The 120,415-nt window shown below is 43.8% G+C and overlaps 1 protein-coding gene, 1 long non-coding RNA gene and 2 other non-coding genes across 4 annotated transcripts; 1 reads left to right on the top strand and 3 right to left on the bottom strand.

Moving 5' to 3' along the window:
* The first annotated feature begins 37,392 nt into the window (after positions 1-37,392).
* Positions 37,393-83,705, top strand: LOC122208754 (nuclear receptor coactivator 5-like). The gene is made up of 10 exons (XM_042920190.1): positions 37,393-37,455; positions 45,730-45,796; positions 65,687-65,767; positions 68,559-68,641; positions 68,792-68,918; positions 72,748-72,947; positions 75,890-76,165; positions 77,326-77,520; positions 79,925-80,071; positions 83,373-83,705. Exons 2-10 carry the CDS (start codon positions 45,738-45,740, stop codon positions 83,426-83,428), a joined length of 1,224 nt encoding a protein of 407 aa, XP_042776124.1. The 5' UTR covers positions 37,393-37,455; positions 45,730-45,737; the 3' UTR covers positions 83,429-83,705.
* LOC122209258 lies at positions 42,332-42,438 on the bottom strand. Its single transcript, XR_006197530.1, has one exon. It is a non-coding gene; the product is annotated as a U6 spliceosomal RNA (small nuclear RNA).
* Positions 52,139-52,347, bottom strand: LOC122209251. Its single transcript, XR_006197525.1, has one exon. It is a non-coding gene; the product is annotated as a small nucleolar RNA U3 (small nucleolar RNA).
* An 18,795-nt stretch (positions 83,706-102,500) lies between the features above and the next one.
* Positions 102,501-103,191, bottom strand: LOC122208930. The gene is made up of 2 exons (XR_006197377.1): positions 103,010-103,191; positions 102,501-102,754 (listed from the first exon to the last, which is right to left on the bottom strand). It is a non-coding gene; the product is annotated as an uncharacterized LOC122208930 (long non-coding RNA).
* Between the last annotated feature and the right edge of the window lie 17,224 nt (positions 103,192-120,415).

The raw sequence follows: 120,415 nt of genomic DNA, 5'->3' as shown, positions 1-120,415 counted from the left end.
GATGACAAGATTTATTCTTTTTTAAAAATATTTATTTATTTATGAGAGAGAGAGAGAGAGAGCGCGCGCACAGGGAAGGGGCAGAGAGAGAATCCCAAGCAGGGTCCAAGCTGTCAGCACAGAGCCTGATGTGTGGCTTAAACTCACCAACCATGAGATCATGACCTGAGCTGGAATCAAGAGTCAGAAGCTTAACCGACTGAGCCACCTAGGCACTCCACGATTTCACTCTTTTTGATGGGTAATATTCCAGTGTGCATGTCTATGTGTGTCTGTGTGTGTGTGTGTGTCTGTGTGTGTTCACCATGTCTTCATCCATTCTTCAGTCATGCTTGAAATTATTAAAATTTTTTTTTGAGAGAGAGAGGGAGAGCATGCTCAGAGAAGGGGCAGAAAGAGAGGGAACAGAGGACCCCAAGTGGGCTCTGCATTGACAACAGAGAACCTGATGTGGGGCTCGAACTCATGAGCTGTGAGATCATAACCTGAGCTGAAATGGACACTTAACCGACTGAGCCACCCAGGCCCCCTGAAAGTTTTTTTAATTGAATATCTTCTTATACTTCTTTGTGATAAAATTATGTTTCTAAATTAAAATTTTTTTTAATTTAAATTTCTTGTGACTAAGGGACTCTATTTTTAAAAAGTACTCTGGGGGCACCTGGTTGGCTCAGTGGGTAAAGTATGCAACTCTTGATCTCCAGGTCATAAGTTTAAGTCCCCCACTGGGGATAAAGCCTACTTAAAAAAATTATTCTGGGGGCGCCTCGGTGTCTCAGTCGGTTAAGCGTCCGACCTCAGCTCAGGTCATGATCTCACGGTTCACGAGTTCAAGCCCCGCGTCGGGCTCTGTGCTGACAGCTTAGAGCCTGGAGCCTGGTTCAGATTCTGTGTTTCCCTCTCTCTCAGCCCTTCCCCTGCTCATTCTCTGTTGCTGTCTGTCTCAAAAATAAATAAATGTTGAAAAAAATTATTCTGGATTGAGTTACATTATAAATTATCATTTGTAAACAATCAACAAAGGAATATAAATATATTACAGATACCAATAAATGATAACAAATAGAATAAAATTTGGTTGGAAACGGGGGCACCTGGGTGGCTCAGTTGGTTAAGTGTCTGACTCTTGGTTTTGGCTCAGGTTGTGATCTCACGGTTCATGGGATTAAGCCCTGAGTTGGGCCCTGTGCTCATAGCACAGATTCTCTCTCCCTTTCTCTCTCTGCCCCTTCCCAGCTCTGTCTTCGAATTTTATTCTTTTCTTTAAATAATTTTTTAAGTTTTTAAATTTATTTTGAGAGATACACAGCGTAAGTGCGGGGAAGCAGAGAGAGAAGGAGAGGGTGAGGGCAGAGACCAATTTGGGGCTCAAACCCACAGAGGTGCATCATCTTGGCCTGCACCAAAACCTAGAGTCAGATGCTTAAAACCGAGTCACCCAGGCGTCCCAATCAAATTTTATTCTTTTTTTTTTAAGTTTATTTCTTTATTTTGAGAGAGAGAGAGAGAGAGAGAGAGAGGATGGGGGATATACCTGTACTGTACATTGTGGGATATTGTGAAATGATTTTTCCAATCAAGCTAATTAAGAAATTTAAAATCTGACATAGTTACCTGTGTGTGTGATAACACTTAAGATCTATTCTTTCAGAAATTTCTAGTATACAATATAGTATTATTATTATTATTGTTATTATATTTTTAAGTAAACTCTACCCCCAATGTGGGGCTCAAACTCACGGCCCTGAGATCAAGAGTCACATGCTCTACCAACCAAGTCAGCCAGGTGCCTCCAATACAGTGTTACTGATTATAATTGCCGTGCTATACATCAGATCCCCAGGGCTCGTTCATCTTGTAACTGGAAGTTTGTACCCGATCATCAACCCTACTCCATTTCCCCTACTCTCCAGCCCCTGCTACTATTTAAAAAATAACTGTTGGGGCACCTGGGTGGCTCAGTCGGTTGGGCGTGCGACTTCGGCTCAGGTCATGATCTCATGGTCCGTGAGTTTGAACCCCGCGTCGGGCTCTGTGCTGACAGCTCAGAGCCTGGAGCCTGTTTCAGATTCTGTGTCTCCCTCTTTCTCTGACCCTCCCCTGTTCATGCTCTCTCTCTCTCTCTGTCTCAAAAATAAATAAATGTTAAAAAAAAATTAAAAAAAATAACTGTTGCCTAGGATGTAGAGAAATTGGAACCCTTGGTGGTGGGAAAATGAAATGATGCAGCTGCTATGGAAAACAGAATGGCAATTCCTCAAAAAAAGGATTCACAATAACCGAGAGGTAGAAATAATCCAGGTGTCCATTGCCAAATACAAGGATAAGCAAAGTGTTGTGTGTGTATATATACATGGAATATTATTTGGCCTTGAAAAGGAAGTTCTGACACTATAACATGGATGGACCTTGATGACATTACACTAAGTGAAATAAGGCAGTCACGAAAAGACAAATACTGTGTGATTCCACTTACATCAGGTACTAGGGTAGTCCGGTTTATAGAGACAGAAAGTAGAATGGTGGTTGTTGGGGGAGGGGGCAGGTGGTGCTGAGAGTTGGTTGGTGTTCAATGTGCACAGTTTCCAGTTTCACGAGATGAAGAGTTCTGGAGATGGATAGAATTGGTAATTGCACAACAATGTGCGTGTACTTAATGCCATGGAGCTGTGTGCTTACAAATGGGTCAGACGCTATGTGTATTTTACCAAGATTTAAACATTTTTAAAAACACACAATAACCTATCATCCAAAAATATTTTATAGCTCTCTCACTCGGTTAGGCCCTGGTTAGAGCTCTAGCAGCTTCCCTTCTGCAAAAGGATTTCTTACTTTGTCCAAAGACTCTTCCTTACCTCCTCAGTTTCTGGAAAACATATCACAAAGGCTTTACCAAGAGTTATCAAATAAGAACTAATTTCTTGTGGTCCTCCTTCGCTCAGAGACAACTTGTTTAACCCAACACGCTCATAAACAATTGGGAAAGATTGCAATGTTAGCCAATTTACATACATCTTCACCAATTTCTTTAATATTTAAAAAAATTTTTTAAAATGTTTTTATTTATTTTTGAGACAGAGAGAGACAGAGCATGAGCAGGGGAGGGGCAGAGAGAGAGGGAGACACAGAATCCGAAGCAGGCTCCAGGCTCTGAGCTGTCAGCCCAGAGCCCGACGCGGGGCTCGAACTCATGGACTGTGAGATCATGACCTGAGCCGAAGTCGGACGCTTAACCGACTGAGCCACCCAGGCGCCCCTTTAATATTTTTTGAAAAATAAAAAAGCTTTGGGGTGCCTGGGTGACTCAGTCGGTGAGCGTCTGACTTAGGCTCAGGTCATGATCTCATAGTTGTGAGTTCGAGCCCCGAGTGGGGCTGCTCTCTGCTGTCTGCACAGAGCCTGCCTCGGATCTTCTGTCCCCTCCTCTCTGCCCCTCCCCTGCTCGTGCACGTGCGCTCTCTCTCTCTCTCTCTCTCTCAAAAATAAACATTTTAAAAAGAGAATTTAAAAAAAAAGAAAAGAAAAAAGCTTTTATCTTATAACTCACCTTAAGTATATTTTCATGGGAAGCTGGAAGGAGCTGATTGAGTTTATTTAATTTATAGACATTCTTCACCATTTACTCTAATTGCCAAAAACCACTCTTCATTGTCAAGCTAATCAGTGAAATCACACTTTGTTTCTGTCAGAAACATAGCTTCCTCTTTCGGTGCAATTCCCAGAGAAAATCAACAGGAGCCAAAATTGCTTGTATCCAAAACAATCCTCCACGCTTAACAGAAACATGTACAAGACAAGAGAGCCAGGACTGTAGGACAGATTTAATATGCCTTCATTTAAGGAGGCTTCCAAGGTGCCCCATTTCAAATGTGAGGCCCTGGGGGGTGCCTGGCTGGCTCAGTCAGTAGAGCAAGAGACTCTTGATCTCAGGGTTGTAGAGTTTACTTAAAAATAAAACCTTTTAATTAAAAAAAACAAGCTGCCCTCATTGTTCCCCAAGTCTTTTCTGCACTAGGGCCAATCCCCATTGTAATTCAGAGTGGCTGGAGATGGGCCTTTCTTTTGTAAAGTGAGCTTGCAGGGGGATTACCGGAGAGGGCGGTGAGGAGGACCACAGTCCCAGGGCGAGGGAATGGGGCGTTCAGTTTCTTTGGAGCCTCCCTTCTGCTCTGTCTCAATGTGGGAGTTAGGGGATAAGCACTAACTTTGATTCTCCCCCAAACCTGGTGTTTATCCATTTTCGCCATTTTTATAAATGGCCCCGCATCTGCTGGGCGTTCAGCCAAGAACCTGTGGCTCGTCCTTGATTCCATCAAGTCCCTCTTTTTTCCAAACTGTATCCCAAATTTCCTCCCTTCTTACCTCCACCTCTACAGCCCAGGTCTGTAGCCCACCATCGCCCTCGTTTGGAAGACTGCAAGATCCTGTCAACTGTCTTCCTTTCTCCTGCCCCCCTTCCTGCTAGTGTTCCTCCGGAGAGTAGGGACTGTAGCTGGAGGGGTCCTGTCCCTCCCTTACTTAAAACATCCCATTGCTTGCCTTTACACTTAGCATAATATTTGAATAAGATCACCTTACTAGGGTGACCAACTTGTCTTGGGCCAAACCAAGAATAATTTATCACTTCCAGAGCTCAGTGGGCTCTGTCCCTGATAGCCTCCATGACCGCTTCTCACAAGACTCCCTTGCCATCTCAGTCTGCTCCCCCATTCCCTCATTCCCCTTCTCTCTTTGGTTTCTTTGGCTCCAATCACATGGGCTCTTTGCTGTTCCTTGAAAGTCATGGGTGTCTCAGGACCTTTGCACCTGCCATTCTCTCTCTTTGGAACTCTTGCCCTTGGCTTGCTCTTGGACATTGGCTTCAGTTCAATATTCCCTGCTTAAAGAAGCCTGGGATCCCTGATTGTCTGGCCCCACCACTTCCTACTTATTCACTATGGAATGTGAGGCTCTCTTTGTGCTTCACTTCCCCCCCCCCGCCCCCCTACAAATGGGGACAGGTACTATCTCCCAAAAGACTTCAGTAGGGATGCAATGAGATACTCCTTGCTCAGCCCTCAAATCACTGTTGAAACAGTAAATTCTTCATTGCAAATGTGATTACTGCCCCATCCTGTTTGCTTCCTAGCACCTGTCAATGTTTGATATAGTCCCATTTATTTATTTATTTCATGTTTATTGTCTGTCTCTAACTAGAATGTGAGCTCCTCCCAGGTGAAGATCTGGTTTATGTCCTTCATTGACTAGAACAGTTGCCTGGCACCTATCAAAAGCTCAAGACCTGTTAAGCATGACTGAAGTTTGATGTTTGCTCATAGTGTGAGTGTGCCTGATGCCACTCAGTTGTACGCTTAAAAGTGGCTCCAATGGTATATTTTACCGCAATAAGAAAATGTACACTAATGTCACGTAAAACCTATTTGATAACTTTCTTTGTTACAAAAAAATAAAATCGATGAGGCACCTGGGTGGCTCAGTTGGATAAGCGTCCGACTTCGGCTCAAGTCATGATCTCACCGTCCATGAGTTCGAGCTCTGCGTCTGACTCTGCTGACAGCTTAGAGCCTGGAGCCTGCTTCGGATTCTGTGTCTCCCTCTCTCTCTCTCTCTGCCCCTCCCCTGCTTGTACTCTGTCTCTCTGTCTCTCAAAAATAAACAAAACGTTAAAAAAAAATTGAATGAAGCGAAGTCAGAGCATCTTAGGAATGTTTAGCCACTCCGAGAGGGGGCAGTTTGGGACTGCAGTTTTCAGGGACTTTTTTTTTTTTTTTTTTTTTAACATAACACTTCTCCTTTTCAATATGCTCTTTGGCATTCAAGCCCTCCTGGGGAGGTGAGCGGAGGGAGGTGGGGACCGGAAATCCTGGGAGTCCTCTGAGGTTGAAGGCTCTGAGAAGGATTTTGCTTCCTTCAGGCAGTACTTCTGGGGAGTCCTCAGCAGGCTGAGCTTTATACACGGATTTTGTCACTCTTCCGTGGACAGAGTTTTTGCAGCTGATCAGTACTGTGCCGCTTACCAGCTGTGTGATCTCAGGTAAGTTACCTGAACTTCTTGTGCTGCTGCTTTTCCCTTATAAATGGCAACAATAAGGAAAGCCGTCTTATAGGATTGGGGTGAGGACTGAGCACGATAAAGCATGCAACATGCTTAGAGAACTCTTACGCTGTTCATAGTAAGTGTTATATAAATGTTAGCTATTAGTATTAATATTTTTTATTATCCATCCAGTTACTGAAGCCAAGAATCTAGGGGTTGTTCATGCCCTTTCTTTTCCCCTTTTCCATTCTTCGGAATGCATCTTAAAGCCATTCACTTTTTCTTCTAAATATTCTCAAGTTTTGCCTTTCATACTAGTCTTTAGCCTGGTCAGGGACATAAGCAACGCCTCTTCTTTTCCATGTGGTCTACCAGTTGTTCCGGTGCCATTTACTCATCGCCCATCCTCTTCTCTGTTGATGTGCCTGGACCAGCGCTGTCCTATACCAAGTTTCTTTATCTGCAAGGGTATGTTTTTGAAGTCTGTTCCATTGGCCAGTCATTACTGATTTTCCTTCCTCCTCATTCCTTACGTGCACCTCATCAGCAAGTCCATCCTACCTCCAAAACACCTTTCAAATGTGCCTTCTCCACACGCTGCCATCACCGCCCTCATTCCCCAGCTAGACAATTGAAATGGTTCTGATCTACTGGCGCCCCCTGCCCACTGCCTCTGGAACTCCCCTTTGGCCATTCTTACTACAATCCAAGAGACCATTTTTCTCTTTTAAAATGACAACATGTAGGGGGGCCTGGGTGGCTCAGTCGGTTAAGCTCCGACTTCGGCTCAGGTCATGATCTTGCGGTGCGTGAGTTCGAGCCCTGCATCGGGCTCTGTGCTGACAGCTCAGAGCCTGGAGCCTGTTTCAGGTTCTGTGTCTCCCTCTCTCTCTCTGCCCTTCCCCCCGTTCATGTTCTGTCTCTGTCTCAAAAATAAATAAACGTTAAAAAAAATTAAATAAAATAAAATGACAACATGTTTGATATGCACAAAAATGTAAAAGAGCTACATGCGGAAGTTATAAAGCATGACCACAGAATAATCTCTGTGAGCCCACCTCACTGCCTACGAAATGGAACAGTAGCATATCCTTTGATGTCCTTTGTGTTCTTAACACTACTGGGATTTTTTTTTTTAAGTTTATTTATTTTTTTTTTAAATTTTTTTAACGTTTATTTACTTTTGAGACAGAGAGAGACAGAGGATGAACGGGGGAGGGTCAGAGAGAGAGAGGGAGACACAGAATCCGAAACAGGCTCCAGGCTCTGAGCTGCCAGCACAGAGCCCGACGCGGGGCTCGAACTCACGCACCACAAGATCATGACCTGAGCCGAAGTCGGACGCTTAACCGAGTGAGCCACCCAGGCGCCCCAAAGTTTATTTATTTTTTAGAGAAAAAGAGAGTGTGAGTGGGGAAGGGACGGAGAGAGAGGATTCCTAGCAGGCTCTGCTCAGAGCCTGAAGTGGGGCTCAAACTCACAAACTGTGAAATCATAACCTGAGCCGAAACCAAGAGTCAGACCCTTAACTGACTGAGCCACCAGGCGCCCCAATTTTGTTCTTCTTTTTTAAAATAGTTCCTTTAAAATTATCCCCTTTCTTGTATGTATGTATGTATATATGTAATCCTTACACCCAACGTGGTGCTTGAACTCACAACCTCGAGGTCAAGAGTCGCATGCTCTTCCAACTGAATCAGCTAGGCTCCCCACCCTTGTTTTCTTTTATAATTTTACTACATCTATATGTATTCCTAAGCAATTTATTTTTTGCTTTTGCTTGTAAATTTTACAAAGATAGTATCATGTTGTGAATGCTCCTCTAAGAATTGGTTTGCTTCTTTACCAGTACTAATTCTAAGATTCATTTGTGTTGATGTATGTAGTCGTTTCCGTTGCTTCTTAGTAATCCAATGTAAATCCATTATTTATTTCTGCTTACTGCTATGAATAGACATGTTGATTGCTGCTTTCTCTTTTTTCTCTATTGCAAACAATTCTTGGTGCACGTCTTGGTACACGTCTCCTGGTACACTCATACGGGGTTTTCTTCTGAATAGTGGCTTTCATTTTTACTCTACTCTCTGCGTTTAATGTCATGACCCAGTACACACAGACGCATATATATCTTTCCTGACTTTTGGTAATGCACCTTGGCATTTTCTATACTATTCTGTTTCATTTTTCTTATTTATTTAAAAATGTTTGTTTTTTATTTTTGAGAGAGAGAGAGAGAGAAAGAATGAGCAGGGGAGGGGCAGAGAGGGGGAGACAGAAGATCTGAAGCGGTGTCTCTGCTGTCAGCAGAGAGGGGCTCCAACTTACCAGCTTTGAGTTCAAGCCCTGAGCCTAAGGGCCTAAGGTGGACCCTTAACCGACTGAGCCATCTAGGTGCCCCTCTGTTGCATTTTTTTTTTAAACGTTTATTTATTTTTGAGACAGAGAGAGACAGAGCGTGAATGGGGGAGGGTCAGAGAGAGGGAGACACAGAATCCGAAACAGGCTCCAGGCTCTGAGTTGTCAGCACAGAGCCGGACGCGGGGCTCGAACTCACGGACCGCGAGATCATGACCTGAGCCGAAGTCGGCCGCCCAACCGACTGAGCCACCCAGGCGCCCCATCTGTTGCATTTTTAAAAAAGATGTTGATCCAGGGCACCTGGCTGACTCAGTCAGTAGAGCATGTGACTCTTGATCCCCAGGTTGAGTTTGAGCTTCATGTTGGACATAGAGCTTACTTTAAATAAATAAATAAATAAATAAATAAATAAATAAATAAATAAGCAGGAAGATGGAGAGCATTTCCTTTTGAATGCTTATAAAAATATTTAAAAAATTGTTGATCCAAAAAGGATTTAATGACCAACCAATTTTCCATAGTGTGGAAAATCAGGTAGTTGAGGGGTATCTGGCTGGCTCAGTTGGTAGAACATGCAACTCTTGATCTCAGGGTAGTGAGTTCAAGTCCCACATTGGGAATAGAGCATACTTTAAAAAAAAAGAAAAAAAGAAAGAAAATCCTGTAGTCTCGTTTGGGTATATACCTAGGAGTGGGATTGCTGGGTCATGGGGTGTGAGCACAGTGAACTTTATCAGATACACCAAATTGCTCTCCAAAGTAGTTATAATAATTCACCGCTCACCGGCTCCATTTTAGAATTGATGTTTGTTCCACATCTTTACTGTGTCATACAAGACTTCCTAGTTTTTTGCCAATCCAGTGGGTATAAAATGATACCTCATTATAACTCATCTTAGTAATAAGCCTGTCCATGTTTTTTTCCATTCTTTTTTTTTTTTTTTAATTTTTTTTTTCAACGTTTTTTATTTATTTTTGGGACAGAGAGAGACAGAGCATGAACGGGGGAGGGGCAGAGAGAGAGGGAGACGCAGAATCGGAAACAGGCTCCAGGCTCCGAGCCATCAGCCCAGAGCCTGACGCGGGGCTCGAACTCACGGACCGCGAGATCGTGACCTGGCTGAAGTCGGATGCTTAACCAACTGCGCCACCCAGGCGCCCCCATGTTTTTTTTCCATTCTACTTTTGGATTTTTGTCATTCTTTTTTTTTTTTCGTAACTCTATGCATAATTTACTTTTTTTTGTTTGTTTTGTTTTTATTTTTTAATTTTATTATTTTTTAATTTACATCCAAATTAGTTAGCATATAGTGCAACAATGATTTCAGGAGTAGATTCCTTAATGCCCCTTACCCATTTAGCCCATCCCCCCTCCCACAACCCCTCCAGTTTGTTCTCTATATTTATGAGTCTCTTATGTTTTGTTCCCCTCCCTGTTTTTATATTATTTTTGTTTCCTTCCCTTATTTTCGTCTGTTTTGTCTCTTAAAGTTCTCATATGGGTGAAGCCATATGATTTTTGTCTTCCTCTGACTAATTTCACTTAGCATAATACCCTCCAGTTCCATCCACACAGTTGCAAATGGCAAGATTTCATTCTTTTTGATTGCCGAGTAATACTCCATTGTATATATACACTACTTGGATAAATACCAGCAATTGCTGGGTCATAGGGTAGTTCTATTTTAAATTTTTTGAGGAACCTCCATACTGTTTTCCAGAGTGGCTTCACCAGTTTGCATTCTCACCAACAATGCAAAAGAGATCCTCTTTCTCCACATCCTCGCCAACATCTGTTGTTGCGTGAGTTGTTAATGTTAGCCATTCTGACAGGTGTGAGGTGGTATCTCATTGTGGTTTTGATTTGTATTTCCCTGATGATGAGTGACGTTGAGCATTTTTTCATGCATTAGTTGGCCATCTAGATGTCTTTGGAGAAGTGTCTACTCATGTCTTTTGCCCATTTCTTCACTGGATTATTTGTTCTTTGGGTGTTGAGTTTGATCAGTTCTTTATAGATTTTGGATACCAACCCTTTATCTGATATGTCATTTGCAAATATCTTCTCCCATTCTGTTGTTGCTTTTTAGTTTTGCTGATATAATTTACTTATTTTTGAAAAATGTTTATTTATTTTGAGAGAAGGGGAGGGGCAGAGAGAGAAGGAGATCAAGAATCCCAACTCCTTCAAAAATAAAGAAAACATTAAAAAATTTTTTTTATTTTTTTCTTATTTATTTTTTTTTTATTTTTTTTTTATTTTTGGGACAGAGAGAGACAGAGCATGAACGGGGAGGGGCAGAGAGAGAGGGAGACACAGAATCAGAAACAGGCTCCAGGCTCCGAGCCATCAGCCCAGAGCCTGACGCGGGGCTCGAACTCACGGACCGCGAGATCGTGACCTGGCTGAAGTCGGACGCTTAACCGACTGCGCCACCCAGGCGCCCCTTTTTATTTTTAAAAGGGGCACCTGGGTGGCTCAGTCGGTTGAGTGTCCGACTTTAGCTCAGGTCATGATCTTGCAGTTTGTGGGTTCGAGCCCCGTGTTGGGCTCTATGCTGACAGCTCATAGCCTGAAGCCTGCTTTAGATTCTGTGCGTGTGTCTCTCTCTCTGCCCCTCCCCACTCACACTCTGTCTCTCTCCCCTTCAAAAATAAATAAAACATTAAAAAAAAAAAAAAGATTTCCAAGCACCTGGGTGGCTTGGGTGGCCTGGGTGGCTCATCGGTTGAGCCTCCGACTTCAGCTCGGGTCATGATCTGGTGGTCTGTGGGTTTGAGCCCCCCATCAGGGTCTGCACTGACAGCTCAGAGCCTGGAGCCTGCTTCAGATTCTGTGTCTCCCTCTCTCTCTGTCCCTCCCCCACTCACACTCTGTCTCTCTCTGTCTCTCAAAAATGAATAAATGTTCAAAAAAAAAAAAAATCCCAAGCACAGTGCCGAGACTGATGCAAGCTCAAACCCATGAACCATGAGATCATGAACTGAGCTGAAATCAACAGTCAGATGCTTAACTGACTGAGCCACCCAGGTGCCCTGGATTTTTGTCTTTTTCTTAGTGACTTTTTTTAAAAAATTTTTTTGTTTATTTATTTTTGAGAGAGAGGGAGAGACAGAGTGTGAGCAGGGGAGGGGCAGAGAGGGGGAGACACAGAATCCGAAGCAGGCTCCAGGCTCCGAGCTGTCCACACAGAGCCCGACACGGGGCTCGAACTCACAAACTGCGAGATCATGACCTGAGCCGAAGTCAGATGCTCAGCTGACTGAGCCACCCAGGTGCCCCCCCCTTTTTTTTTTAATTTTTTTGTTTATTTATTAGTGACTTTTTTTTTAAGTTGATTTATTTATTTGGAAGAGAGAGAGAGAGAGGGAGAGAGAGAATCCCAAGCAGGCTCCATGGTGACAGCTCAGAGCCCCCCTGTGGGGCCTGATCCCATGGAACTGTGAGATCATGACCTGAGCTGAAACCAAGAGTCAGATGACTGAGCCACTTAGCCACCCATTTTCTTAGTGACTTCTTAGAGTTGTTTTTGTTATGCATACTAATAATTTATTGGTAATATTTATTGTAAGTATCATCTCTCATTTTACATTTTATGTTTTCACTTTACCAGCAAAAGATGAGCAGGAATTATTAATTTTTTAAAGTTTTATTTTAATTACAGTTAGCTTTGATACACTGTAATATTAGTTTCAGGTGGGGGCACCTGGGTGGCTCAGTCGGTTAAGCATCCGACTTCAGCTCAGGTCACAATCTTGCGGTTCATGAGTTCAAGCCCCGTATGGGGCTCTGTGCTGATAGCTTGGAGCCTGGAGCCTGCTTTGGATTCTGTGTCTCCCTCTCTCTCTCTCTGCCCCTCCCCTACTCACACTCTGTCTCTCTCAAAAATAAATAAACATTAAAATAAATTAAAAAAATATTAGTTTCAGGTGTATAATATAGTGATTAAATGCTATCATACATCACCCCGTGCTCATCACGACAAATGTCCTCCTTAATCCCCATCACTTATTTCACCCATCCCCCACCCACCTCCCCGCTGGTAACCATCAGTTTGTTCTTTATAGTTAAGAGTATGTTTCTTGGTTTCTCTCTCTTTCTCCCCCTTTGCTTGTTTGGTTACTTTTTATTTTTCAAGTTTATTTATTTATTTTGAGAGAGACAGAGAGAGCCTTAGTTGGGGGAGGGGCAGAGAGAGAGGGAGAGTCCCAAGCAGGCTCCTTGAGTTCAGTGAGGAGCCTCACTTGGGGCTCCATCCCACCAATTGTGAAATCACGACCTGAGCTGAAACTGAGTCGGACGCTTAACCAACTGAGCCACCCAAGTGCCACCAACTGAGCCACCCAAGTGCCCCTGTTTGGTTTCTTAAATTCCATGTGTGAGTGAAATCATATGGTATTTGTCTTTCCCCGATTGACTGATTTTGCTTAGCATTATACTCTCTAGCTCCATCCATGTTGTTTCAAATGGCAAGATTTCATTCTTTTTTTTTTAAGTTAGTTTATTTTTTTTTAACGTTTTATTTATTTTTGAGACAGGGAAAGACAGAGCATGAACAGGGGAGGGTCAGAGAGAGGGAGACACAGAATCTGAAACAGGCTCCAGGCTCTGAGCTGTCAGCACAGAGCTCGACGCGGGGCTCGAACTCATGGACCACGAGATCATGACCTGAGCCGAAGTCGGCCGCTTAACCGACTGAGCCACCCAGGTGCCCCAAGTTAGTTTATTTAAGTAACCTCTACATGCAATGTGGGATTCGAACTCATGGCCCCAAGCTCAAGAGTTGCATGCGCCTCTGATTGAGCCAGGTGCGTGCCCCAAGATTTCATTCTTTTTTTTTTTTTTTTTTAGTTTGTTTGTTTATTTAAGTAATCTCTGCATGCAATGTGGGATTCGAACTCACGGCCCCAAGCTCAAGAGTTGCATGCATCTCTGATTGACCCAGGTGCGTGCCCCAAGATTTCATTCTTTGGTTTTTATGGTTGAATAATATCCCATTGTAGATATATCCTCATTCATCAATCAGTGGACACTGGGCTGCTTCCATATCTTGGCTATTGTAAATGAAGCTGCTAGAAACATAGGGGTGCGTGTATCCCTTTGTAAACATAGGGGTGCATGTATCCCTTTGCACTTTTTTAAGTAAACTATACCCCCAATGTGGGGCTTGAACTCACAACCCCTAGATCAAAATGCTGTATGGACTGAGCCAGCCAGGTGCCCCTGCATGTATACCTTTGAATTAGTGTTTTTGTATTCTTTGGGTAAATATCCAGTAGTGTGTTTGGTGAATTATAGGGTATTTTTATATTCAACTTTATTTTATTTTTTTTTAATTTTTTTTTTTAACGTTTATTTTTGAGACAGAGAGAGACAGACCATGAACGGGGGAGGGTCAGAGAGAGGGAGACACAGAATCTGAAACAGGCTCCAGGCTCTGAGCTGTCAGCACAGAGCCCGACGCGGGGCTCGAACTCACGGACCGCGAGATCATGACCTGAGCCGAAGTCGGCCGCTTAACCGACTGAGCCACCCAGGCGCCCCATATAGTCAACTTAAAAAAAAATGTTTATTTATTTATTTTGAGAGAGAGAAAGGACACAAGCAAGGAAGGGGCAGAGAGAGAGAGAAGAAAGAGAATCCCAAGCAGGCTCCACACTGTCAGCGCGGAGCTTGACGCAGGACTCAAACTCACAAACTGTGAGATGGTGACCTGAGCCGAAGTCAGGTGCTTAACTGACTGAGCCACCTAGGTGCCCTATAGTTAGGTATTATTGTAAGAATACAGAATGTAGTACATACTACATACAAAATGTATGTTAATTGTTTATGTTATCAGTAAAGTTTCTGGTCAACAGTAGGCTATTAGTAGTTAAGTTTTTGGGGTGTCAAAAGCGGTATGTGGATTTTTTTTAAGTTTATTTAGTTAAGTAATCTCTACACCCAACGTGGGACTCGAATTCATGAGGCCAAGATCAAGAGTTACATGTTCTTCTGATTGAGCCAAGCCAGATGCCCCTATATGTGGATTTCTTAAATGTTTATTTATTTTTGAGAGAGAGAGAGAGAGAGAGAGAGAGAGAGAGAGAGAGAGAGAATGTGCACACACATGCACATGATCTGGGGAAGGGCAGAGAGGGGGGACTGAGGATCCTAAGCAGGCTCTGTGTTGACAGCAGAGAGCCTAATACTGGGCTTCAACTCATGAACTGTGAGATCATGACCTGAGCTGAGGTAAGATGCTTAACTGACTGAGCCACCCAGGTGCCCCTATATGTGGATTTTTAACTGTGTGTGGGTCAGTGTCCTTAATTCCCATGTTCAAATGTCCGCTGTACATATTTTCTTTTTTTTTAATTTTTAAAAATGTTTATTTATTTTTGAGAGAGAGACAGAGACAGAGAGAGAGAGAGAGAGCATAGCAGGGGAGGGCAGAAAGAGAGGGAGACACAGAATCCGAAGCAGGCTCCAGGTTCCCAGTTGCCAGTGAAGAGCCCGATGTGTGGCTCAAATCCATGAATCACAAGATCATGACCTAAGCCAAAGTCGGACGCTTAACTGATGGAGCCACCCAGGCACCCTTGTATATATTTCCTTTATCCGTTCACCCATCAGTGGACACTCACACCATTGTCTTGACTGTTGTAAATGTCTTGCCTATTGAAAATAATACTGCGATGAGTTATAAGGTGCAGATGTCTTTTCAAGATAGTGATTTCATTTCTTTCAGATAAATACCCAGGAGTGGGATTGCTAGATCACATGGTAGTTCTATTTTTAATTTTTTTTTTTAAAGTAAGTGCTCTGCCCAGTGTGAAGCTTGATCAAACTCATGACCCCAAGAGTCACATGCTCTACCAACTAGGCCAGTCAGGTACCCTATTTTTAATTTTTTGAGGAACCCCCATACTGTCTTCCACAGGGCCTTCACCAATTTACATTCCCACTGGGCAGTGCACAAGAGTTCCCTTTTCTCCACATCTTTACTAGTTATTTCCTGTCTTTTGATACTAGTTATTCTCACAGATGTGAGGTGATATTGATATTTCATGGTGAGTTTGATTTGCATTTCCCAGATTTGTGATGTTAAGCACCTTTTCATGTACCTGTTGGTCATCTGTATGTCTCTTTGGAAAAGTGTCTATTCGGATCCTCTACCCATTTAAAAACATACATTTATTTTGGTAATCTCTACACCTGATGTGGAACTTGAACTCATGACCCCAAGATCAAGAGTCACATGCCCTTCTGACTGAGCCAGCCAGGTGCCCTGCTCTACCCATTTTAAACCAGATTTTTGTCCATTGAGTCATGTGATTTTTTTTTTTCAATGTTTATTTTTGAGAGAGAGAGAGAGAGAGAGAGCATCAGGGGCAGGTTGGGGGAGGCAGAGGATCCAATGCAGGTTCTGGGAAGACAGCAGAGAGCCCACTGTGGGGCTCAAACTCACAAGCCGAGCTGTGAGATCATGACCTGAGCCGAAGTCAGACCCTTAACAACAGACTGAGCCACCCAGGTGCCCCGAGTTGTGTGAGTTCTTTATATATTTTGGATGTTAAATCCTTTATCAGATACATGATTTACAGATATTTTCTCCCATTCTGTAGGTTGCCTTTTCATTTTGTTGATGGTTTTCTTTGCTGTATGCAAGCTTTTCAGTTTGATGTAGCCCCACTTGTTTATTTTTGCTTTTGTTGCTTTTGGCATCAAATCACAAAAAATCATTGCCAATGTCCAGACACTTACTGCCTATGCTTTCTTCTAGGAGTTTGATGGTTTCAAGCCTTACATGCAAGCCTTTAATCCCCTTTGAGTTGATTTTGGGGTATGGTGTAAAAGATGGTCCAGTTTCATTTTTTACACATGGCTGTCCAGTTTTCCTAGCGCCATTGCATGAAGAGACTGTTCTCTCCCCATTGTACATTCTTGGTTGCTTTGTCATAAATTAATGGACCATATAGGCATAGGTTTATTTCTGGAATCTATTCTCCCAGCTCTCCGTTTATTTAGATCTTCCTTAGTGCCCTTCAGTAATGATTTGTCTTTTCTCCATAGCGCACACTTAAAAGAGGGCTTTTAACAATGTAAATTAGATCTTCTCCCTTCTCTGGTTATAACTTGATAATGGCTTTTCATTGTTCTTTAAATAAAACTCAAATTCCTTATCTGAATACACACAACCAGGCCCTATTTCTTCAATTTTATCTTTTTTTTTTAATGTTTATTTATTTTTGAGAGAGAGAACACACATGCACAAGGGAGGAAGAGGGTCAGAGGGAGAGGAAGACAGAGGATTTGAAGCAGCTCTGAGCTGTCAGCACAGACCCTCATGTGGGGCTCGAACTCACAAACCTTGAGATCATGACATGAGCCGAAGTCAGAGGCTTAACAGACTGAGCCACCCAGGCGCCCCTTCCATTTTAAAACTAGCACCTTCACCCAGAACTGGTCGGTCTCGTGGGCTTCTGGTCAGTTCCTCTCGCTTACCCCAGGGAAGTTGCAATAGGCAGTTGGTGTTTACCATCTACTAGGAAGGCTTCCATTGCCCCACTCTCCACCTGCTGCTGGGTTAACATCTCACTCAAATATCTACTACAGGGAGAGCTTTTCTGAACATCCCACTCAAAACCATTCAATTCTGCCCTTTCATAGCCAGAGAGAATGCCCTGTCCTTTTCCCTTCCAATCCTATTGCCTTTGGTAGTTGTTTGGTTCATTTGTTTGTCTGTTTGTCTGATGTCTGTTTTCTTTTTTCTTTTCTTTCTTTCTTTTGTTTTTATTTAGTTTTGAGAGGGTGTGAGTGGGGAGGGGAAGAACTAGAGGGGCAATAGAAGATCCGAAGGAGGCTCTGTGCTGGCAGCAGCCAGCCCGATGTGAGGCTCGACCTCATGCAACGTGAGATCATCACCCGAGCCTAAGTTGGACACTTAACCGACTGAACCACCCAGGGACCCCTGAGGTCTGGTTTCTTGAACAGCCTGCAAGTTCCCTGAGAGACATTGGCTGTTTGGCTGACCATAGTACCTGCTGCATTGCTTAGCACATACTACACGCTCAATAAATGTTTGTCAAAGGACCAAAGAAAAGAAGAGGAAAAGGGAGGAAGGGACTTCCATCCTGTAACTAGGAAAGAAGAAAAAAGCCAAATAAGGAAATAAGGGGTTAAAAAGGGCTGGATTTTTTTTTTAATTTTTTTTTAACGTTTTTATTTATTTTTGAGACAGAGAGAGACAGAGCATGAATGGGGGAGGGGCAGAGAGAGAGGGAGACACAGAATCGGAAGCAGGCTCCAGGCTCTGAGCCATCAGCCCAGAGCCCGACGCGGGGCTCGAACTCACAGACTGTGAGATCGTGACCTGAGCCGAAGTCGGACGCTTAACCGACTGAGCCACCCAGGTGCCCCAAAAAGGGCTGGATTTTAAAAAGGTAGTAGAGGGGGTGCCTCGCTGGCTCAGTTGAGAGTCTTGATCTTGGGGTCTTGAATTCAAGTCCCATATTGGGCATAGAGTTTACTTAAAAAGAAGGTAGGAGAATATAGGTCTTGATAGTTATAGGTTTTAAAAATTACATCATTAATGTAATGCAGAATACATTATAGTTATCAAAGATTCAAATGATACAGAAATATAAGGAATATACCTTTAATTTACCTTTCATCACCCTCTCTTCAAACCTACTCCTCATCTCCAGGGTAACTACTATTTATTGTGAGTTTGGTAAATACCTTTATAGATCTTTTCTGTTATACATTTTTGCATATATACCCCATACATTTACATGCATACAGATTTATTTTTCTTTCTTTCTTTCTTTTTAAAAGTTTATTTATTTATTTATATTTATTTTGAGAGAGAGAGAGAGAGAGGGAGGGGCAGAGGCAGAGAGGGAGGGAGAGAGAGAATCCCAAGCAGGCTCTGCACTGTCAGTGTGGAGCCCCACATGGGGCTCAAACTCATAAACCTTGAGATCATGACCTGAACCAAAATCAAGTCAGACACTTAACCGACTGAGCCACCCAGGTGCCCCTTATGTTTCTTTTTTACAATCATGAATAGAATCATACTTTACTAGTTGTTGTGTGAAATGCTTTCTTCATTTAAAACTATGACGTGGAAATCTTTCCATTTCAGTTCAGATAGTTCACCAGCTCCCGTTTGGTAGACATTTAGTCTATTTTAATAGTTCACTGTTATAAACAAGGCTCAAATGAATTGAACGCTCATCGCATTAGTCAGAGTTCTCCAGAGAAACAGAACCAATAGAATTTGCATATAGAGAGATTAATTTTAAGGAATTGGCTCACGTGATTATGGAGGCTGGCAAGTCCCAAATCTGCAGGGCAGGCCATCAGGCTGGAGACCCAGGGAAAAGCTGATGTTGCTGTAAGTCTGAAGGTCATCTGCTAGCGTAACTCCCTCCTGCTTAGGGGAGCCGGTGTTTTTGTTTTATTCTGACTTTCAACTGTATATGGTAGAGGCCACTCACATTATGGAGAGCAACCTGCTTTACTCAAAGCCCACCAATTTAAGTGTTAATCTTGTTATCTTTGATCAAATCTTTGGGCACTGTGGTCTAGCCAAGTTGACACAAAAAATTAACTATCACTTTCATGAACATGTATCTTACATATATCTTTATATATCTTTATATATAAAGCATTTAAATGTTGATAGGTAGATACTGCCACATGATGCTCATAAGAAGTTAGAGACTGAGGGATGCCTGGGTGGCTCAGCTGGTTGAGCCTGTGACTTCAGCTCGGGTCACGATCTCGAGGTTCGTGAATTCGAGCCCTGCATCAAGCTGGCTGCTGTCAGTACGGAGCCCGCTTCGGATCCTCTATTCCCCTCCCTCTCTGCCCTTCCCCCGCTTGTGCTCTCAAAAATAAATTTTAAAAATATTTAAAAAAAGGGGCGCCTGGGTGGCTTGGTCGGTTAAGCATCCGACTTCGGCTCAGGTCACGATCTCACGGTCCGTGAGTTCGAGCCCCGCGTCGGGCTCTGTGCTGACAGCTCAGAGCCTGGAGCCTGCTTCCGATTCTGTGTCTCCCTCTCTCTCTGACCCTCCCCCATTCATGCTCTGTCTCTCTTTGTCTCAAAAATAAATAAACGTTAAAAAAAAATTTTTTTAAATATTAAAAAAAAAAAAAGGAGTTGCAGACTGAGAGTGAAAGGAATCTATCAAAGTCCCCCCCTCCCCCCCGCACCCACCCCAGCCACGCTTACAGACAAAACTCACAGGTGTCTGCACTTGGCCCCAACTCTGTTTTTCTAGGTCACGGTGCCCTACATTCTTGGGAAGTAGGCCCCAACTACAAAACGTATTCTTCTCTAGCCTGACCACAACCTGCTCCGCCCTGCCAAGAGGGACCCCCTCCTCACACCTCCCACCAGGGGCCCAGCTGCAGTCCTCTCACACCTTTAAAAACCCCTGAAGGGCCCAGCCTGACAGGAACTCAGGACCGACATTTCTAGATGTCTGGCACCTCTCCTCCCTTGTTGAGTGAATAAACTTTGTCCTGCTTGTTGCTCTACTTTCTGTGCAATTCTTTGCCACCCGTGTCACCCGCCAACCTAACAGAGATGCGGGCTCTCTTCCAATAGTTTATGAGTGTGGGCATGTTTGAGTCTGGTCCAGCGAAAATCACTTTGAGCATGCGTTCCTCCACATTTCTGCTTTTTTTCTGCTTTGGGGCATTTGCACAAGCTCCTTAGCCTGGAATTTACTTCTTCCCCACAGTACTTTTTCTTAATTACTCCTTTACTTGTCTTTACCTCTACCTCCGACCCCTCAGATGAGGCCAACTTTTTTCTGTTTAATGCTTTTTCCTCACATCCTTCTCTTCTTCACGGAGTGAGTTATCTCCAACCCTGAGATGCACTGGGCCTTCTGTTAGCTCTTGGCACATATCAAGCCTGTCTTGCCTCAGAGCCATTGCATTTGGTGTTCTCTTTGCCTGGATCCCTTTCCCCCAGTTCTTCAAAAGGCTGGTAACTTTTCATCCTAAACTTCACTTAAGTGTTACCGCCTCAGAAAAGTCTTCCTGTCCATCTAAAATATCTCTACCTTCCCATTCCTCTACATTCATTGCCTACGGCTGCTATAACAAATTATCACAAGCTTGAGTGACTTCAAAGCACAGCGACTTGTTTATTTATTTTTTTCATGCTTCTGGAGCTCAAAGTCTGAAATCAAGCTATCGGCAGGATTGGTTCCTTCTGGAGGCTCTGAGGGAGAATGTCTCCCATGCCTCCGCTTGCTTCCGGGGATTGTTGACAGTCCTTGGCTTGTAACTACATCAGTCCAATCTCTGCCTCTGCCTCCACATCACCTTCTCTATGTGTCTTCTCTCCTTCCCTTCTCCTATAAGGATATTTGTTATTGGATTTAGAGCCCACCTGGATAATCTAGAATAATCTCACCTCAAGGCTCTTATTCTTAATTACATCTGCAAAGACACTTTTTCCGATATGGTCGCATTCACAGGTATACATACAGGCATACATTTTGGGGCGCCACCATTAACCCACTACATGCTTTCATTTTTCTCCAGAATGCTTATGGAATGAAATGCTCCTTCTAGTTTATTGGTGCTTTGAAACTGCTGGTTATGACCCATCAGTGGGCTATGAAATGTAGTGGGTTTGGACAAGCATTTAAATTTTTCAAGTAAAGGGGCGCCTGGGTGGCTCAGTCGGTTGAGCGTCCGACTTCGGCTCAGGTCATGATCTTGCAGTCTGTGAGTGTGAGTTCGAGCCCCGCGTCGGGCTCTGTGCTGACAGCTCAGAGCCTGGAGCCTGTTTCAGATTCTGTGTCTCCCTCTCTCTCTGCCCCTCCCCTGCTCATGCTCTGACTCTCTGTCAAAGATAAATAAATATTAAAAAAAAATTAAAAAAAAATAAAATTTTCAATTTATTGAAATTCAAGTAAAAATTTAAAAACAAATGAAAAAAATAGAATAGAAAATATTGGCACCTATCACCCATATTCAAAGGGAAAGCTGAAATCACCTGCATCCGTACAGCTTGAATATCAGGACTGAGAATTGAGGCCACATGGTTTAGTTATTGTTGCTGGGAGATCTTGACCAGAAAGATAAGGCTGTAGGTCAATAAATAACTCCACTGTTTGCTTCAAGAAATTCCTACAAACCCATTTGTCTGGTCAGATAGTTTGTTCATATGGGCAAATAGCTCATTCGTCCATCAGTGTTTAACATGACCCCCTTTATTTATTTTTTTATTTTTATTTTTTTTTTTAATTTTTTTAACGTTTATTTATTTTTGAGACAGAGAATGAACAGGGGAGGGCAGAGAGAGAGGGAGACACAGAATCTGAAACAGGCTCCAGGCTCTGAGCATTCAGCACAGAGCCCGACGCGGGGCTCGAACTCACAGACCACGAGATCATGACCGGAGCTGAAGTCGGATGCTTAACCGACTGAGCCACCCAGGCACCCCTACATGACCCCCTTTAAAATCCCTTACCTGTGCAGTTACCATTCCTAAATTTTTATGCCTTGAATTTTGTCTACTTCCAATCAGTTTCTCCTTTGAAAGTCTTGCCTTGAGCCACTTGAGCCCATATCCCCAAGCCCCATATGTATTTTCTCTTGTCTGCCCCCTACTGGGACACAGCTAAGACTATCAGATGGTATCATCTCACATTTAGCATTAAATACTTCTAGCAGTGCTTGGTCAACAGATTTTCTGCCGATCTTTTCAGGAGCTGACGTTCAATATTTCTGGAGAGTCTCCCCAAATCCAACTGAGATGCCCTCACTGGCCATTTTAGATTCTAAACGAGGAAACAACGTACTCCTGTAAGGCCTCTGGAACCTCCTGCTCAGAGGTGTTTGCAATGTGATGGTCAACTACATCTCACAATGGATCGGATTCCTTTTTGTTGAACTTCTAAATGTTAAGCTTATCTTGTCTTCTTGTTTTCTCATTGAACCATTCCATTTCCTCATGGTGACCATTTCAGGAATCTGGTAATGTGATCAGATTTGAAACTTTTTCTACTTGGTGGAAAACTTCCTTATTACTAACAACATTACTGGGTGATTGCTATCTCTTTATCACTTTTTAACAATGTTTATTTATTTATTTTGAGAGAGAGAGAGAGAGCACGAACACATGCATGTGAGTTAGCATGGGGGAGGGGCAGAAGAGGTGGGGAGAGAATCCCGAGCAGGCTCTTCGCTGATGGCACAGAGCCAAGCACAGAGCTCCATCCAACAGACCATGAGATCATGAGCTGAGCAGAAATCAAGAATCAGACACTCTACTGAGCCACCCAGGTGCCCCTCCTCTCATCACTTTTTATTGGGAATCTGTAAAAGAAAGTTTGTAGTAAAGAGGATGGATATAGGTCTGATTACTCTGCTCTCATGCTCCAGACAATTTCATTCATGGTGAGAACTTTCTTCCTGGTTTGTAGACAGTTTGCCTTATTGCTATGTTCTCATGTGGCCTTTCCTTGGTGTGTGTGTGTGTGTGTGCACACCCCAGGCAGTGGAGGGAAGATGGGTGGGTGGGGGCTAGGAGAGAGACAGGGCGGGCTCTCTGATATCTCTTCCTGTAGGACCAGGGCCTCACCCTTATGATCTCATTTAACTCAATTACCTTCTTAAATGCCACATCTCCAAATACAGCTACAGTGGGGGTTAGGGCTTCACCTATGAAGTGGCCAGGGCAAAGGCAGCACAAATATTCAGTCTGTAACACAGTTGAATATTATTCAGCCTTAAGAAAGAAAATTCTGACACATGCTACAATATGGATGAATCTTGAAGATATTATGCTAAGTGAAATTAGCCAGTCACAAAAAGATTATACTATATGATTCCACTTATATGAAATACTCAGAGTATCAAATTCATACAGACAGAAAGTACAATGGTGGTTTCCAGAGCCTGCAGGGATGGGGGGGAAATCAGAACTTAGTGTTTAATGGGTATAAGCTTTCAGCTTTATAAGAAGAAAAGTGTTCTGGGCGGTGGTGAAAGTTGTACAACAGTGTGAATGTGAATGGACTTATTGGCCAGAACTCTACACTTAAAAAAATGTGGTACATTTTACATTATGTATATGTATAATAATACATATTTTACTATAATTAAAGATATTTTACTTATAATTACTATAATTTTACAGTAATTAAAGATAATAATTAAAAAACTCACATGAAAAGCATATAGATTCCCTTGTATTCAGAGTGCTTGAGGAATAAAAGGTTAAAATTATAAAAAGAAAAAAATCCTTACAGATGAATTTGAAATAGTTCTAAGAACATATAGTCCAGGGCTTCTAGATCTAGATCAGTATTTTTTAAAGATTTTATTTTATTGTCAAAAGAAATTTTTAATGTTTATTTATTTTTGAGAGAGAGAGAGATCGAGAGGGAGAGAGAGACAGAGTGTGAGTGGGGGAGGGCAGAGAGTGAGGGAGACACAGAATCCGAGGCAGGCTTCAGGCTCCCAGCTGTCAGCACAGAGCCCGATGCGGGGCTCGAACCCATGAACCCAGGTGAGATCATGACCTGAGCTGAAGTCGGACATTTATCAGGCGCCCCTTTAAGATTTTATTTTTAAGTGATCTCTACATCCAATGTGGGGCTTGAACTTACAACCCCAAAGTGTAGAGTCACATGCTCCACCGACTGGATCTTTATCAGTTGGTTCATATGTTGGTTAGGTGCTTGGCTGCAAAACTTGGATAGAAAAGTTACATCAGGAAAGCCCCTTGTCTTAAAAAATAAAACGGTCAGTTATTTTACCAGCAAAAAATGGATTTATTTGGGAATAGCAGAGAATTGCAATTTAGGACAAACGAAACACAGCAAAAACCATAAAGTAGGCTACTAAACAAAGGAAAGTTATTTCATGGAGAAGAAGGAGGAAGTTTGGAGGGGTTGTTTTGAGTGAAAACCAAAATTGGAGAAAACCAAGATTTCAGGGTAATGATGGTTTTTCATTGGCTGAGTTGCTGGGGTAGTGGATTTCCTGTAGGAGATGTAATGTACATCTTTTTTCTGTTGGGGGTTATAATTGACCATTCTTTCCTACAATTGACTCTGAGTGGTATAGGTCCCCCTTCTGGCCTCCTGACTTTATTTTAGTGATGGATCCCTTTATTAATTTTTACATTTCCTCCTTTTGATCAAGATCTTTCTGGGAAAACATGAACGATCAAGAGTCAGCTTTTCTTAATCTACAGGCTTTTTGTCCCCAGGAGGGACGTTTCTTGGGTGTCATGTCCCATGCTGGAGGGAAATAGTACAGATTAGAAACCTACTGAGGTCACATTAGTGCAATAAGGAGGGGTAGGAAGAGGAACTCTCAGGCACTTGCCATCTACTATCCATATTTATCAAGATCATTAGCATTGGAGATAGTCTTCTTGGGTGCAGTGTTTTTAAACAAAAAAAAATTTTTTTTAATGTTAATTAATTTTTGAGAGAGAGAGAGAGAGAGAGAGAGAGAGAGAGAGAGAGACAGACTGCAGGTAGGGAAGGGGCAGAGAGAGACAGAAACACAGAATTCGAAGCAGGCTCCAGGCCATGAGCTGTTAGTACAGAGACTGACACGGGGCTCAAACTCCCTAACCCTGAGATCATGACCTGAGCGAAGTCGGACACTGACTGAGCCACCCAGGCGCCCCTAAAAAAACGTTTATTTATTTTTGAGAGACAGAGACAGAGAGAGAGAGAGGGAATGAATGAGTGGTAGAGGGGCAGAGAGAGAGAGGGAGACAGAATCTGAAGCAGGATCCTCACTGTCAGCGCAAAGCCTAATGTGGCTCTTGAACCCACAAACTGTGAGATTGTGACCTGAGCCAAAGCTGGACACTCAAGTGACTGAGTCACCCAGGCGACCTGGGTATATTGTTTTTACAAAGGTTTAACAGCAATAAGTACAGAATTAAAAGTGACAATTCCAAACTGTATGATGGTTCTAAGCCAGGACCCAGGGTTTGAAAGTAGCCAATTGAAAATATTTATTGGCACTTGTTCTGACTTAGAGGAGAAAATTTCTCCCTATGGAGGCAAACCCGGAATCATCTATGTCTCCTGGAAGTCCCTGTATAAAGCAGCCATGAAAGCAGAATAGTGGGTACTGTAAAAGCACAGGAAAGAATCAAGTGAGTGTCTTTGGGAAGATACAGTGCAGGTATAAACATGAGCAATAGCTGATGAACTTTGTGCAAAACATCAAAACTTCAAAGACCTTTTAACAGTATTGTTATCTCAAAATAACTGTTTGGAAACAGATGTGTTATCAATTATACAGTCTGTAAAGTTATAAATACAGAAATCAGGAATTTGCATAAGAACCCTGAATTAGGTAATAGCCCAGATGGAAAAGATAGGCTTCTTTGAATCCTGAACCTTCTTTTTTTTTTTTCTAAATTTTTTTTAATGTTTATTTATTTGTGAGACAATGAGAGAGACAGAGTGCAAGCAACAGAGGGGCACAGAGGGAGACACAGAATCTGAAGTGGGCTCCAGGCTCTGAGCTGTCAGCCCAGAGCCTGACGCGGGGCTTGAGCTCACAAACCGTGAGATCATGACCCGAGCAGAAGTTGGATGCTTAACCGACTGAGCCACTCAGGTGCCCCTGAATCCTGAACCTTCTAACTGGCCTGGTCTGGAATTTTGGGAAAACTGGCTTATTAGATGTCCTCTCATCAGATGTCTTTTTTTTTTTTTTAAGATTGTATTGTTTCAAATAACTTGTATACCCAACGTGGGGCTTGAACCGAGAACCCCAAGATCAAGAGTCACACATTCCACTGACTGAGTCAGCTAGGTGCCCCATCATCAAATTTTTAAAAATTTTTTTTGATGTTTATTTATTTTTGAGAGAGAGAGAGAGAGAGGCAGAGTGTGAGTGGTGGAGGGGCAGAGAGAGAGAGGGAGACACAGAATCAGAAGCAGGCTCTAGGCTCTGAGCTGTCAGCACGGAGCCTGACGTGGGGCTCGAACCCACAAACTGAGATCACGACTTGAGCTGAAGTTGAATGCCTAACCAACTGAGCCACCCAGGTATCCCCAAATGTTTTTAATTCTGGGAAATCTTTTTTTTTTTTTAATGTTAACTTTATTTTTGAGAGAGAGAGAGAGAGAGGCAGAGTGTGAGCAGGGGAGGGGCAGAGGGAGAGGGAGACACAGAATCCAAAGCTGGATCCAGGCTCTGAGCTGTCAGCACAGAGCCTGACACGGGGCTTGAACTCACGAACCATGAGGTCATGACCCAAGCTGAAGTCGGAAGCTTAATGGACTGAGCCACCCAGGTGTCCCAATCTTTTTTTTTTTAAGTTTATTTATTTATCTTGAGAGAGAGAGGAAGAGAGACAGCATGCATGCATGCAAGTTGGGGAGAGAGGGAGGGGGAGAAAGAATCCTAAGCAGGTTCTGGTGAGGAACCTGATGCAGGGCTCAAACTCACAAACCATGAAATCATGACCTGAGCTGAAGTCAGACGCTTAATGGACAGAGCCACCCAGCTGCCCACAGTTCTGGGAAATCTTTACTTTCTGGTCACTAGTTGGTGTGCAGGTCTGGTCAGGATTTGGTGCTTTCTTTAAATGTGTCATGCAATTCCAAGAGTCTATTTGCTGGAATTTGGTGACACAAGATTGGTTAGCAGAACCTGATGGGGCCTTTCTAGTGAGGTTGAGGAGTCTTTTGGGGGTGTGTTTAAAAGAAAAATTTTTTTTAACGTTTTCATATTTTGAGAGACAGAGACAGAGAGTGAGTGGGGTAGGGGTAGAGAGAAAGAAACAGAATCTGAATCTGAGCTGTCAGCACAGAGCCTGATGTAGAGCTCTAATGCACGAACCCTGAGATCATTACCTGAGCTGAAGTCAGACGCTTTTACCTGGTTGAACCACTCAGGCCCCCCAGGAGGTGTTTTTTCTAACAGATAAAATCTTCAGGTTGCACCGTGTGATGCTTTAAGATCTACTGAGGGCACACTGTAAAAAGACTGCTCTACCAAAGCATGGTTTTGTGTTGCGTGTGTGCGTGTGCGTGTGTGTGCGTGTGTGTGTGTGTGTGTGTGTGTTTTAAGTAGGCTCCTCGCCCCAATATGGGGCTTGAACTCACGATCCTGAGATCAAAAGTCACATGCTATACTGACTGAGCCAGCCAGGCGCCCGAACATGGTTATTTTTAACAGAAGCGATTAGGCCTTTACACTATTGAAGTATATCTTTTATCAACTGTGGGTCAAAGGAGGCAGGGACCAAATGCATTGGACGTCCTGTGACTGTCTCAAAGGATGAGACTCCGTGAGTTCCCAAAAAAGTGGATCTGAGATTTAGAAGGACCAACAGCAATGCTTTTGGCCAAAGTATTTGGATGATTTCTACAAATGTTATGTTACCAATTGAATCTTAATGGTGCCATTAGTGCATTCAAGTAAACTTGAGGATTAAGGGTGGCATGCACTATGAAAGTGTTGTAAAACTGGCTGAACAGCACAGGTTCGTTGAAGCTCCTGACGGGTAAAGGTTCCCCGATCACTGTGGAGTGCAACAAGGGTTCTCCAGGTAAGAATAGTCTTTTTTTCTTAAGTTTATGTATTTTGAGAAAGAGAGAGTGCACATGCAGGGGAGGGGCAGAGAGAGGGAGAGGGAATCCCAAGCAGACTCCACACTGTCAGCATAGAGCCCGACTCAGGGCTTGAACTCACAGAACTGCGAGATCATCACCTGAGCTGAAATAAAGAGTTGGTCACGTAACCAATTGAACTACCCAGGGACCCCAAGGATAGTCTTTTTTAACAGAACTTTAGCCATAGAAGAACCAGTGGCCCATTTACAGATGAAAGCTTTAGACCAATGAGAAAACATACAAACCATGACTGAAACATGTTTATATCCACGAGATGGGAGGAAATTGATTCTCCAAACCTCGAATGAGGAGGGAGACAGAATCTGAAGCAGGCTCCAGGCTCTGAGCTGTCAGCACAGAGCCCGACGCGGGGCTCGAACACACGAACCGTGAGACCATGACCTGAGCTGAAGTCAGATGCTTAACCGACTGAGCCCCCCAGGCGCCCTTAGAGACTTTATGTCTTTTTTAAGGCCAAAAGCTTAACAGGTGGATGTGGTCTTTCTGTAAAGACGTTTGAAAGTGGAGCAGAGAAGCAGTCTGTACGTTGTACAAAATGGAGCCTGCAGAAAACTTCATATCATGCAAATCACCTTGAAGATTTGTGAAAAGTAAGGACTCTGAAACCTTGAGACATTACTGTGCAGATGTATTGCTGTTCTTCCCAGGTGAAAGCGAAAGAGTATTGACTATACTTACCAACTGGAATACTAAAAAAATGCCCTGTGTTGATCAATTACAGCAAAAAGTTGCTTTCAGTGGGAATGGATGTCAGTAGCACATGGGGGTTAGGAACAATGAGGTGCCAAGGGATAACAATGTTATTTATTACTCAGAAATCCTGGACAAAATTTTCATCCTCAGTCACCGGGTTTTCTCACGGGTAAAATAGGGGTATTACAGGGATGACTGCAGGGGATAATGAGAGCCAGATTCTTGTAATCCTCTATTATGGACTGGATGCCTTGAAGGGCTTCTGTATTTATAGAGTATCGACTAATTCTGGGGAGAGGTTTTGAGTGATCTATGGGAGATCTGTGGATTCTGCCAATATTATTTGAAGATTTTGCCCATAAACAGGATGGTAGCTTATCCAATAAGGACAAATGATTAGCGTCCTCTGCTTGAGCATAGTTCTGTCAGAGATGAAGCAAATAAAAGATGTGGAAGCGTTCTTTAATTCACCTAGTTGGCAATTTTGATTACTATTGTCAAATTCTAGAATTATTTCCCCCTTTTGGGAGAAAGAAATTCCAGCATGATATTTTTCTAAGAAACCTCTGCCCAGTCGATGAATAGGGGCAGGGGAACTAAGAAGAAAAGGGTGGGTATCTTTTTTTTTTAAGTTTTTTTATTTTGAGAGAGAGAAAGAGAGCATTCAAGTGGGAGAGGGACAGAGAGAGAGGGAGAGGGAGAGTCCCAAGTGGGTTCTGCACGTCAGAGAACAACTGGATGCGGGGCTCGATCTCATGAAGCATGAGATCATGACCTGGGCCTAAACCAAGAGCCGGATGCATAACTGACTAAGCCACCCAGGCGCCCCATAATAGGGTGGGTATCTTAAGGCACCTAAAGGAAAAGGAACAGGCTCAGAAACAGGAACCTGTTGAGGTTTACTAGAGACACCCCCCCTCCATTTGAACTCAATTTCAGTACTCTGAGGCAGGGCCTGCTTTATAGCAGTGGGGTTAAGCCTGACTGTAGCTCTGGTGTCAGTAAGGACAGAGAGAGATTCATTCCTAATCTGAGAGTTTGTTCTCTGTGTTGAACAAGAGGGAGGATTGGGAAGATCCCCATCACTGGAAATTAGGAGGCCATTGGGAAGGCTGGCTAGAGGGCTACAGGTTCCTTAAATTGGTAACAATCTTCTTCCCAATGTTCTGGCTCTTTGCAGCAACAGCAGAGACGAGGAGGTTTTTGGTTTTGTTTAGGGGCCTCCATTTGCCAGAGTTGAAAACTAAGAATTTTAGTGGTCTCTCTTTTAGGTGACTCTTCTAGTATGCAGGTGAGGTGGTTTGCCAAATTATTAACTCAATCTGGAATAGATACAGTTTCCCATTTCATGCTTGTCCTTTTACTATAAGGGAAATTTCTTGGTTCAGCCCATTCATAAATATGGAGAAAAAGTGTACCCAAGTGGATTCAACAACTAAATGAAGACCAGAATTTTCTTTGAAAACAATCTGAAGTCAAGTGTAATAGTCATAAACAGGTTCATCAGATGTTTGTGCATGCAAGCCTGAATTTTGTTCCTATCAACAGGCTTAGAAAAAGCTACTACAACTGCTCAGTGGAGGTTTTCAGCATGTGTTTTTAGTATTTTGCCAAAACTTAAGGGTTTGTTTTTCTAAATCCTGTTAGCATGTTCCCATGGGCAAGTTTCATCCAATGTTTGGCCTGGCTCTCACCAACAGGCATGTGGGCTAAGTGATATAAATCTGAGAAACCAGGTTGGTAAGTCTGAGTAAATATGTTAAATTCTTCAGCGAACCTATGGGGGTCCTCATTCACTTTAGGAAACTCTGTGGCTCACAATCCAGCTTTAGTCCAGGGAACATAAGAAATGTGGGGTTTGTTTTGTCCCTCAGAAGCCTTTTTGTCTTTTTCTAATGGTTTGTTTGCCTCAGTTAGTCTAGAAATTGTATTTTACAGAGGGACAATTTTAGATTCAAGATAACATTTGGAAGCTTCAACATCCAAATAGGCTTCCCATTCAGCTTTGACGACTTTAAAGCCATGGCTGTCCAATTCAGTTTTGACAAGCGTAAGTTTGGAGAGATTGAAATTTCCCTATAATGGCCATTGGTATTTGAAATTCCTTTTAGTTAAGTCAGTCGATTTAGTTAGAAATGTGTATGAGAAGGGACCAGTTTCTATTTATTTATTTATTTATTTATTTATTTATTTATTTATATTTATTTTAAGTTTATGTTTATTTTAAGTTTACTTATATGTTGATTTTTATTTACTTTTTAAAAGTTTATTATTTATGCTTTTAAAGTTTTATTTTTATTATTTATTTTTTTAAGTTTATTTATTTATCTTGAGAGAGAGAGAGAGAGAGAGAGAGAGAAAGCACTAGCAGGGGAGGGGCAGAGAGAGAAGAGACAGAATCCCAAGCAGGCTCTGCACCAACAGCACAGAACCACATGCAGGGCTTGAACTCACAAACCATGAGATCATGACCTGAGCCAAGATCAAGAGTCAGAAGCTTACCTGACTGCGCCACCCAGACACCCCTATTTATTATTTATTCTAAAGAGACAGAGACACCGTGAGCAAGTGAGGGGCAGAGAGAGTATCCCAAGCAGGCTCTGTGCTGGTAATGCAGAGTATTGATGCAAGGCTCAAACTAATGAAAGCTTGAGGTCATGACCTGAGCTGAAATCAAGAGTCAGACACAACTGACTGAACCACCCAGGTGCCCCTAAAGTTTTCTTATTTTAAGGTAACCTCCCATGCAGCTTGAACTCATGACCCTGAGATCAAGAATTGCATACTCTCCCAACGGAGCCAGCCAGGGACCCCAAGGGACCACAGTTTTTAAATATAAAACTGGCTGTAGTCCCAGGGGGTGGGGGTGCCTCAAAGCATTTTGATGACTGGAATCCCATTTCTTAGAGGTTTCTTCCTTTTTTTTTTTTTTAAAGGTTTTATTTTTTTTTTTTACATTAAAAATTTTATTAATTTATTCTTGAGAGAGAGAAAGAGTGAGCATGGGAGGGGCAGAGAGAGAGGAAGAGGGAGAATCCCAAGCAGGCTCCACATTGTCAGCACAGAGCCCAAAACGGGGCTCAATCCCATGAACTGTGAGATCACGACCTGAGCCAAAATCAAGAGACAGATGCTTAACCCACTGAGCCACCTCAGGCACCTCTTAAAGATTTTTATTTTATTTTATTTTATTTTATTTTATTTTATTTTATTTTTTTAAGTTTATTTATTTATTTTGAGAGAGAAAGAGAGAGAGAACGCTCAAGAGCCAGCAAAGGAGGCTCAGAGAGAGAGAATCCCAAGCAAGCTCCACACTGTCAACACAGAGCCCAATGTGGGGCTCCAACCCATGAACGGCGAGATCACGACCTGAGGCTAAGCTGAGAGTCAGATGTCCAACCCAGATGTGACCCACCCAGGCACACCTAAAGATTTTATTTTTAAGTAATCTCTACATCCAACTTGGGGCTCAAACTCACAACCCTCAGATCAAGAGTCACATGCTCTACTGACTGAGCCAGTCAGGTTTCCCTTAGAGATTTACTCCCTAGAGTAAAAAAAAAAGTCCTAAACTGTTCCAATTGGAATAGTTCAATTCCAAAAGGAATCAGGGCAAAGGCTAGCATAGTTCTGATAGGAACAGTATAGTTCCAAAAAGGAGTCAGACTAATGGCCAAATGAGTACTCTCGGAAAAGGACAAAGACTTCAAACAGATCCCAAATAAAGGCCAGGAGCTCAAAATGCATAGGGAGCAGAGTTAGAAATTCAGGAGAGATTTACCCTCAAACTCTAGGGTCAGCAAGAAAGCAGTGAGCTCAGTGGGCTCTGTGAGTCTCACCAACCTTGAATTGTTGGGTGTGTGTGTGTGTGTGTGTGTGTGTGTGTGTGTGTGTAGGCAGGCACACGCACATTCTGTCTGGATCCCTCTTAAGACATCAAGTAACATCCTTAAAACAATTTTACCAGGAAAGGTGGGTTTATTCGGGAATAGCAGAAAATTGCAATTCTGGACAGGCAAGCTATGGCAAAAACCATAAGCTAGTCCAACAAACAAAGGAGAGAAATGTTATTTTATTTTTAAAATTTTTTAATGTTTATTTTTGAGAGAGAGAGAGAGAGAGAGAGACAGACAGACAGAGCATGAGCAGGGGAGGGGCAGAGAGAGAGGGAGACAGAGAATCTGAAGCAGGCTCCAGGCTCCGAGCTGTCAGCACAGAGCCCGACGCGGGGATCGAACCCACAAACTGTAAGATCATGACCTGAGCTGAAGTCGGACACCCAACCGACTGAGCCACCCAGGCACCCTGAGAAATGATATTTTTATGGAGAATAAGGAGGGAGCTGGGAAGGGTTGTTCTGAAGAAAAGTCCATCGAGAAAAGCAAGATTTCAGGGTAATGATGCTTTCTCATTGGCTGAGTTGCTGAGATGGTGGATTTCTTGTAGAAATCCCATCTTTCCTTGCTGGGGCCTGTAATTGATGATTCTTCCTGTGAATTGACGGTTCTTCCTGTGATTGACCTCTTGCGATATGGCATGAGAGCTCCCCCTTCTGGCCGCCTGGCTTTATTTTAGTGAGATTTCCCTTTGTTAATTTTCACAACCCTGAAGATGACCTAAAAGATCCCAAACTGCACAGGATGCCCAAAGGGGTCTAGCTGCAGATGTTTGAAAAGGTTGTTCTGGAGACTATTTCCTATAAACATAGATTAGATTCTTACCCTGACACAAAAGCAAGGAAGGTGAATTCATTTTAAGGGTTTTATTGCCTTTTAAAAAATATTTATTTATTTTTGAGACAGAGGGAGGAAGAAAGGGAGAGAGAGTGCAAATGGGGAAGGGGCAGAGAGAGAGGGAGAGAGAGAATCCCAAGCAGGTTCTGTGCTGTCAGTGCAGAGCCCAATGTGGGGATCAAACTCACAAACTGAGACATGACCTGAGCTGAGATCAAGAGTCAGACACTTGACTGACTGAGTCACCCAGGTGCCCCTTTATTCTCCTGAGGGAGAGAGAGAGAGAGAGTGCAGGGGAGGGGATTACATAGGATCTGAAGCAGGCTCTGTGCTGTCAACATAGAGCCAGATGCGGGACATGAATTCACTAACCATGAGATCATGACCTGAGCCGAAGTCAGACGCTTAACTAACAGAGCCACCTCGGTGCCCCCTTTATTGCCTTTTTAAATGTGTTTTTTATTACAGTAAAATAAACATAACAAAATATACTATTTTAACTTTTTATTTTAACTATTTTTAAGTGTACAATTCTGGTGCATTAAGTACATCCACACTATTGTAACCATCAGCACCGTCTATCTTCAGAACACTTTTCATCTTGCAAAACTAAAACTGTACCCATTAAACACTAATTCGCCTTCTCCCCAGTCCCTGGTGACCACCATTCTATGTTCTGTCTCCATGATTTTGACGCTAAGTACCTCATGTCAGTGGAATCAAATAGTATTTGCCCTTTGGTGAATGACTGATTTCACTTAGCATCTTGTCCTCAAGGTTTATCCATGTTGTAGCATGCGTCAGAATTTCCTTTCCTTTGAAGGCTGAATAATATTCCACTTTATCTACCACGTTTTGTTATGCTTTCATTACCCTTTGACAATTGGACTACCATCTAAGGATTCTCAGATTCCCCTAGAAGCAAACAGTATGAGATGAAAAATAGCTACTCTGAGGCTTTCAGACCAAGTAGATGAACTGAAGAATACTTCCCATGCAAAATTCCAAATCAAAATCTCACCTTTCTTTCCGGTTTTGCTCTTCAAATCTTCTTTGGCTTGTTCAAGTCAGGCTGCTCTTCATTCTCTGCTGATTTTGTAAAGACAGAAAGAATTGCTTTTATGTTAACCTTTTTTTTTAAGGCTTATTTGTTTTCTGGTTATGGTATTATAGGTGGTTACAAATGGCTCACTCAATACCCAATCTTTAGAAAAAACTGATCACTATGCATGTGTCCATTTTGCTTTGCATGCTGGTCACTTTCCAATATTCCCCATTCCCTAGCCAAAACAGGTAACCAAAACCTTTTCAGAGACAAAAACATGGGGGAAAATGACATTTTTGGAAGTCAATATAGTCATAGACCTAAGGAATCCCAGCCTAATTCATGTTATGATGTGGTTTGCAGAAAAGGAAAATGTGTTTGGTGATACTGGACCCAATCTTGAGACCCAAGGTTGGCACCAGAGAATGCAAGAGAAGTTATTTTTAGGTTTCCATGCCAGAAGGAAAGTTTACTTGGCAATGGTCAGCCAATCCATGTGGCCTGCCTCTCCTATATCCCTCGTCTTTCTTTCCGAAAAAGTAACTCCTTATTTTCCAAGTAATCCAAATGTGGAGGAGTTTTTAAAAATATATTTTATTTTTTTAAGTAATCTCTATACCCAACATGGGGCTCGAACTCACAGCCCCAAGATCAAGAGTCACATGCTCTACCCACTGAGCCAGCTAGACGCCCTTAAATGTGTAGGATTTAAGATGGTCACATTCTTTGACAATCCTTAAGAGGTGGGGTCTGTTCCCCTTTCCTTGAGTCTGGGTGCTCTTTCCTGTTGCTTTGACCTGTAGAACACAGCAAAATGATGCTGTGCTCAGTAAGCTAAGGCTATAAACAAATAAACGTTTGGTTTAGGGACTTCATTCAAACCTGTTTATCTGGACAGCTTGCAGGATGGGCTCTCGTATTGGGAAGGAATCCCATCAAGATTGTCCATTTGGGAAATCAAGTTACTTATCAAACAGCAGTATACTTATTAAAACTTGCTTTAAGACCCTTGCTGTGCTATGCTCACTAATGCTAAAATTTACATCAAGACATATGCCCAATCCCAAACAATTCCTGTTTTTAAAAACAATTCAGGGGCACCTGGGTGGCTCAGTCGGTTAAGCATCTGACTTCAGCTCAGGTCATGATCTCAAGGTTCATGAGTTCAAGCCCTGTGTCGGGCTCTGTGCTAACAGTGCAGAGCCTGCTTGGGATTCTCTTTCCCTCTCTGTCTGCCCCTCTTCTGTTTTTGCATGCTCACATGCTCTCTCTCTCTCTCTCTCTCAAAATAAGTAAACTTTAAAAAATAAAATAATTCAAATTTATAATTTATTTAGTCCATAAATATCAAGGAAATGACATTTAACATTTCTTTAAAATTAAGAGGGTGTTTTTCATTAAAGCTATATTACTAAAGATGAAATTCTATAGCCTTTTAAACACAATCATTGATAGCCAATAAACTAAAGGAAATACAAATGTCCTTCTAAAATTTAATCTTTCCACCTGCTTTGTAACATCTTTCTTGCCTGTTAGGTCTCACAGACTCCCAATCAATTCTTGTCTTGAAAGACCTTCTTGAACTACTCAAGCCCAGACCCCAGCCCTATACATTTCCTTTCCATGTCTCTCCATTCTGACATACTATTAAGATCGTCATGGTAGCATTCTCCATTACTGCAGCAAATCTAACAAAGGTAGTTTTGCTTGGTCTTTCTGATTGTCTTTTTTTTTTTTGTCAGTTTTCTGATTGTCTTTTTTTTTTTTTTTTTTTTAGTTTATGTATTTATTTGGGGTGAGGGGCAGAGAGAGAGAGAGAGAGAGGGAGAGAGAGAGAGGAAGAGATTGAGGCTTGAATTCATGAACTGCGAGATCATGACCTGAGTGAGCCAAAGGACATTTAACCTACTGAACCACTCTGGTGCTCTTTCTGGTTGTCTTTTTAGGAGCTGCCAGTCTACAAGGTAAGTATGGCTTTGTGAAACCTCAGTGTTAGTTTTATGGGTGGTGTTTGTGTGTGTGTGTGTGTAGGTATACTGGAAAGTGATGTAAAACATGTTGCACCTGTGGGTGGGGGTGACAAAGTTGGAAAGCCATTCATTTATTTTCATCTACTAGAATGTAAGCTAATGAGCACAGGAATTCTATCTTCTCTGCCTTATCCCCAGCGTTACTTTATTATTATTATTATTATTATTATTATTATTATTATTATTATTTTGAGGTGGAGGGGGAGGAAAAGGGAGAGAAACTCTTAAGCAGGCTCCTGGAGCCCATTACAAAGTCCTATCCCACCACCCTGGGATCGCGACGTAAACTGAGATCAAGAGTCAGGTGCTCAGACCGAGCCACCCAGGTGCCCCTATCCCCAATGTTTTGAGCAGTTTCTGGCACACACATAATTGTTAAGTGTAAGAATGAATAGGGGCTCCTGCGTGGCTCAGTTGGTCAAGCACCTGACTCTTGACTCTGGCTCATGTCATGATCTCATGATTCGTGGGTTGGAGCCCCGTGTCGGGCTCTGCACTGACTGTGAGGAGCATGCTGGAAAGTCTCTCTTTCTCTCTCTACCCCATCCCCCGTCCTCTTTCTCTCAAAATAAATAAATAGACTTAAAAACAAACAAACCAAGAATGAGTGAAAGAGCGACTTGTGACTGAAAACATGAAAGGCAAAGGGAAGGCGGGGGAGGGAGCGAACAGCAACAAGCGACAGGGAAGAGAAATAGTAAGGGGAAAAGAACAGTCTACAAGGCAGGGCGTGGGCCCGCGCCTCCCTGCCTAAAGGGGGCGCTGTGGGCCGCCTGTGCTGCCCAGGGCGGGCTGTGGTGGGCGGGGGGGGGGGGCACTAGGGGCGGAGCTGCGGGCGCGCAGGGCAAGGTGGGAGTGGAGAGGCTGGAGGCAAGGAACGCGGGAGGTTTCCTGAGGGAGCTGTGGAAGTACGCCTCGGTAAGTGTCCCGCCAAGGGCAGGGAGGCCTCGCGCCACCTCACTGCAGTCCCTATGCCCCTTACTATCTCCTGGATTCCGGGAGGCTGAGGCGGGCTGGTGCCTGGGAACCTGTGTTCCCCCTCCTTGGGGGCCTCAGTTTCCCCACTTGAGAAGTGGGCAGGTGGGCTGGACGCATTGCCTTACAATCAACCGGGAAGCTACAGCAACCTCTCCTGCCTCCTTTACAGCCTCCCTGTCCATCCTCCTGCCTTCCCGCCTTGGCGTGTCCTCATCACGAGCAGGTCGGAGCTCTCTGGATCAGCCTTCCCCTAGCCTCCCTTTACCTTCTTGGGAAAACTTGCTCATCTGCTGTGGCTGGCTCCAGTTCATGCTTTTCCTCCGCTGTTTACTCTTGCAGCCGATTTGGTGATTGCACCAGGCTTCTAGAGTTAGACCTGCGTGTGAATCTGGGTGGACCACTGATGAGCTGTGTGACCCCTGGGCAAGTTACCTTACCTCTCTGTGCCCCCATTTTCTCATCCCCAAAATGGGATAATAACAGAACCTACCGTAAATGAGTTAATGTGAAGGTTTAGAGCAGATATATTTTCCTGTTGCGACATTTCCAAAGTGCCTCCGCTTCTCAGCCTGTTACCTCGCAATTGTAGTTTTGCTTCAGTGATAACCTACTTGACTGCTTAATGTTTGATTAATAAATTATTCCCAGGAGGACAGGACAGTGCTCTTGCCTGCTCACCCTGTGTGGAGGAGCCTGAAGCCAGGACTGGCTAGGCTGGGCGTACAGGGGTGATCCGGATGGCTGTGCCCTCAGTCTGAAAGAGGCATTTGAACAAGTATGGCTACGTTGGGTCTTATTTGGGGAGTTCAGCGTCTGGGCAATATCAGTTAAGGTCAATATTACTCTTGAAAGAAGGGTGCTTGCCTGGCTCATTGGGAGGAACATGTGACTCTTGATCTTGGGGGTCCTGGTGTAGAGATTACTTAAATATATACACTTAAAAAAATACTACTCTTGAAGGAATTGAATCTTGAAAGCTGCAAACTGAAATTTGTGGGTTTTGTTTTGTTTTGTTTTGTTTTTGGTCATCTTTGTATTCCAGCTTTGTCCCAGTCCCGGGAGCAGTGAAGTGAGGGCCACGTGGCTACCTCCTGTTTCGCGATGTAAATGCCTCGTGTCGTGGCTCTGCCATAGTGGAAGAGCGAGAGCAGACAGGAGGCTACCTGCAGTTCAGTGTTGGCTTTCTAATTCTGTGCTTATTTAAGTGTTGAGAATGCGCTGGAATCCCCAGCTCCTCCATTTGGGTGGGTGACCACTAGCTTCTAGGGTGAGGTTTTATTTTGCCAGTTCCCATGACACGTGGACTTGTGGGGTGACCCTGCTCCCAAGCTTGTGGTGGAAGAATTTATGTCCTCCTTACACGTTTGTAAATTGACAACTAGGGTATTTTTTTTTTATTATACTTGTAAAGAGTTGCAAAAGATATCATTACCATCCTATCCTGTGGTTTTCATATGCATGTTTTCATCCTATTTTGAGTAAAATCTAGGAGGTGTAGATTTCACTCGGGTTATGGAAATTATATGGCAGAGCACCTATCTGGCCAAATTGGGCCTCACTGTCCAACCCAGAAGAATGACTTCACTTTTTATTTTATTTTATTATTTTTAAAGAATTTACTTTTAAGTTAATAAAATCTCTACGACCTAACATGGGGCTTGAACTTACAACCCCAAGATCAAGAGTTGTGTGCTCTCCCAACTGAGCCAGCCAGGTGTCCCCTGACTTTACTTTTTAAAAACAGCTCCTTGAGGTATATATAATTGACATACCACATAATTGACTCATTTTAAATTTAATGATTTTTTGTAGAATTACATGATACTGTTAAGGTCAGGCATCGGGCAGGGTAAAGATGAGTCAGAAGCTAAAAAATTTTAGCAGTCAAAGGCTTTATTGGGAACTAAGGTCTCGGGCGAGGTTCCGTGACTCAGGGACAGAGAGAGAGAGGAGTCAGGGAAGTCGCGCCTGGGTGGGGTGGGGTGGGTTTTTTAAGCTGCAGCGGTTCCGGGTTTAGGTCCGGGTGGGCCTTTTTCGCGCCAGGTCGTGCTGTCGCACGGTGATTGGTTGACCTTCGATTCGTTCTGGCGCCGCTTGGGGCTTTCCCTTGGGTTGCGCTGGCAAGATGGCCGTCCCCTCCACTGTGGTTCCAGGGACATCCTGACAGATACCATTACCATAGCCCATTTTAGAGCATTTCTGTGACACCAGAAAGATGCTTCCCGTTCTGCCCCAGGCAACCAGTGATCTTTCTGTTTCTATGAATTTATATTATCTAGATATTTCATATAAATGGAATCAATAGTTGTTGGTTTGGCAGCTCGTTGGGAGCTTCTGGGTGTAATCTGAAACCGGCAGAGGACAGAGAGCAACGTTTCTGAAGAAAGAGGGAAGCCGCTGCAGATTGGTAGGTGGTAGGTATAGCACGAGTAGATCTCCACACCCACCCACCGAATCTTAAACGTTTATATTGAGATTTGACCTGCGTTCAGTAATGTGTACCGTCCAGATGGTCTTAGTACCACATCGCTATCTCAAGGCTCTGTCCTTCGGGCAGTCTCCGGGAGTGTGAAAGGCAAGCGGGAGGCATGGTCCAAGGATGGGGGCGGGAGTAAGGAGCCTCCGGTTGCTGCGATCTGCTCACAGGTCAGCCGGTGGTCATGTCCTCTCAATGACCTCCTCCACCATTAAGATGTTAGCCTTTTGTGACTGGCTTTCATTTCAGTGTGCTGGTTTTTTTTTTTTTAATGTCTATTTAGGGGCGCCTGGGTGGCTCAGTCGGTTGAGCGTCCGACTTCGGCTCAGGTCATGATCTCGCAGCTCGTGAGTCTGAGCCCCAAGTCGGGCTCTGTGCTGACAGCTCGGAGCCTGGAGCCTGCTTCGGATTCTGTGTCTCCCTCTCTCTCTCTCTGCCCCTCCCCCACTCGCACTCTGTCTCTCTCTCCCTCTCTCCCTCAAGAATAAACAAACATTTTTTTAATGTTTGTTTATTTTTGAGGGAGACAGACACAGAATGCGAGCTGCGAGGTCATGACCTGAGCCGAAGTCGGACGCTCAACCGACTGAGCCACCCAGGCGCCCCTAGCATACTATTTTTGAGATTCATCCGTTTTGTGGTGTATATCAGTACTTAATTCCTTTTTATCACTGAATAGTATTTGATGGTATGGATGTACGACTTTTTTTACTTTTTCCTGTTCACCAGGGATGGACATTTGAATTGTTTTCATCTTTTGGCTATTGTGAATAATGCTTCTATGAACATTCGCACACAAGTCTTTGTGTGGACATAGGTTTCACTTTTCTTGGGTGGATGAGTTGAATTGCTGTTTATGTTTACCTTTTTTAAGAACCTGCCAAACTGCTTTCCAAAGTGGTCGTACCATTTTATATTCCTACCAGCAATATATGAGGGTTCCAGCTTTTTCACATCCTCACCCATACTTGTCCTTTTGATTATACCCGTCCTGCTAAATGGGAAGTGCTATCTCACTGTGGTTTAAAAAAACAAACAATACAGCCAACGGTCAGTGGTGCCATAATAGTGTTGTATGTTGACAGAGGGTAGCTGCACTTGTGGTGAGCACAGCATAATGTATAGGCTTGTTGAGTCACTCACTATTCACTATGTGGTGCACCCGAAGCTAGTGAAACATTGTATGTCAACTATACTTGAATTTTAAAAAATTGTGGTAAAATACACGTGACAGATTTGCCATCTTAACCATTTTTGAGTGTACAGTTCAGTGGTATTATGTATATTCACCTTCTTGTGCAACCAGTCTCCAGAACTTTTTTATCTTGCTAAACCAATACTCCTTGCCCATTAAACAACAACTGTCTATTCTCCCTCTTCCTAACCTCCGGCAAGCACCGTTGTCCTTTCCTTTTCTATATATTTGACTATTCTAGACACCCCATGTAAGTGGAATCATATAGTACTTGCTCTTTTGTGTCTGGCTTATTTCATCTAGCATAATGTCCTCAAGATTCATCCCTGTTGTAGCACGTCAGAATCTCCATCCTTTTTAAGGCTGGTTAATATTCCACTGTATGGACATACCACATTTTGTTTATTCGTTCTTCCATGATGGACCCTTGGGTTTAGCTCTTGTGTGTGAACTGTGCTGCCATGAACATGGGTATACAAATGTCTCTTGAGACCTTGCTTTCAATTAATTTTGGTGTATACCCAGAAGTGGAATTACTGAATGACCTGGTAATTCTATTTTTAATTTTTTGAGGAACTGCCATTTTGTTTTGTATAGGGGCTGCACCATTTTACATGCCCACCAACAGTACACAAGGGTTCCAATTTCTCCACACCTTCACCAACATTTATTATTATTATTTATTTTAATTTTTACATTTTATTTATTTTTGATAGAGCACAAGTGAGTGAGGGGCAGAGAGAGATGGAGACACAGAATCTGAAGCAGGCTCCAGGCTCCGAGCTGTCAGCACAGAGCCTGATGCGGGGCTCGAACTCAAAAACCGTGAGATCATGACCTGAGCTGAAGTCGGATGCCTAACCGACTGAGCCACCCAGGCACACCTGTTTTGTTTTGTTTTGTTTTGTTTTTTGATAGAGGCCCTTATGGGTATGATATCATTGTGGTTTTGATTTGCACTTTCCTTATGACTGATGATGTTGAACACTTTTTCATGTGGTTTGTGCCGTGCGTACATCTTCTTTGAAGAAATGTCTACTCAAATCCTTTGCCCATTTTATTTATTTATGTAGTTAGTTTCTTTCTTTTTTTTAATATATGAAATTTATTGTCAAATTGGTTTCCATACAACACCCAGTGCTCATAAAAATAAGGAACGCTTCACGAATTTGCGTGTCATCCTTGCGCAGAGGCCATGCTCATCTTCTCTGTATCGTTCCAATTTTAGTATATGTGCTGCCGAAGCGAGCACCCTTTGCCCATTTTAAAATTGGGTTATTTTTCTTTTTATTATTGAATTGTAAGAGCTCCTTGTATGTACTAAATGTGAGCTCTTTATTAGATGCAAGAGTTTCTTTAAAACATTTTTTTAAATGTTTTTTTCTTTTTGAGAGAGAGAGAGAGAGAACAGGGGAGGGGAAGAGAGAAAGGGAGACAGAGGATCTAAGACGGGCTCTGTGCTGACAGCAGATAGCCCAATGCGGGGCTTGAGCTCATAAACGTTGAGATCATGACCTGAGCTGAAGTCAGAGGATTAACCAACTGAGCCACCCAGACACCCTTATCGGATATGAGATTTGTAAATATGTTTTTAATGGTGTCTTTTCACAAATTTTACAATTTTTATAAAATCCAGCTTATCAATTTTTTTTTCTTTTTTTTTTAGGTAGACTCCACATCCAGTGTGAGGCTTGAACTCACAACCCTGAGATCAAGAGTCACATGCTCTACTGACTGAGCCAGCCAGGCACTCCTAACTTTTTTATGCTTGTGCTTTTAGTGCCATATCTAAGAAATCTTTCTCTAACCCAAGGTTGTGAATATTTACTCCTATGTTTTCTTCCAAGAGTTTTATACTTTTGGCTCTTTCATTTAGGTCTGTGATCCATTTTTAGTTGATTACTGGCTATGGTGTAATCAAACATTTTAGGGTCTATCCCTGTGTTGAACATTCCACTCTTCTAGGATGGACAATACTTAGAGCTATGCTGGGAACTGGATGAAATAAGGCTCTGTTTCCTTTAGTGTCTCTTGTTGAAATTCTTTGCATTGTTCTGACTTCTCCATTTACCTTAATCTCATTCTGAAGTTTTCACACTGGGGTGATGCACTGGATCAAAGGAGATTCTGGGTGGTGAGTAATTGGTCCTTCTTTTGTGCAGTGCATAGGGTGATTGAGCAAGAGGGGGGAAGGAAGTCATAGGCATTTTCTCAGCCTGCTAGATCAAGTATATGTGGGAAAGAGCTCTGACGGAAGCAGAGGGCCTGAAATTGTCTTCAGAGTATCCATCATGCTCAAAGTCATGATCCCCACGGAAGGTCTTCCTATCCCCAGGTCCATGTACCCAATTTGAAGACTGCTACTTAAGATTCATATGAAGTGTTGGCAACGTTGGAGAGAAATTGAAACACTCATGTATTGCTGCTGAAAATTTAAAATGGTATAGCATATGTGGCAAGCAGTCTGGCAGTTCCTTAAAAAGTTAAACGTAATTACCATATCATTCAGCAATTCCACTCCTAAGTGTATACCCAAGGGAACTGAGTACATGTTCACCGAAAACTGTTACACAAATGTTCCTAGCAGCATTGTTCATAATAGCCAAAAAGTGGAAACAACTCAAATGACCATCAGGTGGTGAATGAATGGACATCTGGTATATCCACACACTGGAATATTATTCACCCGTAAAAAGGAACAAATACTGAAGCATCCCACAACATTCCAAAGTATGCTAAATGAAAGAAGCCAGACACAAAAGAGGACATTCCATTTATATAAAATGTCTGATATACAATTCCAAAGAGACTGAAAGTACATTAGTGATTGTCAGAGGTGGGGAGGAGGGGAGCATAGAGAGTGACTATTGGAATTTGGGGGAGGGGGCCAGTGATGAAAATGTTCTGGAATTACTTTGTGAATGTACTAAAAAAACACATAATGTACAATTTACCTTTATTTAAAAATTAAAAAAAATGTTTTTTAATGTTATTTTTGAGAGGGAGAGAGAGATAGAGCCAGTGTGAATGGGGGAGGGGCAGAGAGAGAGGGAGACATAGAATCTGAAGCAGGCTCCAGGTTCTGAGCTATCAGCACAGATCCCAACAAGGGGCTCGAACCCACAAACTGCGAGATCATGACCTGAGTGGAAGTCAGATATTTAGCTGACTGAGCCACCTAGGCACCCCTAAAATTTACCTTTACAAGGGTGAATTTTAGTGGTGTCTAGGTGGCTCAGTGTGTTAAGCATCCAACTCATACTTTTGGCTCAGGTCATGATCTCATGAACGTGAGATGGAGCCCTGTGTGGGGCTCTGCACTCAGTGTGGACCTGGCTTATTAGATATTCTCTCTCTCTCTCTCTCTCTCTCTCTCTCTCTCTCTCTCTCTCCCCCACTCCCTTTGCACCTCCCTTGCTCGCACAAGTGCATGCAGACTCTTTCTGTCTCTCAAAAAAAAGGGGGGGATTTTATGGTGTATGAATTATATCACTTAAAATAATGGAAAAATTCCTTATTTTGGTGCTGCTCCTTCCTCTTTATTTTAATGCTTTACTGGTTCTCCCTTTTAGTCATAGACATCTCAGCATCTTTTTGGAGGTAGACAAATGCACAAATCAATTTGTTAAGGAAAAGGAAGCCATCCTTGCTGGCCCCAGATTTGGCCTTGGACAGTGTGTTTTGGCTTTGCCATGTCTCCTTACCAAGCAGCACGTGGTTCTAAAGGAAGAGGGGACACCAAAGTGGAACTGAAATCAGTGAAATAAAATTCATATGTGTTTGTTTGTTTCATTACACATTGCCACCGTGAATTTTAGTTCATACTTACCAATGGGGTTCTTGAGCAAATGGCCCAAGAACAAAGAATTCTTGAGACATCTTTGGTGCAAAAAGGTGATTTTATTAAAGTACGGGGACAGGACCCGTGGGCAGAAAGAGCTGCACTGGCGTTGTGAAGAGTGACTGGGTATATACTTCTAAGTTAGTGAGGGTTAGGGAGAATGTAAGTCTCTAAGGAATTTGAAAATAAGCCTTTCAAGACCTTTAGGGGCGCTGTTAAGATAAGGTTAAGCTACTGTTAAGATAAGGTTACTTTTAGTCTTTAATAAAACAAAAACATCAAGGAAGTAAGGCAGCCATGAGTTGCTTGGCAGCAAGGTCATGCTCTGTGTGTTTCAGGTGTCAGTGGGCTGCAAGCTATAAGGAGATTTAATTTAAGCTACATTTCTCTTGCCTTTGTTTCCCTCATCACTTACCTGTTTCCCTTTTTTCCAACCCATGAGGCTTTCTGCCAGGGCTTCCTGCATCATCTCTAGATTTTGCGTTGACTTAGACATTTTCTTTAGCAGAGAAATAGAGTTGGGAGGGCATCTCAGGGTTGTGATTAGCTGGTCTTCATTGTTGTGTTTGCTTGAAAATTGGTGTGATGGGATTGCAGGGTGGGGGTTAGAGGCAAGCATTGCTGCTTGTATAAGTTTCACAGTGCTAGTGATACTGTGCGAATGGTTTTCTAATTTATTCCTAAAACAATTTATCTTTCTAGGACTTAAGATGTCTTCAGTGGCCAGGCGTCGCAGAAGACAATATGGAACATCTTCAGTAGCTAAAAGGTAAAGTGAAATATTCTTAAAATATGTGTATTGGTCTTTAGATGTTCTCAGAGTAAAATAGCAAAATTATAGGAAGACATAATCCAGATATGAAGGTTTAATTTTGGTGATTGTTGTTGATTTTACTTTAAATTTTTTTTTTAACGTTTTTTATTTATTTTTGAGACAGGGAGAGACAGAGCATGAACAGGGGAGGGTCAGAGAGAGGGAGACACAGAATCTGAAACAGGCTCCAGGCTCTGAGCTGTCAGCACAGAGCCCAATGTGGGGCTCGAACTCACGGACTGCGAGATCATGATCTGAGCCGAAGTCGGCCGCTTAACCGACTGACCCACCCAGGCGCCCCAACTTTAATTTTAGTTTATATAATTTAAAAAATGACGTTCTTTTAAATCTTCTAGTAGCAATTTACTTCTAGTAATCTAGTAGTAATTACTACTTCTAGTAGTAATTTTTTTTTCCAGCTTTTAATTTTGGAATATAGACTCCTTGGAAGTACAGTAAATTTGTTTCTAAATATTCAGACAACACTGAAATGCAAAACACAAAGAAGTGCAAATTTTGTATGGTTTTCTATGGGGTTGGTGCCCCAACCCTGAGCATTTGCCACTCACTATATGTTCTTTAGGCTTTTTGTTATAATGTTAGAAAAATCTGTAAACAAGCTAACCTCTTGATTTAAAAAAAATTTTTTTTAACGTTTATTCATTTTTTTGAGAGAGAGAGAGAGAGAGTGAGTGAGGCAGGGGCAGAGAGAGAGGGAGACACAGAATCTAAAGCAGGCTCCAGGCTCTGAGCTGTCAGCACAGAGCCCGATGCGGGGCTCAACCCACGAACCACGAGATCGTGACCTGGCTGAAGTCGGACGCTCAACCTACTGAGCCACCCAAGCACCCCCAACCTCTCAATTTTTAAATATTTGAGGGTAGTTTGCAAACTTCATTGTATACTCAACATTTTATCTCTGTAATCACCAAAACAGATACCATCAAATCTTTGTACTTTTTTTCCCCCTGCACTGTTATTTTTATACGTTACTTATAAGTTATATTATATATATATATATATATATATATATATATATATATATATATTCCACGTATATATATATATATATCATAAAAATTACCATTTTAACCATTTTTTAGATTATAGTTTAGTAGTACTATGTTCACATAGTTGTGCAACCATCATTAGCATTCATCTCCAGAACTTTTTCATTGTCCCAGACTGAATCTCTGTCCCTGTGAAACACTTACTCCCCACTTCCCCTCCCCCTAGCCTGATCAGAATGTCCTTTTTAAAAAATTTATACCATCTCAGCCATTTTTAAGTATAAAATTCAATAGTGCTAAGTATATGTGCATTGCCAGAACTTCTTCATCCTACAGAATTTAAACAGTACCTTTTATTTTTTTTATTTTTAAAAAATGTATGTATGTATGCATGTATTTTAGAGAGAGAGAGAGCGAGAGCATGCATGCAAACAGGGGAAGGGCAGAGAGATAGGGAGAGAGAGAATCCCAAACAGGCTCCAGGCCCAGTAAGGAGCTTGTGTTGGGGCTCAATCCTACCACTGTGAGATCATGACCTGAGCCAAAACCAAGATTCAGACACTCAATCAACTGAGCCACCCAGGCGCCTCTACCCCAGCCTTAAATAACCATCATTCTTGCTATTTCTATAAATTTGACTACTCTGGTGTTGAGTCCTGCCCAACCTATTGATGGTGATGCTCTCAGCTAGGAATGCCTGAGGCAGTTGCCTGGGCCTGTCTTAACCGCAGTGAGCCCCACTGATATTTCCCCCACAGGGGCCAGTGATGTGACTGGACTAATCCTTATGGTTCTTATGACTGCAGGATGCACTTCAAAAATAATTAGGGAATTTGAGGAACAGAATTTATTACTCACAAGTCTTGGAGGGTACATGGTACAAGTGAGGTTGCAATTAGAGAGAGGGATAGAGAGGGGAGCTGGGGCTATGATTTTATTAAAGTCCAAGGGTGGAATGTCTGGCGATTTGTGGGGTCACTCATTATTGGCTAATTTGAAACACAAGAGCAGAAATTAGGGCATGGGAAAGTGGAAGCAGGGTCACTCAAGCGGTCAGTTATCTAAGTCACCCAGGACTTTCTGTAAGGGGAACTAAATGGGTGTGGGTGACCTGGTTCCTAATCTGATTGTTTTACCTAGTGGCTGTGTCATATACCTGGCAATGTGTTTATTCAAGATGGCTATCTTTTAAAATGGGTACCTTGGCAATCAGAAGTTTAATGTCAGACATTTACTCTACATTTAGTTACCTCATATAAGTGAAATCATACAATATTTGTACTTTTGGGACCGACTTATTTCACTTAGTATAAGGTCCTCAAGATTCATCCATGTTGTAGCATATGACAGGATTTCCTTCCTTTTAAAGCAGCGTGATATTCCACTGTATGTGTGAGGGTTAATTTTGTATATTAACTTGGCTGGATCATGGGGTGCCCAGATATTTGGTCAAACATTATTCTGGATACTTCTGTGAGTGTGATATTGGATGAGATTAACATTTAAATTGGTGGGCTCTGAATAAGGAGCCCTCCAAAATGTGAATGGCCTCATCCAATAAGTTAAAGGCCTGATAGAATAAAGAAGATCCACCTTCTTTAGCAATTGAGAATTCTCCAAAAGACTGCCTTTGGACTTCATTTACCACATCACCTCTTGCTGGTTCTTCAGCACACTGCCTTCAGACTCAAACTGGAACACTGGCCCTCTTGGGTCTCTACCCTGCCAGTCTGTCCTGCAGATTTTAGATGTGCCAGCCGCTGTAGTCAAATGAACTAATTCTTTATGATAAATCTCTAGGTATACATCCTATTGGTTGTGTTTTTCTGGAGAACTAACAAATATGGTATGTTAAGTTCTCTATTCTTCCACTGATGGACATTTGGATTGCTTCCACTTCTTGCTAATTATGAATAATGCTGCAATGCACATGAATGTGCAAATATCTGTTAGAGAGATACTGCAGTTCTTTTGGATATATACTCAGAAGTGGGATTTCTGGATCATATGGTAGTTCTAATTTTAATTTTTTGAAGAGCTGCCAGACTATTTTCCTATTAGCTCTTGCACCATTTCATAATCCCGCCAACAGTACACAAAGGTTCCAACTGCTCCACAACCTCGCTAATACTTGTTTCTGTTTTTTTGATAGTAGCCATCTTAAAGGATATGAAGTGATATCGTGTGTGTGTGTGTGTGTGTGTGTGTGTGTGTGTGTGTGTGTGTAAGCTCTAGGCCCAATGTGGGGCTTGAACTCACAACCCGGAGATAAAGATTCACATGTTCTACTGAACTATCCAGACAGGCGCACCTTATTGTGGTTTTGATTTGCATTTCTTTGATGATTAGTGAAATTGAGTGTCTTTTCAGGTGCTGATTGCCTATTTGTATATATTGTTGGAGAAATGTCTATTCAGGTCCTTTGCCCATTTTTGGATTGGGTTATTTGTTTTTTGTTGTTGGGTTGTAGGATTTCTTTATATATTCAGCATATAAATCCCTTATTGGATATATGATTTGTAGATATTTTCCTCCATTTTGTGTGTTGCCTTTTCACCCTGTTTGCACAAGTTTTTTTTATTTGCACAAGTTTTTTTTATTTTGGTATAATCTAATTTATCTATTTTTTTCTTTTGTCATCCTTGCTTTTAGTATCACATCCAAGAAATCATTGCCAAATCCAGTGACATAAAGCTTTCCCTCTGAGAGTTTTATAGCTTCAGGTCTTATATTTAAATCTTTGATCCACTTTGGGGCATCTGGGTGGCTCAGTCGGTTAAGCCTCTGACTCTTGGTTTCAGCTCAGGTTATGATCTCACGGTTCCTGAGTTTGAGTCCCACATTGGGCTCCATGCTGATAGTGTGGAGCCTGCTTGGGATTCTTTCTCTCCCTCTCTTTCTGCCTTCCCCTTCTCGCTCTCTCTGTCTCTCTCTCAAAAATAAGTAAATAAACTTAAAACAAATTTTTAAAAAATGAATAAATCTTTGATGCACTTTGAGTTAATTTTTGTATATGGTGTAAGATCAAAGGGTCCAACTTCATTCTCTTGTATATGGATGCTAGTTTTCCCAGCACAATTTGTTGAAAAGACTGTCCTTTTCCCATTGAATGGTCTTAGCACTTTCTAAAAATTATCTAAGCCTTACATGTGAGGGTATATTACTAGGCTTTCTGTTCTGTTCTTTTGGTCTACATGTCTATTTCTATGCCAGTATCACATTGTTGTTTTTTTTTTTTTAATTTTTTTTTTAACGTTTATTTATTTTTGAGACAGAGAGAGACAGAGCATGAACGGGGGAGGGTCACAGAGACAGGGAGACACAGAATCTGAAACAGGCTCCAGGCTCTGAGCTGTCGGCACAGAGCCCGACGCGGGGCTTGAACTCAAGGACCGCGAGATCATGACCTGAGCCGAAGTCGGACGCTTAACCGACCAAGCCACCCAGGCGCCCCAGTATCACATTGTTTTTATTATAGTGCTTTGTAATAAGTTTTGAAATCAGGAAGTGTGAAACTTCCAAGTTGGTTCAAGATTATTTTGGTTGTTTTGGGTCCCCTGGAATTCCATATGAATTTTAGGATGGAATTTTCATCTATAAAAAGTCATTGGGATTTTGGTAGGAATTGCTTTGAATCTGTAGATTGCTTCAGGTAGTATTGACATCTTAATAATACTAAATATTCCAATAAATTAACATGGGATATCTTTCCTATTGGTGTCTTCTTTAATTTCTTTCAAAAATACTTCATAGTTTTCAGTGTACAAGTCTTTTACCTCCTTGTTGAAGTTTATTCCTAAGTAGCCTATTCTTTTTGTTGATATTGTAAATGGAATTGTTCTCTTAATTTCCTCTCATATTGTTAATGTTAGTATATAGAATTGCAACTAGTTTTTGCAAGCTGATTTTGTCTTGGAATTTAGCTTAATTTATTAGTTCTCACAGGAGAGATCATTACCTAAGTTGAAATCAAGAGTCAGACGCTCAACTGACTGAACCACCTAGGCACCCCTTCTAACAGGTTTTTTAAGTTATTTTTGGTGCAATCTCTATAGGGTTTTCCCTACATATATAACATCATTCCATTAACGGAAATAATTTTACTTCTTCTTTTCCTATTTGGGTGCCTTTTATTTCTTTCTCTTGCTTAATTGTTGTGACTAGGACTTGCAGTCTTATACTGGGAAGAGATGGTGAGAGTGGACCTCTTTGTCTTGTTCCTGACCTTAGAGGGAAAGCCTGCAATCTTACCATTAAACATATTAGCTTTGGTCTCTTTCTATATAGCCTTTATTATGTTGAGGTTGTTTTCTTGTATTCCTAGTTTGTAGAGTGGTTTCTTTGTTTTTAATTATGAAAGAGTGTTGAATTTTGTCAAAATGCTTTCTTCATCAGTTGAGACGATCATGTGAATTTTTCCTTCATCCTGTTAGTGCAGAGTATCACACTGATAGATTTTCATATGTTGAACCATCCTTGCATTGAGGTTATGGTGTATAATCATTTTATTTATTAAAAAAATTTTTTTTAATGTTTATTTATTTTTTTTTTTTTAATTTTTTTTTTTTAAACGTTTATTTATTTTTAAGACAGAGAGAGACAGAGCATGAACAGGGGAGGGGCGGAGAGAGAGGGAGACACAGAATCTGAAACAGGCTCCAGGCTCTGAGCTGTCAGCACAGAGCCCGACGTGGGGCTCGAACCCACGGACCGTGAGATCACGACCTGAGCCGAAGTCGGACGCTTAACCGACCGAGCCACCCAGGCGCCCCTAATGTTTATTTTTGAGAGAGAGAGAGAGAGAGAGAGACAGACAGACAGACAGAATGTGAGCAGGGGAGGGGCAGAGAGAGAGAGACAGAATCTGAAGCAGGCTCCAGGCTCTGAGCTGTCAGCACAGAGCCCGACACGGGGCTCGAACTCATGAGCTGTGAGATCATGACTTGAGCTGAAGTCGGACACTTAACCGACTGAGCCACCCAGGTGCCCCAGTGTATAATCATTTTAATGTTCTGTATATAATCATTTTAATCCTGCTTGTTAATATTTTTTTGAAGATTTTTCCATCAGTGTTTATAAAGGACATTGATTTACAGTTGTAGTGTCTTTATCTGGTTTTGGTATCAGGGTAATGCTGGCTTTATAGAATGAGTGAGAAATTGTTCCCTGCTCTTCAATTTTTTGGAAGAGTTTGAGAAAGATCTGTGTTAATTCTTTAAAGCTTTGGTGGAATTCACTGGTGAAGCCCTCTGGTTTTGGGCTCTTCTTTATGGGAGTTTTTTGTTTGTTTGTTTTTGTTTTCTCCCTCTTGCTCTCCCAAAGGAAGAGAAGAATGATCATCAACAGCAAAAGACAGCTGCAGAAGCAACACCCAGAGCCACCTTCATCCTCAGGAGAGAATGCTATACCTCCTTCTCATGGTTTTGGGTACTCTACACATTCAGAGAAACTTCTGTAGTAACAAATTCTAGGAGTGATCCCTGAAAGTATAGTCTTTTGTGGAGGTTTTAAATTAATGATTCAATCTTCTTACTCATTACATGTCTTTTCAGATTTTTTATTTGTTCATGATTCAGTCTTGGTAGGTTGTGCGTTTCTAGGAATTTGTCCAATTTTTCTAGGTTATCCATTTGTGGTATATAATTGCTCATAGTGCTCTCTTATAATCCTTTTTTTTTTTTTTTTTTTAAATGTAAAACTGGTAGTAGTGTCCTCTCTTTTATATCTGATTTTAGTTATTTATGTTCTTTCTTTTTTGTCTTTTAGCTAAAGGCTTATTAATTTTGTTGATCTTTTCAAAGAACCAACTCTTGGTTTTATTGATTTTTTTTTTTTCCACAATTGTTTTTCTAGTCTTTATTTTATTTATCTCTGATCTAATCTTTATTATTTCCTTCCTCCTAGCTTTGGGTTATTTGTTCTTTTTTCTAGTTCCTTTTTTTTTTAATGTTTATTTTGAGAGACAGAGAGAGACAGAGAGAGAGAGAGAGACAGAGAGAGAGAGAGAGAGAGAGAGAGAGAGAATTCCAAGCAGACTCCACGCTGGGAGCCCAGAACCTGATATGGGGCTCAAACTCACGAACCATAAGATCATGACCTGATCTGAAATCAAGAGTGGGATACTAACTGACTGAGCCACCTAGGTGCCCCTTTTTCTAGTTCTTAAGTGGTAAAGTTAGGTTGTTGATTTGAGATCTTTTTAAATTAAATGTTTACAGCTCTCCTTTTTTCTCTTAGCATTACTTTCACTGCATTTCAGAAGTTTTCATCTTCATTTGTCTCAGGTATTTTCTGATTTTCACTGTAGTTTCTTTGACCCTTTGGTGTTTAAAAGGGGGGGGGAATTTCCCCATTTTTATGGATTTTTCAGTTTTTCTTTCTTTCTTTCTTTAATTTTTTTCTTAACATTTATTTTTGAGAGACAGAGACAGAGAACAAGCAGGGGAGGAACAGAGAGAGAGGGAGACACAGAATCCGAAGCAGGCTCCAGACTCTGAGCTGTCAGCACAGAGCACCACGCAGGGCTCAAACTCACAAATGGTGAGATCATGACCTGAGCCGGAGTCAGTTGCTTAACCGACTGAGCCACCCAGGTGTCCCTGATCTCCATGTTTTTAAATTTATTAAGACTTGTTTTGTGACCTAACATGGTATATCCTTAAGAATATTCAACGTGTACTTGAAAAATGCATATTCTGCTATTGTTGGGTTGAGTGTTCTATAGTGGTTGATGCCTCTTAATTCTTAAATCTATATGTTCCCTCATCTTTTTTTTTTTTCTAATATTTTGTTGTTATTGAAGAAGCAGGTGCTTTGTTTTCTAGGGTTTTCCACAGGCTATGCCATTTGCCTCTTACGGTGTCATTTAACTTGTCTTTCTGCCTCTTGTATTTCCTATAAATTATAGGCAGATATAGATGTGTGACAGGATTCAGGTTCTTTTTTGGCAACATAATTCCATAGGTGATATACACTTCTATTGAAAAGAACCTAATGCTTAGTTGTCCTATATATGTTGTTAGCAACCATTGATTTAAAAAAAAATTTTTTTTTTAACTTTTAAAGTTCATTTTATTTATTTTGAGAGAGAAAGAGAGCACAATCAAGGAAAGGGTAGAGAGAGGGGGAGAGAGAGAATCCCAGGCAGGCTCCATACTGTCAGTGCAGAGCCCAACGTGGGGCTTGAACTCATGAACTGAGAGATTGTGACCCGAGCCGAAACCAAGAGTCAGGCACTCAACTGACCGAGCCATGCAGGCACCCCAGCAACCATTGATTTTTATCTGTGTCCATTCATTTACTGGTTGTTGCAGGATGTTTGATAATTTATTATTTGATTATTCTCTCATTATTTATTAGGTGGACTACTTATATAATACCCCCTTATAAACAGTTTGGTTATTCTCAGATATGGTTCCAATTGGAAAGAAAAATCATTCATCTTTAGAGTCCCTTTTAATTAAAAAAATTTTTTAATGTTTATTTTTGAGAGAGAGAAAGGGACATAATGCAAATGGAAGAGGGGCAGATAGAGGGAGATACAGTATCCCAAGCAGGCTCCAGCCTCTGAGCTGTCAGCACAGAGCCCAATGCTGGGCTCGAACTCACAAACCGTGTACCACAAGATCGTGACCTGAGCTACAGTCGGATGTTTAACCGACTGAGCCACCCAGGTGCCCCTTTATAGTCCCTTTTAAAAGGAAAATGCACAACATTAAATGTATATATTATTGTAAGAAGGTTCCCTAATTTCAGATATGCAAAAGTGCAAGTTTTACATTTGAGAAAAATACAGTAGTGGTGGTCATAATTGACCTTGAGTAGCCAAGAAACAGACAAATGATGAAAAACTATTTCAGTTATTAAAGAAGGACGGGATGGGTCTAGTACATTTTATTTACAAAGGCTTATTGGAAAAAGCTTAAAGTGGGGGTGTCTGAGTGGCTCAGTTGGTTAAGTGTCCAACTTTGGCTCAGGTCATAATCTCACGGTTTGTGAGTTGGAGCCCCCCCATTGGGCTCCATGCTGATGGTGTGGAGCCTATTTGGGATTTCTTTTCCTCTCCCTCTCTCTGCCCTTACCCCATGTGTGTACGTTCTCTCTCTTTCTCTCTCTCTCTCTCTCTCTCTATCAAAATAAACTTTAAAAGAAAAAGCTTAAAGTGAAATCTTTGACACTATGTGTGTATGTGAACTATCTTATATGTTACCTGTATGATATGTAAGATATCTTACATATCTAACATGTAATATGTTTTGTTTATTGGTAATATATCAATATATTGGGATTTACATGGAATATATAGAAGAGTAAAAGCACTAGAAGTAATTTTTCCATGTTTATGCAGCATATTCTAAGGAAGAGAGACACATGATCTGGCAGATATGAATGCATTGCTGAGGAGGTACATTCCAGAAGTGACTGGTATGTAGTGAAGAGAGCATTTGACTGAGGGTCAGGATATTGGAGTTAAGTGCTGCCTACTGTTGACCTTGTTACGTTGAGTTTTGTCAGCATGTGTTGAATGAATGGATAAACCACCCTCTTTGCTTCCTTAGCATTAGTTTACTTCCCTATAAAATACAGAGGTCTCTGTCTACTCTACTGAGTGTAGCCGGTACAGATGGCATAGTGGATATAAAGATTGTACTGTTCTGTGCAGGTGTTGTATTGGTGGCGGGGGGGGGGGGGGGCGGGAGTCAAATGTTCTATGGTGGAAGAAGTCAAATGTTCTAGGTTCTAGATTGGATGTCTGACTCCTTATTACATGTTAGCCAAACAGTCTTTGGATTTCCATTTTAGTTTTTTGGTTACTTGTTATCAGGAGTGAGGGAGGTCTAAGTGTTCCGGTCACTGAAAGATACGTTGAAAATTAATTAATTGGTCCTTGGACTTGGAAATTGGGATCTGTGGGTTGGATTGTTGTGAACTTGTTTCCTGGACCTGATCACACCTGTGTGATTTGGGAGACTATCTGGCTTCTGAACCTGCAAAGCTGAAGACCTATGCAGACCTTTACCAAAGTCAAGATTACCTCATGGGGCCTTTTAGCTAACCTGGGCTTTACTGCCAACCATCTGAAAACTGTTGCGATTAGATTTTTCCTGGGGAAGTCCTGGAAAAGTTACAAAATCAGAAGTTATAAAATCAGAAATTGCTTATGAAGATAAATTCCCTATTTTATATTCCCGAAATATTTTTTAGTGTCTTGGGATGACATTTTCTTCATTAGTGTAACCTCTCTCCTTTTTTTTTTTATGTTTATTTATTTAATTTTGAGAGAGCAAGTGAGCACACATGAGCAAGGGAGAGGCAGAGAGAATCCCAAGCAGGCTCCGTGCTGCAGCATGGACCCTGACAAGGGGCTTGATCTCACGAACTGTGAGGTCATGACCTGAGCCAAAATCAAGACTTGGATGCTTTTTTTTTTTTCTTAACGTTCATTTATTATTGAGAGAGAGAGAGAGAAAGACAAAGCATGAGCAGGGGAGGGTCAGAGAGAGAGGGAGACACAGAATCTGAAGCAGGCTCCAGGCTCCGAGCTGTCAGCACAGAGCCTGATGCTGGGGCTCGAACTCACAGACTGTGAGATCATGCCCTGGGCCGAAGTCGCACGCTCAACCGACTGAGCCACCCAGGCACCCCCATCATTAGTATAATCTGAATATGGTAGAGGATGTGCATACCTGCACACATGTTTATGTGTATATATGATGTTTCTAGTTACATTAATTCATGAAAGTAGTTTCCACGCATTAAGCATGACCGTGCAACTGCTTTGAAGAGTGTGGCACTCACTCCAGTACTTCCAGTACTGGAACCAGGGTTCAGTACTTCCTCCAGTATGATCTTAGGTTCTTTTTGCAAATGCCCACAGGACCCTGAAAGAATTAGAATATATTCGTTTTCTAGGACCTCCATAACAAAGAACCACAAACTAAGTAGCTCAAAATGATAGACATTTACTCTCACAGTTCTGGAGGCCAGAAGTCTGAAATCAAGGTGTCAGCAGGGTTGGTTCCTTCTGGAGGCTCTGAGGGAGAACCTGTTCCATGCCTCTCTTCTAGCTTCTGGCTGGTGTAGTCAGTGCTGGGCATTTCTTGGCTTGGAGCTGCATCATTCCAGTCTCTGCCTCTGCAGTCACATGGTGTTCTCTCCCTGGGTCTTTGTGTCAAATTTTCCTTTTATGCCCAAACTTCCCAATGAGACTGGTGTTTGGATTAGGATCTACCCTAATCCAGCATGACCTCGTCTGGATTACATCTACAAAGACCCTCTTTTCAAATAAAGTCATAGTCATGGGTACCAGGGGACACAATTCAGCCCACAACAGAGAGTAAACTGAATGTTTAAAGTGGCACTTTGAAATTGTTTTACCTTGGAGGAAGTAACATTCTTACTGAAGACTCAGGTCACATATCCTGTTGTCATATTGTGTTTGAGTTTTGGGGAGCAGGGGACGGTACAATAGATAGTTCTTGAAGTTTAAGGTCATGCTCTTTTTACCACAGAAGAGGAATCTGAAAGCACTGAGTACTTTCCATTTTGTTAATTTCTTTTTTTTTTTTTTTTTTTTTAATTTTTTAAATGTTTATATATTTTTGAGAGAGAGAAAGACAGAGTGTGAGCTGGGGAAGGGCAGAGAGAGAGGGAGACAGATTCCGAAGCAGGTTCCAGATTCTGAGCTGTCTGCACTGAGCCAGATGTGGGGCTTGAACCCATGAACTGTAAGATGATGACCTGAGCTGAAGTCTGATGCTCAACCGACTGAGCCACCCAGGCGCCCCCATATTGTTCATTTCTGATAAAGTTTTGAATCACTTCGTTTTTTTTCCTTAAAAAATTAAAACTTTCAGGGTACCCGGCTAGCTCAGTCAGTGGAGCATGTGACTCCTGATCTCAGGGTTGTGAGTTTGAGCCCCATGTTTGGTGTAGAGATTGCTTAAAAATAAAATCTTAAAAAAAATTTGTTTAAAACCTGTTTATAGCAGTTTTTACCATTTGTGTTTGTTTTTTGGGAATGTCCTTAATTCCCACTAAGAATGCCTCTTAAAGATGGTATATGGTATAAATGAGTTCAAGATCTGGGTTGCCTTTGTAACTTTGATTATTTTCTTAGTTGTGTGCTTTTTTGAGGGCTATAAGCCCAACACGGGCTCGATTTCACAAACCATGAGACCATAACCTAAGCTGAAACCAAGAGTCAGATGCCTAACTGACTGAGCAACCCAGGCACCCCATGAGGGCTAGAATTTTAAAATCTTATGTCAACTTATCCTTAGGCCTGTGGGGTTAGTATTGATGGACTCTCTTATTTGAGGAATTGAAGCCTTCTAAAGTGTGTAAGTATTTAGAGCATGCTATTTACTGGGCTCTGGGTGAATTGAGAAAGGACACATTTTGAAGTTCATGCTTAGCAGATTTTAGGTGCTCAACAGTTACTTATCAATAAATGAAATTGGATTCTTATTTAGTTGTCCCTGAGCACATGTTGAAAGGTTGCCAAACAGGTATAATGAGTAGGGAATCCCTGATATCTTTAGCTGAAAAGATACTAAAGAGGAAGGATTGAGTTAAAAACAGAACCATCTAGGGGTGCTTGGGTGGCTCAGTCTGTTGAGCATCTGACTCTTGATTTCAGGTCAGGTCATGATCCTAGGGTAGGGAGATCGAGCCCCCTGTTGGGCTCTGAGTTGGGCGTAGAGCCTGCTTAAGATTCTCCTTCTTGCACTCTGCTTGCTGTCTCTCTCAAAAAAAAAAAAAAAAAAAAAATAGAGTCATCTATCTGATGTGGCAGGGTATTCATGTCTCTCCATTTACACACAACCATTCATAGGGTTTTCTAGCACTTGGGGCTGGTTTCAGGTGATCAGTTAAAGCCTAAAAAGTATCTGATTTGACCTAAAAGATCTCACTCCTGTTTGTCACCTGCTAGATGACTTTTGATTACTGGTGTCAACATTTTGTCCTTTTATTTTTTTCACTTATGTTTATAGAAAGGATGTATATAAAGATGCAATAAAATATTCAAGTTGTTGACCCAAATAAACATTGTTATTCAGAAAAAGCTGTTGAGGTTGCTGAGAATGAGTATGGGCTCCCAGGTTCCTTGTGGGCAACTTGAAGTGTTGGATGACAGTGGTTGATGGATCCTGGCTTCTGGGTATGGTGGTCACAAAACGCAGAGGACGTTCTAGTTCTGGTTCCTGTAACTGGAAAACCTGGAAAGTTACCTAACCCCTCAAGACTTCATTGTTTTCATGTGCTAAATGAGAAGGGTTGGGCTCTATGAAACCTGAAGGTCTGTGGAGTTTTAGAGTTAAAAAATCATTCATTTTAGCAAATTCATTCTATAGTTATTCATTAAACACTCATGGTGTGGCAAGTTCTGTTCCGATTGCTGGGGAAATGGTAAACAGACAGATAAAAATCTCTGTCTTCTAGAAGCTTACCTTCCTGCTTGGGATGAGTTGACACAAATAAGTAAAAATATGTAGTATGTGACCAGTGCTCCTCAACACTGTTGGGTCATCAAAAACAAGGAAAGTCTGAGAAACTGGCCCAGCCAAGAGGAGCCTAGGGAGACCTGAAGACAAAATGGAATGTGGTATCCTGAATGGGATCCTAGACCAGAAAAAAAGACAGTAGTAAAAACTGAGGAAATCAGAATAAAGTATGGACTTCTTTCAATAATAGCATATCAGTATTGGTTCACTGGTTATAACAGATGTACCTCAAGTGTAAGATGTTAGTAATAGGGGAGACTCAATGTAGGTTATATGGGAACTATCTTACATAGGACCGTCTTTATAATTTTTCTGAAAATCTACAACTGTCCTAGAAACAAAAAGTTTGTTTTTAAAATGTGTGTGTGTGTGTGTGTGTGTGTGTGTGAGTGACATGGAGAAAAGTGAAGCTTGGTCAGAGGGGCAGGGAGCACAGGTTGTGGGGAAAGTGAGGGGGGGGCCCCACCAGAGGCAGTAACAATCGGGCAAAGCCCTGGATGGAAGTGAGGGAGTAGCCATTGGGTATTTGGGGTGAGGGGGTGTGTAAGACAGAGGGACCTGCAAGGGGCAAGGGCCTCCTGGAACGAGCAAGTAAAAGGCATGCTGGTTGCCATGGTGGGGGAGCCCCCCAGGAGTGGAGGTGGAAACAGAGAATTAGGTCGGAAGGGTGGGGGCTGGGCATTAGGAATCTTTTAAGTCCGAGTCAGGACTTTGGCATCGACTCTGGACCAGATGCGGGCAAAGCCATGGGCCTGGCCTTCTTCCCTGTGGCATGGATCCCACATCACATGGCCCTCCTTTCACAGGCTTCTGAAAGTTACCACTTGAGGGCCTCGTTAGGCTTTAGAGCAAGGTTTGGAAACTACAGCCGTGGGCCAAATCCTATCCCACTGGGTTCTCTGCAAAGCTGTACAAAGGTGAGCTTGTACCTTTTCCCTCCCTCCACTCCGTGAGGTTGTTTCATACATTCATAGACAATTTGTAATTGTTTTGTCACATTTTGTATTCCATCCTGGGATCCTCTCGACTTCCTAAATGATTTGTTAAAATCTGCATACATTAAGGTTCAGTCTTTATGCTGTGAAGTTCAGTGGGTTTTGACAAATGCATAGTGTCACGTATCCACCATCACTGTATCATGCAGAATAATTTCACTGCCTGGAAAAAAACCCCGTGCTTCACCTATTCAACTCCATGCTGTCAAATCTCCGGCAACCACTGATCCTTTCACCCATCTCTATGGTTTTTCCTTTTCCAGCGTGTCATATAATTGGAACCATATAGTATGTAGCCTGTTTAGACTGGCTTCTTTCACTTAGCAGTATGCATTTAAGATTTATCCAAGTCTTTTTGTGGCTTGGTAGCTCTTTTCTTTTGATCACTTAATAATACTCATTGTCTGGATGTGCCACAGTTTGCTTATCTGTTTCACCTATTGAAGGGCGTCTTGGTTGCTTCCAGTTTTGGGCCGTTATGAATAAAGCTGCTATAAACATTCATGTGGAGGTTTTTGTGTGGACATACGTTTTCAAATCAGTTGGGTGTGATTGCTGAATCACAAGGTAACGCTGTGTTTAGCTGTGTATTCACTCTGCTTTTGAGACTATCATAAAAGAAGCCTATGACTTTTTTTGGTTTGGGTCCTTTGACAGTGCCATGGTACTACTCTCTTCCTATTTCTGGAGGCTTGATTGAAATTTCTCCAGAGGAGCGTTAAAATTCAAATTGTTTTCAGTGAAATTTGAAATTATGATGGAACTTCTAAGAGTAGATTCTTAAAAATCTTTTTAATTTTAAAATTTATCCCCAGTGGGTCCTACCCTGAGAACTTAATAGATCAGCTGTCTAATAAGTTGAAGTAATTGAGATACAATAGTAACAAGTTAAAAATAATCGTACCAGCATTCCTGGAGGCTTTGGGAGTGACATGTACATTTAATTTGAAACAGTGAGGAAGTGTTTCCACAGATTCTCTTTCCATAGATGTGTAAAGTTCTCTCCATATAAAGACATCAGAATCTGCATGATTTCTGACCAGCACCAAAACTTGAAACACATTGAAAACACACTGATGTTGGGGCACCAGGCTGGCTCAGGTGGAATGGTGTGCGACTCTTGATCTTGGGGTTGTGAGTTCGAGCCCCCCGTTGGGCATAGGGATTACTTAAAAATAAATAAGTAAGGGCACCCGGGTGGCTCAGTCAGTTAAACGTTCGACTTAGGCTCAGGTCTTGATCTCACAGCTGGTGGTTCAATCCTTGCATCAGCACAGAGCCAGCTTTCCATCCTCTGTCCCCTTCCCCTCCCCTCCCCTGCTCTCTCTCTCTTTCAAAAGTAAATAAACATTTAAATAAGTAAGTAAACTTAAAAAAAGAGAGAGAAAAAAAACAGTGATGTTAAAGAAGGAAAAAAATGAAGCCGAAAAGAGGCTTGGATTTTTTTCAGCTTTATTGATATATGACTGTTGATGCATAATAGTGATGTATAATAATACACTGCACATATTTAAAATGTACAACTTGAGGGGCACCTGGGTGGCTCAGATGGTTAAGCACCAGACTTTAGCTCAGGTCATGATCTCATGGTTTGCAGGTTCGAGTCCCGCATCGGGCTCTGTGTTGACAGCTCAGAGCCTGGAGCCTGCTTTAGATTCTGTGTCTCCCTCTCTTTCTGCCCCTACCCCACTTGCATTCTCTCTCTCTCTCTCTCTCTTTCTCAAAAATAAACATTAAAAAAAAGTTTTAAATGTACAACTTGAGTTTTGACATGTGGATGTCAGACCAGCAACTACAATCAAGATAATGAACACAACTGTCATCCCCCAAAGTTTCCTTATTTGCAGCTATAAGTCCCCCTTCTCTTGGCAACAACTGATCTGTCACTTTTATCACGACAGATTAATTTGTACTTTTCAGGAATTTATATGAATTATATATTATATAATTTATATAAATTATTTAAATGGAATCATATAGTATATTTTTATGGAGGAGAAGTTTCTGGTTTCTTTTTTTTTTGTTTCTTTCAGAATAATTATTTTGAGATACATCCATATCTGTGGGCGGATCAGTATATCATTTCTTTGTTGATGATTAGTATTCCATTTTATGGTACTATGGACTGTGTTCTCTATAATCGTACGTTGAAGCCTAACCCCCAACTTGACTGTATTTGGAGATAGGGCTTTTAGGAGCTGATTAAGGTTAAATGAGGTCAAAAGGGTGGGGTCCTAATCTGGTAGGTTTGTTGGCCTTATAAAGGAAGAGGAATAGTGGGGGTGCTTGGGTGGCTCAGTGGGTTGGGTGTCTGACTTCAGCTCAAGTCATGATCTCACAGCTGTGAGTTCAAGCCCGTGGTTTGTGAGTTCAAGCTCCATATCAGGCTCTGTGCTGACAGCTCGGAGCCTGGAGCCTGCTTCGGATTCTGTGTTTCCCTCTTTCTCTGTGCCCCCCCCCCCCCCCAATAAATAAACATGAAAAAAAAAAAAAAGAGGAATAGTGATCTCTCTCTCCATGTGTATGCACTGAGGCAGGGCTATGTGAGGACATAGCAAGGAAGTGGCCCCAGTAAGCCAGGAAGAGAACTCTCACTAGGCCTGGACCATGCTGACATTCTGGTGCTAGACTTCCAGCCTCCAGGACTCTGATGAATAAATTTCTGTGGTTTTAGCCATCCAGCTGATGGTGTTTTGCTACAGTGGCCTAAGCAGGCTAAGACTATGGATACACAGTTTGTTTTCCCATCCTCTTGTTGGACATTTCCCATTTTGGGCTATCACAAATGAAGATGCTGTGAACATTCATACACAAATTTTTGTGTAGACATGTGCTTTCATTTTTATCGGGTCTAGGAATGGACTGGCTGGATTATGTGTTTCACTTTTTAAAAAGCTGCCAGACGATTTTCTGAAGTGATTATACCATTTTGCTTTCGGACTGTTGGCGTATGAGAACTCTGGTTCTTCCACGTCAGTCTTTGCTCTTACTTAGGTGGTCCATCCAAAGGTAGACCTGGATGGCCTGCTGAGACATGGCCAGGAGAGACATGGAAAGGAAAGAAATCAGCCGTGTCACTGTGGAACCCTCTGCCATATTTGTTATGTTCTCGAATGAGAATTTTTTATGCCTACATGAATTTACTTTCCATAAAAATATAGAATGACTTAATATCTTTATCCCTTATATTTGTCCTTCTTTTATTGCTGTTTGTTTTTGTTCTGTCTTGTTTTCTTTACTTGCAGACCTCCTGGGTTAATCCCAGAGTTTCTGGGCTATGGGATATTAGAGGGAGCCTGGGTTTTAGTGTCAGACACACCTGGGTTTGAATTTGGACTTTATTGCTAAGCTGTATGTGGCAAGTCATGTAGCCTGACTCTCAGTTTTCTCATCTGTTTCTAAAAAGTGTGGGGAGGTTGACATTATCCAGCTTGTGTGGTTGTTATAAGGCTTAAATATAATGCATTTGAAAGCATCTTCGTTGAGCATGTTGGAAACTGTATTCATTTCCCAAGATATATGTGTAATTAGAAGTTCCATTTTCTATTTGACCTTCTACCCACTGAGTAGGAGAGGAATTGAAGTTTTAATGGGTGCCACCAATTAGCGGGAGGCCCTGAGGAGATGGCGAAATACAGTGGCATTGCCAGGACTTGGTGTAACCTTGCCATATTTAATAACATCCAAGCCTTCCTTTGGCCATTGTATTGTGAATATATTTCACATGCCTGTTTATGTGCTTACACAAAGACAATTCCTGCCTGAGTGTGATTCCTTTAAGCAGTCCATTTGGGAACCCCCAGCTTCCACGCTACTTAGGGGATGTTTTTAAGGAGGAGAAAAGGAACATACCGTGGCTCTGGGACGGATGTTTCTCAGGCCTCTGGGATCCCAGCCAGCGTACGCGTCTGCCTCTCTCAGTGCTTGGGCTTCAGTGTTTGAGCGCAGGCCTTTTGGCCTGCGGAATCCTTTGTCCAGCTGGCTGAGGTGCGTTGAGTGCTTGGGGCCTTCCCTCCCGTGGAGAAGTGGGAAGTTATTCTTTGATGGCTGGGCCAGACTGCTCATCTGATGTTACTGGAGTTTGAAAGGTTGTCCTGGTAGTCAAGTGGTTGGCATTAGTGTGGCCGGGATAGGCTGGGGTGGGAACTGCAAGGGGAGGGGATGGTCCCAGTGAGGCGGGAAATGTGGGTGTCAGTAGGCACTGGATTTGTTTTGCCAGGTGAGGGTGTCTGGGGGGCTTCTCTCCCCTGCCCGACCGCTGGGTTCCAAGTGTCCTGCAGCGTTTCTCCTTAGAGCCGGCTGGCTTTCTTGGCATCATTCAGTCTAGTTGCTAGGAAGCCGAATAAGGCAAATGCAACTTCCTTTTGACTTACTCACATTGAACCATCTGCTTATTCCTTCTCATGGCCTTCAAACTTGGCTAGGATCATTGAGAAGAGGGTCGAGTGGAGCATCTGTGCTCCTGATCCTTTTTGGAAAAGGAAAGCTTTCTAATAACTCTTTAACCCTCTCGGTCCAAATTCATAATAGTTAAATCTTGTTTAGCCCCTTGTTTCTTTCAGCTAACAATTGGGAACAGGCATTTTCTTCTTAGGTTTTGCCCCTTATTTTTGTCTTAGATTTAGATTTATGTTATTTGTTAACCACATGACTTTTAAATGAGGGGGACAGTGTCGACGTGTGTCAAATGCGTTTGGTATGTAAACATAACAGTGGTCTTAATAGAGGACCTTTAGTACTTAGAATTGATGCACACAAATCATTCAAGCATGTTCTTTCATAAGCACCATTGTGGAGTTAGTGCCAGATATATTAAAGGTGGCAGATAATTCATGAAAATTTATGGTGATGTTGGTGGGAACATCTACCAAAGAGAATCTTAAAAAAAAAAAAAAAAAACCCACAGAGATTTTTTTTTTTAATTACCAAACACCACCAACATTACATTCTTACTTTTTTTTGTTGTTTTTTTTGCTTTTAGTTTTAATTCAGTTCACTGGGGCAAATCACATTCATTATGTTGAAGCCCCTTTCTGCTGGTAAATTTATAATGGTCTTCTTTTCTTGTGACAGAACTGTGCCTTCAGTGGTCCACTCTGGAAAAGCAGTTGTGCAAACAAACTAGACAAAAATAGAAATAAGCATTACAAACTAGAATAGAGGCTCTGGGAAAAAAAAAAAAAAGTCTTGAGGAAAGCATTGTTTGAGTTTTTGAAATTCAGTTTAACTGAAGATTTAATCACCTCTGAGTGTACCAGGACTGTGGAAACTAATGTGTGGGCTATGGGAAATAATTTCTTCTTAAGTGTAATTTTGTCTTTGTTGGTTTTTTAGCAGCAAGCCGTATAAACCTTTGCTGCCGACTTCTTATTCTCCCCAAGAGGGCTACTTAGAGGAGGGTGAAGACATGCTAAGGTAAAGCTTTATTGTTGTGGCTCAATTTGCTAAAAGCTTTAGTAGTAATTTAGATGTGTTCTTACTGTGCAGACTTATGTGTTTGTTAAAATTGATGCTATTAATATTTGCTTTTTGGGAAGTCCCTCAGGTCAGCTTGATCATATTAAGCCATTCTGCTTTAACTTCTCCCTCTCCATAGTCGTTTGGACTCTAGTAACTAAAATAGACCTGCAGGCTGATGGGACTCGGCCACCCGAGCCACTCAGGGGAGCCTCATTTGGGTGACTGGCTGGCCCTCCACTCCCTTCTTCCACACCGCCCCACCTTTTTTCTGCTACCATCTAACTGTGCTCCGAATATGGAAATTTACTTTATTATGAGATGAATCAGTATTCTCGTATAATATAAAGTCACATAAAAATGGCTTATCTCCCCCCCCGCCCCCCCAAGGAATAGATAAACAGATGTAAAAGTGTTTGATAGTAAAAAGTGAAAATCCCTTTCAGAACCCTCCCTGGCTTTTTCCCCCTTATTTTTAACCTGAAATGGCTCACAGTGCTATATTGTTCCGGAATTCGTTTCTTTCACATAACAGTATGTGAGGGAAGATTATTCATCCTCGTTGTTTTTGACCACTGTGTAGTATTCCAAAGTATGTAAACCAGTTTTGAAGGTGGTCTTACTTAGTTTCCTGTGTCTTTTATATTCAGCTGTGGATTCTCTAAGTAACTAAGTAGGTAAATCAACATGGCACTTCAGGATTTTCGCTTTGGATCTACTTCTAGTTTTGGTAAAAGCAGTTTTCCTTGAACTGTATTTGAATTGATTTTTATATGTATGAACCTTGACAGGGCCTCTCTCTTGCCTGCATTAAAGATGAGATTTGTGTCAGATTAGATTAATAATTCAAAATTGAAAAATGCCTTCCTTGACTGCGGAAGCACTTGGAAGTGTAGAATTCAGGAGTGACTATTAATTGGGGGTCAGTCTCTCTCAGGTAACATTTCCTGACAGTGAGGCTCAGAATACTTGCACTGGTAGGTGATCTTTGGAAGGACTGGTTTTCTTAGCTCTGGTGTGAAGGAAACCTGAAGGCAGAAATGGGTGATAGTGGCTCACATCTATTGAGGGCCTGCTCTGCATCAGACACTGTTCTAAGGGATTTACCTGCATTAACTCATTTAATCTTCATAGCAGTGCTTCCAGGTAGGTTCTAATAGCCCCATTTTCCAGGTGGGGAAACTGAGACATGATGGTGTTAAGTAACTCGTTCAAGCTTACCCAATTAGTAAGTGACAGCACTGAGACTCCTACCTAGGCAGTTGCAAATTTCTTTTTTTTTTTTTTTTTTTTTTTTTAATTTTTTTTTTTCAACGTTTTTTATTTATTTTTGGGACAGAGAGAGACAGAGCATGAACGGGGGAGGGTCAGAGAGAGAGGGAGACACAGAATCGGAAACAGGCTCCAGGCTCCGAGCCATCAGCCCAGAGCCTGACGCGGGGCTCGAACTCACGGACCGCGAGATCGTGACCTGGCTGAAGTCGGACGCTTAACCGACTGCGCCACCCAGGCGCCCCGGCAGTTGCAAATTTCAACATCATACTGCCTTTCCTGGATGGCCACGTACCAACTTCTGGGGCACTCCCCAACCCCGTCTAATTACTTAGCATGGCGGTGGGCAGTTTACATACCACTTCGTTAAAAGAAAGTGTATGAAGTTTGAGGGAAAGCCGGCAAGAACACACCCTAGCAAGGGTTGGAGAAAGCAGGCAGCTTAAGAAATGGCCTCTGGAGTCAATGGTTAGTGTTTGTCAGAGATAGTAGACAAAGATAAAGCCTGCTTGAGGGGAGGAAACACTCTTGTCTAGCTCAGGATTCTCAAGCAGTAGGAGAGGCATGGATTCAAGCAAAAGCTTTGCCTCTAAAAGTCTGGAGCTACGTCTCTGCTGTGTCAGGAAATTGGATGTGGACAAGAACCCGAATGAAAATCGTACAGGGGCAGAGCAAAGGGATTGACATTTGCTGGCAGCTTGCTGAATAGTCATGGTTCGACTGAGCGTGTTCCATGGCTGCTTTGCCATGCGGCGTGATGCCCCTGGTGAGAAAGGAACTAATTGCTGCCTGCCGAGGTGGTTCTCTCCCTGGCAGGACATTCCTTGTGGACAGACACATTGGTGTCTGGATGCTGGAGAGCCGCAGTAAAAATGCCTGATTTAGGGTGTAGAGTGCACCGAATTCCCCCTTTCTTCTGTTAAATCACAGCAAAGGGGACTACTTTAGATGGCTAATAGATTACCCAGCATCTGTGCACTATTTTGCATGCCTTTAGCATGGGAAAATAGCTTGCTCACAGGAGCCGTAGACTGTTTAGGAGTAAAGTGAGCAGATCTTGTTGACTCATTTTTTTACCCATATCCAATGAAGACCTTCAGAGATAAGCACCTCAAAGGATACACACATCTGGTAAAATGATCTCTTCTCCTTTAAAATAAACACCTTGAAGTCTGAGTCTGTCTCTTTTCTGTATAGACCTGACTTGACAAAGATCGGTGGCTCCATATAGTACTTTTCATCGTAACAGGCAAGAGGAAGTGAATGGGAGGGAGCAGAAAAATCCCAGAAACTCACAGTATTCTAAAATGAGCACAGATTATTGAGTGACTTTTTACCTCTGTGTAGACACAGCCTTTATTTTGGTGCATATGGATTGTGCTAGGTGGCCTGGTATTTATTTTTTTGGCTTTTGGGGACACACTTATAGAGGGAAACTATGTTTGCACAAACTATTCTATTTTCATGCATCCAATAGCATTAAAGAATTATGGCAGAATGTGGCTGATTATTCAAAAAGGAATGAAGAGAACCATGAGCGATACCAGTCCACTCAGTTAGGTAAGAGTCTTGCTGAGAAGCTACTTCCCTTTTCCTCATCTGTTCCTTCTAGAGGGGTTGCCATTCACTTCCACTTTTGTAAAAAACCCTGAGAACCTTCAGTGATTGCCTTTGCCCTTGCGAAAACATGAATACGTCAATATTTTTTAGGGGATGCCAGCAGCAGGAACACATGGAAAGAAGAGCTTTTCCAGCACTTTTACCAAGTGGTTCAGAAAGCCCGTGATCGAGAGAGGCCTTCAGATTGCGTTATTGTTTCTATCAACAACGAACAGAGGTGTATATTTATTTCTTTTTATCCTGTCGAATGAGAATGTGTAAAAGTGGAATTATTAAGTAGTCAGCCTTACAATACATAAGTCACTGAGAGTTGAAAGACTTTCAAAATGTCGCTAGAACACTGCTCTATGAATTACAAGAATGTGCTGCTGGGTTTACCAAACTGGTGACAGAGGCATCTGGATGGGGAGGTTTCTGACAATGACTGTCTTACTCAGTTTTCTGTATTGCTTGACTTTTCTATAATGAGTATCTATCAATTTTATAATCAGGAAAAAAAAACAAAAACAAAAAAACCAAGGCTATTTTCAGGGCTGGGTTCCGTGTGCCAGGCGCTATTCTAGGCTCTGGGGATACTTTAATGAACATAACAGACAAACGTTTGCCTTGGGGCACAGACAGTCTAGTGTAGGATGCCACAAATTGGCCTCACTGAAATTTCAGACAAGGGTTCCTCATTTCTTAGCTGCTTGTTGAATTCCTTTCAGCCTGCATCCTTGCTGTTTTTCCTTCAATGTGGGATGCCTTATCCTTCTTCTCCACCTGAAACTCATGCAGGCCAACTAACACTTGTTACTTGTGTAGGCCACCTAATACCTGTAACTCAGGCAGCCCACTTAAGCGCAGTTGTGGCCTGGTCACCTGCTCTCTTGGCTCTCTCCAGCTTGTCCTTTGGGTCCGTGTAGTGCCCTGACCTTGCGCACCATTGGCTGGCACTTGAAGGCAGACAGGGGACTTAGTGTGTGATGGTAATTGTGTCTCTGGATTATGTCGGGTTTCGTAGTGCTTGGCAAGGAGCATGTAGACAAATGATTGGTTGGAAGCATACACACTTAACTCCAGGCTAGGTACTGAGTGAGTGAAACTGCACACCCCAGACATGATAACTAATCATTCCTGACCAGGAGACCAGGCATGCACAAAACATAACTCAGCATAAGGCAGCATTGGTTTTCTTTATGAGAAAATTGGCAATCTTAAAATGACTCAGAATTCTTGCTTATTCTGTGATATCTGCTTTACAGAAATCTAACTTATTTGTAGATATAGGATCTTTACTGGTGAAGTTTGTGAAAGCAAACTTACAGCTTCATCTCGTTTAGAGGGTATTTGGGTTGGATCTTGAGGGACAGCATCCTGGAAGAAGTGAGGTCAGTCATAGCATGGGGAGGGTGGGAGAGGCCAGTTCCTTTTACATTAGAAAATTATAGGATTTCCCTTTAATAATTGAAAGACAACCAGACATGGCCTGGATTAAGCTGATCATCTGGTAATTCAAACCAGTTTTGAACAAGAGGCAGTAAGAGCTCAGCATGCACAGTAGCTTGGTTTTCCCTCAACATTTAGCAACTGTGGTACAATAGTTTGGATCAGCCAGGGAAACTGCGTTAATCTTTGACTAAATCAGTTTTCTTGGAACTTGTAGCAAGCGTCACATCTGACCTGTAGCGCCTTGTACCGTTTTCAGAATTGTGGGCTCCAGCGCCGTTCGACTCCCAAACCCGGATGCCCTTGCTGCTCTCCCGTCTTCAGAGCCAGGCCTGCTGGGTGTTGGTTGGAGTGCAGCACTGTGTGGTGGAGAGGAGTCCTCGAGATTGCTTTTCTTCTCCTCCTCCATCTGGGGTGGTATTCAGAAACCGCTCCTCCGCCTGGCATCCTGCAGTTCTGGCAGCTAGCCATGGATTAGGACCCTCAGTGGGTGCAGCTTAGGGACTCCTCGGCCGCACGCAGGCTGCATCTGCCAGGGAGTCCGAGAACTAGGCCACGCTGCCTGCTCTGTTGTCACTCTGATGTTGGAAAGATTTGCAGTGATATATTGGTTGGCTAAATTCATTCTTTTATACTCCAAAACAGTAATTAATTTTCAAATGATACCCTCCAGCATGAGTTATTATTGTGATAGTTTTAACTCATAGGCTCTCACTCTGTAAATATGAACCATGTCTTGTTGTTCTTGTTTTCCTCTTGAATTTACTTTCTGCAATCATCTATACTCTCCTAAATCGCCTGGAAAGCATTTTTTCCTGCCATCATTTTAATTGTTAATTTTTTAAAGTTTATTTATTTTCAGAAAGACAGAGACAGTGTGAGGAGGGGAGGGGTAGTGAGAGAGGCAGAGGGAGAGAGGAAGAGGGAGAGGGAGAGAAACCCAAGCAGGCTCCACACTATCAGCGCAGAGCCCGATGTGGGGCTTGAACTCATGAACCATGACGTGACCTGAGCTGAAATCAAGAGTCAGACGCTTAACCGACTGAGCCACCCAGGAACCCCTCATTTTAATTTTTAATTCACAGAACGTGCATTTAATGTGTACCTGTTCTATGTAAAACTCTGTGCTAAAGCACAGTGAGGAACATACAGATAATTAAGTGGCAATTCCTCTTTTCTACCTCATGCAGCCTAATAAGATAAAACATGTGCTTAAATAACAAGTGGAAGATGGGGTATGTTAAGAGTTGTTCCTGCTCTAAGCAGAGGATACGTAAGAGGAGGAGTATACTACCATTGCAGGGTCCTTGGTTTCAGGGATTAGTGTCATTTGAGGTTTCTAAGTTTTCATTCAGGTTTCTTTCTCTTTTTTTTTAATCTTTAAATTTTTATTAATTTTGATTTTTTTAGAGAGAGAGAGCACTCGACCAAGTGCACGAGCTGCGGGGAGGGGCAGAGGGAGAGAGAGAGAATCCCAAGCAGGCTCCACACTCAACCAGGGGTCTGATGCAGGGCTCAGTCTCACTCCTGTGAGATCATGACCTGAGCAGAAATTAAGAGTCAGGTGCTCAACCGACTGAGCCACCCAGGCACCCCTCTATTCAGGTTTCTGAGCAAGTATCGGGCACAAGGGAAGCATAAACCTGAAGGAGAGGTCTGGGGTAGATTCTTTATGACTTGAAGACTGAGGCTGAGAAAATGGGAGATGAGATGACTCTGGGGTTTGATCCCAGGTTGGTTATGGGATGGTTGATATTAACTGAGATGGTTAACTCCAGCATTATCCATTTATTCTCTTTTTTTTTCTTTGCCATGCATTTATTTGTTTGTTTGTTTACATGCATTTATTTGTTTGTTTATTTGCTTATTTATTTAAGTAAACTCTACCCCCAATGTGGGGCTCAAACCTCATGATCAAGTGTCACATGTTCCACCATCTGAGCCAGCCAGGCACCCTCATCTGTTTACTCTTCAGCCAGGAGTTGTCTCAATGGTAGTGATCTTAAGAAATACTGGTCTGTCCCAGGAACTAATTGTAAATGAGCATTCTGTTATTTTTCTGAAGATAATAGTCTTATCTCTTCTTTACAATAAATCCTAAATTTTCTTTCATGTACTTTAAATTGAAATGACTTCATCAAATAACCCTGGAATGATTCCATTTTGAAAAATGCTGACCACATTTGTGGTGTGTATGCAGTGTATCATGTCATACAAAAACACGACTTTGACATACTTAGCTTTCTTTATAAAATTCTGTACATAGTCAACCATTTGAGGACACCACATTTTCGGAAAGGAAAGTTTCCTTTGGGTAGAGTTGCCTCCAGTTCTCTTAACTGATCCCATCAGACAGATAATGTACTATTGGTTGTTTTCAAGTGTGTCTAAGAATGAAAACAAGTTGTACAGCATGCATGATTTTTGAAAAACTACAGCATCTTTCACTTCACTTATCCAAGTTCAGTAAAAATACAGTATCTTACACTTCACTTACTTAAATTTGTCATCAAAATATCTATGGAACACCTGCTTGGTGACGTATTTTTTTTCCTTTTTGTTTGATTGAAAATAACCTACCTGTTTCTTGTGTATGTGACGTTTTGTTTGTTTTTAAGGGACTACGCAACAGGCATAGGTCATCAGTTGCAGGATCATGGCCTTATGGTGGAAATGATTCACCTCTCCTCGGAATCGAGTCTTACGCGAGCACTCCAGGAAGTTAAAGATGATGGGTCCCCGTTTTGCATTCTTGTCGAACAGTCTAATGTAGAACTTTCCTCTTGCACCGTAATTATACTTGATGAGTCTATCAAAAGTAAGTTCAGCTTAATCTAGAACTATCACTTAAAATAGGTCCTGCTTTAAAAATATAATAGTTTTTCTTTGTATGCTGGTACACTTTGAAGGTTCACATTTGTCAGTAACTAAACTGGATCTAGTTGAGGAAAAAGTGACTTGAATAGGTATCACAAAATACTCTCCTGTGTATCAGAGGTGATTGAAACTTAAATCATCTTCATTGCTCCTTACTTGTCAGGATATATTGTGCAAAATATTGTGTAAAAAGTCAATTCTCTCTCTCTTTTTTTAATGTTTATTTATTTTGAGAGAGATAGCGCGCGAGCAGGTGAGGGACAGAGGGAGAGGGGAATCCCAAAGCAATGGGGCTCGAGCCCATGAACCGTGAGATCATGACCTAAGCTGAAATTAAGAATCAGACGTTTAACCTACTGAGCCACCCAGGCACCCCCACAAGTCAGTTCTCTTACGTAAAACTTTTTGACCAAATCTCACCACCGTCTTTTCTATGCTCAATGGTAAGTCTAAAGATGTTATGTTTATCGTCCTGTGCATTCTCTTAGACTATTTTTCTGCTGATTCTGCCTTTCCTGTGATATCTCAAACATTTCTTTACTCTTAGGCTCATGAGAGTGCACAAAAATGAACTCTCTTTTCCTCCCTAAAACACATAGACTTAGGCAGATGCACACATCCTAGACCACCCTCACCTTTCCCTCCTGGTCAGAGCTGCTGCTCCCAGAGAGGCATCTGCCTTGTGAAGGGCCCCTTGGCAGCTTCTCTGGAGTCAGATCCAGACGAGCCTAGGTGCTCTAGTCCTCGTCTTTCTAGAAGCTCTTGGCACCATTCTGTGCAGTCCACACTCACTTACTGAGTTCCTCATGTGTGCCAGGCACTGTCAACCCTGCTTCCTTCCTGTGCCCAGGTGAGCAGCAGCCAGGCAGGCTTCTCCCATCCCAGCTGTGTCTCCATAGCAGCGTAGGGTTTTCACTGCTAAGTCAGGAGACCTTTCCCCTCGGCAGAGACCTAGTGGAGTATGGGAGCTGGATTTATATCCTGCCTGTGACTTCTGGAGCCTTCAGAGAAGTCGGTGTCAGATTGGTGTCCTAAAATCCAGCTGTAATGTTGAGTCTGAAAAAACAACAGTGAGGAACACTTGGCTTCCCATAGTTTTGAGGCTGCTAGGACGTCTTTTTTTCTGACCATTCCATTTACTTTTACGCTGTGTCGCAACCCACACCCACCTAGCCAGCTCTTGCAGAATACTGTTCCCACTATGGTTTTTTTTAAACATAGAAAATGTCTAATTTATGTTAAACAAATAATAAGACTAAACCACACTTAGGTTCGGAAAATTACGAATCCCCATCTCCGAGGGGTGGGAGTGGGGAACAGCTTGATCTGAATAGGTTGTGTAGAGGACTAATCACGTGTGTTATGTTCATGCAAGATGGTTTAGGAAATCCTCACTAAAGTAAGTAGGTTGAATCATTGGTCGGATACGAAAACACTTTTACAAAGCCAGCACTACTTAAAAAAGCATGTGATCTATTTTTACCATGTTACACATTCAGAGAAGGGTTTCTTTTTCATGTCCACAATAGTGTTAATAGGTTCATATTTCATTTCCTATCCATGGATTTAATTATTGAACTCAGATGATATGTAAAAAGAACACCCTGTTTTCTCTTATAAGCTACATCTGTTTTAGCAAAATTAGTCTTTGCTGGCCTCTCTTTCACATTGCTTTAGAGCTGACAGTTTGTTTTATACCTCACGTGTAGCCGTTATTCAGAAGCCCATGGAGCTGCTCCTGTGCCGAGACAAACATTTAAGACAGACAATGAAACTTTAGCACGTGAAGGCAAATATGTATTCATATCTCATCCTAAATGTAACCTTCATAAACACTGCTTAGGATTTAGCCAAATACCATAATCTCCATTGTAGCTCTTTAGTGCCCCTTGGGCCCTAAATTTTTCAGAAGTTGGTGATACGTGGCAAGACAGGGTGGGGCCTTCCATCTAAAATTAAACTTTGAGGAAGTCATATTCTCCATAGGTAAACCTAGGAGAGATCAGAAAACACCTATGCATTGACTGTAGCCATTAAGTTACATAAAAGCCATTCCTGGTATCTAGAACTTATTTTATATGTGATATATATGTGACCTGACCTGGAAAGGCTTTTAACATGATTTAAGATCCCATGGGCCTGAGCCAGACTGCAGAACCATATAGACGATGGTAGGTTTCTCCCCAGGCTACAGTGACAGAGCCTAGAAGCCCTGCACCGCAGGTCTGTCTGTGTCTGTCTGTCTGCCTTTTATCAAAGTGTTACATACACAGAGTTAAAAGATAAACACTAAAAGGTTTGCAGTGAAAACCAGCAGCCCCATTTCACACTTGCTCTCCTCCCTAAAGGCTCTGTTCTCTGCTTCTACTTGTTTCTTCTGTGGATCACACTCCTCTCAAGTCATCCACCCTGATCACTGAAACCAAATCAGACACCTTCACTTCTAGGATTTTTTTGCCCTTAAACCTTCCTAGTAGCCAGCAGTGGTTGAAGTTACATCCTGTCTTTTTTTTAGGCTAGATTTGCTTAGTGTTAAGAATTCCCATTGATACACACGCCACCTGTTTGCTCTCTCTTTCCTTCTGTCTGTCTCTCTCTCATCAGCGTAGCATGAAGCTGTCCAGTTTTGAAAAGAGGGTTTGTGTGGAAATGGTAAACTAAGCAACACATGTTATAATTTTGAAATAGAATGTAATGTTTGATTTTGAAATCTGACCGGGCACCTGCTGCCGAGGGTCCCAGACCGTCGGGTCAATAGGCAATCACATCGTACTGAAAGCTGACACAGTTTAGACGACATGTAGTTGGATTAACGTTATTTTCTGATTTTAAACGAAATCAGGGCAGCCATTTGATGTATAGCCGGCTCTTTCTTGTCCTCAGTACATCGTCATATGCCTCTGGAAGATGCCCTGGTGCTGGTAGCTAAAGAATACAGGAGATATTTCTCTAAACGGGAGCAGCAGGAACATGCTGGAATTGCTCTGCGGGCTGGAGATCTCCTGGACGACTTCTTGGCTCGGGAGTGCCTTCCCAGCTACTCTGTCCCTTTGGGCATTCAGCACCTTGTCTTCCTGTTGACTGAGGGAAAGCATTTGCGTGGGAATGAGTTAAACCTGCTCATTGACTACCTGAAGACCAGGAAAGGGCAACTGAAAGGTATTTGGCACTGTCTCTCCCCCTTCCCCATTTTAAACCCCAGAAAATCCTTTTCTGCAAATTGCTATGTGAAAAAAACTAGGGACTTTTTAATTTAATTGAGAGAATATACCTCTGTAATATAAAGGTGTCTGATATGAACATGTTCCACATAGGAATTACACTATGTTAATGTTTAACTTTTATAGGCTAACATGCTTTTTCTCAAGCTAAATTTCCTTTTGCATCAGATTTTTAATATATAAATAGGATGACTTCTCTATATAGGTGGACATGTGGGAAATAATTTCTCTTCTCTGTTGGTTTACTTTTGTGATTCGAAGTTTCAGCTTGTTAACTGAGACATTTGTAGGTTATTATTAAGTGTATGGTAAACACGAAGAAGCAGTTCCTAATCTTGAAGATTGTAAAGTGCATTTCAGTTATGAGCCAAACTCCTTAAAATGGAGACTTTTTAGTTGTTGTTTTTTAAATTTTTTTTAATGTTTATTTATTTTTGAGAGAGAGACAGAGTGTGAGTGAGGGAGGGGCAGGGAGAAAGAGAGACACATAAGCAAGCTCCAGACTCTGAACTGTCGGCACAGAGCCCGACGTGGGGCTCAAACTGACAAACTGTGAAATCATGACCTAAGCCAAAGTCAGACACCCAACCAATTGAGCCACCCAGGTGCCCCCAGTTTACTTGTTTTGAGTTAAGTATGAGAAGAAGATAATAACCACGTGTCCCCTGTGGGAAAACACAGCTGAGGTTCTAGGACCATGTTAAAACTTTAAAGAAATCCTTCATCTTATAAAATTCACAATGTATTTTACTTTTGTACATTTTTTATTGTACTTTCTCAGGGGTGAGGGGGGGGGCTCATAAACTTATAACACAATAGGTTTTTTTTTTCCCCTGGGTGCCTATGTAATTGATTAATTGATTGACAGAAGCATACTAATGTTCTGTTACTTTCAGGTGTACACATAGTGATTTGATATTTGTATATATTGTCTAATGACCACAGTGAGTCTAGTTAACATCCTGCTTCTCTTTGATCGTAGAAACCTCTCAATCAGGGCAAGTGAAGGTCTTCCTTAAATTCCCGAGTGTTGTTTGTATAGCTTGCTGGCCTCTGTAGCAGACTTCTGGTGACCACTTGTTTTCTTCATTTTTCCAGGCTTTGAGACGCCCAAGTCTTTGGCTGGCAGTGATCATCCCTCATTTCAAGGCAGGAATACCCCAGTGGTGGGCAAGCCGCCTCCACTTCTTCCAACCCCTGGAAAGGGATCCTTCTCAGGCCCTCATCCCCCCTTTCCTGCCAGGCCCCCATTGTTAGGGGACAGACCAGGAGGGGCCCTCCTTTCACTACCAGGTCAGTGCGTCCCTCTAGGAATAAGAGATAGCGGTAGCTCTGCTGCCTTTCCAGGCATCGCCCTGAGAGAGCAGGACAGCTTAGAGCCATTGCCATGTTTGTTGTCATAGTCTGAGTGTTAAGATTTCAGACGCCTGGGGGAGACACTTGGGGCTTCAGTGGATGCAATTCCTCTTGAATGAGTTGCCGAAGTTCAAGTTTTAACACAGGGAGCTCTCTTGTCAGGTTGGTGGCCACATTTAGAATGGCTTACACGCAGTTCTCTTAAGAAGCACTCTGAATTCCATAGTGTTTTCGAGGCTTTTCTGAGCCCTTGGTGCTAAATAGTATCTGACATCTGCCTAAAATGAGGTTGTATTACTGTGGACTTTTTCCATCGTAAGTGACAGGGACCTAACTCAGTTAGCTTCAAACAAGGAGACCTGACTAGCTTCCATAACCGAAAAGCCCCACAGTTGACTAACTTCTGGCCGAACTGGATCCTGCTGCTCAAGCACGCTCATCAGACGTGCATCTCTTCCTCTGGGAGGACACGGGGTGTGGGACTAGCCACTTGGGGTACAGACTACCAGTCAAGCCCAGTGTCTGGCCCTGGTTCCTGGGGCCCCAAGTGTCTGAGCCTTTCCTGTTTCTTCAAGATAAAGAGTTTTAACTCCTCTGCAGGCACCTGGGATGCAGCTACCTCTAATTAGTCACTTCCTTCTCTGTTCCTCATGTTTGGATGCTTTTGTCTCCTCTCGTGTTCTCCTTGTGTGTTGGCAGTGGCAACAGGGAAGGAATGGATGAAAGTCTGCCATGTTAAAGACAAGGTTGGCAGAGAAGTCTGTGGAACGGTGGCTTTTCTCTTGGGCCTCGAATAAAACTTGGACCTGGGATGCATTTGGGCATGAGTCAAATATTGCTTTGGTCTTTCATGTGAGCAAGGATTATTTTAGCCCCAGATTTTTCTTACAAGCATAGCATTATTCCACCTTGAGTATTATTGTGGCTCAGAATAGAGGGAATGTGCCCTCTTGCTTTGGTAGAGGTACTCATGTACATCTGTTATTGGCAAAGTCAGTCTCTGTTGAAGATCCACAGCCCCTAGGGACGAATATTTCTGTGCACCCCTCCCTTTCTGACCTGGCAACCTTCAGGATGATTGAGAGTATAGTTTCAGGTGTTCTTCATTCCTGACACAGCCTGGGCTTTCTTGCTGTCCTGTGTTTGTTCCTTCTTTCCTTCTGCTACTCTTACCATGCCTCCCTGTGCCTCGGCCAGCCCTTGGTCCACCTCTGGGCATTCTTACCACCTGGCTCCTGTGAGAAGTGAGTGAATTAAGAAGAGAAGGAAGGGCTTAGGCGGAGATCTTTTGCTCTGAATTGCTTCTCATCCTTGCCAAAAGTTTCAAAACAAAATTCTTTCAGACCCTCAGAAATGGTTTGGTGTGAACTGTGGAAAAAAAAAAGCCCTGTTTGACAGGGTGAGGACTGGGCAAGGCAGACCAACTGCCCAAGAGAGAAGAGACAGGGTGCTAGACCATATGTTAGATCCCTGTGACTGTGTCCGGGCCAGTGTTCTGGGCGGATGGATGTTCGATCCTCAGGAACAGAGTGCTTCAGGTACGTTATAGATCTGCCTTTATGACCTGTGAACCTCACTGCTTCGGATGTTTGAGAGAATATATTCCAAGTGTCAAAACAGAACATTTGAAACTAAACCCACTTGTGAAAAGGTGAGGGTAGAGGACCAGGATGTCAAGACACGTGTGGACTAGACTACGGGTTTGCAAACTTCTTTCTTTATTTTTTTTTAATGTTTTTATTTATTTTTGAGACAGAGAGAGACAGAGCATGAGCAGGGGAGGGGCAGAGAGAGAGGGAGACACAGAATCCGAAGCAGGCTCCAGGCTCTGAGCTGTCAGCACAGAGCCCGATGTGGGACTTGAACTCATGGACTGTGAGATCACGACCTGAGCTGAAGTCGGTCGCTTAACCGACTGAGCCACCCAGGTGCCCCCGGTTTGCAAACATCTTAAAGGGCCAGATAGAAATAGGTTATTTTTAGTGTTATAGGTTATATTTAGTGCAGGCCAAGAAGTAAAAATCAAGGATATTATGTACATACTTATATAACCATTTAAAAATGAGAAAACTATCTCAGCTCACAGTTTGTACCAAAACAAACAGCAGGCTGGATTTGGCCCCCAGACACTAGTTTGCTGACCCCTGCACAACCACTGAGGCACAGTCTGGTCCCAGAGAGGACTTGGTAGAGCTCGGAGGAGCTGAGGTTTGTGTGTGTGGCAGGTGCTCCGTCCTCCGGCCCTTTCTAATGATTAAGGAAAAGTCCCTGTGGGAAGAGCAGCTGGAACCAGGTTCACCCTGTATCTTCCTGTTTATGTTTTGGTGTCTGTGCTCTGCAGGATTGGTCAGCCCCAAAGGTCTGTTTGTCCCTCCCCTGCTTCCAGCAGCCCCCTCCAGGAGACCTGTTCCTTTGCGATGCCCCCATCCCAAGCGTGCGAAGCGCCCACTACTTGGGGAGAAGCCAGGCCTTCTAGCACCACCGCCAGGTGAGTGGGCAGGTGAGCTGTGAGTGGCATTCTGGGGTCATGCTGTCCGGTGGGAACTTTCTGCGACAGAGGAAATGTTCTACAGCCGTGTGGCCACATGTGACTATTGAAGTGTGGCTGGTAAGACTGAAGAACTGAATTTTTAATTTTGTTTGATTTTAAGTAATTTAAATGACTGTAGTCATGTATAATTACATAGTAGTCACATGCGGCTAGTGGCTACTGTAATGGTCAGAATAGTTCTAGGCTATTGGACATGTCAAGAGGCAAAAGAGTGTCACTAAATTCCTGCTAGAAACTAATGCCTGTCTCAGTCTCTATGCTTAAGACTTGCTCTGTGGTTAAGAAAGGAGATTACTTGGGGCGCCTGGGTGGCTCAGTCGGTTGAGCGTCCGACTCTGGCTCAGGTCATGGTCTCGTGGTCTGTGAGTTCGAGCCCCGTGTTGGGCTCTGTGCTGACGGCTCAGAGCCTGGAGCCTGTTTCAGATTCTGTGTCTCCGTCTCTCTCTCTGCCCCTCCCCCGCTCATGTTCCATCTCTCTCTCTCTCTCTCAAAAATAAATAAACATTAAGAAAGGAGATTACTAAGGGTCAGAGAGGTGTTAATGGGACACCAGCACTGCTAGAAACTGTCCTTGACTATGACTATTCAGAAGGATTACAAGAAGCTGGCAAAGGAGTATCTTCTAATGAGGTTGAGTGTCGTGTAATTGTGCGCCTGAGTATCCCTGACATCGTTCAGAGGTGTGCGCTTTGTTTCTGCTTGGCTCAAGGAGACGCACAGCCTCTCTGCTGCCTGGCAGAAGGACAGGAACCTGACCGGTCATATTTAAGGTACTGACTGATTGATACCCAGCCCAGAGGCTGCACAGGAAGAACGGCTTTTTCTCTGTCTTCCTTCTCAGTGCAGGCCTGGCCAGCTCTTTTCTGATGCTGCCTTCCCTCCTGTATGGCTGGGAGACATGAGGCCAGAGGCCCTCAAGTTGCCCCCAACCCCACTAAGGCCCAAAGGTGGTGGTAAGAGCTGAGATGCACTCTGGGTTAGGTGGAAGGCAGCCAAGGAGGCATTTTGCTGACTTCATTTCTAGTCATTCAGGCTTACCAAGCCTAAGTAAAGGCGCTGCCCAGAGTTCCTCTTAGTTCACTGTTATGTTTGAGTTCTCTCCTGAGATTTGGTGCTGAAGCCCCAGGTCTTAGGAAAACAAGCCTTTGTCCCTCTTTGTTCCTTATACAAGAGACATTTTTCTTTCCCTTTTTTTTTTTTTTAAGTTTATTTATTTATTTTGAGAGAGACAGCATGAGCAGGGGAGGGGCAGAGAGAAGGAGAGACAGAATCCCAAGAAGGCTCCCTGCTGCCAGTGCAGAGCCCGACACGGGGCTCGAACTCACACACTGTATGATATCATGACCTGAGCCAAGATCAAGAGTCAGATGCTTAACCAACTGAGCCACCCAGGCGCCCTGGAAGAAACATTTTTCTTGAAACGTACTGCCATTTAAAATTTTTTTTTTTCACATTTGTTTTTAAGAGAGAGAGAGAGAGCAGAAGCAGGGGAAGGGCAGAGAGAGAGGGAGACACAGAATCTAAAGCAGGCTCCAGGCTCTCAGCTGTCAGCACAGAGCCCAGTGCAGGGCTCCAACTCACGAACCATGAGATCGTGACCTGAGCCGAAGGTGGACTCTCAACCGACTGAGCCACCCAGCGCCCCTGCCATTTTAAAGTTTTAATCCATGGGTCACCTGGCTGTTTCAGTTGATAGAGCATGGGACTCTTGAACTCAGGGTTGTGAGTTTGAGCCCCACGTTGGGGGTAGAGTATACTTAAAAAAAGTAAGTTAAGTTTCAGTCCTCTGTGTTTTAGTCAAACATGGCTCTGCAAGATATACATTGCTGTGGTTGTGGTATAAAGGATATATCTTTATAAAATGGTAGCAAGACATGGAATAGACATAGGTCAGTGATTCCCACCCTTCTGGGAACCCAGACAATCTGTCTAATTCTGAAGTTCCTCATCTGACAGACCACATTTAGGGAAATTTCGAGAATTTTCCTTACCCCTAAGATGGCCCTCTTTGGCTTCTGAAGGCCGGCTCATCCCCAAATTCCAGGACTAATAGTTAGAGAAAACATTTTTTTAATGTATATATTTTTTAATGCTTATTTATTTGAGAGCGAGCAGGGGAGGGGCAGAGAGAGGTGGGGGTGGGGGACAGAGAATCCAAAGCAGGCTGCACGAGGACAGCAGAGAGCCGGATGCGGGGGCTTGAACTCATGAACCGTGAAATTATGACCTGAGCTGAAGTCAGATGCTTTAACTGACTGAGCCACCCAGGTGCCCTGGAGAAAAAGTTTTTAAAAAAACAAGAAGGAAAACAGGAAGCATGCCATTGCAAGGTATAACCGTAATAGTTACCATGTATTGAATTCCTGTTCTGTCTCAGGCATTGAGGTAATTTCATTTAGTCTTCAAGTAACCTTGTGGGTTAATAGTGAGATTATCTGTTTTCTACATGAGTCACCCAAGGCTCAGAGGGTGATTAGCCTGGATGAGGTCACGTAGTGGTACGTGATGGAGTGGCGACTGCACACCAGCCGTGAAGCTCCACACTCTGTGTTCTCACTCACCACACGATCCAAAAGGTCGTAGACTTTTGCTTGGATTTCAACCACATCCTTCTAGTCACAGTGTAAGGGCTGCAGAGATTTTGAGGAAAGAGTGGCTGTGGTCAATGTGGGGCAGCCTTGGCGGAAGTCAGGTATTAGGGTACCTGAAAGGGAGAGGCACCCAGGTCTCCTGCTGATCGAGAGGGACCTTTGGGTGAAGTGTTTATAACAGCACAGGTGGGGATGGGACTAGGTGTCCTCTAGCCCTTTGTAAGATGAGGGCTAGCACCAGGTGCCAGGATTAAATGAGATAATATGAATGACAGCTTTTTTTTTTAATGTTTATTTATCTTTTAAGGTGGGGGAAGGGCAGAGAGAGGGAGACAGAATAGGAAGTAGGCTGCAGGCTCTGAGCTGTCAGCACAGAGCCTGACACGGGGCTTAAACTCACGAATTGGGAGCTCATAACCCGAGCAGAAGTTGGATGCTTAACTGACTGAGCCACCCAGGCGCCCCTAATGAACAGCTTTTAAGACGCCCCAAGAATTACACATATGTCTGTCTGCTGGGGCTGCAACTAGGTCAGTTAGACTCTTCCTGCAGAGGTGGGTGTGGCTGGAAGGCGTCGGTCACCTGGGGGCTCTGCAGACCAGGAAGAGGGACACATACTGATGCTGTCATGTCCCTCCTCTTTATAGATCTCCAGTCAGTGCTGCTCAGGCAGGCAGCTCAATCCACGTCTTTGCTGAACTAAGGAAAGCTCCCTGGGGCTAGGAAAACAAGGTGGCTGCGGCCCAGATGGCAGCTTCGCCCTCCTTGGAGGACCGGGTCCCTGTCTGATCCTGGTGTCCAGGCAGTGGGTGGAACGTGTTTCCTTTCTGTCTAGTACACGGTCCCTGGCAACGTGTTTCATGTTTGGAGGTTCTTTGTTCCAAACTGGAGGTTTGTGGAAGATCATTGTTACAGATACTGGATCTCAAAGTTGTTTGATTATATACATATTAAAATATAATAAAAACTTCTAGCTTTCACATACTGGTTGCCACTTTTTAAGGACTTGTTATTTTGGAATAATTTTAGATTTACAGAAAATTCCCAAAGATAGTACAGTGAGTTCCCTTATCCAGCTTCCCCTAATGTTAACATCTTATATAACCATGGTACCTTTACTGGGAAATTTGCATTAGTACAATAATGTTAACTGTATTATAGACTTTTGTTTTACTAGCTTTTCAGCTAGTGTCATTTTTCTGTTTCAGGAACTATTTTGGGTACCACATTGCATTTATACTCCTTTAACTTTATTATGTTCCAGTTTTTTTTTATGAAACATTTAAATGTGTAGAAAATTTGAATGATGAGTACAATGAACACCCATATAGTCTGTATCAAGAATTGTTAACATTCTGCCATTTCTTAAGTTGTGCATATGTCTGTGTAAATAAATTTTTTTTTCTCAACCATGAAAGTAAGTTGCAGAGTTCATGACACCCTACCTTTAAATACTTAAGCCTGTAGCATGCATCTCTAAAACTGGGAATGTTCTCCTGTATAATTATGATAAAGTTTCACACCTTAAAAATTAATAATAATTCTATAATATCTAATATCTGGTTTCCTGATTTGAATTTTCTCATTTGTCCCCCAGAAGCTTTTATGACTTTTTTTTTTTTTTTTTTTTTTTAAGATTTTATTTTACCCAGTGTGGGGCTGAAACCTATATCCCTGAGATTAAGAGTTGTACACTCCATTGACTGAGCCAGCCAGGCACCCCTACATGGCCTTTTTTAAAAACCAGGATTTAATTGGTTTCTAAATTGCATTTTTAAAAATATTCTGCCCCCAATTTTATTTTATTCTTTTTTGAAGTTTACTTTTTGAGAGAGAGACAGAGAGAGCACAAGTGGGGCGGGTCAGAGAGAAAGGGGGACAGAGGATCCAAAGCAGGCTCCACACTGACAGAGAGCCTGATGCAGGGCTTGAACTCACAAACTGTGAGATCATGACCTGAGCTGAAGTCAGACACCTAAATGACTGAGCCACCCAGGCACCCCTCTCTCCGCCTTTTTAAAAATTAAGCAAGCTGGGGCGCCTGGGTGGCGCAGTCGGTTAAGCGTCCGACTTCAGCCAGGTCACGATCTCGCGGTCTGTGAGTTCGAGCCCCGCGTCAGGCTCTGAGCTGATGGCTCGGAGCCTGGAGCCTGTTTCCAATTCTGTGTCTCCATCTCTCTCTGCCCCTCCCCCGTTCATGCTCTGTCTCTCTCTGTCCCAAAAATAAATAAAAAATGTTGAAAAAAAAAAAAAATTTAAAAAAATAAATAAATAAAAATTAAGCAAGCTTTATGCCCAATGTGGGGCTTGAACTCATGATTCCAAGAGTCTCCTGCTTTATCGACTGACCCATCCAGGCGCCGCATTTCGTTTTTATTTTATTTTAGTCTTTATTTTTGAGAGAGACTACATGAGCTGTGGGGGGTGGGGAGGGGGAAGCAGGGCACAGAGAGAGGGAGAGAGAATCTGAAGCAGGCTCCATCCTCAGCGCACAGCCTGATACCAGGACTTGATCCCTGAGATCATGACCTGAGCCAAATTCAAGAATCATGGGATGCTTAACTGATTGAGCCACCCAGGCGCCTCCTGCGTTTGGTTTTTATGTGTGCTTAGTTTATTTTAATCTAGAATACCCCCCCCCCCCCCCCCCCCCCCCCCCCCCCCCCCCCCCCCCCCCCCCCCCCCCCCCCAGTGATACTGACTTTGAATCTAAGCCACTTACCTTTTTCTGCATTTGTCTGATTGTTTCTTCAGGGCATCATGTAACTGTTCTATTCCTTATATTTTGTGTATCCTCGAAGTTTGGTCTAGAGGCTTGATTAGATTCAAGTCCTATATTTTGGCAAGGATATTTCGCAGATGGTGCTAATTCCTATTGCATTGCATCAGAAGGCACGTAACAGTTGTCCTGCTGGGAATGCTGCTGGGCTTGGTCCCTTAAGGTGAGGTGGTTACTGCCTTGGAGCAGGTAGGTTTCTCCCTTGAGGCTTGATGCTTTGGCATCAAGCAAATACCTGTTCCCCAACAACTTTTACCTAATTGTTTCAGTGTCCACTGATGATTCTTGCCTGATTCAATTACTATATTGGGCCCTCTCCCCCTTTTTTTTTAAGTTTATTTATTTTGAGAGAGAGAGAGAGAGGGAGGCAGAGGATCCGAGGTGGGCTCCATGCTGACAGCAGAGACCCCGACATGGGGCTTGAACTCACGAACCACGAGATCGTGACCTGAGCCGAAGTCAGATGCTTAACCAACTGAGCCACTCAGGAACTCCGTCCCTTCTTTTAATTGAAGTATAACATCTTAAGTGTTCAGTTTACTGAATTTTAAAAAATTGTACAAACCAAGGTTCCAGCACCCAAAAGAAGGTATAGACATTTCTGTCACTTCAGAATATTCCAGGCATTCCCCTTCCTCCCACCAGCCCTTTCTGACTTCTATCACCTTAGTTTTGTCTGTTTTTATAGGTTATGTAAATGGAATTGTATATATTTATTGTGGTGATCATTTCACAATATATACAAATACTCAATTGTGTTGTACACCTGAAACAAATAATAATGTATGTGCTTTATACCTCAACAACAAAAAAGATTAAAGATAATTTTTATAGATATGCAAATAAACTCTTTTTCAGTAGAGGTTTTATTGACTTCCCTTCTCCAGTATAGAAGAGTTCAGTTTTGTTTTGATTTGTACATTCATTTCAATACTTCTGATTTAAAAATGTGACTTTGGGGGCGCCTAGCTGGCTCAGTTGGTGGAGTGTATGACTCTTGATCTTGTGTTTGTGAGTTCAAGCCCCATGTTGGGTGGAGAGATTACTTAAAAAATAAAATAAAAATAAAAGTGTGACTTTGCTTGCGTTGTTCTTTAAACTGGTTGTGACACTTTACTGGTTGCCTCTTTAATAGTGATTTAAATAAAATTTTTAATGCATGTTTATTTTTAAAAAGTGGAATCCACTGCTTTGGATTCTGTGTCTCCCTCTCTCTGTTCCTCCCCCACTCACACTCTGTCTCTCTCTCTCAAAAATAAATAAACATTAAAAAATTTTTTAAAAAGCCGGGGGAGAGCACCTGGGTGGCTCAGTCGGAAGCGTCCAACTTCGGCTCAGGTCATGATCTCGTGGTTCGTGAGTTTGAGCCCCACGTTGGGCTCTGTGCTGACAGCTGGGAGCCTGGAGCCTGCTTTGGATCTGTGTCTCCCTCTCTCTCTGCTCCTCCCCCACTCACACTCTGTCTCTGTCTCAAAAATAAATAAACATTAAAAAAAATGTTTTTAAGTGGAATCCTGCAGTATATATTTTATGGAGACTATCTTATTTTGCTTCATAGAATGCTGTAGAAGTTCACCCTTATTGTTGCCTGAGTGCATAGATTGTTCCTTTTTGTTGCTATAGGGAAGGTCATCGTATGGATATACCACAGGCCATCCATTCCCCTGATGATAGACTTTGGGGTTGTTTCCAGGTTTTGGCTATTGTAAGATTGCTTATTCAGGTCCTTTTGTAGACATACATTTTCATTTCTCTTGGGTAAATACCTAGGGACAGAATTGTTGAATTTAATAAGAATTGCCAAAGTGGCACCACCATTTGATAAAGCTGCCAGCAGTGTCTGAGAGCTCTGGTGTCTCCACACCCTGCCTCGCTTTTGGTCCCGTCAGTCTTGCCACGAGCATGAAATGTTTGTCATTTTTGTTTTAGTTTGCGTTTCCTTGATGACTAAGGACATGGAGCACCTTTTTCTTTTTCACTGTTTATGTTTCGGGAACAGGCTAGTGAAGACTTAGAAAGGCTTTTTTTCTCTGTGTTTCTGAGCACCACCTGTAGTAACAAAGTGCCACAAACGGGGTGGCTTAAAACAACAGAAATTGTCCCACAGTTCTGGAGGCTAGAAGTGTGACATCAAAGTGTCAGCCAGGCCTTGCTTCCTACTGAAACCTGTCCGGGGGAACCCTTTCCTGATTCTTCTAGCTCTTGGCGTTTGCCAGGGATCTTTGGTGGTTTTCGGCTTGTGGAAGCACTGCTCCCATCTCTGCCTCTGTTGTCACATGGCCATCATTCCTCGTGTGTCTCTATGTTGGCTGTACCCTATGCATGGTTTTTTTTTTTTTCCTTCAACAGCTTTAAAAAGAAACCTTTTCCCCTTTACCTCAAGGCATCTCCTTAGATGACACAAACTTGTAGGTCTTTTCCTGCATACTGGGAAGGCTTACATCTGGCTGGGAGTTCTCTGGCTTGCTCTATTGACATTTAGTGTCCTGCCCTGCCACGTGGGTGACATGGGGCAAGGTGGAGGCCCTGGTTGGTGGTCATATACCAAGTTGTAGAGGGATAGGAGGTTAAGAAACTCATCCCAATGGAGCCATCAAGTCCTGTCCTGCGAGTCTGCCCTCAGATGATGCTGGTGTTAGTCACCAAGCTCTCTGCTCTCTGCCGGCCTTCAAGAGACTTCCTGAGGGGCGTCTGAGCCCTCCTTTGCACATAAATATACATAAGAGACAAATATACATCTGTCTCTTTCTGGAGACAGAGTTGTGGGATGAATCACTAGCATCTACAGGGAAAAGACTTTATTTTCTTATAGGGATATAAATAATTTAGTAGAACAAGATTAGAACAGTAACTTGTGTTAAGTTTTTGAAGATAGTTTGTATATTTCTTAAAAACACAGATTTTTCTGATGTTGGTTTATTCTTTTTTAAAAAGTAGATGATACATATACACAATACGAAATTCAAAAAATCAAAAAGTAAACAGTAAAAAATAGTTGTCCCATTTCTGTTTTCTAGTAATGGTTTCTCACAGATACTTGTATAGATATTTATCCATATGCAAACGTATACAGACTTATGCTTAGACGGTAACATCCTGTGAACACTGTTCTGCCTCTTTAGGTAGGCTTTTCATTGTATCTTGAAAATGATTTTAACGTCAAACATATTACTGCCTCTTTTTTAATGATTACACATCATTCTGGAGTATAGATTTGCCTTAATTCATCAGATCTTACTGACAGACAGTTTAGGTCATTTCTAATCTTTCTCTGCTTTAAGCAACAAGTTTTGAAGCTGGTTTCAAATATTCCTAATTATTACTCAATAAGAAATGACAAAAGTGATTTCTGCTATTAGGAGTGTAAAGAAAACTCGTGTTGTGAATTTTACAAATAAAAGTATATCACTTTGGCCAAACGTATGCCTATCTTCAGGCCATAAATTAGTAGGCTAGGATAATATTTGGAAAGGAGGTCCAATGAGGTATACTTTCTGGCATTACAGTAGGAAATTTGGGGTATAATGATCAACACTGATTTATCCCATATGGATTTTGGATAAAAATGTTTGCTAGACAAACTTCTAATACTATTTTTTCTATAGTTTGCTAAATATATTTTTATTTTCCACTTAAGTCTGTGATTTTTGTTTTAAATGCCTTGGGAGCAAAGCAGGTCTGTCTGAGCTATTATGTGAGTGAAGACAAGAACCAGGCTGAAGCCTTTGTCCAGATTTTTTTTAATGTTTATTTTTGAGAGAGAGAGAATATGAGTGGGGGAAGGGCAGAGAGAGAGAGGGAGACACAGAATCCAAAGCAGGCTCCAGGCTCCAAGCTGTCAGCGCAAAGCCCAACACGGGGCTCAAGCTCATAAGCCATGAGGTTGTGACCTGAGCCGAAGTCATACACCCAACTGACTGGGCCACCAGGCACCCCCTTTGTCCAGATTTTTAAGGGCCTGTTGATATGTGGTTATATTAGTTTCCTATTGTTATGTAACAAATTACCACCAACTTAGTAGCTTGAAACTACTCATATTTATTGTCTTGCAGTGTCCATAGGGCAGGAGTCTGGGTACAGGTTAGCTGGGTCCTCAGTGCCACCAGCCTGAAGAGCAGTGATGGGCAGAGGTGGGTCTCTTCTGAGGCTCAGGGTCCACTTCCAAGCTCACAGGTTGTTGACAGAATTAATCACCCTGTGGCTGTATGACTGAGGGCCCCATCTTCTTACTGGCTGTCAGCTGGAGACGCCCAGCTGGAGACCTTTCTCGGGTATTTGCCATGTGGCTGCTTCCTCAGATAACATGGCATTTTGCTTTCTTCTAGGCCACCAGGAGAGCCTCTGAGGCTTCACCTTTTTTTATTTAAGGAGATGCAAGGGAGCAGTGGGCAGGACAGCAAAACAGACTGTCTTCCAGGAGACAGTAGTGGGGAGGCGGGTGCTGTACTTAAGGGGGGAAGGTGAAGAAGTATGGGAACATATGGAATTTTCCTTTTTTGGTACTTGTGCCTGGTTGCAAGTAGCCCATTGATCAGCTAGGGTTTGTGGATATTTCGAGGTGGGTCATCTAATGGGCCTATTTGCATTCAGCCTGGTGGTCACCGTGGGCCCTTTTACTTAACTCAGGCTTCCATTGCTCAAGTCTGTTGCCTAAAATTGGCCTCCATTCCCCCCTGACAATGGACGATGACAAATCTTTGCGTTTGGGTGGAGGTCTTGTGTTCAGTAGCTGCTTCATACTAGATTGGTGGGGGTGGGGACGCGGTCCCTACCTAAACTTGTCACCCATCAGGGGTTCTGTGCAGTTACAGACCAGAGCATGGTATTAGATTAACGTGCTGATAGACAATTTGAGTGGAACTCCTTGGTGGCCAGGTGCATGGCATTTAGGGGGAGGGGACCCTCCCATGGTATGCGCTGGACTCCTTGCTGAACCATCATTTGTATATGGAGTTGTTGGATTCACTCAGATGCCTGAGAATGTATTCTGCCTATAGATCAGGGTGGTGGCTGGACCGTGGGAACAAAGGAGAGGAGAGAAGCTGAAAGAGGCAAGGTGGCTGGGAGTCTGGCAGCATCAGGAAAGGTTCCCAACCAAGTGTGCAGATTGGCCTTGGATGAGCTGCAGATGGAGTAGGAGAGGAGAGGAAAGGGGTCCATCGCCCTCACACCGCGCCTGGAAACCGCCCTGGCCAGGGACCTTCATGGTCTGAGGAGTACTAGGTTTAGGCCGCCGGAGGGCCGTAAAGAGAAGGGAGAGGGAAAGATCCCTCCAGAGGGCAAGAGGGGAAGTCCCTCATTCTTTCAGGCAAGGGTGGTCTGGTGGGTTCCCCCTGGGGCTTCAGATCCTCACCAAGGAGTAACCTCCGCCCCTGGAGGTCGTCAGCTCCCCAAGGCGTACTAGAGTCATCTCAGGGAAAGCCCTGAGAAATCCCCAGAGAACCCGGGAGAGCCCCAGGGTCAGCAAATGCTCCCCGTGCAGGGTACACCAAATGTGGGGTGATCGGATTGGGTGGAGGCCCACAGCACAGGGGGATTAAAGAATTCACCCGAGGCAGAATAGAGAAGATAGTAGTTTATTGAATACACCACAAGGGAGGGGAAGGCAGGACAGCAAAGGAGACATGGTTTGTTTTTAAAGGAGAAAAATAAATAAGTTTAATAACATGAATACTGCATGTATACCCGGGGTCTACCCACAAAAACTGAGTGACTCCGAGGCTTCACCTTTTAAAGTGCTCAACTGATTAGGTCAGGCCCACCCACCTAGGATAGTCTCCCATTTGGTGGACTCAAAACGTTCTCCCATAATATTAATTGGTTTCACCTACACCCAAAGAGAGGGGATTATGCAAGGCATGTACACCAGGGGGCAGGAATCTTGGGGGTCGTCTTAGGTTTCTGGCTCCCTCGGTGCATGCTTTGGAGTTTTAAGTGCTGCAGCCATAGGGAGACAAGCTAGAATTGTTACACCTTTTCTCTTTATGAAGACTTAGTAATTGGACAATTATTAATATTTTTTAATAAATTTTTTAAATGTTTTTTTATCTTATTAAAAAAAATTTTTTTTTCAATGTTTACTTATTCTTGAGAGAGAGAGAGGGAGACACAGAATCCGAAGCAGGCTCCAGGCTCTGAGCTGTCAGCACAGAGCCCGATGCGGGGCTCGAACTCATGAACCGTGAGATCATGACCTGAGCCAAAGTTGGATGCTCAACTAACGAGCCACCCAGGCGCCCCTGGACAATTATTACTCTTTACCTTTTATGTAAGACAGTCCCTAAATCACAATGGACAGGTGAGTAGTTCTGCTCGTCCCTACCTTAATTGCATCCTAGTCAAAACCATTGGCTTTTCAGAAGGGATCTCTCTTGTCAGAGTCTTCTCTGTTTCTTTCCTTCAACCCTAAAACATCATGTTATTTCATTACAGGCCAACTCCCTGGGCTGCTAATCGTTCTCAATACTGTTGTCCAATAGCAGGAGTCTTTTTACCACTATGTAAGACAGGAAGAATCATTGTGCTGGAGAAGTGTTTCCTTCCACCACCATCCTCGTGTGCCCTCTGGAATTCCATTTTTTTTTTTAATGTTTGTTTATTTGTTTATTTATTTATTTATTTATTCATTCAGAGAGAATAGGGGAGCGGCAGAGGGAGAAGGAGAGAGAGATTCCCAAGCAGGCTCCATGCCCAGCGCAGAACCTGACACGGGGCTCAATCCCATGAACCGTGAGGCCACGACCCAAGAGGAAACCACAAGTCGGCTGCTGAATGACTGAGCCACCCAGGTGCCCCACCGTCTGGAATGTTCTCATCTCTTAACTCCACTGCTTTCATAGGTGTTAGGGAATCTCGTTTTGGGGTCTGGTGTGGGGAAAGCCCTTTCTATTAGTCTGTACGAACCACCTCTGAACTTGTGCTTGGGGCTCAGATCTGACCAGAGTTGCCAAAGGGAAACTGGAGCATGGTTATGATGCCCTAAAGGAAGGACGCTGGGCAGTGAAGTTCAGTTTCAGGTGAGAAAGTGCAACTGGAAAAAGCCTCCTGTTTTACTGAAAATTGAGGGTGGTTTCCTAAGGGTAATATTTATTATTCAGCGTCCAGCCAGAGGGAAGTAATCAACCTTTTTTTTTTTTAATGTTTATTTATTTATTTTTGAGAGAGCACAAGTGAAGGAGGGGCAGAGAAAGAGGGAGACACACACAGAATCCGAAGCAGGCTCCAGGCTCTGAGCTGTCAGCACGCAGCCTGATGTGAGGCTCGAACTCACCAGCTATGAGATCATGACCTGAGCTGAAGTCGGACGCTTAACCGACCAAATCACCCAGGTGCCCCAGTCATCAACCTTTGAAAGCAGTTGAGTTTGCTTTTCTGAATTGAGAAAAAGTGCACATGCCAGAACCACCTTTGAGTCCCATGGCGCTGAGCTTCATCCTGATTTCTGCTTTTAGAGGAGGTGCAGCTTGTCTGGGATTAGAAGCCTGTCCCTGGGGAGGGCGGTGACAAACAGGTGCACTGTGATTTCTTTGGGTCTGTCTGGGTGTCTGGTGGAATGCACTGTGCTGCTCTGGGAGCTCCCAGGAGGACAGGAAAAGAGACTGGCCTCTGCAAGCCGGACCTGCTCCTTAGGTTTCCAGCACATTCCATGGATGGTGTTTTCCTGTCTCCACAGATGCCATTTTCTTGCCCCAGTTCTCCAAGCTTTAAAGTCTTAAGTTCTGGGGGCACCTGGGTGGCTCGGTCAATTAGATGCCCGACTTTGGCTCAGATCATGATCTCACCGTTTGTGAGTTTGAGCCCGGCATTGGGCTCTGTGCTGTCAGCGCAGATCCTCTGTCTCTCCTCTCTCTCTCTCAAAAATAAATAAACGTTTAAAAAAATCAAGTTCTCATTTGCCTTGAAGTCTTTCCTATGGGGAGCGGGCTCGTCGTCTGAAGGACAATCTGCCCTTAGTAGAATCCTACCTTTTTCTGATGGGCTTTTTACTTTTTGGTGTTGTTTTTATATGTATGTGTTTGTATATATATTTACACTGAGGTGTGACTGACATACAAAACAGTTGTGTATATTTATGTGCATATCTCAGTGGGTCTAAAGGTAACTATATAAGTATATGCTCATGAAATTGTCACCATGTACAATGCCCTGCACCTCTAGAAGTTTCCTCCTTCCCTCTTTTTTTTGTCTTTTGGGTATGGAAGTTTAACATAAGATCTACCCTCTTAACAAGTTTGTAAGTATACAACACAGTGTTCTTCACTACACGGTCTGTGCTGTGCAGTAAGTCTCCGGGACTTTCTCTTCTTGCCTAAGTGAAACTTTGTACCCTTGGACCAACATCTCTCTGATCCTTGCCCCCCACCCCCGGCCCATGGTTGCCACCATTCGACTTTCTGCTTCTAGGAGTTTCACGATTTTAGATTTGTCATACAAGTGGGATCTTGTAGTCTTTGCTCTTCCGTGTCTGGCTTGTTTCACTTTGCACAGTGTCTTCCAAGTTCATCCCTATTGTAGCAAAAAAAATGTAGCATCCCTATCGTAGCAAAAAAAATTTCCTTTTTTAAGGAAAAAAATATATATGTACATGCTACATTTTATTTGCCCATTGGTCCATGGATGGACATTTAAGTGTTTTGTTTTTTAATGATTTTTCAGCTCTTTTCTTTGGTGAGGCTCCTGTCTCAGATCTCCAACTAGGGTCCATGTTCCAGGAGTCAGGGGGACGCATTCTCCTTCAGAGTCTCCACGTGTGGAGCTCCTGGCCTTGAACATAGAAGGTGTGTAGGAAATGTAGTCTCTCCTCCCCATTCTCGTTGCCTGTGGGGCTGCAGGCACCCCCACAGCGGTGCCCTCAGTCCAGGTCCTCCTGCCTGCTGTCAGGTGCAGTTTTCTGTAACGCTGAGTCCGTGTTAGGGAAGTGGCATAAATCTAATCCAGGCCCCCTTGTGCTTTCCCCCACCCCGAATATATACTTAAAACCTTTCATTGCCTACAGGAGTATTTTTCAAATTAGGGACACAGACCCCCTGGGGGTCTTTAAAATTGTACCAAGATGACTATGAGTTCCATGAGGATATTTTGATTTTGTGTTTCAGTTTTAATGATATTCTTCAAGACATTTTTAATATAAGCTTACACTAGATTATCTGGATCACTACTTTATAACTGATCCTGTTGTGCGATTTAAGTGCCTGCATTTCTGTTTGGCTTGCTTTGGTGCCAAGAGAACATCCAAAGTGATAGGGGTTTAACTGTTCATGTGGTGTTTTTGAGAGAGGGAGAGAGTGTGTGTGTGTAGCTCTATGAACTTCGAGAAGCACTGGGTAATGAGCTAAAGCCAGACTCCTACATCCAGCTCACAGGGACCTCTGTGTGCAGGCTCATGTTCCCCTTCACAGTCTCTGCCCATGTGAATCCTGTGCCATGGCTCCCTCCCTAGCCCCCCACCCGGAGTCTTTAATGTACCTGCTGAATTCCTTTCCACCTTCCTGACTCAACCCTATGTTCCATCCTCAGACATCCCAGAGGTGACCTCTCCTCCCTAGTTTCTGTTCTAGGAATGCCCTTGGTGATGGCATTTATCTCCTTGCTGCCATCAAGGGCCCACCTGGCTGTCTCCACAGCAGAATTATGAGCCCCCAGGAGACAGGACCGAGCTCTCTGCCTCCCTGTGCCTAGAACCCAACAGGCGCTTAATACATACTGTCACCTGGTTTTGTCTAGGCCCAAGAGCTGTGGTCACACCAAATCTCCTTTTAGCTCTCTTCCCGGGTTAGCCTTGGAGCATGTGTCCTAAGCTGCTGGGACGTTTGCTGTTGTCTAGCATCCTGCAACGCATTTAGTGGAAGCTCAATTAACATTCCGTGATTTCTCTGCTCAAGATGGATTGAGGGTAATTTTCTTCCCCTTTGAGCAAATGTTTTGCAGAAGAAAAAAATGAAAATAGGATCTGTCAATTAAGATTCCAAAGAAGGATTGCTCGCATATTATTTTGCAGTTTGCCTTAAACTCTGCCTCACTTGGCTATACATCAGAGTGTTTGTTGAAACACACTGCATGAGCTGCTTATGGACTATTCTGGACACACTGACGTTTTCCCTGAATTATTTTCCCAGTACGGACTACTCTCTTGCTCACTTGGCATCTTACTCTTTTTGATGGTGACGACTCTGGTTAGGCTTATTCGACAGTATTTTTCACAGCCAACCACCAAATCTGCTGATGTTTGTTCTGCCAGCCAAGCTCTTCGACTTGCCAGGGGAACCACCCCTGTGGCCCTTCGTGGTCCACTCACTGTATGATGCTCGTGTTCCCTGGGGCTGCTGGGCAAATGAATTGGCTTGAACTTGAACCCTTCTTCTCTCTGGCGCTTGTTTGTGTATGATAAACTTTCTGAAGATGTTTGAAAAGTAAATGTTTGAATTGCGCATCCTTATTTGATCGACCTTTTGCACTCCCCAGCACTGTCGGACCAGCGAGGGCTGCTGGCTGGCTTGCCGCAGGGAGAGACGTGGAAGGTACTTACTTGAAAAGGCACCACAGCACCTTCTGTATCTTGACTGTTTCCTGTTACTCTGGCAGAAGCTGGCTGTTTAGGTAGAAATTAATTTCATTTATTGTTATTTTTTTCACTGGTGGAACCCTGCACCATCTCTCCTGAGAATTACAGTGAAGGCACTGTAACCCCCTCTGGGGATTCTGTTGTCTCAGATCTGCTACTTGAGCAGGGTAATAGTGACAACCATTTTATAAAAATAACATTTTTTACTATTACAGGGGTGATATACACTCTAGGCTGAAAAGTTGGAAGATTCAGAAATACCACAAATAAAAAAGGCACAGTTTCAACACCCCGAGGTGGCTCCCACGCTTTTTCTCTGTACGTTTATGGCTGTATTTCACAAATGTAGCTTTCTGTTTCTTCTGCTCCTCAACAGAGCATAAACCTCTCACTATGTCAATATTTATTCTTTTACCATATGTAGATAGCACATTTTACTTAACCAGTCCCTTGTTGGACATTTGGTTTGATTCTAATTTTCTATTATTATAGTTATCTTGTGATAAGCATCTTTAGTCCTGCGTCTTAGCTGGCATTTCTTTTATCATGTCCTGAGGATATATTCTGAGAAACAGAACTCTAAAAAATATACATTCTTTAATGCCATAATAAGAATAGATTGACTTATCAAATGTCGTTCATATAGAAAATGAAAGATTGATCTACAGTCGCACAAGCAATGTTAATAGCTGGGCAACTCTCCGTAAAATTGCTTTCTGCTTTGCTGTGGTTGGGGTGTTGCATGGAGTGGGAAGTTAAGAACACAAAGTTTGGGGCCACACGGCTGGGGTTCTGATCTGTGTCCCACTGCTTCCCAGTTATGTGACCTCGGCAAGTCACTATAGCTCTTTCTTTAGATTTGTCATTAAGATTTCCTTATCTATATAATAGGGACAATAAAAGTACCCATCTCAAAGTCATAATAAAAAATGAATTAGGGGCACCTGGGTGGCTCGGTCGGTTAAGTGTCTGACTTCAGCTCACAGCCCGTGAGTTCGAGCCCCGTGTCGGGCTCTGTGCCGACAGCTCAGAGTCTGGAGCCTGCTTCGGATTCTGTGTCTCCCTCTCTCTCTGCCCCTCCCTTGACTCACACTCTGTCTCTCTCTCCCTCTCAAAAATAAACATTAAAAAAATTTTTTTTTAATGAATTACTATATGTAAAGTGCTTAGAATAGCCCTGGCACATAGCAAGTGCCATGTAAATATTTGCTATTATTTTATTATCTAGTTTTTTACTTAACAAGTCACTCTGTGTATCACTGAATAAAAATCCTATTTTTCTTTTTGGTGACTATAAGAGTATTCCATTGTAAGAATGTACCTGTATGTTTAACCAGTCTTGTGTTCTTGCTAGTTATCTCCTTTTTTTTTTTTTTAGAGAGAGATTTCATTTTGTTTTTTAAGTTTTTTTAATGTTTGTTCATTTTTGAGAGAGGGAGAGAGAGACAGAGCAGGAGCGGGGGAGGAGCAGAGAGAGAGGGAGACACAGAATCCAAAGCAGGCTCCAGGCTCCAAGCTGTCGGCACAGAGCCCGATGCAGGGCTCGAACCCCCGAACTGTGAGATCATGACCTGAACCGAAGTGGGATGCTTAACCGACTGAGCCTCCCAGGCACCCCGAGAGATTTTATTTTTTAAGTAATGTCTATACCCAACACGGGGCTCCAACCCACAACCCCCAGATAAAAGCGTCGCATGCTCCACCAACTTGGCCAAGCTCCCCACTAATTATCTCCTTGTGATAAATTCATAGAGCCGGAGTTAATGGGGGCTCTTTTTTTTTTTTTTTTTTTTTAACATTTTTAATTTATTTTTGAGAGACAGAGACAGAGCGTGAGTGGGGGAGGGGCAGAGAGAGAGATGAAGACAGAATCCAAAGCAGGCTCCAGGCTCTGTGCGGTCAGCACAGCCTAACGTGGGGCTTGAACTCACGAACCATGAGATCATGCCCTGAGCCAGAGTCAGAGGCTTAACTGATTGAGCCACCCAGGTGCCCCTGTGGGGCCTCATTTTTAAAGGCTTTTAGATATATGTATATATATTTCCAAATTGTATCTTCAGAAAGGGGAGCCAGCATGCCCAGCAGTGAAGGCTGTGTTTACTGGGACTGGGTCTTAAAGAATGTCATGCTTTGCTGTGCCGCTCCATCTTGTCACCTGGACATAAACACAATTGGGAGAACAATGGAGACCGTGGACTTTATTGTTACACTTGAACGTGAGACCGCACAGCTGTCATGAAAAGCTGCCTCCATTAGAGGCCAAAATGCATTGTCAATCGCCAGGAATTCCAAAACAGCCTTGTCCCTGTCACCACCTTGGCCTCTCTTATACTCAAATTCAAAGGGGTTGCTCTGTTTATTGCTTTTGCTTGTTTCTGTCCTAATTTTCCCTGTTTTATATTTTATTTTTATTAAAAAATTTTTTTTAAGTTTATTTATTTTTGAGAGAGAGCATGCATGAGCAGGGGCAGAGAGAGAGAAAGAGAGAGAGAGAGAAGGAGAGAGAGAGAATCCCAAGCAGGATCCACACTGTCAGCATGGAGCTCGATGTGGGGCTTGAACTCATGAACTGTGAGATCACAAACTGAGCTGAAACCAAGAGTTAGACATTTAACTGACTGAGCCACCTAGGCCCACCCTGCTGTGTTTAAACAGGAAATACAATTCACGGAAAAATTCTGCACCTGGTAAAAAATGGTTCAGAATGAAAAATACATCTCCCTCCTCCCCCAGACCCTAGTCTTCCTCCCGGAGTCACCCAATGTTACCAGTTTTTGTGTGTATGTGTTCTTCTAGAAATAGTCTACGGCTGTGCAAACATATAGCTGTGTCTTTACTGCTTTTCTAGGAATCAGTGTGTCCTATAGCACTGTTCTGTGCTTTGCTTTTTTCACATAACAGCACAAAAGGTTTTCATTTTTCCCACCTTCTGATGGATATTTGGCATTTATACTTCAGTGGTGAAAGAGCAGGTGACTATATGATTGAGCTATATGATTCTCCTAACGTTTAGGGGGCAGTTATTTTCCAGCTAGCTGCCAATCCTAACAAAGTTCTACAAATGTTAAATGAAACCATTACCTTTGTCTCGTACCCATCACTAAATGCAGACCCAACCCGGAACAGAATGTGGTGGACGTGACATTTTAAGATAGATTTTGGTGGCTTGGCTGACTGGCTATGGGTCACTGAAGGGAGGCAGTCTCTGTTCTGGGCCCCAGTTTCCTCTTTTTTAAAATGCAGAATTATAGGATCTCAGGCATGCCTTTCAAGGTCAACGCCTCGTCTTGTTCCCCACTGTATCCCCCTTCTAGAAGGCCCCAGAACACAGAAGACTGGTCAATACCTGCTCCCTTCCAGCTCCAGCACCCTTCTGTTCTCTCTGTCCTCTCCACCAGATGCAGAGTCCTTCCACAAGTCCTTGACCTGGACTCTGCCACGATAGCGGCCCCTAACTTCATGGAGTTCATGGTCACTGACAGATCCAGGAAGGGAGGCCTCCTCAGAGTCCATTCTGTTCTTCCACAGCAGCAGGCTGGCTAGTTTATGTTATCTTCATTGTTTGTTTGTTGCGTGGCCCATTCTAATGCCAGAGGAGGTGCCTGGTCATTGTCACCCTGCAACTGTCAGACCTCATTACCAAACTCGAGAGGCAAGGACAGCTACTACTTATGTGTATAAATGGTGTTAAGTGCTTACATGTATCATTTCACTGAATCCCCACAATTACTTTCTAAAGTGGGTACATGTTATCAGAGAGGTTAGGTCACTTGGGCAAGGTCACACACCGAACCCACTGTGTCACTCCTGTGCCATGGGAAAGGAGCTTTTTTGAGGGGCTAGATTCACTTCTCACTTTGGCTTTACCTATAAATTATACTGCCTGACCAGGGGCTGGTCCCTTCTCTGGTCTGCAGTTTTCCTGTTTGAACAGGGAGGGAAGATATCATCTCTGAGACTTTCAGAGCCCTTCATGTTAGAATTCTGGGGTGTTTGAGCTATTTTGATGTCAGGAGACACATCTGGGGCATATTGAAAGGGTTTTAACTGAAGGGCATCTAATGAAGGGACTAGTTACCGAGATGTGGGGATCCAGTAAAGCATAGTGAGGGCTCAGGGACTAGGAACACACAAAGCCATTACTGCCACACAGCCTGGAGGGTCCAGGAGAGGCAGTGGAGTTAATGGAGCTCAGCCAAAGATGGAGCAGTGGGAGAGAAATGGCTGGGGGCTGTGGCCCTCAAGAGAGAGGCAGCTGCTATCAGAACCCAGAAGCGGCCCCTGGCCCTCCCACCCAGCTCTGCGTGTCTTCTCTGCACCGTACAGCTAGGAATGGCGGCTGGGCACTTGAACATCTGGGGGAGGGATGCAGTGTTCACTTCCCAGGGCTCAGAGCAGGCTGGCATGTGTAGGAGCCAAGCAGAGAATAACCAACTCAGGGATTTTGCTGGACTCAGGGCCTGTCCTGTAAGGCAGGGGTACAGTTACAATGATGGGCACCTGCTGAGTGGTGATAGAGCAGTAAGAACTCCCCCTGCTGCCCGCCCCAGGACCAAGGGAGCAGCAGGCACCCCATGTCCCAGGTTTTTCTTTTCAAAACAGGCAGAGAAGCGATCCGGCTCAGTCCTCTGACTCATGTGGGTAGTTCTGATGTTTCTGAATCACATTCAGTGTTTCTTGGGATCCTTGCCTTCATGATACATTTGGTGGAATGACTACTGCATCTAGAAATTCCCTAGAAATAAATATCCTTGCTCATGGAGAATTCATCTTAGGCTCTCCATTCTAGGGAGAAAAGGATTCTGGGCCACTCCAAACAAGCGAGAGGGGTTAGTAGAAAAAGAAATAACCATATTGGGAGTGTTAGCCCAGGATGACTTGGTGAATGGCTTCTGGGAGATGTCACCTTCTGGTACAGACCCTGCTTGCCTGCCTTTTGTGTCTCTCTTATTATACTGTGAACCAGGCATTGCTTCAAGGTCCACCTGGAAGCAACCTCCAGGGCTGCAGGGTCCCTCCATACCCAGCCCCATGTGTCCACAGTGCATCACCTACATGCTGGACGGTTGGACGCTGAGTGTCTTGTCCAGGCCCCTTGGCAACTGGCATTCCAACGTGGTTGTTTCCAAACATGCAGAGGGCACACTGGGAGCTCAGTGGGGCATGTCTTCCTACTCGGGAAGGGAGGATCAATCATCAGGTTGCTTGGAAAATAATCTTCAATGCACATTAGGAGCTTTAAAAATACTGCATTTTCAGGGGCCCCTGGGTGGCTCTGTCGGTTATCAGACTCTTGATTTCCGCTTCAGTCATGATCTCAGGAATGGTGAGATTGAGCCCTGTGTCAGGCTCTGCACTGACACCATGGGGCCTGCTTGGGATTCTATCTCCCTATTTCTCTGCCCCTCCCCGCTCTCTCTCTCTCAAAATAAGTAAACATTTAAAAAATCATTACAAAAAAATAAAAAACACTGTGCTTTGATCCACAATTTCCACGTTTGGGTCCATCTCTTAAGAAAATGAAGGACTGGGGCCCCTGGGTGGCTCAGTCAGTTAAGCGTCCAACTTCAGCTCAGGTCACGATCTGGTGGTTCCTGAGTTCCAGCCCCGCATTGGACTCTGTGCTGACAGCTCCTAGCCTGGAGCCTACTTTAGATGGTGGGTGTGGGTGTGGGTGTGGGTGTGGGTGTGGGTGTGGGTGTGGGTGTTTGTCTGCCCCTGCCCATGCTTGCACTCTCTCAAGAATAAATAAACATTTAAAAAAAAAAAGAAAAGAAAAGAAAATGAAGGCTTGACACCGTTGGACAACCCCCCTCCCCCAAAAAGCTGACAAATCTGCAATTGGACTTAAGGTTAGAAACCCAACTCAAATGGACTGAATGGGAATTTATTAGCCAGCTCCTGTGATTAAAAAAGGAAAGAAAGAAAAAAAAGAAGTACCAGCATTAGGCACAGCTGGATCCAGAGGCCCATGTGCTGCATTTTGCGCTTCTCTTCGTGGCAAGATGCGCGCCGGTTGCTCCCTGACTTTCACCTTAACCTATTAGAAACACCAGCGAAAGAGGAAGCCTCTCCGCAAGAATCCACGCTGTCCAGACCTGAGTCTCAGGCGCTCTGATTGGGTCACAGGCTCACTGTGGACCCAATCACTACGGCCCAGAGGGATGAAGACGCTGATTGGTAAGACCCCAGTCCCATGTCCTCTCCCGGAGCTGGGGCCGACGCCGTCCACCCCTGTGCTGTGCTGGGAGGCAGGAGGGGCTCCCGGGATTTGGGTTTTGTTTTGGCTTTGCAGACTGCAAAGCTTACGACTTGCTCACAGCCTCATATGAAAGAGTGAGCTGTCAAACAAATGACCCGCTCTGGAAGAATGGCTTAAATTGTGGCTTATTCATAAGATGGAATATTAGTCAGCCATTAAAACATATGTTAGAATTAAGTTTGTGGAGACAATTTAATGAGCGTATTTGTGCTAGAATGCTTTCAAAAAAATAGGTTACAACGTACATATGTAGTACGCTTTACACTGTAAAATATTTATGCTTTGAAAAACTCTGAAAGAAAACTACAGAAATGTTCATAGTAATTATGTCATGGCGATATGGGTGAATTTCATTCTGTATATTTTCTTCTTTTTCTCCTTTCTCTTGCTCTCTCTTTTAATTTTAAAGTGCCCATTATATGCATACCTAAGAAGCAAACATTAACTTTTAAAATCCGAGTTGCAAGATGACCCGCTTGACCACCGCGTGGCTGTGCTGTAGCCAGGTGGGGATGACAATGGGGGGGACGTGGAGACGGGGGTGGGGGTGGTGAGGAGGGAGGCAGCTCTGCCAAGTCCACAGTTTTAAACCTTAAAGGAAGCTGCACGCAGGTTTTGGCCCAGTTGGAAAGGACCTGTGGGAGGTGTGCTTGGGGTTGGAGGTAACCCTTAGTTGCCTTACCGGGCAGACTGAGGAGGCTCAACTCTTAAGACCTTTGTCCGTTCGTTTGCTCATTCATCCACCGCCCGTTAATTCAGTAGGTGAGTGCCCGCACGTGCCAGGAGATGCGGCAGGCAACAGCATGTCCCTGCCCCCCTGAGGCTCGCAGTCCTGCATGAGGACACGCACACACGAAGATGGCTTACCTCTGCCTTACCATGTATTGTGGGCCTGGCTGATATGTAGTCATTGGCGGAAGAGTTTTTGAGAGGAAGCCAGCACGTGGTGAGAACACAGCAGCTCCTGCAGAGGGAGGGGCGGTGGGGCCTCTGCACGTGAGCCGAGCGCGGGCTGGGATCACGCCTGGCATGGCATGGGAGAACGTGCCGGGCAATAAGCCTGAGCGCCGCCCCCCTGGCTCTGAGCGAGGGGCTGTGGTTACCAGGCCCTAGACGGAAATGAGCACCTGGCTGGTGGCCAGGGTGGGGTGGGGGGGAGCCCAGACAAAGCTGAAGGGGGCACAGAGACCCAGGGAGGTGGGCAGCTCCGGGGAGGTGGCTGACCCCTGTTCAGAGCAGGTGAGGCAGAGAGCAGCCCAGCAGTTAGGGGAGAGTGGCCTCCTGCTCAGGAGCCAGCTTTCCTAATAAGGCAGCAGACACGCCTGAGCCCTGGCCTGGGCCAGCTCCAGTGTCCTCATCTGGAAAAGAAGGGGTCCTCCTTAGGGAGTGCCATGAGATCAGTGCTGGTGAACTGACGTGCCTGGGCTGGAGGCAGGTAGACAGTACATGCACATTTCTCAGGAGGCAGGCAGGAAGCGTGCATGTGACCAATTCCCAGCTGCCCTTGGAGTCAGACCAGAAGGTAGGTCGGTGTGGCAGGTTTTATTTTCTAAAGAGAGCCATGACAGTCTCCCATCCTGTGTGCTCTTGTAATATGACCTTGTCACTCTGCATGCCTTCCGGAGGTAGGTCAGGAAGCTTCTGCCAACTCCCCTCTGGTCCCTCTTCCTCCCTCCCTCCCTGTCTAGGGATACTCTTGAAACTGGGCCACCATACTTCAAGGAAGCCCAGGATCGATGGAGAGGCCACATGTGGCTGTGTGGCCTGCCAGCCCCTGCTGAGTTCCGGCTAACCTAAGGTGTCAAGCATGAGGAAGCCCCAGAGATGACTCCAGTCCATTGCCATCTGACTGCAACCACTCGTGAGATCCTGAAAACTGCCTGGCTGAGCCCAGGACTAAGTAACACAAATGCCTGTTGTTTTAAATAGACTTCAGTTTTTAGAGCAATGTTAGGCTCATAGCAAAACTGAGCAGAAGATATATTTCTCATATACCTCCTGCCCCCACATATATTCAGCCTCCCCCACTATCAAAATCCTGACCAGAGTGGTACATTTGTTATAGTACAGGGTGAATAACACTGATGAACCTATACTGGCACATAATTATCACCCAAAATCCATAGTTTACATTAGGGCTCACTTTTTTTAAATGTTTATTTTTGAGACAGAGAGAGAGTGAGAGTGGGGAAGGGGCAGACAGAGGGGGACAGAGGATCTGAAGTGGGTTCCGTGCTGACAGCAGTGAGCCCCCTATGCAGGGGCTTTAACCCACGAACCATGAAATCATGACCTGAGTTGAAGTCAACCGACTCAACCGACTGAGCCACCCAATCGCCCCGAGGACTCACTCTTGATGTTGTACATTATATGAGTTGGGACAAATATATAATGGCATGTATCTGCCATTATAGTATCATACAGAGTAGTTTCACTGCCCTAAAAAAATCTGTGCTCTGCCCATTCATCCCTCCCTCCATCCTCCCAACCCCTGACCACCACTGGTCATTTTACTATCTCCCTAATTTTGCCATTTTCCAGAATTTCATGTAGTTGGATTCATACACTATGTAGCCTTTCAGATTGGCTTCTTTCACTTGGTAAGTTTCCTTCTTTCACCTTCTTTCATTTGGTAAGTTTCCTCCGTTAAGTTTCCTCCTTGTCTTTTCATGGCTTGATAGCTCATTTCTTTGAAGTGCTCAATAGTACTCCATTGTCTGGATGTTGATTTATCCATTCACCTTCTAAAGGACATCTTGGTTGCTTCTAAGTTTTAGTAATTCTGAATAAAGTTGCTGTGAACATCTGTGTGTGTTTTGTATGGACAAGAGTTTTCATCTCCTTTGGGTAATACTAAGGAGCGTGACTGCTGGATTTTATGGTAAGCGTATGTTTAGTTTGGTAAGAAACTGCCAAACTACCTTCCAAAGTGGCTGTGCCATTTTGCATTCCCACAAGCAATGAAAGAGAGTTCTCTTCCTCCACTGTGCTCCATCATTCTTATAAATGTGTAGTGGTATCTCATTGTTTTAATTTGCATTCCCCTAATGCCTTATGATGTAGGGCATCTGTTCTTTTCTCCCAGCTTTACTGAGATATAATTGACATATAACACTGTGTAAATTTAAGATGTATAACATGATGATTTGATACATGCATTATATTGTGAAATATTTACCATAATAAGATTATTTAGCACATCCATCATCTCCCGCAGTTACCTTTGTGTGTGTGTGTGTGTGTGTGTGTGTGTGTGTGTGTGTGAGTGTTGTGTGGTGAGAACATTTAAGATCTATTCTCTTAGCAACTTTCGATACAGTATTGTTAATTATAGTCAGCATGCTATACATCGTATATCCAAAACTTACTCGTCTTATATGTAGAAGTTTGTACCCTTTGACCAAGATCTTCCATTTCCTTCAGCTGTCAGACCCTGGCAACCACCAATCTCCTCTCTTGTCCTGAATCTGGCATTTTTACAGTTCATATTATAAGTGAGATTGTATAGTCTTTGATTGATTTCATTTAGCATAACACCCTCAAGTTTCATCCATATTGTTGCAAATTGCAGGTTTTCCCTTCTTTTTTATGGCTGAGTAGTATCCATTATCTATGTGGAATATTCCAATATATATAGAATATGGAATATTACATTATATCTTTATCTGGTCATTCGCCAGGGACATGTTGTTTTCATGTCTTGGCTACTGGCTAGTGTGAATAACAGTGCAATGAAAATGGGGGTGCAGATGCTTCTTGGAGATGAGTGATTTCATTTCCTTCAGATAAATACCCAAAGAGGGATTGCTGGATCCCATGGCTGCTCTATTTTTAATGTTTTAAGGAACCTCCATACTGTTTTCCATAGTGGTTGCGCCAATTTACATTCCCCCAGCGGGGCACAAGGGATCTCTTTTCTCCACATCCTGTCAACATTTGTTATTTCCTACTTTTTTGATAAAAAAAGCCATTCTAACAGGTGTGAGGCAATATCTCATTGTAGTTTTTAAATAGTTATTTACTTTTGAGAGAGAGAGAGAGAGAGTGTGCATGCAAATGGGGGAGGGGCAGAGAGAGAGAGGGAGACCAAGAATCCCAAGCAGGCTCCATGCAGTCAGCACAGAGCCTGATGAGGGGTTCAAACTCACAAACCAAGAGATCATGACCTGAGCTGAAATCAAGAGTCAGATGTTTAACCGCTTAACTGACTGAGCCACTCAGGTGCCTCTCGTTGTGGTTTTGATTTGTACTTCCCTGATGATGAGTCATGTTGAGCACCTTTCATGTACCTATTGGCCATTTGTGTGTCTTTTGGAAAATTGCCTATTCCAGTTCTTTGCCCATTTTTAAATTGGATTTTTGTTTTTGTGTTTGAGTTTGAGTTATATGAATTCCTTATATATTTTGAATATTATCTTGTCATCAAATATGTGGTTTACAAATGTTTCCTCTCCTTCTGTAGATTGTCATTTCATTTTGTTGATTGTTTCTTTTGCTGTGCAGAAGCTTTACAATGTGATGTAGTCTCACTTGTTTATTTTTGCTTTTGTTGCCTATGCTTTTGATGTCATGTCCAAAAAACTTGTTTCCAAGACCAACGTCAAGGAGTTTTTCCCTTATGTTTTCTTCTAGGGGTTTGATGGCTTCAGGTCTTACTTTTAAGTCTTTCATGCATCTTGAGTTACTTTTTGTGAGTAGTCCAATTTCATTCTTTTGCATGTAAATATCCAGTTTTCCCAACACCATTTATTGAAGAGACTATCCTTTCCTTATTCAATATTCTTGGCCCCTTTGTCAAATATTAGTTGACCATGTACACATGTGTCTATTGGGGGGCTCTTTATCCTGTTCCATTGGTCTGTGTGTCAGTAGTTATGACAGTACCATATTGTTTTGATGACCACAGCTTTGTGATATAGTCCAAAATCAGGAAGTGTGATAGAGCATCTTTTCATGTGTTTATTTCCCATTTGCTTCTTTGGCGAGAGGTCTGGTAAGGTCTCCGGCCAACTTGTTAATTGGGTTGTACGTTTCCTTGTTGACTTTTAGAGGTTCTTTGCACATTTTTCATAACAGTCTTTATCAGATGTGTCTTTTACAAAGATTTTCTCCCAGTCTTTGCCTGGTTTTCTCATTCTCTTGACATTGCCCTTCACAGAGCAGAAATTTTTAATTTTAATGAAATCTAGCTTATAAATTATTTCTCTCATGGATTGTACCTTATTTATTTATTTTTAATTATTTATTCTAATTATTTATTTTTATTATTATTAGAGTGAGCACGAATGGGGTAGGGGCAGAGAGAGAGTGAGAGAGAATTCCAAGCAGACTCTGCATTGTTAGTGCGGAGCCTGACATGGGGCTCGAACTCACAAATTGTGAGATCATGACCTGAGCCAAGATTAAGAGTCAGATGCTTGGGGCACCTGGGTGGTTCAGTTGTTAAGTGTCTGAATTTGGCTCAATCATGATATCATGATTGTGAGTTTGAGCCCCGCCTCGGGCTCTGCACTGACAATGCACAGCCTGCTTTGGATCCTCTCTCTCTGCCCCTCCCCCATTTTTTTAATGACTTTTTTTTTAGGTTTATTTTTGAGAGAGAGAGAATCCCAAACAGGCTCTGCACTGTCAACACGGAGCCAGATGTGGGGCTCAAACTCATGAAATGTTAAATCATGACCTGAGCGGAAATCAAGAGTTGGACACTTAACTGACTGAGCCACCCAGGAGCCCCTGCATTTTACACTTAAATTGGTGATCCATTTTTAGTTAATTTTTGTGAATGGTTAAGGTCTGTGTTGCATTTCTCTGCACATAGATATATAGTTATTCCAGAAGCGTTTGTTGAAAAGACTATCTTTTCTTCATTGTATTATTCCTTTGCCAAAGGTCAGTTGGCTATATTTATGTGGGTCTAGTCTATTCTGTTCCATTGATCTGTTTGTTCTGTCACCAATCCCACACTGGCTGGATTACTGCTGCTTCGTGGTACATCTTGAAGGTGAGCAGTGTCCTCCAATTTTGTTCTTCCTTCAATATCAAAAGATACAGTTCAAAAGATCAAAACATCTGTTTCAAGAGAAACAGATCAAAAGATCTGGATCTTTTGCCTCTCCATTTAAACTGGATCAGTTTGTTGATATCCAGAGAAATGCTTTTTGGTATTGGATTGAATTAAATAGATCAAGTTGGGAAGAATTGATATCTGGAAAATATTGGGTCTTTCTGGTCATGAACATGGACTGTCTTTCCATTTATTTAGACCTTCTTTGATTTCTTTCATCAGAGTTTTGTAGTTTTCCTCATATAGATCTTGTACATATTTTGTTAGATTTATGTTAAAATGTTTCACTTTTTTTTTTTTAATGTTTATTTATTTTTGAGACAGAGAGAGACAGAGCATGAACAGGGGAGGAGCAGAGAGAGAGGGAGACACAGAATCTGAAACAGGCTCCAGGCTCTGAGCTGTCAGCACAGAGCCCGATGCGGGGCTCGAACTCACGGACCGTGAGATCATGACCTGAGCCGAAGTCGGACGCTTAACCGACCGAGCCACCCAGGCGCCCCAAAATGTTTCACTTTTGGGGGCACCTGCGTGGCTCAGTTGGCTAAGCATCCCACTTGATTTCTGCTCACGTCATGATCTGATTTGTGAGTTCAAGCCCCGTGTTGGGCTCTGTGCCGACAGCGTGGAGCCTGCTTGGGATTCTCTCTCACTCCCTCTCTCTCTGCCCCTCCCCTGCTCACTCGCTCTCTCTCTCTCTCTCAAAATAAATAGAAACTTTTAAAAAATACTAAAATATTTCACATTTGGGGATTGCTAACAAATTGCTATTGTGTTTTTAATTTCACATTCTACTTGTTTATTGCTGATACAGAAGACAACAATTGACCCGTATGTTAACCTCGTATCCTATAACCTTGCTATAATTGTTTATTAGTTCCAGGAGGTTTTTTGTGTTGGTGATTCTTTTAGATTTTCCACATAGACAATCAGAACAAACACTTAAAAAAAATTATACCCTACTTTGCTCATCTACCTTGTGAGAGATTTGGAGAGGAGGGTCTGAGGAGGGAAAGAACCATCACCCTATGAAAGGTACATGATGATGTAAAACATATCCTAACTTAATATACTTAATGTGTCTTGTGAGAAGACATGCATCTTAGATCATTCTTTTTCCTAGAAGCATGGTGTGCCCTGAATTGCTTCTTGGAGTAGAAGATATATCCATGTTGGGGCTTGGTCTCAGGTTGCCAAGGGTGGGTACTGGGAGCTAAGACCTCCACTGTCTGGGGAGCTGGGGGTGTCATGGCTGCCTCAGATCTGTGTGAGATAAAACCCTGGTAATCTAGGACTGGAGATTCAGCAGTGACAGCTCCTCTCCACTCTGGGGCCTCTTCCCAGCAGCCAACACAAGGGCCATGGGTAGCCTCAGTCCACCAGGTTTCCAAACTGGGACTGGTACCTTTTCTCTGTTTGGCATACAATAGCAGCTTTCAGGCATGAAAAGAGAGAGATAGAGAAAACAAAAACAAAAAAACAAAGCCCTGGGATAACAAAAGCATCACCTTTGTAGGAGGCATCTGTTACCTTGACCTGGGAGATCTGCTTACAGTGCCTTGAAAACCCTTTGAGGTTAACCCCTTCCCAACTCCCAGCCCAAGGGGCTGACTTCCCAAGCGTAGGGCACCACAGGTGAGGGTCATGTGGACCTGGGCCTGACCAATCAGCATATCCCATTGGCCTGGTCTCTGTGATTGGTTCAAGGGCAGGCCTGAGACTCCAGCTTGTCCAATGGGAGTCCTTCCCAGGACCTCACGAGCTCTTATTGGGAACCAGGATGGAGTGGCCTTTCTGGTGGAGTTGCCCAAGGTAGGATGTCATCCTGGAGCTGGGATTGGGAAGTAGGCACTGGAAGGAGGACATGGGGAGCCTGCTTGAGAAGGAAGCCACCACAGAAGCCACAGGCAAGAGGTGGCAGAGAAAGTGGGGTCTGATGTGATTGTCTGAGGGCCTGGGTGGTACCGGGCTGGAAGGCAACCATGCCCTGGCATCTCTCAGTTACATGAGCCCATAAATCCCCTTTTATACTTAATTCAGTTTGAGTGTGTCACTTAAAAGTGAAACAGCCCATGGGGCACCTGGATGGCTCAGTCGGTTGGGCCTCTGACTCTTGGTTTCCGCTCAGGTCATGATGCCAGGGTCTTGGGATTGAGCTGGCGTTGGGCTCCATGCTGAGCATAAGGTCTGCTTGGGATTCTCTCTCTCTCTCTCTCTCTCTCTCTCTCTCTCTCCCTCCCTCCCTCCCTCTGCACCTCTCCCCTGCTTGCTCTCTCTCTCTCTCAAATAAATTTTTAAAAATTAAAAAAAATTGGAAGAGCCCGAACTGTCATCCTCTAAGAACTGTGCAGAGCAGGGGGCTGTATGCAGCAGACCTGGTTCTGGAAAGACAGACTCTACACTCTCAGGAGACAAGCTGGGTCTGTGCCTTTCTCTTTCTTTCCTAAAACCTGAGCCTTTCCCCTTACTCCCTCCTAACTCCCAACATTCATACCTGGGGCTGCCTTAAAGCCCTCTGAGCCCCATTCGCTGCCCGTAGCTCTGCCTCCTACCACAGAGCAGCACCCACCAAGTGTGTAGCTGCTTGGGCGTCTGTCTGTCCGTCAGTCTCCTTCAGGAGAATGCGGGTCCTGGGGGAGCTGGGGCCTGCCTGCCACTCGCCAGGTGCTCACTGAGCTGAATGGAAAAAGGCGACAGGATCACCTGGAGATCTGGACATGGGAAGGCTTGGGACAGGGAGAGAGCACTGGGCTTGGAGTCCAGAAATAAAGGAAGGCGCTGTGGCACTGCAATTATCCAGCAATTTGCTTGGGCCTCTTTGAGCTCCAGCTGCCTCGCCTGTGGCAAGATCAGAAGCCTGGCCCTCAGTGAAAGCACTGGTCGGGTTAGCATACGGAGCCAACGTGGGCCCTGTTCGCTGGACAGTCGCCTCATGCTGCTTTATGTGGGCAGTTTCATCTAATCCGCTCTGCTACTGCATCGATAAGGCTGCTTTATTAGCCCCATTTACAGGTGAGGAAACTGAGGCACAGTGCAAAAGCCACATGGCTGGTCAGGAAGATTTCACTTGAGCCCAGATCTGTGGACCCCAGAGCACTGGTGTCTCTGAGACAAATGGGACCCTGCCCCGGGCTCCAGACCTTCCTGAGATATAAGTCCTCATCCAGATGGCTCAGTTGGTATTTGGTCCCACGCAATGTACTACCCGGTTGTACCGGGTTGTGGCTTCCGTATGTTACAAAGTGGGAAAGCCTGGAAACAAATCTCTGCCACCGTAGTCTGCTTAATATGGATAGATTTAACAAATGAATGCTCCTAACACACACACATGACTGTGCAATCTAACTGTGCCAGGGTAATTAGCATATTTCTTTTTGAAAATTAATTTATAGGTCACTGAAGACAGCCTGGCCTCGTAATGGGACACAAGTTTCAAGATGGAGAATGCCACTCCTTTCCATCCCGTTCCTGTGACCCATGCATAACAGCATCTGGAGGGAAGGTCAAAGGCACACGTTCGAGACCCTCGTCATGGCTCCAAGCCCCCTTCCCCTCAGAGCGTCGCAGGGGCACCCAGGAGGCAATGCGAAGGCGGGTTCAGCCCAACACCTTCACCAGCATCACCTGTGTTGGAGCCCCTGCCCGCCGGCAGCTTCCTGAGAATTCCCAGCCACCAGAAGGGGGCAGACTGTGATTTCGGAAGCCAGGACACAATGGGTGTATGAGGACATTGGTGGGGGGGGGGGGGGGGGGACGGAAGTGCCAGGCTGCCACCATGACTGTGACCACCTCAGGACAAGCCAGGAACCCGAAGGCTGGGCCTGACTCCATAAAAACTTCAGGTGTGGTCTGGCTCAGAGGAACCCACCCAACCCCATGTCTTGGGTCAGATCATCCAGCAAAGAGCAGCCAGAACAGGCTTGGGGTTGGCCATGTGACTGAGTGGGGGCTGGGGGCTTGTCTTGAAGCTGGAGAACGCAGACACTATCTTTACCTGGATTGTGTATTTAGTCGAGGTGGCTGGAGGGACTGCTGGAGATTTTTGAGGGAGTTAAAGTTCCCTCAAACCATCCCTAAGCCTCGCCGCTGCTCAGGGAAACCCCTCAGACCTTAGAAACCTCTGGAGCCACCACGCTGCCCTATGTGGAAGGACCAGAGACAAATCTCTGAAATGTCCTTGTGCCTTGTGGTTCCAGGCAGGCAGTGCTGGGAGATGTAGTGCCTCCCTCCCCTCCCCAAAATGACCGCCCCCTGCTCCACAGCCACCACCACCAGTGCTGGTGGTCAGCAGGCCACTGAGGGCCAGGGACGTGCTAGGTGTTCCTTGTGGACCGGCCCTTCAGAAGCAGGTTCTCTCTGGGCCCAGCAGCCAGCGTCCCAGACCTCAGTGCCTGCCTGCATTGAGTCCATTGTGAATTCCCCGAGCCCAGCAGCCCAGGCTCTCAGATGGCTCAAACAAAGAGAATTTTAAAGTGACACGAGCTGGACACGCAGCCACGAGAGGGTGTCTGCCCAGATTAAGGCGAGCTCCAGCTTGGGCCTTTGAAGGGCCCTTGATTTCCTGGGGTGATGTTGGATTTTCACAACAGAATTAGGAAAAGCCCCACCAACCCTGACTCATCCGCTGGGACAGGGCTCACTGTGTCCCCTGGGGCTGCGGGGACACCTGATTATTTCTCACATCCTCACTGCACATGCTGCCCCAGGTGGTGGCACAAATGTTGGAGTCCCCGAGTGGTTTCTGTGTTGAGGATCCTGACCCCACGCTGGCCTCCTCCAGCCCGTCCTCCACCTGCAGTGCCGGGGCCTTTTTCCAGTCCCACCAGGCTAGCCCCCCGGCAAGAAGGCTTTCCACGACTCCTGCTGTCTCCGACTCCTGCTGTCTCCGGACAGAGTCCGGGCCTTTACCTCAGTGAGGCCCCGCCCCCCTCCCTGGCCTGTGGTCAGCTGCTTCCCCCTCCCCCTTCCCCTGTGCGGCCAGCCGCCTGGACTGCTTCCAGGTCTCCTGAACCCTTGCCTTGCCTTTGGACCATTGTGTGTTGCTGTGCCTCTGCCTGACCTGATCCTCCTCTACTCTGCAGCCAACCCCTCTTCAACCTTCGTGTCAGCTTCCATGCGACTTCCGTGAGGCCTTCCCTGACCACCAGGACACTCGGTCGTGTCCCCAGCTCTGTTCTGTTCTAAATCTCATTGCTGTTGGTGTCACCACCGGTCACGGACAATTCCGAGTCCCCTAGCCCAGCTCAGGGCCAAATCCCTAATAGGTGCTTTAACAAATGATACCTGAGGGCAAGCAGAAAGGAATGAGGGGCACATATGGGCCCTGAGGTGTCTGCTCCTTCAAGGAGAGGCTTGCTGAGTGCGAGGCTCGGCTCTAAACCCAAGGGTGCACAGGCGGGCGTCCGAGCGGCAGCTGAGGCCATGCCACCTGCCCATGACTTGCTCCTTTCTCCCCTGGAAAGTCACCTTGCTCATTTACCACAGATCCAGGGCCTCCCGCGGGAACTGAGCTGTTCGGCTGCCTGCAAATTCCCGGGCAGGGAGCTGCCATGGTCATAGTCAGGAGCGTGCCTGACAGAGGCAGGCTTTGCTTCTCTGACCTCACCCACACCCCCTTCGTCAACCCCCCGCCCCAAGCCCACCATTCCCCTGAACTCCACCTCTAGCCTTTTGCTGGAAGCCCTTTGCTCCAGGGAAGGATGTCCCTTCTGGACAAGGCCTGGGGCCCGCGGTGAGGTCTCTGCACTTGGCATGTCGCAATGGCCCATTACCCGGTCACCATTCAGACTGGTCCTTTGAGCCACGCACGGTGCTCAGACTTGGGGGATACCAAGAGGAGGAATAAACATAGTCCTGCTCTCCAAATCCCAAGCTTATCCCAAGAGTTTGTAGGCCTTCTGCTCAGAAAAACTTCTGAAGAAGTTTTTTAGTGGCTCAGGAGAAGGGATTCGAGGGCTCAAAACAACTCCAAGCCAGCAAGAATGACATGTCACCGGCAGAAGCAGGTGGGGAGCCCAAAGGGAGCCTGTCCTTTTGCTGTCTGTTGAGGGCATCCTCTGGTGGCAGGACCAAGTCAGGGCACCCTGGATTGGCGGCCAGAGCTGACAGGGAGCAACGGCAGGATATAGCAGCCAAACATGGCCCCAGGAGATCAGAGGCCCTGTCCTGGCTCCCGGCAGCCCCTCGGTTACCCTGGACAAACCGTTGGGTCAACGTTGCAGATCAAATGGCCACAAGGGGCAGAAGGCAGCATAAACGAGTCCCTTGTGTAGCACGGAGAGAGCCCCACCTGAAGCCCCACCTGAAGGGTTGGCTTCTTCAGCCTCCTGGTACCTGGCAGGAAAACAAGCTGCCAGAATTGTCACATCTGGTGATTATTTTTAGGGGAATATTTTTTAAGTTTATGTATTTATTGTGAGAGAGCAAGAATGCAAGCAGGGGAGGCACAGAGAGGAAGGGAGAGAGAATCCCAAGCAGGCTCTGCACTGCCGGTGTAGAACCAGACATGGGGCTCGAACTCACCAACTGCGACATCATGACCTGAGCAGAAATCAAGAGTCAGGTGCTCAACCAACTGAGCCACCCAGGTGCTATTTTCAGGAGAGTTTTTTTTAAATCTGAATCGTTAGATGAGATTTCTCATTTAAAAAAAAAAATATTATTTGAGACAGAAAACGGGCTGTCTCGGGCAGAGAGAGAGAGAGAGAGGGGGAGAGAAAGAATCCCAAGTAGGCTCCTCGCTGTGAGAACGGAGCCAGACTCGAGGCTTCATCTCACGAACCGTGAGATCACGGCCTGAGCCGAAATCCAAAGTCCAACGCGTAACCACCGAGATTCCCATTTTAAGTGTTGGTTCAAGTAACACACAAGAAAGGCGAGGAAAATGTTTCCGTGGGCCACATTTGATGGGGCCAGCTCTGAGTTAAGCCCTAGGAGGGTCCACTTGTAAAGGAAGGTGGTTTTTCCTGACTTGGGGGGAGGGGGGCACCATAGCCTCTCCCAATGGGGACACGCCCCCAGGCCATTGCTGATTGGATCGGAGATGGACTCCTGATGCAGGGCAGCCAGTCACAGGCCGGCAACAATTTATGCTGTGACTTGGGGACAATACTGTCTTGGCCCTGCCATCTCCACTGCTGAAGCTCCAGGTCTTCTCAGCCTGGCCCCTGCTGTCCTTCAGATCTGACACTGCCTCCTTCTGTGAGCAGCCTGTTTAAAGCGCCCACCACTTGAAATGCAAATCAAAGCCACAGTGAGATATCAGAATGGCCAAAATCAAAACACAAGAAATAACAAGTGTTGGTGAGGATGCGAGAAGGAGGAACCCTCTCCTGCTGTATTGGTGGAAATGCAAGCTGGTGCAGCCACCGTTGAAAACATGTGGAGGTTCCTCAAAAGATTAAAAATACGGTTACCATAAGATCCAGTAATTCCACTACTGGATATTTACGCAAAGAAAATGAAAACACTAACTCGAAAAGAGACGCACCCCGGTGTTTATTGCAGCATTATTTACAATAGCCAAGATATAGAAGTAACCCGCATGTCCATTGGTAGATGAATGGATACAGAAGATGTGATACACACACGCACACACACACAATGGAATATTACTCAGCCACAAAAATAAATGAAATCTTGTCATCTGTGACAACATGGATGGACCTTGAGGGTATAATGCTGAGGGAAATAAGTCAGACAGAGAAAGAAAAAAACCATATGATTTCATTCATATGTGGAATTTAAGAAACAGAACAAATGAACAGAAAAAAAGAGACAAACAGAAAACCAAAACTCTTAAATACAACGAGAAAAGCGGGGGGAGGGGACGGGTGAACTGATGAAGAGGAAGCAAGAGTACACTTATCACAATGAGCACCGAGTGATGTATAAAATTGTTGAATCACTAAATTGTACACCTGAAACTAACATCACACCGTATGTTAATTATACTTCAATTAAAAAAGTAAAATTCAGCTGTGATATTTAAAAAAAATAAATTAATTAAAAAAATTTTTTTAACGTTTATTTATTTTTGAGACAGAGACAGAGCATGAACAGGGGAGGGTCAGAGAGAGGGAGACACAGAATCTGAAACAGGCTCCAGGCTCTGACCTGTCAGCACAGAGCCCGATGGGGGCTCGAACTCACGGACCGTGAGATCATGACCTGAGCCAAAGTCGGCCGCTCAACCGACTGAGCCGCCCAGGCGCCCCCAAAATAAATAAATTTTAAAAAGCAAAGTACCCACCGCTCCAGGGCAGATTTTTTTTTCGTTTTTACTTTGTTCTCTGATGTATCCACAGCACCCAGATTGGTGCCTGACACATCACAGACCTTCACCACATATTTGTTGAAGGAACCAGGGAGTTCCCATGACAGTCTATCTTCCTTGTCACTCCTGGATGTCCCTCCCCAAACCCCCCCACCGCCAGTTGACTGTGCTAGCTTCCGGGAGACTCATTCTAGCAATCAAAAGAAGTTTACTGGCTTACTGGCTGTCATGCAGAGTAAAGAAAGTGACAGGTGACTGGGTCAAGCACAGACCCCGGTTCTGAGTAGCTGCTCAATACACATTTGAATTTGTTCTCTGTTAGGGCTCTGAGCTGCCTATCTTGTGCGAGTGTTACAGTAAGAATGTTCCAGCAGCCTCAGCAAGCAGATGGGAGCCTTGTTTGTCATCGGAAAGCCCTCTGGGCAGTTCCTGGGCCCCACACTTACACCAGGTTCAAAGGCTTCCCGGAACCCCATGTCTGGGCCAGTTCCAGTCCTGTTCCCAGTGTCCAGACATGGATGATGAGCATCATGCTGGAGTCTATGGCTGATAAAGAGATCACTGAACAGCCAGTTCATATTGTGTGTCATCCAAAAAGAAAATCAATTTTAAACATCAGATAAAATGTGACAGGCGTTTTAAGAATGTATTTTATAAGCAATGCACTGTGATGGGAGCAGGGTTGGCGGGCTAGTTGAGGCCTTGCCACTGTGCTGGGTCAGTATGGTCTGATGTGGACCCTCTTAGGGGCTCAATGGTCCCTGGCTCGGCATCCCAGCCCCTTGATGCCCAGACTGGAGGGCGCCTGCAAGCCAGGCTGCTGGCAGCTGGGGAAGCCGGCCAGAGAGGGTCTTGTGCCCGAGGTAACTGCCATGCTCTCACTGGAAACCCTTCCGGAAGGAGAGGGAGGCAGCTGGTGCTGGTCCAGGACTGACTGGAGTCTTCTTCGCTCCTGGGGCACTCAGCCTTCTTTTCTTTTAAACAAGGATAACCATACGTACCCACAGGGAGGGTCTGATGAGATCAGGGGTGGTGAAAACACTTCGAAAGTGAATCTATTTATTTTAAACACGGAAAATCCTCACATGACAACATTTTTCAAATAATTCCTTTTCTAAAACAGGCTCTAAGATAGAGAGTAAGTTTCCTTCCTGCCCTTGGACCCTTGCTCCTTCTTTGCTCTCCCCAGAGGCAGCCACTCCTAGCAACTTCTTACGTGTATCCTTCCAGAGATGTTCCTGGCGCGCACACGCATCCGCACACGCACTGTTCTGGACTTTTTTTTTTCTTTTTTTGCCCCGTTAGGTCCACACCTTGGAGCTCTAACATGTCCATTCCCAGAGCATGGCCTCTTTTTCGGTGCCTACCCCCAAACACGTGGGCTTCGCCACCAACCCACAGAGCTCCACCTAGAGGGAGGATTGTGCCACCACAGGGCTCGTGGGAGGAGCAAAGGGAAGGGGAGGGGCCAGAGGCGAGGCCAGAAGGAGGGGCGGGGCTAAGGAACGCAGGCGGCACGGGACGGGAAGGAAAGGGCAAGGTGGATAGGAGAGGAAGAAAAAGAAGGGCTTCTCTGTGTTTATCTCGCTAGAGGTAGATTCTTCAGAGCTGGGACGAGAGAAAAGAGAGACTTACACGCTATACTGTGAATAATAACGATGACAGCAGCTTTTATTTTTTAACAAAAAATCCATTGTGCTGATTGGTCTGTGCTCTGTGAGCCACTCCCCTACCGACCGACAGACATCTAAGTGCCCCCTAAGTGTTCGTGTGTGCACTTGCTCACAGGGTGGAAATCACCACATAAACTCACGTATTACTTCAGGGACCTGCAGAAACAACCCTCGCAGCCTGAAAAGCCTATGCCTTTGTCCCTGACTGAGCCATAACGAAGGTGGCGGGTGGGGGGGGGGGGGGGGGGGTAGGGGGGGTAGGGCAATGACTGGGGCCTGTAGCAATGGTTTCAGGGCTCGGCTTTGCCGAACATATCCACGAATCATCTTCCTCAGCCCTAACCTTATTTTGCACCGTGGTGTGACCTGAAGCACCTACGAAAATGGATTTTGCAGACATTCAGCCCTTGCCATCACCCTAGTGAAAAGACTTCTGGATTCCCAAGGATCCACACCGGAGGGACAGTGGGGTGGGGTTGCTGGAGCCTAGAGAATTCCTGGGAATTCGTGCCTGGGATTCCCTCTCCTTTGGAAACTGTGGACGGATGCCGGAGGGGCCTAGTTCCTAAGGGCTCCCTCCGGGGCTCTGCCCCACCAGAGCCCTCTTCTGGAGAAGAGACCTCTTCTGGTCTCAGTCTGCAGACCAGTCCCCACCAGCCAAGGCCAGCCTGCTCTTGGTTCCTGCCTGGGCGCCCTCGACTCTTCTGCAGATGATCCGCAGTGAGCTGTCCTCCCCAAAGGAGAAGGGCCTCACCAGTGAGGGTGTGGCCTCACCCCCTGCCCCCCCGCCCAAGGTCCCGCTGGACACAGGGCAACACAACCAGACTGTCACCAAATGAGAGTCTTCACCACTGGGGCGGGGGGAAGGCTGGGGAAATGGTTCTAGTCCCCATTAGGAACTCTTTCAAGGGATAAGATTAATATTTGATGGACTTAGAGGTTATCTCTATTATAGTGACACAATCATAGTATCTGCTATGCTGTTTTCACATGTCACTCAAGGTAGTAGAGCAGGTATTATTTCCATTTCACAGATGGGAAAACCGAGTCTCCAACACACTGTGTGTGGGAGATGCTGTTGGTTGCCTGTCCCACAGCCATCCCCACCCCTCATACCAACACATACCCTTCCTCACCTCCGTTTTGCTTATCCTTCCTCCCGAGGGAAGTGGGTCACTCCACAGCCAGGGGAGTGATTTCTGACTGACCAAGGCATGTCCATCTCCTCCTCTTTCCCGGCATTCAGCACGGGCATGAGATGCAGGCTGGCAGAGAAGCCTGGTGGGGGCTGGTGAAGAGGTTTTGCTTGCTTTGATAAAAACACCCAAGGGGTGCCCTAGGTGGCTCTGTCGGGTGAGTGTCTGACTTCAGCTCAGATCACGATCTCACAGTTTGTGACTTTAAGCCCCACGTCGGGCTTGAGGCTGGCAGGGCAGAGCCCGCTTCAGAACCTCTGTCTTCCTCTCTCAGCCCCTCCTCCACTTGCGCTCTCTCAAAAATAAATAAAACATTTAAAAAAAATCGGTTAAGGGGCTCCTGGGTGGCTCAGTTGGTTGACCATCTGACTTAGGCTCAGGTCACAATCTGTGGTTTTTGAGTTCAAGCCCCATGTCAGGCTCTGTGCTGACAGCTCGGAGCCTGGAGCCTGCTTCAGATTCTGTGTCTCCCTCTCTCTCTCTCTCAAATCAATAAACGTTAAAAAAAAAAAAACTTTTTAAAAAATCTGTTTAAAAAAATCTCCAAGCTAGGGTTACTCCCTTTTATCTTTCGCCTCTGGTTGTGTTGGCTACATGTAATTTCTGAAACTATGGTAGCCATTAGAGCCATGAAAAGAGTCAGCATAAGGTGCAAGTAGATGTGTTGAGAATGTGTATCAGTAATCTATGGCCAAAATAATGCTGCATAACAAACAACCTCAAAGCCTCAGAGGCATTTAGCAAGAAACGTTTATTGCTCGTGTGACCGAAGTGGGCCGATCTAAGCTGGATCAGATCTGCCCCTCACCTCTCATCCTCCAACAGGCTCTCGGGGCACAGCAAAGTTGCAAAGGACATGCCCCAATGTGCATGCCCATTT

Source organism: Panthera leo, chromosome E2, assembly GCF_018350215.1.
Source record: "Panthera leo isolate Ple1 chromosome E2, P.leo_Ple1_pat1.1, whole genome shotgun sequence".
NCBI lineage: Eukaryota > Metazoa > Chordata > Mammalia > Carnivora > Felidae > Panthera > Panthera leo.
This window is presented reverse-complemented; position numbering and strand designations above follow the sequence as displayed.

Bases quoted from the DNA above. Each gene is read 5' to 3' on its own strand.
- LOC122208754 (XM_042920190.1), top strand. From the start codon at position 45,738: ATGTCTTCAGTGGCCAGGCGTCGCAGAAGACAATATGGAACATCTTCA. The intron at 68,919-72,747 runs GTGTATATTTAT...TTTGTTTTTAAG, and splicing joins TCTATCAACAACGAACAGAG to GGACTACGCAACAGGCATAG. The intron at 76,166-77,325 runs GTATTTGGCACT...TCATTTTTCCAG, and splicing joins CAGGAAAGGGCAACTGAAAG to GCTTTGAGACGCCCAAGTCT.